Source organism: Syngnathus floridae, chromosome 2 (assembly GCF_059516105.1).
Source record: "Syngnathus floridae isolate MCC-2025c chromosome 2, RoL_Sflo_1.0, whole genome shotgun sequence".
NCBI lineage: Eukaryota > Metazoa > Chordata > Actinopteri > Syngnathiformes > Syngnathidae > Syngnathus > Syngnathus floridae.
In genome coordinates, this window is record NC_142414.1 from 9,326,835 (window position 1) to 9,467,699 (window position 140,865).

Genomic DNA, 140,865 nt, shown 5'->3' on the forward strand with positions numbered 1-140,865 from the left:
AAAAATGTTTATTTCTTTATTTAATGTGTGGGTGATATAGTTTGCAATAATGCAACATGAATAGATTTAATATTTTTAGTGCTATACGATGGCAGGAAAATGTTAGAAGTCTGCACGACACCACTGCAGAATAAAACAATTTTTTAACAACAAACCTATTATTAAATTTAGACGTCTCTCAAAATTGACCATTATTAAAAATACAAAAAATAGTATTTGTGTTGGAGTTTGTGCTTTGTGTAGTGAACATGTAGTGATGACATCTTTATTACTATCCTCTAAAAAGAAAGTAAATTTATCTTAGAGAACGTTATCGGCTCTTAAATAAATATGTAGTGAATTTAGTGTTTCTGTCATACTATTTGAAAGACAGACAGTGATTTGTTCAGAAATCAGTGGCTACATCTTTCCCCTCAGTGAGATTCAATGTTGTTTCCTAGGGAACAGACACCCCCTCCTTTACCCTTGCTGCTGCTGGACTGTTCCATGCTTAAAATAGGGTAGTAATATATCTGTCCTCGGATCAAGGTCTCTTTATTGGCCATCTAATGAACTAAGTGTGTGACATAACTACGCTGTTAAGTAATTAATAATAAAAAAACACCGTAAGATGTGTGTAATTATTCATTACTTGTGTTGGTACAGTTTTGACACGGGATCACCCACCCCTAGCGTGAAGCATTTACTTGCGTCCATGAACTGTCAAAATCGCTTGTTGCTTCCTCCTGCGCCTTAAAAGTAGTGAGTGCGCTTGCGAGCTTTTCGACAGACGCATATTTTGAACGCTTAAAAAAAAAGTTACCAGTTGCAAAAGTAGCGTGAGGTTTGAGGATGGTCACCTTTGCTTGATGTCATTTGATAGGCAGCGGCTCCTGCACCGCTTCGACCGACGGAATAGCGCTACCCCGCGCAGCTGGATGTGACAGGTTCGCCATCAGGTAGGAAGGAAGGAAATTAGCTTAGCCATTAGCTGCTTTTACCATTGCTTTAAGTGAAGCGTCCACTGGGTGCTGATAAAAGGTAACAGAAGAAGTGAAAACAGTCACAGTGGTCCTTCTGTTATTCACTTTTGTTGAACTGTATTAAGTCATCATCGCTGTCTTGCAGGTGCATTGATGCATTAAGTTCATAATGATCAACGTGTTGATTATTCTGACGTGCAATGTAATTACACATTGTCAATTGTTAGTATCAGTTTAAGTGCTATCAGTGTGGGCACGCAAAATATGGTAGCGCCATGTCTTGCGCATGTTAATAAGTTTTACTTTGAAGTGCAATAAATCCTCTTGAAAATATTATAACTATATCCATGCGTGAAGCAATGAATTACAATTGTAATTAAAATGTAACAGTCCAAAATGGGATTAAAGATTTAGATTAAAATACAAATAAACCATCCACTCAGTATGGATTGTGTATGTGGTGGAAAGGGTTTCAAGCAGAACCAAAGACAACTCACTGCTGCTTGATATTTGATTTCAGCTAATAATAGAAAAAAGACAGCTGCCTTTTCATTGATCAGTGTTTAGTGGCCTATTTCTGAGCCTGCATGGTTTTCTCTGTCGTGATCAGCCAGCATTTGTTTGTTCCTACACATTTTGAGAGACGTTCTCTTATATGGAATAGACAACTGTTTACAGAATAGCATTTTTTTTTCTATTTGGGTATAAAGTCATTTAAGTTCCCCATAATTCCTAAATGCCATTACTTTCGAGTGAGCAAGGTAAACTAGGGTCAAACAATAAAAGGGGAGGCGATAACATAAGGGAAGGAAGTGGCCCAGCTTGTTTGTCTGTGAAGCCTTTGTTTGTGTGATCTGATTTCCTGCTGGAAAAAAATCTATTTAGATTGGCGGTCCGTAGGGGGAAATAGGACATGAGCCAAAATTGTTATTTGTCATTATTTAGAAATCAAATGAAAGAGAAGTACGAAGGTGATAACGGGTGTTAAATTGCATGTTCACTCACTTTTATAGATTTCCTGCACCATTGACAAAATGTGTAAAAGTGGAGACGACTATATTTGAAAGACGGTTTTGAGGTTTAAAGAGCTCTGCTGCTTTTCGCCTTGGAACATTTGGAAGAGCATTGCATCACTGCGCTGAAATGACCAGGATGAAAGGAAATGCAAAGTTGAAGGGAGTTGTGTCAAAGGCGATATGGCATGACACCTTCTTGGGACTGGCTCCAAAGCAGCCTTTAAGCCCAGCGCACACGAGGCGCCAATGGCCCTCTTCACCATCCGTGCCACGTGTGCGGGTGCATTTTTGTAGCACGGGTGGAGAAGAAATACAATGTGCCTAGCTGCAGCTCTCTTCACCCAACCATTAACTAGATGAAAGAGTTGAGTCTCCTTTGGACAAGTGTTAGATGCTGGGATCATAGATGTCGCAATCACGCCAAGTTTGAAAGTAATGACCAATCGCTGTTCTCCGTCATAACAATAGTTCATCAGTTGGCGAGCGAAACACAATACAAAAAGATTGGCAACAATTTTCTTGTACGATCTAGTTGTCTCTCTTGCTTTACTGTACTTTTAGTATGCACTCTGCTCCGTGCCGGGAGGCCGAAAGTCCGCATGGTCCTGCTCCTCGCATCTGTACCGTTGCAGACAGTCCGGCAGCACCAACGAAAACTGAAATATGAACAACTCAAAGCAAAATTTGTGCATCTGGCAAATAAAGTCCTGGCTGGACCAGTCAGTCGATCAGCGGCCAATTTTGCATTGGGTACAACACTAATACTGGAGGTCACCAGATTGGTAAAACCTTACCTAGCCACGTGGGTGTCACATAACAGCAGAGCGTGAGACTGCGTTTTCCAACCCAGTGACGACAGTAGCGAGCAGCATCGTTTCACGAGCGCCTTACCCCAGTAAAGAAATCGAATGAATCTATCCAGTGGAAATAGACTGTTAATTGGGTATGGAATTGTAAAGCATGTTTGGCCCACCGATATCAACGAAACACCCAGGCTGCTGTGTCATTCACAGCCTTTGTTTTTGACTTTGTATGCGACTCAGACTGACAGTACAGCTGTTCGATTGAATCTGGATTTCTGACTCATCAGTTCTGTGACACCCCCGGCTTCCACGGCTCACATGATGCCAACTGGTATGTCATCAATTGGATGGAGCGAGGTGGTGGTTGAAATGGGTGGGCCGACCCACCGCCGGTAACACAAACATTGAAAGAACCGCGATTATCCAGTCCAGTCAATCGGATTTATGGTAAAATTTGATGTGAAAGACAGTTTAGAGGACCAAAGGAAGAGAGATGTGAATAATCGGAGTGTCTGTCTGGATGATGAAGGGAGGAGGTGCGGAGCTCTTGTTTCCTGGGGGGGGGGATGGTGTGACATATCAATAGAACACAGGCAAGGACAGAGAGGATCATCCTTATGAACCAAGTCGTGACGTGCTGAGAGATACGTGCGGAGTCCCTAGACCTATTGCTTCAATATTATGGCTTTGACTGACACGAATGACATAACAGCTCGCTTGGTAGGGCATGAAATTGGGGAAATACCCCGACAAGTTAACATTCAGAGGATGTTACCGTAAGCGCAGTTTTCACCTCATTGCTTACTCTCTTCCAATAGGGATGCACAGACAGCATTGATTCATAGCTGCTCTTCTACCATTGGCTGGAGAACTGACAGGGCGGTACTGTGTCTCATGCTGTTGGGCAGGAAGGGGCTGGCTCTAGGGTGTGTGTATGCGGTGGGTGGGATTGCTGGAAGTGTTTCAGCCAAATAGTTGAAGTCGGCACTCTTCTGCTTCCTGCCTGCCTGCCTGTCCGCTTGCCTGCCCGCCCGCCTGCCTGCCCGCCCGCCCGCCCGCCCGCCTGCCTGCCTGCCTCGCTTGCTGCGTGGCTGAGCGTGAGACAGATATTGAGAGGGAACCCGTGGACCTCTGGCTGCGGCATTGGGCAGCGTGCGAGGAATGACAACAGTTCACATGGTCATTAACTCCCGTTGCTGAGGCAGACAGCCGCACTGTCACAAGGTGCCTCCTGTGTCGGGGACAGCAGACGGCCAAGCTCGGGGAACCTGCCCAAACCAGGTGGGAAAGCATCTTTTAAGAGTTTGCTGCAGTGTGCTGCACACCGGTTCAGGTGGGATGTTTTATCTGTGTGAGAGCATGAGGCTGAAAATGAGAAGCTCCCGGTTAGGACCATTACTGTAGTTTCCAGTCTTGTAATGGGCTTTCTGCACCAACTCCTGCCTGAGAGCGAAGTGAGGCATTATCACAGCGGTGGATGCACTCTGCCAACAGTGCAAATGTCAGGAGGTTTTTTTGGCCACATGGATTTTTCACTTGTGTGTGGGGGCCCACATAACTGATGGTTATAGTTGGATGAGGTGGCTTGAAAATATTTAGCAGCATGCAGTGTGTATTACCAATAAATTTCATCACAGTTTTAGTATGCACAGTTTTGATATTTAGTCTTTTGAGTATGAAGGGGCTATCATTTACAATATCTAGGCTTGCTTTGATCGATTGGTGGATGATAAAAGCCAAGGCCAGGAGGATATCGTATATCTGGCGGTGGAACAAACAGATTGAGCGATGACACATTAGAAATATTTGACGCAAGATTCTAATGACCAAAATTATATTCTTATCGGTGGTATTAATATATTGCCCAAAGAATTGTAAAACAATTGTGAAACTGCAATTTTATTGTACAACGCATAGAACAAAAAAATTCCAGTTCCTATAAAGGAAAATACATTTTCTGGTTCATGTCTTTACCTTCCTCTCAGAGATGCTAATTCTGGTAGATAATTAAACTTTTGAATGATATAGCTACTCTGTCTGAAACTTAGCCATGATCCTGGCTCCTCGTATTGGTCAAAGCAGACTTTCATCCCTGTCATGTACTTAATCTCTCTAGATCTCTTTTATGTTGTGATTCGAGATGTTGTCTGGTTGTATACAATTTGATGATGATGATGATGATGATGATTGTGTACATCACATGTACAATTTCTGGAATGTGTCTGCATTTGTGGATGGATGGATGGATGGATGGATGGATGGATGGATGGATGGATGGATGGATGGATGGATGGATGGATGGATGGATGGATGGATGGATGGATGGATGGATAGATGTGTGTATACGTATATATATATCTATAATAATATATATATATATGTATACATATACATAAAATAACAATATAACACAACACATCACAAAACATCTGCAATAATACAAGCATAACAACTACATCTACTTGATCTCATATTGTTTCACATCACAGTATGTGTTAAGTTTTGCTCACTCTGCATCCATTGCCGGCCTGGTCGTCCTGGAAGGGGAATCCTCCCAATGGGGTCCCTTCTCAAGATTTCTCATTTTCCCCGTTGTTTTTTTTTTATAGTTTCCGTTGCCCTCATGGTGGCTCGGATCAGGGAATATAGTTAATATTTGCAAACAGTGGGCATGGAAGGCTCTTTGAGACGTTTTTGTGATTAAATATGACTTGACATTTTAATCCACTTCATGCCCAAGCGTGGACTCACAGTTGTAGGCACACATCCGCGGTCCCTCTCCTCATCCTCAACTCCATCAGCCATCCATTCAGCCACCAATGCAGACTTTCCAACAGTGCTGACACATGTGCTGAACAAAACGGCTGTGAAAAGTGCTGCTCATCACAGGCGCAAATAATCGAAACGCCCCGTGGCCGTCACAGTCAAATAGCGGAGACATTCCCTTCATCAAAATCGGATGTCGCTCCTTCCAGGAATGTCACAGCCAAAGCGCTGGAAAAGTTCACAAAGGGTCAAGACAAAAAAAAACAGCACGCCAAAAAAAAAAAAAAAATAGACGACAAAAACAACACAGCTCTTGAAGACGACTGACGCCTTCCTGGCAAAAATAAAATAAAACAAGCGGTTGGAGTCGTTCTGTATGATATGAACAAAAAGTTAACGCGATACGATATATGATATGTAGTGATGATTAAACGTTTAATAAAAAAAATAAACGAAACACAAATATCTAATGGCCAAATAAATTCCAATTAAAATATTCGGTAGCTACTACAGCAAGTTGTCAACAATGCAATTAAGTGCAAAGGATTAAATAAAAGACAGTATCAATAAAATTAATTGCTTTGACTAACATTCAAGTATGTCTATTATATCTAGATTCACACTGAAACGTTCTTACTTGGCCCATTGTCCATCTTAACAAAACGTTTCAGGACCATTATTTCGTCATGCTTCCTTGTCAATTCTGACTAACGCTGTAATTGCAAGTGATTAATTGGCTGAATCTAGTAAGTAAAACTAAAAACTAAAAACTACACCCCAAAATGCAGCCTATTTTAGCATTCAAAATGTGTGATAGAGAGTGGTTAGTCATCTCATCTAATAAAGAGAAAGGCCTGGCCCATATCATGAACGGAGCCATTTGGGTCACGAGCTAAGGCTATTATGATGCCAATTTGCTGACTCTGTAAAATGCTTCTTGTGTTGCATCTCAACGTTAGCTTAGTCCTTGAGAAATCACACACTCCTAAATCACTCCTATTGTCTGGCACATTATGAATCACAATATACCATAACTGTAATTATAATATATCACAATTTCACTAGGCCTAACTTGGTTGTTGTCCTACTAACCTATAGTCACAATGAACACAATAAGCTCAGATCAAATCTAACACAGCCATAGAGTGCACACCAGACTAATAGCTTACGTATGAGGTATTCAGAGATTCAGAGGTCAAGTCAAGGACTTTCACTTGAGACTCCCCAGTTCCGCTGACTCTCACAATTAAGCAGACTAGTCAGATAATGCCCTTGCCATCTGGACTTAGTAAGCATCAGTAATCCATAAGGTCTTCTACTGTGGTGTATTTCTATATGTACATATGTCCTGCTTAACAGGTCATTTCGGCTTTCCCATCGGGCCTTGACTTCCTTCGTTGTGCCTGAAGACCACTGGTTCAGCTCTGTATAAACTACGGCAGACACTAGCAAGAGCTCAACTAGGCTAAGCCAAACAAAGTGTATGCTGTATTAAGATCTGAATCAACCCAAGGTTAAACCAAAGCTGTGTGCACAACTTATACTGGAGTGGTCCAAAGCAGTCTTTGGTTTTACATCAAGAATGTCGAGGACCCTAAACCTAACCCTAAACCACAAAACTAAAACTATATGATGGATCTTGTGGGTTTCTCAACCCACAAATTAATTATTTGACTGAAATGTCGTAAAGTTTTAGAGTGGAGAAAATGGCACCCCTTACATACATTCGGACAAAGTGAAATAGACATTTTATGAGTTCTAAAAATAATGAGGTTTAATTGTTAAAGGTCAGCTCTGGCATGATTTTCACCTGAATGTCAGCAAAAGCCTCTCCTGTGGGGAGACATTGTGAAATTAAATCATGCCTTAGAGAGTGAAACTACTCTTCTGGACCATTTGGCTGAGAAGGTTCTCATTTCGTTAGCTGTGATCAGACAAGTGGGACAGGTTCTGTAAGACAATGTCCTGGATTCAAGAGAGTTGGGGCAGCATAGTGTTGGTGGACTAGTTACACAAAGATCCACACTCTTAGCACCCAGATACATATTTTTTTGTATAGAGGAAATTGATATAAAATAAACTCAACAGGAACTCTAATTATGCCATAATATATGTATGAACGTAAAATGATGTGTCAATGAGCTTTGATAGCGGGCAACCAGTGAATGTCTCATGACCCCGGCCTGGGTCATAACCATGTCCAGCACTGGCATATCCAACTGTCTCAGTCACTCTCTGGCTTCTGGAGAGCTGCCCAGAATAATTCTGTGCTGGTTGGTTTTCCTTTGACTACATCATCAAACCAGCATGATTATACTGGGTAAATCAGATCCAGAGGTTCTCTCGTCTTGACCCTCACTGAAGTTTTTGACATTCCCTTCTTTGTATGTCGAATAATTGCTTCACTGGTTGACTGTCATGTATTTTAATGAGCCACAAAAGATGAAAACATCCATAATCTCACCAATATTCTTCTTCTGTTTATCTTTCTTTCTCTACTCCAGATTGCTGACAGAAGGTTCCATGTGAGACAGCATTCCTACTGGATGATCCCTGGCTAGTTTTGAAGAGTTCTTGAGTCCTTCTCTAGTCACGATAGGACACTTCACTTCAACACTTTCAACTTCTTCCTGTTCCCCATCGTGGATACATTTTTGGAGACATTGGGACAAGCAGTTAAACTCATCTAGGACCATGCTTTGTGTGCTTTGCCTGAGGTGGCACTTGAGTCTTGCTGAATGATGAACAATCCACAGTTTAACAGGCAAATACGACTGCAGCAGTGCAGTCCCATGCTCTGCTAACGCTCAAGACTTCACCAGTCCCTTTCCTGTCTACAGCGACCAATCAAATCCACTGACTAAAAGTGGATCATTTTCAGCTGTAACTTCCATCAATTGTTTTTTTCTTCTTCTGGAATACGTTGTAACTGCTCCTCAGAGGACGGGCCTCCTCCTTAAACCGAGCAGCTCTCCTCCAACCAAGCCAGCAACGCAGCCATGGCTTTGAATATTGCCTCTATACGTGACACAAAATGGCTGACCTTGGAAGTGTGTCGGCAGTTTCAGAGAGGGACTTGCTCACGCAGTGATGAAGAGTGCAAATTTGCCCACCCATCTAAAAGCTGCCAAGTGGAAAATGGGAGAGTGATTGCGTGTTTTGACTCTTTAAAGGTAAGGATATTCTTTTACAGTATAGTATCACTCAACCTCATAGGACCTCCAAAGAATGTGAACAATGTTCGAAAAATAATTTGAGTCCAATCTAAGGGTGACAGTTTTGAAGTTCCTTGACTGGTGTATTCTGTCATATGCTCAAATTAGCTCAATGCTGTGCTGCAGTTAGTTGATCATCTTGACCTTTGACGCTAAAGGCCAGAGAGGTCTCTTGTCATGCTCACTGTCACCACAAAGATGCTTTTGAAGTTTTATTTGGTAAGTTCTTCCATTGTCACCATGCCTATCTAATGTCCATCATCTGTGAGGGTACATGTCTGGTCTACTCAAGAAGTCATTGCAGGACTTCTATTCCTGGTTCCTTGTCAAGATCAAACAACACACACGCACAACACAAACTGCCCTCAAACTACCTATTTTGTAATACCGTATTTTCCGCACTATAAGGCGCACCTAAAAACCTCCAATTTTCTCAAAAGCCGACAGTACGCCTTATGATCAGGTGCGCCTTATATATGGACCAATATTGAGCCACTACAGCAGGCGTGTCCAAAGTTCGGCCCGCGGGCCAAATGTATATATCTTATATATGGACAACGTTTTAAAATGGGCCATTCATTGAAGGTGCGCCTTATAATCCGGTGCGCCTTATAGTGCGGAAACTACGGTAATTAGTGCTCACAAAACCAAGTAGTGTGCCAGTATGTGGTGCACAAGTAAGATGACAACATTCAGGAAACGCCCATTCATATCAAGATATATGATGGCGCCGGGGGGGTTGGGGGTGAACCAGCCATGACAGTGACAAATAGCCAAGGAAACTGGGGCAGAACAACAAGACTTCGAGCAAGATGTACTGTGGCTGCAAGTTATACACAGTATATATAAAAAGTCTTCACACCCTGCTACAAATGCCAGTTTTTGCGCTCGCAACAAAAATAGGGCCTGTAGTGTACATGAACTTCTGCTCTTCGACCCCTGCTCCGCTCTAGTTTAAAAATATGGGCTTGGCTGCATTCCTCCATGTAATCCTCTTGCAATGGGCCACACTAAGCAAACGTGGTGGGGAATGTGTGGGTGCAGTGCAGTATGAGCCGGTCGTCCCATGAGGTTATTTGCACATACACGGTGAGGTACTCACCGAGATGGTGGACTCCCCACCTCGTCTATTGCTTGAATGATCCTCCTCGCATGCAGACACAAGGCTCAGCTGGCTCATTTAAAAAAATGTCCAGCCATAGGAGATAAGCAAGAAGTTGACTAATAACCAGAATACAGAATTACCTATGTATGTATTTCATGATGTCGCTTTTACAGTGGAGTGTATTTTATTCAGGAATATAACAACATTGTGCCATCGAGTCCAAATTATTTAAAGCGGGTGAATGAGGGAGATTGAGAAAGCTGCCGTGGATATATTCATTTGTTTATTTATGTATTGGCATGAGGAAGATGTAACCGGCTTGATGACACATGTCCAAGATGGCCGTTCCGTATGGCGATGGCAGTGGACTGCTGTGTCTGACACAGGGTTGAAGCGGTTTTGCAGTTTATTTATTATTTGCCCTTTCAAAAGTTAATCATAAAATTGGCAGTAAAGCTTTATAAGCTTGAATTTAGCAAGCCCGGTCCAGACAACGCTGCATATATCTTGTTCCTTATGTCAGATGCTGGTTGGTGATCATTTTTACTGGCTAAAGATTTTTTTTGTTCGGTCTTGGTACCATTGCAGGGTGCAACGCTTTATGCCTCCTTGGCCCAAACGCTGAAGCCAAATCAGAAATGATTGATTAGTAAGAAATAAACTGCAGAATTGCCTTCTTAGCTGCTTATGTGTTGGTTCGAATGAGCACAGAACTCTGCCCATCTGCTGTACCAGTGTCTCACCTGGTCTCAGTCCACCCACTATCTCTGAGTCATCCTCATTTCCCATCACTCTGCAAGCCACAGTACTGAAAAATGATTTGTTTTTTAGGGGGGAATGGAAAACATTTTTATTTGAAATTTGCTCTCCAGACTCAACACCATCCTCACATTTGATGAGTTGAAGGTAGCTTCCGAGAAATTCTTCCTGCTACTGTATTATCGATGTTTCACGCACCTCAGGTGATCTGTGGGTAGGTGGGTGGGAGGTTTACTGTATGTTTGAACTTTAGTGCCGCTTTGAATTATTGATGTTTATTTTCGCCTTGTCTAATTTCTACATCTCAGTCTGATCTTTGTGCGTCTGCTTTTCTCTCTTCTATTTGGTTCTGGTAACTTCTATATCATGCATGAAAAACCAACAGCTCTCGCCATGTATTTGTTTTTCAGAAAGGTCACAGATATATACAAACACCAGTTTGTTAGTTACCGTCATTGCACTCTGGCATATGTCTTTAATATCACGATTAACCCTCTGGTGCATCGTCATAATAACAGCAGACAAGATTTTAAATACAATGGTTTTGATTGTGGGTGCGAATCTCTAAGTTTCCGGCGATTCAATTCTGATTTTCAGGGTCACGATTCGATTCAGAAACGATTTTCAATTCAGAAATGATTTTCGGTTCAGAAATTATTGTTGCATTTCAAGGGTTAGGGTTAATGCAAGTGGAACGATTAAATGAATTGAATCACCAGACACTTTTTATTTTTTAATCAAATAAAAAGTCTGTTACATGCTTTTCATTTTCATCTTTTCACATGCAAGTGCACACACAGTATTAGGTAGTTACAAACAATTCAGACAAATGTCCCACAGGGGCCGTCACTTATAATGAGACAGATTTCTTCTTAATTGGTTCAGTCTAATGAGGCAACTAAAGCAATCTTTGGGGGCCTGCTACCGAAATAGGTTTTAATCCATTTCACCCCAAAAAAAACAAAAAAAAAACAGGCTGTGATGAACCGTGCATAACATCGCAGTCGCATGTAAAAATGTGTCAGAATTAAGAAACATTATTTGTGTATTCATTCTTGTCTGAGTGAAACATTGGATTTATTTATTATTCATTAATGTATAGCAACAATGTTATTCCTGCATTAATACCATTTAAAATCTGACCACAATCATAAAACAAACTTGGAATTGTAGATGCCGCATGTATCAATGAACATTATTTTTAAACTGCTTTCCTCTAAACATTTGGGTTCCATTGAAAAAGCAGGAAAAAAGCAAAGTAATGACATGGCTGAAAATTATGATCAATATGTTTACTTGCATGCAGCGGTATTCAAATAAAACCCAGCCTGTAGCTGTTTGAGTCACTGAACCCTGGTGTATTGATCGTGTCTTTTTCACTAAAGGGCACTTTAGGGCAATCCTTATACTACATAATTTATTGAAATTGATGAAAACGTTAACCCTATACTAGTACTGCAAGACCTCTTTTTCTGAAAAACAAAAAGTTTCCATCCGTCTATTTTCTTTACAGCTTGTCCTCATTATGTAACAAGAGCCTATCTAAGCTGATTTGGGGTTAAAATTTGCCAGTCAGTTTTTTGTCAATTTTGTTTTTAAATACATTTTTGTCATCACTGATTGGTAGGTAGAAGAAAATCTCACGGTACAGCTTCTAAGTGTGACATGCCTTCCCTTTTGAGTTATCAAATATGGTTCTTAAGCCGAAAGAGCTACTTCCACTTTAGCCCTGAGTGGTTTCGCTTGATGCAGTCTGTTTTTTTTTTTTCAACCGCATATACGCCTCGGGATGCCTTCAACCCACTAGAGAGCATCCTTGGGGACTTATCACAGCTGTCAAACAACAAGCCGATCAAGGCAACGCTCCATTCCCTTTCGGCATAAAAAGGTGAATGGCAATCAACATCTGCAAAATTGTATTTTCAAGTCCCCAGCGGTCTCTGATGATCGGTTAAGGATAAATTATAAATATATATATTATTGTTACATAATAATAAATATATGGCTAATCTGATCATCTTATCATCTAATAATAAAAATATATGTATGTGTATATATATATATATATATATATATATATGTACGTATGTGTATATGTCTATATATTATTATTGTAAAACTTATATAAACTAGCGTGTATGTGTGTAGGTGTAGAAAATGTATTTAGGATAATTTTGACAAATTTATTTAATTAAGAACCGCAATATATTCATAATGTGTGACCTAGTTTTGTGCCTTTCAAGACAATCACTGTGATCAGTTTTAGTATGTCGATAAACTGAAGCAAATTGCACTTTTCCCCTCAGAAATCATAGATTTTTTTTTTTTTGAGCTAGTTCATTCTATTTGAATAATTTCTTAATGTCATTCTTAAGATAAATATTTCTTGGCTAATGGTTACCTGGTGATTTTATCTGTCCAGCCTTCTTCACATCAAATTGGTCTGTGGCCCGTCAACTTCAATGAGTTTCACTCACCTGCTTCTTGCTTATCTTCTATTTTAAATTATGAACCGATACCTCTAACTTTCTTTTGTCAGCAACCAAAGCTTTAATAATCTCCAAAGTGGGGGAGTAAGCAGCCTGGGCCCCTATCTGCTGAGTATGTTCGAAAGAGGCTTTGATGCACAGATCTGCGCTCTTCCTTCCATCTCATTATCTTCCTTTATCTGTCCAATGGATTTAAACAACATCTCAGCAGGCCCTGACATGCGTTCAAATGAGACCACAAAATCTAACTTTTTTTTGTTTCATTTGCATTTGTAGTAGATTTTATTTGTATTTTTAGAGCGCTCCAGTACTCACTGCCTTGAAAGCCAAGAGTGACTGAAACAAAATTAGAAGAAGGCCTGCTGTTCTCTCTTGGGATTGTGACACAGTTTCTTTTAAAGTAGGACATAAAAAGTGTGTAACCCATTTTTTTGAAGTCTCACCAATTTGGCGAGTTTAAGTTCGTGTTTGACAGGAATTCTGCCACCTTTATTTTCCACGGCATCACACTGCACAGGCTGCAGATACTCTATCTACCATGTAAAGGGGATTCCTAGATAATGAGTCTGTGTACTGTGCTGTATTGTATTGTGCGAGTGTAGATTAGAGACGCTTGGGATGGTGGGTTCCATGTCTCAGCAGGTCACAGATGATCAGATTAGCTAAAGCAGAGCTCCACTTGGATTAAAGATGACCAGCTCTTCAAAACTGCAGGGCCATAACCTTTCACAAGTGATGATGATCTGGATCAGTCACTGGGAGAGTTTCCATCCACCTATTTTTATTAGAACCTTCAAGGACTGTGAGAATATACCTGCTGGAAACCAATTCACATTTTGGCAATAGAAACAAGTTTTGCAAATTAGGATCAGATGCCACTTCACTTGTTTTGACCAGATAGTATGCCACATATTCATATAGTAGTCACAACAATGGCGGCGGTTGATAAAGACTATGTTTCCACCAGCAGGTCTTAGTGCTTGATTAAGATATTTTTGGTGATTATATTTTTACATGTTAAAAGCGTTTTTTTTACCGGGATAAATCAAGGAAACAAAAGTAGGGTTACCTTAATTGACTTGTTTTTAGCCACTGATCAACATTATCTATTACAAGCTTAAATGGAAGCAGAAAGGATTTGGTGGGTTTTCACGGTTTCCTGCGGTTCAAGAGTCCTTACCATCTGAAATCTGTATTTCACTTAAAACGAAATACAATCTTTTAGAAGAAGCTTTTTTTCTTTCTTTCTTGTTTGGAGAATGAAGCGAAACACTGTCCGTGTGCATCCAGTACCTGACTACTTTAGGGGTAGTATCCTGGCTGGAGCAATCTGATTCTTTTAAACACACAGCAAAGTGAGTTTGTCACCTGTTTTACTGCATTACATTCACTGTATACAGTATTTACTTTGTGTGTTCCATCTTATGTCTCTCCTCGCATGCCTGCATCTTCATTTGTGTGGTCTGGTTCTACCTGTGGGGTGCAACTAAAATACACAGGAAGGGTAGGCTCCAGCACACCTATGCGCCACTAGAGGATAAGAGGTTAGGAGAATTGATGGCATGCCAATTTATACACAGTCCAGCGCAACAGAAACCAAAAGTGCTCCCATAAGGTTGGAAGCTTTGAATAGCCCAAAACCCGGCTGGTTCATTAACTGATTATGTTGCCTGGCAAGATTTTTGTCGTCCATGTAATGTATGAAATGTCCGCAAAAGGTGTGGGGAATTGATTTTCCGAAAGTGAGAAATTGGAACAGTTGTCGAGGGCCATACTTACACGCTAACCTCAATTGTGTTCCATTTTAATTTAGTCCATCCATCCTTCCATCTCCTGAACCACTTATCCTCACCAGGGTCGCGAGCATGCTGGAGCTTATCCCAGCAGTCATCAAGCAAGAGCTGGAAACTGATCGGCAACCATTATAATTAAATACGATAACAGCATACAAAGAACTAATTGGTTCATTTCAATGAGCTGCTACTTGGGAAATTAGGATCATCAAATGTTAAATAATATGTTAAGCACTAATTAAAATTACATTAATTATTGTGACTTGGGAAGACTTACTGTAGCCTGATGCTGCAGTCATTCCCTCGTCGCTCCACTAGTGCCTTAGCAGGCCAGAGGATAGAGTCAGCATTGAAGGCAAAATGCAAATTGTTAGTGGTGAAGGGAGGGACCCACAACTGAAGCACTATTCTGCAGGCTTGATAGAAGACTGGCCTTTTGTGTGTGTGCCACCCACAGATTTTCAGCACTTATCACTCCAACCATTCAGATAGACTGATGAAGGAGGCGGAGATGTTGTGTACCACACATGAAGATGTCAAGGTCAAGTCCAAACTGGGAATGTCAGATCTGTGCAAGGAGTGTCGGGGTGAAAGGGCCACGTAAACAGTGCGGCAGCTAGCAAAGGATGTTTCTTGCGCAAGGGATACTTGACCTTTTGCAATCTATTTAGAGGCTAGAACTATTACCACTGCACAAAATTATGAGGTGAATTATTTTTTTTGCAGTTAGTGTGGCTGACCACCGACTAGACCTCTGATAATGAGCTTTATTACTAATCCCAGACAGCCAAAAGTAAAGCAGTCACCATGCAGTAAATGTTTGTACTCTTAGATGTTGAACAGGCAGGCATGATGTGGGTAATGTCTGTATTCCCTACGATCCAAAATAGCGTTTAGCACCTCCCTCTCGGATGAATGAATGCATCATTTTACATGAGTGGTTGCATTGTCATTTCATGAGTACTCTGCTGGAATCACACAATTTAGATATATCACTTCACTTTGTGTCCCCTCAAGTTTTGGGGCTTTTCTTAGAATGAAATACTAAGTAGTTTCAATTACACTATGCTGACACCCTGAATAGAGACACTAAACTTGCCACAAGGACAAAATAGATAAACCTAATTATAGTAAAAATCAAGTGAGAAAGTTTGAAACAAACTTAGCAAAGGCTGCATTCAGTTTGACTGAGCTGTACCTCATGAAACATCTATGGAACGTAGCCACAATTTACCTCATCCTTTTAAATGGGAAAGAAATATTAATGAGCAGTCTGTGAGTGGCAACATTCAGGAGAAAATGACTCCACTTAAAGTCCACAGAATGGACAAAGTAAGGAGTGTGGCTCTGCAGTCTGTGTGTGTATATTTTAACGTGGCCATTTTTTGAATTTCCGTGCAAACATTGTATTCCTTTATGACATGGCTGCTTTGTTTGTGCGTGTGTGTGTGTGTGTGTGTGTGTGTGTGTGTCCTCAAGCATGGCAGTGTTGGTGTGCGTGGGTGATGCTTGTTGTGATCCAGGCATTTAATATGCATATGTGTGGGCAGGTGTGAGTTGGTTCATGTGAGGCATATAAAGGAGGAGGTTTGAGCAGCTCACTGCGGGGTGTAGAGGTCAGTAAGGATGAGTCGCTTCATCATTACAGAAACATCGCAGCTCTCTCTGCACGCCACCGGCTTTGAGGCACTCACACCTAGGTTTTAGTCTTAGCGATATAGTCCTATTGATTTACTTTGGGGTGGAAAATATATATATCAACATTGCCAAATAAGTAATGTTTTGTGGAGTTGGCTACAATTTGAAAACAATACACCGTTTTTTTTTATTAGGTTTCTCTTGTTAGTCATAGTCTTGCTGGAAGCCGTGAGTCTTCTATGATTAAAGCCCAGTACTCAACATAGCTGACAGCATGTATGTAAACAGGTTGAGGGGGGAAAATAAATTGGATCTGGCATTCTTCCTGTGGACGTATTCCATTTCTGTATCTTTCCTATGAAGCAGTTAAAAAAAAAGCCCCTTAATCTCGCTACAAGTGCTCATTGAGATGGTCTGAATTGTATTATAAAATTCAACAAATAAATAACTCTGGAAAGGAGCTAGACGTGATTCATCTTGCAGCAGGAAGAGCGTCTTAGCAACACAGCTTCTGAGTTGTTTGTGATTCTCATCACGCTTGGCTTTGGCTCCGCCCCTCACAAGATGTGCTATGTCATAGCCAGCATGTTGCTCTCTGCGCTGTCGTGTCCCTCTGACAACCTCGACTCACATTCACGTCTTCATAAACTTTATTTTCTTAAATTCTGCTCGCAGTTAGCGCTGCATCAACGACCCATATCGTCTTATGAGATAATGCTATGAACATTTCAATGGTCATAATTATTAGGGAGGATTGCGATATTGCTACAAGAAGTGAAAGAGAGAAATAGAGAAACAGATCCTTAAATCCCCAAAGTCTATGCACTTTTTGGTAATGATGGGCAAATGAAGCTTCAAGATGATTCATAAACCCATTGTTGTTTACTTAGACCTCTAGATGGCACTCTCAGTTCACCGAAGAGCTGAAAGTCCACCGACTTGCCATTTCTTAAAATCCTCACTTTAAACCAACATTGCCATCTAGCCAAAGAATACAACAACTGGTTCATGAAGCTTCATTTTCCCATCACTACTTTTTGGACATAAGCGGTAGTGAACAGCAGAAATCGTTATGAATTCAAAACCCCACCAAATGCATCGTTAAATGTGATCGATGACGCAAAGAATAATCCTTTAAGCGTCACTGGGCTCCACAGCAAATGTTTTCCTCATTATTTACACAAAATACTGAGCTCCTATCTGTTTGTCATCCTTTTCAGGGCCGCTGCACGCGAGAAAACTGCAAGTACCTGCACCCGCCCGCTCACCTGAAAACCCAGCTGGAGATCAACGGACGCAATAACCTGATCCAGCAGAAGACAGCGGCTGCTATGCTGGCCCATCAGATGCAGTTTATGATTCCCGGCACCACCATGCAACCTATGGTCAGTGCTGCTTAAAGGAAATGACCTCTTCCTGTTTCGCTGTTTCCATTCTGCTTTATGGCTGTGGCTAAATGAATGAGTGTTAATTGTCTTTCTCTTGCAGCAGACTTTTCCAGTTAGCCAGGGTCTCGGCTCCAGTGCAGGTTTGAGCTACACGCCATACCTGACCCCCATGTCGCACAGTATGGGCCTGGTACCCACAGAAATCTTGCCCAGCACACCCATGATTGTCCCAGGCAGCCCTCCTGCATCATTGGCCACTGCTTCATCAGCCAACCAAAAATTATTGCGAACAGACAAGCTGGAGGTAACCCGTTTCAATATTCCTTCTGTCTTGAAGGGTCTTGTTAGTGTCAAAGACCAACCTGTATTTACTTGGCACAAAAAAAACTTTTTAGGAACCTAAATTATCAGCATGAATCGGTCCGAAATCTGATCTGATCTTCATTTAACTTACAAAAAAGTAAGTTTCCAAAAGCTTGTATAATATATAATTTTTTCCTATTTTTAATTATTTCATTTATATCATTTCCAACATTTTGACAGCATACAAGAACATTCACAGTCTCCACACAGGCAGCAATTAGACTAGTTTTTTTTAACATGGATCCAATCAAAAATTCTACCTTGACAAAGATAACTATGATCAATTTTAATCAACACTGTCCTCGAGGTATTCCCTTAACAGTCTTATGTTCACGACCTTTTGAAAATATGTGATCCTCTCTATAAAACGTAATGAATAAAAGTATTGGGATTATGAGATTATATTTACGTACGACTGGCAGACAATACTGAATGAGAAGACGCTAATTGTCAGGGGGAAGGGCCGTGTTTTTCCACTTCAACCTTTAGAGGGATAAACAATTGTCATCTCCATCTGAGATATACAGTTCTGTTGGTGAGGCGTAGGCGTATGGCTCGATGTGTTTGTCTTCACGGGTGCTATCACTTAGCAACTACTGTAAATGAAGCTCACTAATGAAACAGCATCCCTCCGAGACATGTATGAACGAACTCCCACGCGGATCGTGCGTGAACACGATTTAAAAGGAAAATGCAAATCCATAAAGTGATCAATGGTATGATGTATTATTGCAGTTTTTGCAAGCATTAACCTTTTTTACCTCTCTGTCAATTTCTGTATCTTTTCATATTTGTATGCGTGTTCAGGTTTGTCGTGAGTTCCAGCGGGGCAACTGTGCTCGAGGCGAGACCGACTGCCGCTTTGCCCACCCGTGTGACAGCCCCATGATCGACACCAGTGACAATACGGTCACTGTCTGCATGGACTACATCAAAAGCCGTTGTTCCCGTGAGAAGTGCAAGTACTTCCACCCGCCGGCCCATTTGCAGGCGAAGATCAAGGCTACCCAACACCAAGCCAACCAGACGGCAGTGGCTGCCCAAGCCGTCGCTACGACAGCGGCCATGGTGAGAGCGCAGTCTCGATTCACAAATGTTTGCCATTGCAATAGAGCGTAGCTTTGTGATATAAAACATATAGAAGCTATACTGTACAGTAGGGCTGCACAAAAATATTGTTGTCGCGATAACGGCACATGCAAAGACCTGCAAGAAATTTCAAATGGAATCTTTGCTTTAATGCGTCAAACATAGACCAATCAGATGCATCTTTAAATCCACATTATCCTATAAGAGATCGGTATCTAGGGGCATTACTAAAATGATAAGGTACTGCAATTAATGCGCTAAAATAAAAAAAAATATTTCTTTCACTTAATCATAAAAGTGTCATTTCTTTGGGTACATGTCCAAGTCACATCAGTTGCGCAATACTCAACACATTGCATGCTTTTCCGAAATGGTGCAGCCCTACTGTACAGTGCAAAAGTCGTTTTGTTTGATTAATTTTTAATGACAGAATTAATATTGACATAATTAAACAGTACAAAAGCTGTTCAAATAAGAGATGGATAGATATTAGGATCTTGGATCATGCAAAAGATACAGAAATAATTTCAAGAAATCAGAAGTAAGTACTTTTAGAGGCTTTCATGTTCCCTTTTGGGTGTTACTGACGATGAAAACATCCATTGAAGAATCATAATGACACCAGCCAAATCAACACACATATATTAATTTTTTTAACCTAGGCTTATTATAGAATTTTCTAAAATAACAATACGGGCCATTTGCACAGTAATGTACGTAGCATTTAACAGATGCATCATCGCCTTTAAATTGAATACATTCTCTCTTGCACACACATGGGCCGTTCATTTGTGATGCCCCCACAGTAACATTAAATGTGGAGCCCTGTTTTGTCATTACTGTATCAAGCACCCGCCCACCTCTGCAAGATCATTCCAGTAGGTTCCAGTGTACAGTCCACTGACAATGATCCTCCCAACGTGAGGTCCTTTCAAAAATAACACTGCATAAACAATCTGAGCATTTTTTTATTGTACAATGCCCTTGGGTTCAGACAGTACATAAAGCACCCCCCACCCCTCCCGTTACCCCTCCCTGTTCTTGATGAGTTCAGCTCTCAGCAGTTCAGTACTAATGAAATCAAGGATGGATGAGAAAGTCACATCACTTCCCCCAGCTAGGCTGGCCAACAGACTGGTGGAAATGTTGGCAAAATGGTGGACATGCGTGTGTTAGCGTCACCCCCACCCTCTCCCAGGCTCCTTATAGCGCTCCCGTTAGCCGCTGCATTTTCTTTAACACCTGTCTGTTTTTCCCTGCCCGGCACGTTAACTCACTGGCAAACGTCATTGCTGCTTTGCTCTCCCTGTCCCCGTCCTCCATCATGGGCTAGGCCAGGGATGTCAAACTCTTTTTTTTTCGCGGGCCGTATTGTAGTCATAGCTTCTTTCGGAAGGCCATTATGACTGTCAACCCAAATGAATGTATGAGCACCTCATATTATATACAGTAAAAGCTACAAAACAAACTGACAAATAACTCATTTTGAAATCAGACGAATAAAAACTGGTCAAATATTTTAAAAAAAAAGATATTAAAAGTGAAGACAATTTGCAATTCTAGTAATGACACATGAATTTGATGCACAATTTGTCTTCGCGGGCCACATAAAATGATGGCGGGCCGTATCTGGCCCCCGGACCTTGAGTTTGACACCTGTGGGCTAGGCAAAGCGGCTGGAACACGAAATCCAAAGCCAAGGCCACTTGGGACAAAGCGGCGACCCCTCGGTGCAATCTATTTGCACAGTCCCTTTGCTCATTAAGTCCCCCATTTCTGTTCATCTTCTTCACTTTACAACGTGGTCCTCATGTGCCCCATCTTATCAACTTGAATTGTATATTCAGCCAGCCGCAGTAAGATGCCGTGCTGGAGGTGAGTGAGGTTAACCTTGGGTTGAGTTGTTTAGTCAGCACCTTTCATCCAATTGTCTTTGAGCCAGAGCCATGAAACCATTATTACTTTGCCGTTGTAAAGGTCACTATCCATAGATCACGTTAGTAATCTAAAACAGGAAAACTAAAGTGGATTTTTTCTGTTTTGGGTGTCGTTTGAGTGTGCCACAGTCTTTGTCGCTTGCCAAGAGCTCGCTCTTACGCAGTGGTGTGCTGCCGCCTTTGCTTCTCATTTCATGGCCGAGCTCCATCCTCCATTATGAACTAATCTCACTGTTTATTCATGCCACAGCACATCAGTACGATATTGTGATGCAATTTGCACACAACACACCAAGGCGTCCGCACGGACCCCTTTTTGAATTCCATCTCTTTTAGATGGGGTCATCATTGCACGGCCAACTTTGTCTTGCTACTTGATAGAACTTTGATACTGCCGCCCAAATATTTCTTGGAGAATAAACAGCGCTCCACATGAAATGATTGAATTAAATCACAATCAAGTACATGCTGCGGGATGGCTTGAACAAACAACTACCTCACATCATCCAAAAAACAATTTAGTTCCGTTTTGTATTCATCCTGATGCATTTTGTCGCTGTCAAAAGTTGTAGTTAGTCTCGCCACTAAATTGTTTGTCCAGTCGTAATGACCGACAACAGCCTCGCTTTTGTCACTCTAAATGTTTGAACTAATTCAAAAAGTAGCAAATGTTTAGTAGACCAAAGAGTTTTTTGTTGATGTGCATGCCTATTGTTTTGTATGCGGTATACTTGCATTCAGATTCTTTTTTGTTTTTGTTTTTTTCCTTCTCACCTATCCACAATGCAATGCCGTCCCCCATGATGCACCTCTGCTTGCTGTTACCTGTATGTTAATACGCTTGATCCCATTGGCCCACTGCCATCATGTGCTCGCTGCCTGCTAATTAAAGACTCAGTCGACTGCCAAAGCAATGAAGCGACCCCTCGAGGCAACTGTAGACCTGGTACTTTGACCTTTCACCTTTTGCTTTGCATGTAGCTTCTTTAATTGTACTGTAGCCACTCACAAAGTTTAAGTTGGCTCTTTTGCTTTTGTGAAATGCTGTAATGCACTTGGAACTTTCATAGTCTATTAACGTACACCAGTGGCAATTGCAGCTTTATATTGATGAAAAGAGTTTAATGATAAAATAATTCTATCTGTACAATTTTCTGAATATTCTTGCTAGGGTGTAGTTTCTTGTCCATTTTTTGCCTTTATACGTTGAGCATAATCAGACTGTAGAGTTGCAATTTCCTTGTTGATTTTTCCTCGTATAAATGGTGTGCTCGTGTTTGTTTTTCCCGGTGGCCAGGCGTTTCCCCACAGCGTCCTTCAGCCACTACCAAAGAGAGCGGCACTGGAGAAGAGCAATGGTGCAAACTCCGTATTTAACCCCAGTGTCTTGCACTATCAGCAGGCTCTGGCCAACGCACAGCTCCAGCAGCATGCTTTTTTTCCCACAGGTAAGTGAAGACAAGCTAGACGAGTTACTATGGGCCATTTTGGGGGGAACTGGAGGGTCAATTAACTCATTCAGTTAAAATGGATCTTTGACGTCTATATCCACCAATGGCAGTGAATGAGTAAATTAGGGCTTGAATGTTGTGTCTCTGTGAGTAAGAAGCTACTGATAGCGTTATCAGGACCATTGTGAGTTTTCATTTCAACACTACGAGCTCAGTTACGCCCTTTGTAGAAGTCTCACCTTGATGGTCCAGCTGAGTCAGCTATTCTGAACTGTGGCTAAAACATGAGCCTGTAAGCATGCCCATCTGCAATCAGGTTTGTGTTATGGGTGATGGGTGGACTTTTGGCACCATCTTCATTTTCAAGTATGGCTGCAGATTGGATTTAAAATATAATATTCAAACAATCCAGCAGAGATTTTGTACAGATCTATAACTAAAGGAACTGGTTAAGTCACCTTAGCTAAATGATGAGGCTTGGCCTTGCTGATGTTTGGCTGCACATTTTGTTGCTAATCGACTTGGTCAGCGGGAACCCCTCTGCTTGCATTCCATCAACACTGTAACTTTGTCTAATCTGTGGCTCTCCTCTGTGTCAATTAATTCATACGCCCTCCCCACTCCCTCTTTTCTCTTTGCATGAAAACACCAGGGTCAGTCCTGTGCATGACGCCTGCTAGCAGTCTTGGTAGGTTCTGGCCTTCACTTACGTTTTGTTTCTCCTTTTAGCTCACACTCGGCACCCACGCACACATTCACTACATGGAACAACTGCGGATGATAATTGCATGTTGTTGGATTATTTCATTTCAGTGTAAACCAAACGTCAAGTGGTCGTATTGTTTTGTTTTAATCACAGAGGCGTTGTCTTGTTAAGTTGTTGATCAGAGAACTTCAATTAGATACTCAGAGGGACTCATCCACTTAGCTTTCTTGGGGCAGGATGGGAATAAAAAAATGTCCACGCTAATAAATCATGAGTAAAGGCTGAATCAAGCAGAATTTTTGGAAAGATGAGCTGGAGGGTATTCCAGAAAGCAGGTTCTCTGAGGATGATAAGCCTGAAATCAGGGTTGCTAGTTCCAAGAAGAGAACTAGTAAGTGAAACTCTTGAGTCACTCATCATGGCAACCGACTCAGTCCTCGATCCTAACTTGTGATTGTAATCTGCTTGTCTCCTCTTTTATCCTCATGTTTTTTTTTTCTCTTGTTTTCTTTTCTGTCCTCTTCCTCGCTTTGCCTTGTGAATGGTTGCATGCCATCTGCTGGTGTAACCCTAACGACGGCTTGCTGGCTCACTGTAACATCCGCCGCCATTACCACCGCCATCTGCGACAACAACAAACAAACAACAACACTGACACGCACGTGACACGCCTGTTTCCATGACTGTCATACTGCACCAACTCCTGCGCTCTCGCCCTGCTCTTTCTCATCCTCAAAACAAAGTCCCAATGATGTACAGTGCTACGCCTGCTACTGTCTCTGCAGCAACAACTCCAGCCACAAGTGTCCCCTACGCAGCAACAGCTCAAGCCAATCAGGTTTGCTCTTTTTAAAGCTTTCTTTCATCAGTCCTCGGAGCTCTGAAGAAGTCTTGCCCTCAAATACAAAGTGGTCGTAATGCCACGCCAAGCCCCTCCTTGTCTTCCACCATTTTGGTGCCACTCAAGCAAGTGGGAGTCTCACAGGGAGCAAAGGAGCCTCCTGCACGGCCTATCAAATTTCCTGAGAAATGCTTTGGCGCTTTGGTCAAGTACTTCTTCAGAGCTCCCACATTTGCAATGTAGTAGTTGCGCTATGTAGCACCACTTCCTGGTTCTGTTCTGCATGTTTTTTTTTGTTTTTTTTAGTTTTCACGTCTCTGATTGTCCAATACTTTACTCCCCTCCATCTTGCAGCAGGGGAATCACTTGTTATTGCTTGTGTGCTACGCAATCACACAGAGTTAGCACATTCATATACATACATTCGGGACATTCTGGTTTCAAACTTGTTCTGCGCTATAAATAGTGTGACATCATAGCAGTGCAACATCACTTGCCAAGTGCTGACATTATGTCCTGGCAAGCAACACAAACAGCATAAATTCCTTTTGCGGACAGAATCCACAGTAATTTTAAATGTTGCTTTTTCCTTTCTTCTTCTTCCACTGTTACATTTAATTGTGACATAAAACAGTGACAGTCCTCAGTCACCACAGACTGTAATGTGTTGCTATTAAAACGACAAAGCTGTCAGAATGTTATCCAGAACACTTTGTTTATCATTATGGTTAAAACTAAAGCAAGTAGTAGCCCGAGGATGAATTTACATTGCATGGTTGAAGTGACAGTCCCAATTTTTTGCTCAATTGGGATATACGTGTCAGCGCAAAGAGGAAAAGAAAATACATGGAATCAAAGATGTCCTCATTTCAGAATCAGGCCGCCTTCATATGAGGATATAAATCTACTAACCACTCAGATATCTGCCAGTCCAAGCGCCAGTGGAGCATTAACACAGACCGGATACAAACCAGCAATGCAAGCTTGACCTCATCTGTCTGTTCTGTTGAGTGACGTAAACTACTCTTTCCAAACCTTCATTGTACCAAGGCGCATATTTCACTTTGGAAAAAATGTCACGGTACACCACTTAAGAAAATCAATAACACAGAGATTATTCGTGTACTTTCTTTCATTCATTCATGCTTAGAAAATGCACTGATCGCCCACGTGCGAGTAATGGACTGGCACCGTCTCCACATTTAGGAACAAAATGCATTCAGGGGAAGTCTGAAGCTCTGCAAACAACAAGTTTTCCCTTCTAATGTGGGCCAGTTGATCAATTAGCGCATTTCCCAAGAGATCCAGCAATGTCCGCCTTATTCAGTGCACAAGATGACAGAGTTGTGCCAGGCTGCTTTACCTTATCAAATACCCTGAACATCTGACAGTTCTTAGCTGAGAAGAACATCACCACGCTGGAGATAGCCTCCTCACTCACCCATCCTGGTTCAGGGATTTTTTTTTTTTTTGTGCAATCATTAGTGACGATCTGGCAATGTTTGTCATTTCCTGCCACATGTGAGCTCTGTGGGGACATGTCCAGTAATTGTCTGCAGGAAGTGGTGCCACAGTTTAAACGTGCATGTGGAATAATTGAAAACGGTGATGTCATTCTGTCTGCCACCGTGTGACCTCGCGGCTGGGCCCTCCCCTCTCACGAGAGATGGTTTCCCTGGCAACATTGAATAAACAATTATTTTTAGATATTGCTAAGACACACTGGCCACAACTTTAGGTACATATTAAAGACAGCTGCTCTTATCTGTCTCAATCACATATGCGTTTGACATGAATGGACAAATTATATACATTCACTTTTACACATAAAGACAGACAACATTTAAAATGCTAATAAATGAGTTAGAGTGAGTTGGCACACATCAAACCTTTTTACTTTAACTAGCATTGGTCGCGGGATACAAATTATACGACAGCGCCTCCTTCTGCCGTAGGCTGGATTTTCATCCCATGAAACTCCCCAAGTGACAAGACTCCTTCCCAAAGTAAAAAATATAAAGCTATTGTCAAAATAATTGTTTCCATTTCTATTTAATTTATTAGCTGGTTGTAAGGGTTCTTAAGCCCTATTCGGAATTTTAAATAATATTTAGGAATCACTTTCACCACAGCTCCAGTTACATTTTCTCTCAGGACACCTGTATTTTACACATAAAATATATATTTGCATTTTGTGCATGTATTTTTTGAGATTTCATGGAGGGAAAGAGATTAATCTGTATTTAGACATCAATTGAGATCGAGTTGTGACGTATTGCGGCCGAAAAACTGGCTTTCAGAGATCACAGTCTGTGAATTTGGACACAGCACGAGTTTGTGGTGCATATATTTTATGTCAGGCACTCTGTTTGGGCAGCTAAGGTTTTGAGAAGACATTAGGTTTGTTTGCAGCAATTATAATTTCTGTTTCAGTTGGTTTTATACAACTGGGCCATCATTTCCACTACTTCATTTCTGATGGGCAATTTGAGCGTCTGTGTATGCTGATTTTTTTTCATATTTTCCAAATGGAATACAACTGAACTGTGCATCGAAACGCTGACCTGCAGAGTAGAGATTTGTCTCTCTCCTATGAGTAATTGGATATCGGTCCAAAGGGCAACAGAAAAACAAATGTTTTGATTCTGACGAAAATGCAATTGAGTGCTGGGTAAAATATCTCAATAAATGTTTCTCTCTTTCTTTGTGTGTCTCCCCCTGCAGATCATTCTAAAGTAAACGCCACAAAAGCGCTGGATTGTGAAGGAGGTGCACTCCAAAACCCCAATCTGCTCACGTGTAAATACTATTTTACCTCTCCCATAGAGGTGCAGCAACCTGCATGCTAAGAGTCTCACACATAAATGCACTTATGGCAGTGTCAGTGCAACACACAGGCACCATATAGTGTGTATGATTTTTTTTTTTTTTTTAGTGACTCTAAAAGTCAAATATATTGGTAATGTACGTATTGTGGTTGACACAGAATAGGCACACCACAGTGGTCATTGAAACCCTTTCTTGATTATTTATTTGAGGAATTTCCACACAATTTCTGTCCTTGTTTCGTAAACAACAATATGCTGGATTTGCACATTGACGTTATGGTGCACTCTATTGTACTTAGAGTTAGACAGTCACGGGAAACTTGGAACCACACTGACACGCTTTGATGGCCTCAAGTGTTTTTGTCCAGTGGTGTGAGAATGGCTCTCCTCAGAATGGAATGTGGCAGCTCAAAAGTGGTCCCCGCACATACTGCATCTGCCCTCGATGACCTGAATCGTATCAACCCTGGAAGCATTTTGCCAAAGCCCGACCTGGAGAAGATGTTTTTTTTTGTTGTTTTTTTTATCATGTCCCAAAGCTGCTTAGAACAACAACACAACGATGATTTGCGGAGGTGCCGCCTTTTTAAACTGCATCCAGCTGGGGTGGTCGGCTTGGTGCTCCGAGTCAGTGCCAAGGACTTGATGGGGCTTAGTCCCAGACATCCCAAGCCATGTGTGTATGTGCGTGCGCATGAGAACGGATAGTCTGCCGGCAGACGTGGGAGCATGGCGGACTCGGTGACGGCATGTTTTGGTGCTTAACCAAATGCTGAAGACTTGAACTCGAGGGCTACCTGGCTCCACAATCACCCGCAATTCTCTTTCACCCTAGAAAACTGTAGAAGTGCCTAAACATGCTCACCTGGATGATAGCCAGTTGCAGACAAGCTGGTGTCACGTTTAGCGTGGGGGAAGAAAAAACTATATTTTTTTCTACCAACTGTCCATTGAGATCACAAGTGTCTTTCTGGATCACCAACTAGCTCTCACAATGTACCATCATTTATTACCGGTAATTTACAAGAGGAATATATAAGTGAGAAGGTTAAAAAAAATAAAACTTGCGTGTAATGTATATATGTAATTTAGTTTCTGGTTATAGAATTGTGTTTAAAGTTTGTGCTATGTGTGCTTTCAAAATATGTTTGGACTCGGCTCCACCTGCACTTCAAGCAAGTCAAGGACATGAAATGTTCTTGTATTGTTTTTTTTAAACCAATCGGCATAGTTCATAGTGTAATATGTTTTAAAGATAATTTAGGAAAAAAGATTTTTATTTGTGTATGTTCTAGCCCAAAACAAATGTAATTTCATGGTGCTTGATGACCATAGACAATCCACAACTTTGGGTTTCATTCTCCTTGATTGTCTTCATGCATCTCGTTGTGTGTTTTATTTGTGATTGGGGCTTAAAAGGGTTACTCTTAATTTATCTTTACTCTTTATTGATCTTCGCCCTCACGTTAATTAATATGTTGTAAAAATATTTGAAATGAATGTAACTTATTGAGCTGTGTCACACCGTGCTTTGTCAGCGGTGTGGAGGTGGAAGCTTCCAAGTCCACCTATAGACTGCTGGAAGTTGCTAGACCTAGATGGCCTTCTTGCTGGAAAGAGGGAGGTAAAAAAAAAAAAAAAAGAATGATGTTTCAGAAGTGAGAGTGTAGGAATAGAGTTGCTTGTGTTGTTGGAGAAACAAAAATATGTTTATTGTATAGATGACATTTTAGCCGGAAAAAAAAAGAGAAGGATAACTTTTAAAAAGGGTGTACTCTGGTATGCTAGTATTTCATAACAATATTAAGTTGTTGCTGTGGCAACCAAATGTTGCAGTTGCTAAAGTTTGGTATTTTTGTAAAAGACATTGTTTGACCTACCCCCACCGAATTAGGTACACAAGTTAGATTGTAGTCAAGACATTAACATTTCTTATTCTTCACTGAGATTGTAACCACAAACTAATATTTTCACTAGAAAACAACAGCCGCTGTAGAGCTGTGACACTCACTAGAATGAATCACCATATAAGTATATAAATATGTACACACAATAGCAAAATCTATCAATGTTGATAAGGACCTTCAGGCTCTTCACTGATTTGATTTATTCAGTGTAACGCAAGAGTTAAGGATAGCACTTTTCACAGTGGAGATTTGCAACAGTCAACCATGTGTTTTTTAAGTGAATGTAGTTGAAGGGGGCGGTGCACTTGAGACGTCCTTGTTTCACCCACAAAGTCCTTGTTTTACCCACAAAGTCCTTGATGTGTATTTTAAGCATAGACAGTGGATGGTAAGAGAAGGCCAACGGAAGAACTTTGGTTCTCTGAGCAGACTCTGGGTATCCAAATTCATTGCCTTATCTGAAGTCTGTTGCGTGTATATTGGTTTTTTTTTTGTAAACTATTTGTAGGGACGTTCTTTACTTGACCCCTTCGTACTTTCATTTCAAATAAAGGAATAACTATTGCTATGTGAAGCCATGTTTTTTGAGTTGAAGCAGTACAACGGAGTCACCAGTCGAGGATAAGGAACTTGATGACCCCTGTGTGAGAAAGTGTAATGCATTGTTTTGGCCAACAGAGGGGGCCACACGCGAGACGGTTGGAGACTGTGCCATCCTTGCTTCTGTGCGCCCAACCAACCATTCAATAGTTTTGCTGTAATCTTTTTGGGAGAAATGTATTCTTTACATTATGTTCCTTTTAGTCAAATGTGCTTTGGTTCCAGCGAGGTAGTGTAAATTCTATCGAAAGAAATAAATAAAAGTCAATGTCACCTTTGTGGTTGTCTCTCATCACTTCCCCTGGGCCAGTTGAAATGCTACATAAAAATATTACCCATAACAAGAAACATTTACCATAATACTCCACCAAATAGTAATATTTTAAAAATATATCGGAATGGTCCTCAGCAAGGACGGCTCCAGGATTTTTTTTCTCTATAGACTTAGAAATAGTGGGGGGGCTAAGAAACCAAGTCATTAATATATTTTATTCATGATTACTGAAAATGAAAAACACTTCTCGGTAATAACAATATGTAACAGTATAATCGTTCTTGTTTATCGGACTAGCCTAGACTAACGCAATTGTAAATTCATGATTACTGAAAATGAAAAACACTGGATAGAAAATACTTCTAGGTCATAACAATAATCGTTTTTGTTAATTAGACTGAGAGATTATTCTGATTTTTTGACTCCAAATAAGAGACCCATCATTACTAAGATCACCCTTGGTTTAATTGTGTTCCATTTATCAATAATGTGTAATACTAAGTGTCAAGTATAACTGTGGACGAGTCTGTTATTGGCAATGTTTATGTGATATTTTCCCTTGTATTATTTTCTAATGTTACTTTGTTTTCGTTACAGTGCAGCTCGTGGGTGTACCTAATATAGTGTCCGGTAAGAGTTACCTCCCTTCTATTATATGTGACATGCCGGAAACGTCTGCCTGATGCACGGAATCCAAAGGCGTGGATTCCCTGCACTTTTTTTTTTTTTTTTTTTGTCTTCTCGGGGACAAAAAGACATTCGCCTTTCCTTCCACTGATCGTCGCTGCACACTGAAGGGGGAAAATGTCGTTTTAGCACATTTGCAAGATGTGCAGCCGGCTCGTTTCTAATTATAGCCAGTCTTATTTCTGCCTATTGCATTATGGATGCCCGTGGAAGGGGGTTCCGTCCAGATAGCGTGGGAACGTCTCCGTAGAGGCTGAATGCAACATCCCCTCCGCCTGCACCGCATTCGGCGCGTCGTGGCCGCGGCGTGAGCGCACAACGCGAGGTCGGGATGTGGCGGATGTGAAAGCGGGGCGCGATGCGGGAGTACAAAGTGGTGGTGCTCGGCAGCGGCGGGGTGGGCAAGTCGGCCCTGACCGTGCAGTTCGTCACCGGAACATTCATCGAAAAATATGACCCGACCATCGAAGACTTCTACCGGAAGGAGATCGAGGTGGACTCGTCCCCGTCGGTGCTGGAGATCCTCGACACGGCCGGCACCGAGCAGTTCGCCTCCATGCGGGACCTTTACATCAGGAACGGCCAAGGCTTCATCCTGGTCTACAGTCTGGTCAACCAGCAGAGCTTTCAGGACATCAAACCCATGAGGGACCAGATTATCAGGGTCAAGAGGTGAGTTTGCAATTTGCAGGGTGTGGATGGACGGACGGACAGACAGACAGACAGACAGACAGACAGACAGACAGACAGACAGACAGACAGACAGACAGGTAATATTCTACTGTAAACTAAGCAGCATCAGGCTAGCTTGGATGGGAAGCTTGAAAACAAAAACAAAAAAATGGGAATAAGATAAATTCATAAATATACACAAATGAGTACAGTGACATTTTGTGTTAAAAAGCAGTTGCTGAGCCTTGCGGTTATACACTCACACACATGACTAGCTCGGGATGTTCTTCTGATCACTTAGTTCAGACCATTACTCAACAAATCCACTGAGCTCATCCCACAAGCTCACAAGCACAGTTGGGCCTTATCTTGGATGGCTTTCATAAGATGACAAGACTGTAAAAAGTCCCTTTGAAACATCATGTGACTGACAGGGCCTTGTTATGCTCGACACTCACTGATCTATTATAAACAGTTTGGGATGAGGAATGTTTGATGAGCAATTTAAAATTATGCATATTTTGCTCCTGGTGCATTTAGTGTCACTGCATGTTAATGGTTGTCTGTTAATATGTGCCCTGAGATAGACTAGCAACATTCCTATCAAATCAAAGTAATAAAAGGCCACATTATCAGATGCCTCTGCAATTATGCTAAGGTGATGATTCTGGGGTGTAAATTGTGTTGAGTGTAATAAAGCCTTCCAAATGGGCTTGGAAAACAATTGAGCCAAGAATCTGTTCAATTCCTGAGATAGCAAATTCTCTCATGTGGTCAACTTAGCCTTGGAGAACGTTTTAAAATGAGCAGCTATGTTGTGATGAGTGGCTCAACTAAAGATATTTTTGCACCATATTTGCAACTCATTTTGCTGAGAATCAAAATAACCTGGAAATGAAAAAAAAAAAAAATCTGTTTCAGTGTAATGTGTGTGTTTGTGTGTATGCTGTGCACAAATGAGTCGTAATTCGACCACTGGTTCGATTGGGCATGGCATAATGAATATCGATTTATAATTTTTCTCACTCGGATGAGATGGTGTGACATCACAGCAACTGTCGTTTTGTTGTTAGAGCGAGTCTGACAGTTACGGACCAACTGTACCCCGACACCATCAGTGACTCACATAATAATTCATTCAGGGTGGTTATTGTTACTGGTTATTGTTTTGGTCCAATTTTAGATCCATCTGCTCGTATTGTTTTTTGGTAGTTGGCTCAAAGCTAACCAGAGCGCCGGCGGCATCCGTGTAAATAAAATGGCAGTTCTGGTGATGGCAAGTCTCATTCGAATCTGCAAAATTATAAATCGATCATCAATTAGGCCATGTTTAATCGAACAAATGAACAAATTATGATATATTTGTGCACAGCACAGGTGCCCACCAAGTGTGCATGTGGCATATAAATAGTACATACCCTTATTTCACACAACTCTGCTTCTCAAGTGGCTTTTTACGCTGTAAGAGACGCATTCTTATATAATCATAACATCTGTCTGATTAGTCTATGTTTGTTGGGGTTTTTTTCCTTCCAAAATGCACAGCAGCTTGCAAAAGTCTATTTAGAATGAGAAGAATGGAGGGTTCAACAAAACAAGATGGCCCTGCACACTCGGACTGAGATTCAGTACAAATGCTATGTGAATTTAAAAATTACAATAATGTCATTTTGATATTTATGCTATGTAATTACCTTAGCAATGCCTTGGAAAGTCATACGCACACTTTATGATGATTGTGAATTTATTCTAATTTAAGACATTATTTACAGTACCGGGTACTCTGGTTTCCTCCCACATCCCAAAAACATGCTTGGTAGGCCAGTTGCCCCTAGGTGTGAGTGTGACCAGTTCAGGGTGTCCCCCGCCTACTGCCCGAAGACTGCTGGGATAGGCTCCAGCATGCCCGTGACCCTCATGAGGACCATAACCGGTTCAGATAATGGAAAAATGAGTGTTGATTGATTTGTGTTTGTATATGATACTGTCAGTCAGTTAGCAGCAGAGACAATGTGACACCGAGGCCAGGGTGTGCAAAAGTGCTAGTTAAGCCCCGCCAGCATTTTATTTAAAATCTGGGTTAGGCTCCAGCACACCCACAACCCTTTAAGCAGTTCAGAAAATGGATGAATGGATTCCAAAATAGTATCCGTCCATCCATCCATCCATCTACCGCTTATCCGGGCGGGGTCAGGTCGAGGATGCAGCAGCTTCAGCAGGGAAGCTCAACGTTCCATCTCCCCATCTACTTCTTCCAGCTAGTCCGGAGACATCTCAAGGTTTTCCCAGGCCAGCAGAGAGACAATGTGTTGATTTTTTTTTCTATTTATTCGATTTTATTTTATCAAGTCGATATATTCAGATATATCTACTATAAAAATGTGAATAAATTCAACAAAAAGTTCTTTCAGTGCATTTTAGGACCGTTAAGATCAAACTGCAGGCTGATTTCTTCCTTGTCATGTGCGGGGCCTCACAAGGTCCCATGATGATGATAACGACTCGCTGTTGAAGTCTGCTTTTACTGTGGGAAAAAAAACAATGCTTTTCCGTTGGTGCAGACGTTCCAACGAGCACCAGATGAATTTTGCAGCAGACGAGGGGCTCGATTGGCCCGTCGCAAAGAGTTAATAAGGCACCCTGTCCGCGTTGTGTTCACGGGGCATCGACATCACGTTATGGACCCTTTAGGAGATCATCCTGCTGATCCAATTTTGTGCTGAGCCAGCCAACAACATGCGGTGAAGTTGCATGAACCCACTCACCAGAACTTAATGGAATTGAGTTGGGTTTGAAGCCAAAAAGACATCAGGCGTCCATTAGGGAGTCGTGTAAACTGGAATGCGGGGCTCTTATGTGGGAAAGAATGTGTGCTGCAGACATCTGCTCTCACACGAGCTTGCATGCTATTCCATGGCGCAGGTTACAAAATAGCATTGTGCCATTCTGTGATTTCCAGTGTCATACTTTTTCCCGACACACAATCGGATCATCTCGTTCCGCTTGTGCTGAATCGGTTGGGGGTGAAGCCGCTTCAAAGTTGCCTTTTCACGCTGCACTGATGCTGTGTCTAATAGCAGGAGGGGAGTGGGAACAGGGCGGAGACCAAAACAACGCATCTCAGGGGGCTCCCCAGTGTGGCCTCAAAGAAGCATTTGGACCTCAGGCTTTTAGCGTTGGCCAAGAGCAAAAAGCAAGTCATTAAAGCGGTCAGTCTTTTGGAAAGCAAGCAATGAAGGGACATCAGTCAAGTGCATGCAGCCCGCTAAACATTTTTCTCATATCTGTTGGCCACCAATAATAAATAAATAAACTAATATTACTTCTCTGACTCTTTTGACGAGTCACGACAATGAGAACATGATTGAAACTGTCACACCAGGTCTGCTGGACTGGTCCAATCTCTTTTTTTTTTTTTTGTTATTGCTAAGTAGCACAGAGAGCCAGAAGATTAGTGGAGGACTTCTTTTAGAACTCACACACAACTTCTGATGTTGTGTGTTTTGTTTGTGTATTTTTTGTGTGGCACACACAGATTGGCTGCAGCTAATTAACAGCAGATGAAGAATTCTGCATTCAAGCCCTTCATCCTGATTTGCTTGCTGCTGCTTTGAGGCTTGTGAAATTGCAATTTTGCACAGCAGGTAGCTTTAATAAGGCTACGTCTGCCCTGAAGATATAAGCGAAAGATCCCAACTTTTTTTTTTTTTTTTTTACAAGTAAACATTGCTGCTCTTTGTGTTATGTTCCCGGCACAGCAACCCTTAGCGGTAATTAGCTCCAACAAAAGTGTGACTCAGTATTTTAATGACAATGAAGCATGTTTGCAGCTTTATAGCCACATTAAGAACAAACATGAAGGTTGGTGGGCTACATGCTCCCTCTAAGGCACAGAGAAAGTTACATCTCAAGTAGAAATTGTCAAATGTTAAACACACTTTACATTCAATTGTTTTTTAGTTACAGTAAAAAATGTGCTTTTAACATGCAAATATATTAGCACAACTAAAACCGTACCAAATAAAATGTATGATAGCTGGACTGAGACATATCTCCGTAAAAAAATCAATAACTGCTGTTCAGATAGGGCAAGAACATGGGAAGTTAAATATATGGCAAAATTTAGAAGTGTCAATCGTTAAATAACCGATGATCAAAATCCGACTATCCAATACAAAACAACTTTAATTATGTAGTGCATTTTACAACAAAAGGGTGGCTCGGTGGAGCACTGGTTAGCACATCCGCCTCACAGTTCGGAGGGTCCAGGTTTGATTCCACCTCCGGACATCAAATGCCACGTCTTACAGACTTCCCGTGAGTCTAGTTAGTTGAAATGATCAGAAACTCCTGAGGTGCATCAAAGTGGCACCTTCTGTTTAATTGTACAAGTGAACATAATTTGGCCAATTGATCGCTGACCCGCCAGTGTATTCCTACTGGGGGCACCACGAGCATTCCAATGAAACGCCACGCAGTAGATGACGAATCCCTGCGAGGCAGAGCAGTGGCAGCGTGCAGCCCGGCATGGCAATAAGCAAGCTCTTCAGCCGCTACCTCATTCCCTGTGTCTTTGTCGATATATTTAGAGTTTCTCCTTCGAGACTGTCAGCTTGCATTTGCCCACGTGGCTCTTGTCCTTGTTCACACCCTCAATGCACACACAGGTCGGATGACGAGCATGGCCACTCTTCCGTCCTTTGTAAGGGATGCGGCTGCCTTCCCTCCGGGATCTCACAAAAGCAGAGGCAGGAAGCCACAAATCAGCATCCTATTGGTGGACACTACCTGGAGAAGAGTGTCAGTCAGACAACCAGCTGAAAAAAAAAAGACAAAGACTTGATAAATTTTGTTTTCTAAAAAGAGTCAGTGAGGTGTAGAGAAGCACTTTCCATGCAGGCATTGTGTGTTCATGGTTGGAAAGTGAGCATGAATGGTTGGCTGGTTACTTTGTGTTCCCTACCATTGACTAGCACCAGTCACAAAGCGTGACAAGTGGATGCTAAGTGTGTAATACTTCATCTCATTGGAATTTTTCCGAATGTCAGAGACCTTTATTCACGGCCAGCCCAATCAAAACGGATCTTTGACGTCTATATTCGCCAATGGTAGTGAATGAATAAAGAAGCTGTCTTTACTTCTCTCTCGCAGTAGCTGTTTTCAGTTAGTATTCCCGTTATCCATGACTCGCTCCAGGCTGGGGCTCCATCTAGCGATGGCCCAGGGGGGAAGAGAGACGCGTATTTTGCAATAGCAATCATTGGCAGATGCCTTTAGATGCGTCGCTTGCATGCCAAGCAAAGGCATTGTTACAGAGAGGTTTTCATTTGTCGTGACAGTTCTCTAATGGGACCGCCCACAGATATTAGACGCCCACGGAGGACTGGCAGCCTCCTGGGAAGCTGCTTTTGTCGCTTTCTTCTTGCTCCACTGTGCTTGGTTCTTGTGGTTTCAGCAACTGACAGTATGTAGGCCGACACCCGCTGCATCAATGAGTTTTGCTCGGAGGCATCAGGAAGGAAGTTCCTGTCGGAGTGTTTGTACCAAATATGGCTTTGTTTTTTCTTTCCAGGTACCAGCAGGTGCCGGTGGTGCTGGTGGGGAATAAGGTGGACCTGGAGGACGAGAGGGAGGTGTCGCCCGGCGAGGGCCAGGCGCTAGCAGAAGACTGGGGCTGCCCCTTCATGGAGACTTCTGCCAAGAGCAAGACGATGGTGGATGAGCTTTTCACTGAGATCGTGCGGCAGATGGATTTTTGCCCACTGCCAGACCGCAGAGAGGCGTGCTGCCCCGCCTGCAGCGTACAGTAGCGGCTTGACAGATCCCAAGACATGGACAAATAAAATCATGATGAGAGAGTGAAGTTGGAGAGGACTCAAGGAAAAATGTCGCTGTTGCCATTTCTTATTTCCGTGTCAGTCACGCGCTTTGGCTGAGAGGCATGCTGGGAAATGTAGGAAAGCACCCGGTGAAGCAGACAATTGAGATGAAATCTAATCCCTTGGACACAGGGTGGATTTTCTTTGGAACTTCCACATCCATCAGCCCCCTCCTGGTAAACAGCCAATTTCAGGGGCTTTCCCAAAGGCGGCGCAGTGCCAAAAACCACCTTAAAAGCCATCAACAAAGAGGAGCCGTAAATCATTTTGGGAAGCCAAGAAAAAGACAGCGGCAAATATATAACATCTGTCCTGTTTCCTTTCTGCACTCCTCTTGACGGTGCAAAGATCAAACGGCAGATTTCTACACCGATGTCAAACAGCACCACTGTGAAGGTGTCACCCCAGAGGTCGACCCAGCAGTCGGCCCGCCTAACAATGAATGAATGAATAGATGAATGAATGTCCCAAGAATAAAAAGCTGCACCTCTTGAGGAGATATCCCAAACATGGATGATGTGTGCATGAAGTCATACTCTCACGCTGACCTCGAGTACAATCTCACCCAAAGAGACAATGTCAATCAATCATTATTGAAATGTGCAGACACTTGACACCTTACAGATGATACAAATGCCTTGTATGCCTAACATGGTAGTGACAGTGTGTCTTGAATTGCATTAGTTAGTGGATCTCATCAACACTTATTTTCAACTCAAATAAATAAAAACATACATCTTTATGCACCACTGTATCACGTTGTTTTGTGTTCCTTTTCTCTGTGCAGTCACTCCAACAACATGCATGTTAATCTGGGCTCCGCACACACTGATAATCTGGATGAAGTGCAGCCCGAATCCCCCTTAAAGTTTAAAAAAAGATCACATTAACATGTCAGTGAAATATTTTCCTTCGTGATAATCCTGCTGAGAGCAATTTCAGTCAGTAATTGACAGTCATTAATGTTAAACCTATTCAATATTACCAATAACAAATGTTTATGGTCAGCAACAAATGAAATAGTCAATAAACAAGTGATCTGAAACTAGAGAGAAGATTTGACGCTAAATGAAGCACAAATTGATCATCTGACAGTTTGCTCTGGTTCTTCTACAACTACTCTTTGTTCTATTTGCACTTCTGGACCATGCTGCTTTCTCACATGGTACCATGACAAGGTTGTTTGAGGGTAGGAATTTGTGATTGTTGATGGAGATATGGGACAAATCTTTCTTTATTTGCACCATCCTCAATTTCCATGCTAACTTCCAATAGTGATCAAGTCAAGGCAACACCAAAGAAAGGAGAACTGTTTGCTCCATGTTCTTGATTAATCAAAGATTGTCACATCATTTATGTGTCACACATCAATCATTTATATGTCTGAATTATGACTATTACAAAACATGTTGACTTTAAAATTCATTTTTCAAAACAACAAAACAAAGACTGCTTGGAATTAATATGGAGCAGAAATCATCCACATATTTTCCATCTGGCTATTATTTACTTGGAACCACTTGGCTCCATCCAAACTCTCTTTCAGTCTCCTAGTGAAAACAGACCTTCTTCTGCCGAGAGGCTTTGTGATGTGGTTGATTTATATTTTGTTCCTGCACATGATGTCCCTGATTTGCTGCTGCGATTAGTTCCAGTTCTTTCCTGCAGATTTTGGACCTCAAACTCCAGCATTCGTCAAATTCCATTCAAGTGTCATTAATGAAGCTGGAGGACACGAGACACCACAGCAAAGATCATACATTTGAATGCAATCCAATTGGTATTGTGCAACAACTCATCCGTGTCTTTTGGGGTAACACTGGGGTAAAAGTCTGTTTTTAAAAACCATGACGTGGCCTGCTACTCCACATGTATGATGTGACATTGACGCACCCTGATTTTCCATCTGTACGTGGAGGTAGCGGGTCGTTTACGTAAGCGTCGAATTTACAGCGCACAGCGACGCTTAGTGGACATAATTGTAACTGCGGTCTTGTGAGACAAACGGAACTCAAGCTTCATGATCTCGTTTCTTGCCGGACTCAATGTTGGTGCACAAGAACCTGGCATGGCGTCCTTCAATTTGAGACCGACGGAATAGACGAATAGTCATCGAAAACTATTTCACGATGCTGATTAAGACTGTATGCCAGCGAATCCAACGCCGTAAGTTGCAAACTGCTAGCAATGACAAGTCGCTTTAATAGAAATTAATAAGTAGTTGGTAGAAAGATATAAAAGCATACCAGTGCACCCCAAGTAAATTCAACCTTCATCAAGGGTATTCTTAGTATAAACAGCAATTATTAAGAAAATATTTTTCTATATCAGGTATTAGTAACTAAAGGTCCTCAAATTACGACTTTGTTCTGTCCCAATTCCAATAGTATATTAAAGTTGGTGAGGTGTTTTCTAATTGATGTAAATATCTGTTCATTCATGCACCTGTCAATTTTTGCATCTTCGCAGGTTTCAGGTCGACTGCCGCAGCAGCAGTGCGTGTCGAGGCTCTCAGCCACCGCAATGCCGTCTTCTCCAGAGAACAGGCCCGGCAGCGGGCTCTCTACCCCCGTGTGGAGAAGATCGAGGTGTCCATGCAGGGGCCGGGGCTGGATGGTACTCTGCTCATCATGAACAGAGGAATGTCCACGCCGCTGAGCTGTGCCAGGCGTGAGTTAAAAGGACTGTTGTTCTCTTTTGCATGCATAGACTGTGAAAAAAAACTCCTGTATGTCGTGCAGACCTGACAGAGCATCACGTGACCAACTCTGCTTTGGCTCTTGTGGATGGTGAACCTTGGCCTCTCCACCAGCCGCTCACTCACTCCTGCACGCTTACGTTGCTCACATTCAAAGACAGCGACCCCACATTGGTCAACCAGGTGAACTGTGGAAGTCATTTCCATTTGAAGGAGACATTATCTTGCCCAAATTGAGTCGATTTGCATGTGTGTATGCCACCAGAAGTCTTCACTGCTCCTAAAAATTAGCCAACCTATGCCCTTTTCCCCATCGACAGGCATATTGGCGTTCCTGTGCGGCCCTTCTCGGTCAGGTGCTGGAGACGGCGTTCAAGGACCAATTGTCTGTGGAGTTGCTCTGCACACCAGAGGTGCCAGGTATGCTGCTTTAAATCCACGAAGTGTTTGAAAGGTCTCGAATGTTATTTTTGAACTCGTATAAAAATGTAAGTGGCTCAAAATTCACATTTGCAGACATTCGCCGCTCAGTGGTTGTTTATATTTGAGCTCACCTGGATTTGTCCTGCAGCTTGTTTCACTCATAAATTCCCCCGCAGTTACTGCAGGGGCTTTTCTTTGTGACTTTGTCCTGGACCCTCAGCTGGACTCTTGGACTCCCAATGAGGTTTGATGCCTTTGGTGTATTCGTCGCTGCATTTCGGAACTCCCAGGATCTCACATGCCTGTGCTTGTGCTCTAGGAGTCATTGCGCTCTCTGACAAGAGGCGCTCAGCAGCTCATCTTCCAGGACTCTCCCTGGGAGCCTCTGGAGGTGGTCCCCTCTCTGGCACTTGAAGTTTTCTCACACAGCAGGTAAATGGATCACACGATGATGTAGCTCAATTTTGTTACTTTTGAGGTCAATTACACAGTTTGACATTTATCTTGCCATTTCAGGTGTCAGCAGGAAGCGGTAGAACAGAGGGCAGCCCAAAATCCCAAAGGGACAGTGACACTTTACAGGTGACATTGCATACACACCAGAGCATGGTTGTATTTACAGACTGAATTCTCTTTGTACAGATTTATATGTAGCTGCATCTACAGACAGGAACATTGGACATATACTGTATAATTAGCCAGTCGTGTTAGTACGACTAAAAAAAAGAAACTAAATCATGTCTGTGTTTACATTCAAGACATGAAACAAATATTGAAGACTAAACAACAACACAAAAACAGACGACGCTCAGTAAAGTCAATAACACAATCAATGTTACATAACCTGTGGTTGGCCTGGGTTGAGAGGGATTGAGTCGTAAATAAAAACTCATTAATTAGCTGTCGTTAGCTTATTATACAATGCTTGCGTGCATGCGCGCGTGCGTGTGCACAGTATATCGTACTAAAACGTACTTAAAATGTAAAAGTGGAAATGAAAATAAATAGAAAAATAAATATTAATAGAACTATCAGTCAAAATAATAAAACTGCACTATTTTCTGCCGCAGACAATGTCAACACAAAATGCAGAATAAAATGTTATTCAAGTGAGGGGGTGGTCCTAAATGTGTCTTGTGTTGAACTATTCGCTGATTGGGAAGGTGACAGTTTTTATTTATTTTTTATTTATTTATTTAAAAAAATGTTAATTAATTAATAGACAGCAAATAAATACCTAAATAAAGAACACGTTTACCAACATTGACTGCTGAGCTTGATGCTTTTTACAAACGAGTCATTGTTATTGCTATTTAAAACAAAAATACTACAAACTGCTGTTTTGGTCAGAAACAATGAAAAATGACAAGCCCAAGGTGACTGTTTCCCCTCTAGATGTGGGGACCATGTCCTTTTGAGCGGGGGCCCCCTAGTGGCCCGAACAGGTCTATGCTTCCAGTACGAGGTGACTGCGCTCCACAGCCTGGGAGCAGGGCGCTGGGGCCTCCATCGGCGAGCACAGGGCCTCTCACTGCCTATGCAGCTGGAGGTAGGATGGATGCTGCTTTTATTATTTTGCAATTGCAAATTTAAAGAACACCAGGGAACACTGTGATTTTTTAGTTTAACAGATGGCTGTGAATGAGATGTTGCTCTCAGATATGTTAACTGTCAAGTGCGATTGCCAAGAATTTTATGTCCATGTGAGTGCTCGTCACGTTGTCTCGTTCGCGCAGGCCCACCACACAGTCTGGAGGAAACTGAGGCAGCGGGCAGAGAAACTGGTGAGAGCAAACATTCCCGTTTCACACGCACATCCAACAGAGAAAACATCAAAGCTTAAGCAAAGCTGCCAACTCAGGCAGGGACGTTACTTGCGAGGCAGCGCTCGGGTCTCCATGCTTGATGCTTGTCCAAATTAGCGCTTGTTCTAAATCCAGCCAGGCCCTTTACCCTGGATGCCCCTCATCCCTCCAGATTTCACACTGTAGCCAGAGGTTAGGATTTAACGTCATCTTTTTTATGGCTTTGCATTTACGTTTCTGGCACAGGCTGGGAAAGGACTCTCATGCTTTGCATGAAGGACAAACCGCCTGTTTCTGAAGTTAACATCAAACACACCAATGAAGGAGCCAGTAAAAAAAAAACTATTTTTAAATCTCTCCAGACACTCCACGAGGTGCATCGCGACACAAGTCGATTCTAACTGAAGATGCATAAATCTTTGCTATTTAAATTAGGCTGAGTTAATTTTGGATGGAGCCATCTAGGCAGAATATATTCTGCTGCTGCTGCTGCTGCTGCAGCCTTTCTGGCATTCCCTGTGCTTCACTGACTGTGCAGTGCAGGAAAAAGACTACTCATTAATAGGCACACTTGATTTGGCAGCCGATGACATACTATGCTCGGCGGCCTACATTTCCTTTTCACGGGGCCACTGTTATTTGGGGAATTGAAACTGCGCTTTGTTAACGACAAGCGTATGGAGTTGGATGAACGTCAAAAGTAAATGATATGTGGATCAGTTCTTGGTGGAGTTCTGACACGCACGGGATTAGCATGGAGAACCGACGCTTTGTTTTATGGCTTTGGAGGACGTCATTTCACCCAGCTTCCAATGTTAGCGTGTCCCTTTTGTCCCAGAGCATCACTCTCACAATCACTTGCGGAGCTATAAACTGAAGCCGCCTTGCTGAAGGATGCGATGCGATTGATGTCATTTCTTTTTCCAAGACGGGACGCTATCATCTTAATCATTTTGTCTTTCCAAATACACAAATGATAAAGAATTTAGTCATACTTGACATCAATTCTTCACACTGGTTCAAATCATTCACTCTGGAGGGGAGGGGTGCTTCTATTTCATGCAAACGAAGAGTACATCTTTTGTTACCAGCTAGCTAGCATGCCGCTAACTTCGGATTGAATGTCAATGTAGATGTCAATTTCATTTGCATAACACTTGTTTATTCCAGTTAAAGTGTTTATATGGAACATTGTCATTTTGTTTGAGTTCCACGTAAACCTGATGTCATACAATGGAAAGTCATTTTTTGATCATTGCAATTGACAGTATATTTATCGTATACAACTGTTTGAAGCAAAAGATTAAAAAGACAAAAAATGTCCTCTTTTCGGCCCACAGGTGGAGGTGCAGCCGCCTCCGGAAGCGACTCCGCCCCCTGTTGTTGTTCCTGCTCCACAATTAAGCAATCAGTAACATCTGAATTCTACACACGCACACGCACTCGCCATGTATTGTCTGAACAATAAAAATTGACAAAACAAAGTGCTGAATAAGCTCCGCTTGTTTTCAATGAAATCAAATTAATGGTTTTGTTATTGAGCGGATGGTGTTGGAACTATTGGGAGTGTGTGTTCCGCACGTGTGCTTGAGCAATTTGCGACAACAAACGCAGAGTGTTTGCAGCGAGATTGTCTTGTTGGCAGCTGTCGCGTACGTCACTTGTCAGACCGCCGGCTGTCGCCTCTGACACATGACGCCCAACACTCCTGCTTTCTGTCAGCTTTGTACACTTTCACTTGTTAATAATGTATATGTCGAGTGGCAATGTGGAGGAGGATCAACTCATTCGCTTTTCTGCCAAGTTTCATCAGGAAAAAAATAACTTGTATCTATTTTTAATTTTTATCCCGTCATCAATCCCCCCTACCCTCCCCCAACGTTCTTGTAAAAGCAACATCTCGGGCAGTTTTATTATATCTGGCATCCGTGCGCAGAAAAAGTGATTAGATTGCTAGTCAAGGTTGTCGTGACCTCACAAAACACATTTCATAACTTAACACGCTGAATATGAAGGAGTCCCCATCAGAGGATATTTTTGCCAACGCTGATCCTACAGAGTCATGATTGTATGTTTTGTTGTTTTAAAAGAAGGTTCAAGGTAAAGAACAAAAAAAAAAAACTTTCCATGTGGTTCTGCTTACAATATGAAAGTGCATTTTGAAATTACAAACTTACTAGTTTGTGCAGTTGCATAAGCCATCACAAAACACAAAAAGTTGGCATTTACATTTTTTTTTATGCACTAGAGGTGTTTTTTCATACATACAGTATATTTGCTGTCGTTATGACATAATACGGCTGCTACTCATAATTGAGACATGAGTTGTGGAGTTGATTTCTCTGAGGTCAGCCATGTGTGAGAGTGCAGGTGCTGGTGGACAACTGGCAAGTGAAGAAAATCTGGCTTCACGTATGATTCCAAACTTTTCATCACTTCCCCAATCCCCTTTTGATATTTGAGCTTCATGGAAAGCCGCAGACAGCTGTAAGTCTTTGCTCAGGTTGCCGCAACATTTTCAACTCCTGCATCATCTTTTTCACAATCTTATAAGCACAAAATTCTCAGGAAGGGGGCTGGGCATGAAATGTCCACTTTGCAGCTGTTTCAAACCCTCACTCACCAAATCAATCTGGCCAACACATGCACGTGCCACACTGCAGCTCATACATGACTCACTAATGTGTTCTCTTATGCACTTGTTCCTTTGTCCTGTTCCCTGTTACAAGGCCAATGCAGCCAGTTGGTCAGATGGGAAGTCGTCGCCATTACTGTACTCCACTCATCCAGTCAACCTTGATGTAGTTCAACTTATGGTAATTCGCCGTTAGAGCATTTATCTGCCAGGCCTGAGATGATTTGTGATAGAATGACACCACATCAGGAGTGGGCAAGGGTAATAAAGACAATATTGCACAGAGGCAGAAAGAGAGAGAGAAATAAATGCAAATACTGCAGTGACAACTGTAATAAAAGAATAACATGAATCCAAAAATATCCAACAACACATCCATGGATAAACACACGAATATCTCAAAGACTATCCACAAATCCAAAGAAGTTGGGACATTGTATAAAATGTAATTTTCCTAAAAAATGTAACTCTAACTGCTTTGTAAACAAACCCCCTACCTACTGAAAACATGCACAGGTTAAAAAGAATGAATCAGTGACCTATGCCGTACAGCTTGACAGAGGATCCAAGTGAGGAAACACCAACATAAGGAGCCATCTGCACAGAGTAACCAACAGACCGCAGCCCCAGGACACCGATACAGAGCCAAAGGGCGGGACCATGGCCGCGCCCTTTGCAATTCCTACTGCAATACTCAACAACAGTAAAATAATCTTTAAAAAATGTAAAACTACAGAAAAAAAAATCTGTGAAGATTACAATGATTTAAATACAATACCTAAAATACAAAAAGCAGCATAAAGATGAAATACACTATAAATACACAATAAAATGAAAGATAAACGAAAAATAGTTTAATGCACAATTAAAAAGGTGGGTCTTAAACCTGCTCTTAAAATCAAAACAAAACGCAGTCAGACTCTGAGATTGTCAAGATCTGTCACAGTTTATTTACTTGTTTTAATGTCATAGTTTTGATTTGCGCGTTTGTGTGCTCGCCCCTCCCCTCCTGTGCAACGCCCCTCCCCTCCATCGCCGTCACCTGCCTCTCGTTACCTGTCATGTATTTAAGTCCTGTCTGCGTGTCACTCCCGTTCGGATTGTTCTCGTCTCATGTCGTCTTGTTTCTTGTTTGCAGTCTGTTCTGTTTAGTTCTCCCTAGTCGAGCATCTATAGTTTGTCTGTTGAGTTCTTCAATAAATCCTGGTCCAAGATGCATTTGGTCGCCCTGCTCCATTCCGATCATGACAGAGATAGCAAGAAGGCGTAATTTAATGTGAGCTTCACTTGATTGCTTTCAGCTATTTCTTCAGCTTAACAACAACAAGCCTGTAAAACTAGCCTACTATAATGTTATTTTTATCCTTGGTTGCAGAAATGTTGTTTATTCCTCCCAATTTCTTTTTCTCTAGGGTCCCAAATAAGAGACGTATCTAAATCGCTCCTTTCTATAGCTTCATGCTTATTTGAAGATGATGTAATATTGTATTGGTGCAACTTAACTGTCTTTGTTTGTCCTCTAGTTTTTGTCGCCATTGCTGGAGATGATTGAATCCACATGCTGAGGACAATCTGGTGTGTTTGGCTTATTTGTGCCTGTTACTCATGTTGCTGATTCCACTGGTGCTATGTTCACTTCTGTCCGATTCTCCCATTTGATGTACCGTGCACATGACCTCTCCTACTTTGTTGGATTTTCCTCAGGGAATTTGTCATCCTTATTCATCATTGTTTGTATGCTTTTAAATAATAATAATATGAATGCAAAATAAATGAATAATAATCTTCATTAAAAATTGTTTGTATGATTGTCAAGAATTATGAGGGCAAGCCGTAGGATCAAAAATTATACAATAGCCAGCACCTTTGCTTCTTTCTTGTAGATCTGAACAACTTCAGATGTATTTGTGGGAATACTTTTGACACAAATCTCTCCCCACGCATTGACTTTGGCTCAGACTTGCTTTAAGCCTCAGGATCCTCAAGTAGTGATCTTTTCTGCTCTGTGTACTCTTGGAAAACCGGTGCCTCCCAAGTCCTCATGTTTTCCTTTGGTGCTCTCAATCTGCTTCTATTCAACATCTGCCTCGTTCTCATTCATCTTTGACACTGAATATAACATTATGCCTTTTTTTCCCCATTTTAAACTATACACAAAAATAAATGGGGAGAAACTCACAACATGTCAGCTTTTACGTCAGTGGAAGACTCCGAGAAAGATGATTTTTTTATTGTTTAAATTGTTGGTCCGATTTAACGAGAATGCCTGGTTCATGTCAATGTGGTCATGCCCAGTCTATGTTGTGTCCACTTGGCATTGCAGTGCGCGTCTTGGACACGGCGTTGCGCTCTCGCCTCTGCTCGCGTTCAGTAAGCGCCACCCCACCCCGCCCCGTCCCCGCCACCTCCATCCTCATCTCCACCTTAAACGATAGACGAGAGAGGACATACATTGATTAACCCGCGTCTTTGCTCTCACGCCGTTCTGCGCTGACCAGGACGCCGGCATCGCGTCACCAGAAGCTCCGCGTAGGCGCGCCGCGCTCGTCTATCGAACGACCGCGCCGCGTGACGCTGGACGGCGGGTCCGGTCGTTGTCCCCCGCACCCTCACAGTCAGAGAGGTGTGTCGACCCTGGAAGCTGGATGAATTATCGGAGAGTTGTGAATAAGTGCGAGAAGAAAACTGAGGCTCCGGATCCGCCTCGTCGCTCCGTCGCGAGAAGAAAGGGCTCAGCCACAGTTGTGGACGACCATGGAGGAGACGTCCCTATGTGTGGCGATTGTTATTTTAATCATGCAATGTAAGTGGGCCATTGAAAGTATTCTTTTTCCTCACAACTATTCCGATCTGCGCTTGGTGTGTTCTGTCAAAAAAAAAAATGCACGCGAGAAATATTTGATTCCACAGGCTAGTCACATTTTGCGCTCAAGTTGTGGAGGCTGCGGCCAAGGGCAGCTTTCCTTCAACTTTGGCACCCCGAGTGCGTGGGCAGTTTGGCGGTGGCGTATCCCCACCTGCCTTGTTCGATGAGGTCAGTGGTTGGATTGGCACCAGAGGCTTCAAGGTGATTTTGGAAAATAACGTGTGGCGTGTGCCTGCGTGCGTGTTAGGGGGGCAAAACATGTCAACAAGAAATTTGACACACCAGGGAAGGCAGCGTGAGGGAAGTGGCAATGTGGCATTGACATGGATGTGATGAGACATTGCTATGAGTGATGCACATTTTTAAGGTCCTTATTTTGCCACCTGTCAGGTCAGGAGTTCAGGGGTGGGAGTGAATGAGTATGTGCACGCACAAGTGTGTGTGTATTCGTGTGTTTGCAACCCGGCAGAACTCACTCATCATCTCGCTCTCTGATTGTTGAGCGTCCACTCATGCTGACGCAGGTTGCACTGTAGCTGGAGTCAAGCAGGAAGTGTTAGGGGTGGGTCTTCGTAGCAACCCCCCCCCCCCCCCCCCCACACACACACACACACACACATACTGTGCCAGCTGTTGCTCACTTGGTTACAGAGGGGCTTTGTTCAAGGCACGCTCTCCTGTCCCTGTTTCCCCCCTGACCCCCGTGTACTGTTCGTTATCTTTATAACACAGCCAGGCAGGACGTTTCCTGTGGATCCACCTCCTCCCTTCGTTTCCACATGTTCCCTGCTCATTTGAATAAGTGCCTTAATTATTACTGTGCCATGCTTTTGACCCCGCCACAGTACTGGCAACACCCTGGCCCGTCTCTAACACTCCGGTAATGAGGCTAAAGCTGTGTGCCAAGCAGCGAGCGTGCCATCTTTCTATTTTTTGCTCAGGCAGGCAGGGAGGTTGTCCCTCAGCGAGTCTGAGCTGTCGCAGTGCTCGGTTGATGCCTTCAAAGGCACAACGGGCCTATTGGCCCACCGGCGTCATACCTCGTGCCACCAGAGGGCCGTTGTTCTGAAGTGAGGAAGAACTTCTAGAAAGGAAAACTCTTCAGAAACCTCACATTCCAGGCTCTGGCTTATTTACATCATAGCTAGCCGGCCGTGTTGGTCTTCTAATAAAGGATTACCCTGTTAGCAATTACACTGGTGACTGAAGCGGAAGCTCCCGTGCGGATATCATGACGAACGAGCAAGAACTGTTGTGAACAACAGTTTTCTACTGTTTCCATTTATTTATGCTAAATGTATGTCGTAGACCACTGGTGTCAAACTCAAGGCCCGGGGGCCAGATACGGCCCGCCACATCATTTTATGTGGCCCGCGAAGACAAATTCGTGTGTCATGACTAGAATTGAAAATTGTCTTCACTTTGAATATCTTTTTTTTTTTTTTTTTAATATTCAACCAGTTTTTACTCATCTGATTTTGTCAGTTTGTTTTGTAGCTTTTACTGTATGTAATATGAGGTGCTCATACATTTATTTGGGTTATGGCCCTCCGAAAAAAGCTATGACTACAATGCGGCCCGCGAAAAAAATTTGTTTGACACCCCTGCCGTAGACGCTCTTCACTGTTTCCTTATCGTCTGGGACAATTTCAACTACACTTTGCCCCAAGCCGCGCAGACTACGAAAGACTACGAAAGTGGTGCGGAACACACAAGCGTCAAGCATAAGCCAAGCTTAAGGAGGCAATGTGTTCGTTGTCCGCCTCAACACCATTGTGGCTAATTGAGGCCATCGAAGCTGACAGCGTTTGTCGGAGTGCAAAGCAAGTGAGACCTCTCACGCAGGCACAAACGCTTTGCTCATTTTCTTGCTTGCGTGCGTACGACACGCATGTTGTCAGCTTGGCCGCCGGTGCTCAAAGAGACACTCTTCAAGGTGGCGGAGGACCGTGCCTCACTTTGTGACAAGAGAGTCTCCCATTCATTGTCCTCCTGTCTGAGTGGATCTCCCTCGCCTTCAATCCCGCTTTTTATTCATGCTCCTCCAGTTCCCCCCCCCATTAAATCGTGTCATCTCTTCTCAGGGCCAATCGGCTATTCTTTGTCATTCATTCCCTTCCCGGTTTAATCTCATTGTATCACCCTCCCGCCTCGGTTGTTCCTTCGGTGAGACAATGCTTCTCCGACGCCATAGGGGTGCGTGAGTCGTGGCTACAATCCTAATCCTTTAACACTTCCGCGAGTAGACACGTTGCACGGTGAGGGGAGGGGAGAGGAAGTCACTGAGAGCAGTTTTAATTCGCTTAATTGAAAGTTTGACAAGCGAGGGTGGCGCAAATTGAGTCCAACGGCAAAGCGTCCAAGCCCACGCATCCGACTGCATTTGGAGTGTGTGTTATTACGTGCACGCAATGCTAAAAGGAAAAACAAAGCCAATCCAACATGGCTGCTGTTGCTTTGCATGCATACTTACTGCCCTTCGTCTATGCAGACTTTCCAATCACAGTGAAACTTGGTGAATGCCGAACAATGGGCCTGTGCACGGGAAGTAGCTCAGGAAACTGAGACATGTCGAAATTAGAACAGGAGGGAGTTTTCTGCATGAGTCATGTCAAGAACCAATGAGATCCCAGGTTGTGTGAAAAATGGACAAGTCTTTCAGCATCACATTAAACTTTTTTAGAAGCCTTAATGCGAAGCAAGTTCTCTTGAGGCTCATCTCATATTTATGTACTTTCAAAAAAAACCACATGGCTCATCCTTAATTTGCTGACCTATGGGACAGCAGCTTTCATGCAGCAGCACTTTAATGTCTTCTTCTAACCAGCTTCCCCCTTCAGGTGACCTTCACCCATATTCAACCTGTAAAATTGACCATAATCGGACTGCTCAACCAATCATCACGCAGGAGAGCCTGCAGCTACTTCCTTCCCTTCCCTGTGGCGGTGAAAGCAAACAGTGTTGGTGCCAATGTCATGCTAACGGCTTCCTTTGAACAAGTTAATCTGGACAAGATGCTGCACTGAGCTTTGCGAGGTGTTGGGCACCCTTATCCTAACCTGCGCTTAAATAGACATATGGCCGGCGGCTGCTCCTTAACCCAGCCGGATTAAAGTGGACAAGGGAGTACAGTAATCCCGCCTTCACATCTCCCTAAAGCAACACTAGCCGACAGCGGCATTAAGGATTCTCCTCGTGCAGTTGCCGGGCAAGGTGGCGCACATTACCCAATTCACCTTGCCCCCTAATGGATGACGAGCAATATTGCATTGTGCAATCTCCGTTTGTCTCCTTGTTAACTCTCCTTGTTCTCCTCTCTGCCACCCCCAGGTTGCCCCTCCCTACCTGTCACCGTATCAACCAACAAACAAAAGGTGGAGGTGCACGAGTTCTCAGGTGAGGCTACCCATCTCTAGCCCTTCTTGACTTGATGCTTCCTTGACAGGATACAGCTTTAAATAGATTTGTCTTTTTTTTTTTTTTTTTTTTTTTTTTTACTGTGATTGGTGCCATAAATATCTCATCGCCTGCCTATTTCAGATGCGGTGCTGTCCTGCATGTTCCGCACAGAGCGGGACCAGAACCCACGAATTGAGTGGAAGAAGAAGGGCAAAGATGTTTCTTTTGTATACTTTGACGGACACTTTCGAGGTGAGAAGGCGAATGTTGCTTTTTACGGCTCGGTGGTGACACACGGGATATTTGCTTTAATCAGCTTGGCGACCCCGCTGGGAGGAGTTCACGACCCTCGTAATGGGAGTGATATTTCAAACCCTGTCCGAGTTCTCACCTGTGCCGAGGCATGCGTGTCCTACCCTTGCTCCATCCTCATTAAGGATAGAAAAGCAGATTTAAGGAGGGGGGTGGTGTGGGGGAGCGCGACAATAATAAATCATGGCCATCACCTGGCCTCATTCTAATGCAGTTAATCTGAGACAGAGTTATGCTTCTTCCATTGTCCATTAATTTTAGCTGCTGGCTTCATCTCACATGCTAATCCACTGGTTTAAGGAGTCCAAGTTGCTTGTCATTTATTCTTCTTCAGTAACACCAGTGGTGGGCAAAGTATGGCTCGTGGGCTATATATTCTTTCATCTGGCCCACAGAACACATTTATGTATAAATAAATAAATAACCAAATAAATAGATAGGCAGATAAATAAACAAACAAACAAACAAATAAATAAATAAATAAATACATGGCTAGACAAATAAATAAATGAATAAATAAATAAATAAATAAATAAATAAATGTATAAATAAATACATGGATAGACAAATAAATAAATGAATAAAGAAATGAATGAATGAATGAATGAATAAATAAATAAATAAATACAGCAAGTTAGACAAATAAATAAATGAATAAATAAATAAATAAATAAATGAATGAATGAATGAATAAATAATAGATAGATAGATAGATAGATAGATAGATAGATAGATAGATAGATAGATAGATAGATAGATAGATAGATAGATAGATAGATAGATAGATAGATAGATAGATCACATGTGGCTCATGCCCACTCCACTGTATATGTACTGTAACTATAACTCTACGTGTACTCAGGTCCATTCGAGGGACGGGCGAGCATCGAGGGTGCCACAGTGACGTTGCGCAGGGTGACCCAGGAGGATGCTGGCGAGTACCGTTGTGAGATCAGCGCTCCTTTTGATTCTGTGAATTTGGGCGAGACCAACATCACACTCAAAGTCTTAGGTAGGAACCATTTAAAAGTTAGCATTGAAACGTTAATGGGAATGGCTCATACATTATGCTCACGCCCTTCCCCCAGTGCCCCCCAACACCCCGTCCTGTGAAATCCCAAGTTCAGCCGTGACAGGTTCTGCTGTGCAGCTGCGCTGTCGAGACCTCCAGAGCATCCCGCCCGCTACGTATGCCTGGTACAAGGACAATCAGCTGATGATCGCCCCTCGCCATGCCAATGCCACCTATCTTATCAACACACACACTGGAGTGCTGGTGCGTGAGCAGATGTGATTGTGTCCTTGGAAATATAACAACTGCCATTGAACGCCACAATAGATAACCATTGTTGTTTGATAGCAGGACCACAGTGATGCTCTAGGACACGTCAGATGTTCATTTATCAGTCTTCAGTCTCCTCTCTGTCTGATGTGCAGGAGTTCAAAGCTGTGGCTAAAGAGGACAGTGGCCAGTACAGCTGCCGGGCTTCCAACGGGGTGGGAAAGCCCACCAAGTGTGAGGGCAGGCACATGACGATAGGTGTGTGTATGTGTGTGTGTCTAGCTGTGTGTTTGCACCCACACCTTTCAGCACAGGACAAAATCAGAAGGGCAGTGGAGAGGAAAAGCCCGCTAACATTGTTCGCCATGCTTCTAAAATATTAAAAAGCGCTCACCTTTATCAACTAGCTGGTAGTATGAAACACTGAATAGAATGAGGTTCAATTTTATGCTATAAGACGCACGTCAGACTGACTTACTCAACCATGTTTCAACTTTAAAAACTGAAGATTGTTTGTGTTTTCCTTCCAGAGGATGTCAACATCACAGCAGTGGTGGTGGCAGTGGTTGTGGTCTGTCTGGCGTTGCTGGTCTGCGGATGCGGGGGGTTCCTTATGCACCGCAACGGCTTCTTCACCCGTGAGTTTTTCTCGTTTTTGTGCTGTCATTTATTCCAGGCTCTTGTTTTGCTCGTTCGGCTGGTGCATTTATTATTTGGGGAGCCTGTTTTTTTTCTTCTGGATAATAAGTGATGTCCACTCTTGTTTTCCATTCCACGATTGTGTCGGATCATCCGCCAGCAGGACACAGAGGAAGGTAAGAGCTCTGTGATTGCATTAACATTGACGTGAGCAAACACGGCCTACGATCGTAAACAGAGGATTGAAGGGAAGTGAGAGTGGGGAGGGGGGGGGGGTTGACTTTAGCTTGTTGTCGCACTTAGACGCGCGTCTGCGTGCTGAGTCAGGCCTGAGCAGAGTGACAGCTGTGCCTGTGCGTGTGTCTATATGTGTGTATTTATGAGCGGCTTGCTTTCTGCTGGCCCACCGGCGCAGACAGATGTAAATATCTGCAGTTCATCTCGTGAAACTGTCAAAACTTTTGCTCAGCAGACAAGCTGAGCCTAGAGCAACAATCGGCACGACTTCATCGCATAATAATTAGCGAGTCTTTATCAGCAAAATGATCTAAGATCACTGCAGCCTTTTTATTTGATTGGACTTGAAATTGATTATTTAAAACGTTGCTATCACAACACACAGTGGAAGGATGCTCTTATACAGTAAAAGGCCTGGCTGACCATAGAAGCAGAAATGCACGCCCTGGTGTGACTGGCCCATCTCGCTTGACTTTATTCGATTAGTCGCTTGTTACTGCGCAGCATTTGACGAAGAGAGGCAGCGCTGATGCGAGAGCTCTTTGTCTTGGTTAGAGTCTGATGCTTACCCCACTGAGCTAACTGGAGCTGTCAGTGTCAACTTCCTATTTATAGACCGACTTCTTCACAAAGACTCCAAGACAATGCAACACAATTTCCGATGCACAATTGAATAGGGCAGAGAAGCGGCTCGATTATGTAGTTTGATTTTTCAAATGAATGCTGAATGGAATGAATTAAACATTAGCCCATCACAAAGGGCGTTCTTAAAGTCCCCTCACACAGCAATGTTTTGAGAAATAAAGACAGACAATGCTAGTAGCTCTAAACTAGAGCCTTGGGTAACACCAAAGCAAGATCTGAAAAAAAAAAGAAACAGTCCAACTAAAAAGCATTCATAGGTTGGATTGCTGCATGTGAATGGCTCATCACTCGACCACTTCACCTTTGCATCCCCATTGGCGCTGCCGCATCATGAGTGGCTGCATGGGCTGCACGTGCGGCTAATGATCTCAAATCCATAAACGCATGGTGTGCGGTGCCAGTCCCAAATCAGGCCCTCAAATCATCACCCTGAACCCAACAGGTCATTTTGGATCTCCGAGTGTCACGGTGCCGCTCACATCAGCAGCCAAAACCTGAACAGAACTGAGGACACGTGAGTGTAACGCTGAGGGGCGTGATAGAAATTGAAACCGATAGATATGCATTATTGTGCAGGACAAGTTATGAGTTAGGATAAGGTAGACTGACATCAAGGTTCTTCTCGTCAAACGGTCCAAAGTGATCGTAATCATCTTTGTCTTTCAGGTCCAATGTGAACTATATCCCTCCACCACAAGAAGTAAGTTTTCTTTTCTCGAGAGAAAAAATATGGAATCACTTAATTCTGAGGAAAAAATTACAGAAGTAAAGTTTCCCCCTCCAAACTAGTTAGACTTTAGTTTTGTGTCATATCTGCTTGTCTCCCTGCTTACAAATTTAAACAACTGAATGAACGTCCTCTAAGACTGGTGATTCCATTATTTTTTGCCAAGGGATTTAAACTGTGGGGTTTTTTTTGGGAGGGGGTGATGACCAGTTCATGGTCCACTCCGCCTGCTGCTCGAAGACAGCTGGATTAAGCTCCAGCATGCCCGCGACTTTACTCGGCAGGAAAATACAATCCATTATTTTACAGTATATGTTTCTCTTAACACGCCTTACACTAGAGTATGATATTATTTCACCAACATGATTGTGTTTTTCGAATTTAATCAAAGAAAAGCTCAAATCTGTCCTTATTATAGAGATGTGTGGACTCCATTTTACTAGCTTCAAAGGAGACCAGAAAACATTTTTCGTAACAATAACTCCAGAGCTAAATGAGTCATATTTATGCCGTTAATGTAGTGTGGAGAATTAAAAAATAAAATAAAACAAATCATAGCAGGTCACATTATTCGACAAGAGCATGCACGCACAAACGGACAAATAAATGTCTGAGCTATTGTTCTGTTTCAAATCCTCTTTTCTGTCTGTGTCAGCCGCAGGATTTCAAACACACGCAGTCATTCATGCTCTGAGAAGCTGGCCTTCCTCTTGACAAGACATCAATTACCCTGTTGATAAGGTGCCAACATTGAATTCATTCTCAGCCTTGCAGACTCCGAATGGGCTTTTCATCTTCCAATTATATGCTCTTTTTTAATAGTAACTATAGTTTTGGTGGGGCGCTGACGGGCCAATTTGACATTTGCAGGGCTTTACTCTTGCTTTGTTGTGTGCATGGCCTGTTCGGTTCCGCCTAATGTGGACTTCCAGTACGTACATATAATGTACTTTGATGTCGCTCTGCTACCCCCTGGTGGCCAATATTAGAACTGGACCTCCCCCATCCTCCTCTTGAGATTCGGTTTCTACCAATCGTTTTAATTGCTTTCGTTTACCAAAGACCGGCTTCCCTTGAGGAATTCTGTTGCAACAGTCTTCTGAAGATAATGCTCTATTGCAATGTCAATCTTTTGAAACAAACAAAAATATATATACCATTTACCTCAGTATTGCTCCGCACGCCATTCTGTAACATTAGGCCTCATGTCCACCGTGTTAATAGTTACAACACATAAAAAAAAAAAATACAGCCCAGGAAAATAAGTCACTCCAGTCATTTATAAAGACCAATCCCATTCCATCCTGATGTGCCTGCATGGTCTTTTAATATACAGTATATACAATATATACCTTGTGCCTTTTTTATTTGTCTTTATCAATGGATAATTTTTTGTAAGAAAAAACTTGCCTTACTTTTCTGTCTTTATATTTTTTGTGCCACTGTTAATCAAAAGCTGTGTCTGTTTTGGGACAGTGTGAATGGATTGTTGTTTTATTTGAATGTTGTTACAGTAATTAAAAAAAGGTTTTCTATTTAAATTGTGTTTTTTACAAACTGTGTAATCCTGGGTTTGTTTATTAGTGTCCCAACACACGATGATAAATAATACATTAAAATGCTGACTAGCTTGATGCTCCACAGGTTAAAGCCGACATTCCACTGGAAAATGTCATTATCCCTTTTATTTTTATTATTTCGTGGATTACACTTTCCACAGATCACAGAAACCTTTTGTTTGGTGCGTCTCCAGGGCTTGACATTAAAGCTGCACAGAAAGGTAACAGGTCAGATGGAAATATGGCCCCATGCGACACAAGTCTGAGCTGCAATTATTCATCCTGGAGAGGACAAAATGCATTTTAGACCCTAAAGTGATGTCATTTCAGAACGATTCAATGTGACAGCAGACGCTCAACTAGGTCAGTTGACATTTGGCTTGCTCGCAGTTATCAGCGAGTTTCCACACATAGTATTACAACAAGCTATTACTTCACTCCATAATCTATAAAAATATTCAGATAAACATATAGTGGGTTTAATTTGATTCTATTCCAGTTTAAGAGCAGCATGTCCCACTGCACAGGAGAAAGTGCAAGAAGGGACAGACATTTTAGCCTTTAACAAAGGAAGTTTCAGTTCTATTGTGATAAAATTATGGATGTATTCTTAAATAATTTTATATGACACTGAATAATTTGTCCATGCATATGATATTTGGAGAGAGATGTAGCAATGCATTATTATCACACATTTGATATAGTTTGTGTCATTACAAACAACTCCATGAACACTGACAAAGATTCAATCATCTTAGATCTTTTTATTATTAAATATAATACACCGCTGATTTACAAGATGAAGAGCATTCACTTGGCCACTTCCTCAAGCTTGGGGTCTATGGAGGGTGGGGGGAAGAAAAGCAGAAAAAACATTAGTGCAAAGTAGACAAGGTGGGCGGATCTATATGACAAAAGAAATGTGGTATGAAGAGGAAAAGGATGGAACAATGAAGTGCATAGATAAAATGCTCCCAAAACAACTTGAAGCTACTTAAAAAAAAAAAAAAAAGTCTAAAGATATCTTGCTTGAATGGCGTCACAACTCTTGAGTATTTTTGGATGGAGATAAATCAGAGCACAAAAAAGAATGGTTGAAAATGTCTTAAAAAAAAAAAAAATTCATCAATATTAATTTTAACAATTGGACAGTTTTCTAGCAAAAGACAAAGGGTGTTCCCTGAGAAGAGGTTTATGTCATGGTCAAAGGACAAGAGTGAAAATGGAGACAGGCAAAATCTCACCTTGGAATTTGAAGTCAGGGAACTTAGTGAGGTCTCCCCCACCATATAGCCTCTCCAGTTTGGAAACCTCTTCACCCATGACCTTTTGATAAGCAGGTCCTCCATCCACAATTCCACCAGCAGCCCTGGAGGAGCCACAGCATCAAAAGTTGGAAAGAGATGCGCAGAGAATGATAAGGGGAATGAAATTTCTTGAATGCAAAATTTGAGATCTGGCTACTTCAATCGGTAGCTTCCATCAACGTTTACGTTCAAGCGTGACTCATAAATTACGCTGCAAGGTTCAAGTGACACAATTGAGATAATTTTGTGACACAATTGGGGAAAAATGTGGAATTGTGCACTTGGACCTGCAGCGTAACATCATTTGAAAAGCAGGGTGTCTTTCGCCTATCAATGACTAACTTGCTCTTGGTGTTGTAGTCGCGAATCTTGTCCAGGAACATTTTTTGCACGGGGTCCAGCTCTTTGGCCTTGTTCATCACAACAGCGGAGAGGCCAATATTCCTGCGCAGGGTCTGACTGACTGCAGAACGCAGCATGGAGGACAGCTGGAGCAAGCCATGGAGCGCCATCTGAAGGCAGACACAACATAAATTGTTACAAAAAAACTCAATTGGTGATAGATATTAATTCCAATATTTATACATGTACCCAGGAGCTGGGTTCAAACGACGCTAAATTTTTAAGAGCACAGGTTCAGTCACGGAGAAGCAAACGGAATGCATTTGCAAAGCATTAGAATGTACAGTAGTGTAAATAACAGACAACAATGCACCATCTTCATTCGGGGAATAAAAACTACAATATCATGTTGGTCCATCAGCGTCAAGACCAGTTACCATCACAGTGTATTCTTTAAATTTACAATAATAGCCATTCGACAATACAAGGTCGTTGGAGTTTGGCTAAAGGCTAGTTAGCTTTAGCTTGTCTTAAGCTCACGCATTTCAATGACTTTTTTTGCGAGTTACACTAACGCCGGGCTTTGTAAAAACACAAAAACTCCAATGATCTCATATCCAGCACTGGGGGTCCCCTTAAACATTTAATGCCATTAACGAACTAAAACACTCACCTTGGATTTGACACTAGCGATCCAGCAGGCGAAATGTGGAAGACCGCGCGCTGTGGATTGTGGGACATCGCTGGTGGGGTGGACCCGTTAATTCAGCTTTCAAATAATACGTGCACAAAGCACAGATAAATGTCCTTAGTGTGGAAATTATAGCTAGACATAAAAAATGTACATTAAGTAATATATCTAGAGTACAGGTAATATTAATATGAATTTAGTATTCAAATGAGAGCTGATGCAAAATACGGCACGCGGGCCGAATACGGCCCTCGGGGTTTTTTAATCGGTCCGTTGATCTTCATTTTAAAAAAAACAACAACCATACAATAATTTCATCGTGTCCACCTTGCAATTCCCACATTTCTCCGTTAGGAAGTGCAGTAGACATTTGTAAACGTTCGTGGAATTGCAATGTATAATGGCAATATAATGACACTGTTGCTGTGACATGTTCTTCAGCAAAATTCTATCTCAATACGATTTGGCCTGATAACACATACAGCAATCTACAGTTTCAATTGTACTTCATGGGTTAATAATAAGCCATATAAGGTATCATTATACCTCACTGTCCATAATATACTCCCCACTTAACTATATATTTCTGAGTCTTGACTAAATCCGGCTAATGTGAGTTTGTAGTTAATATAAAAATTAGTTAATATCATTTGTCATTTGTCCAGGTCTCTTTTATACCTACAACGGACAATGTCGTTTTATTTTGTGCAAGTATTTTACAGATATACAGCTCAACCAGTATGATGATAATTATTCACACAGACACTACTAAGGTCATTTTAAAATTTCCAGTAAACCACGCATTGATATTTGTGTACTAGAGGAGGAATGAGGAGTATTATACCCAGCATCCAAAATTTGGACAGGTAGAAAACAATGAATGCAAACTCCAACCAGAAAGAGTGAAACAAACTTACCTGAGCAGCAGAAGTTCTACAGATTTAGTCACCACACTTCATTACAAACATCAAACTCATTAAAACCATTTAGGGGAAAGCACACACACACACACACACCATCTGTAGGTACATTCAAAACTTTATTATGGAATACGGTGTTGAAAGCGTTTTCCCCAGTCAATGCAAATGGCCTGCAGAATATTACAGAGTGAACAAATGCAATCAACAACAAAATCCTGCATCCTCGTCTTTACAACCCTCTGTCATGCTTCTTCTGAGCACTTGTGTGAAAGCATGCCAACAAATTTGTTGCCAAAGATAAATTCAACGACCATTCATAAGTATTTGAAATGTTTAACAGAACTAGAGGTCCCACTTTAACCTCAATGTAATAATAGGATGCTATAAGCCTTTGGAAAGTGCTGTCTGTTTTTGTGACCGTTGCGTATCGTGAGAATCAAATGAATGTTGGAGCTATGCCTTCATAACGTCTCTGCCAGCTCCAGCACAATGATCAACAAACAGACAGCAGATAACTCAAAATGTGCATGGATGGTATAGAGAGGTGAGCAGCATGCCTGAAGAGAAACAAAAGCAAAGGAGCGAGGCGAGGGGGATTGTGAGGGGGTGGGGGGTAGCAAAGAATGTAAAACCCATTATAAATACAGACTGCCTGCCAGCTTGGCTATCCATCCAGAACTGCAAGTCATTTCCTTTCTACCTCACTCACTCATGTTTCCCCTCCTTGCCATACGTGCTACACCTGTCCTATCAGCAGACAGAAAAAAAAAATTGCTCAAGCACAATTGGATATAATGCCAGTTCAAAGACAGCTAAAACACCAGACTAAAGATGACAAAACTTACACACAAAGTCCTAAACCATCTTTTGCTAGATTCCCGTTAATCATCACCCATTTAAGATACCTTGCAGTAAAAAACATCCAGTCGAAGCAAAAAAAACATTGGAATTTTTGACGATACAATATATACTTGAAGTAAAAGAAAATAATATGCAGATGAAGCCAGCTCCTCCTTTTCCTTCAGGAAAACTGAGAATGTTTAAGAAAAAATGAAACCAACAAAGAAACACACTCAAAATCCAAAAGTCACAGATCAGTTAGAAGTGTGTATTAGATTTCAAAGCAGAGCCTGTTGATCTAGACATATATGTTTTTCATCATAGTTTGAAGTCACGCGATCACGAGAGGATACGAAATGTACAACCTTGCTAGCATAATCTATAAGTGAGAGACGTTCGAGAGAGCAGTGTTAAGATCTCTTTTTTCTTTCAAAATTTTGTTGTCATTTTTTTCGTCATGCACTACATAGGAACGACTACAACGTCAGCATTACTTCAGTACATCACACACAAGTTTAAAAAAATGACTTTACATCTTTTTTTTTACTCTGTTTTCTTTCTTTTTTTGAAAAAAAAAAGAACCCATAGAGAAAACTAAAATAAAAACAGCTCATTCAGAATACATATAATAACTAGCATCATCATCAACATGTTCATGATCAACTCCATATATTTAGCCTTTAGAGCCTTGTGTGACCTAACACAGCCCAGCTGTCATAAGAATACACAAAAGAGGAACGAGGGAGATTTGGGGGGTGGTGGTTGGTTGGGTTTAGGGGTGTTGTAGATTACAGTAGTTATTCTCCAGTGTAGAGAGTAGAGTGCAGCAGTGGTGCATGAAAGAGGGGGAAAAAATAGACTGAACATTTCTGGAAAAATGCCGATTAACTTCAAACTAATTTGATTTGAATTCTCTTTAAATTTTGCCTACATGATGCCCATGGAGCCATGCAACCCCAATCCTGCTGATCAGAGGCCAGATTTGGATGCTCACACCTAAATTTGCTTCAAGCATAAAAACGAAAAAAAACACATTGGCCCCAGATCAGTATCGAGAGAACAGGCTTCTTCCATTAATGGTGGGTTTGCTTGCACTACTCCCTTCCATCAGCAGGCCCAAATCGAGCAACATAAAAACTCTCTAAGTCAAAGGCGCGTCGCTCTAATAAAGTGAACAAACATGGTGCAAATTGGCTCGGCTGCAATATCCGCCAAGGCAGTAGCGGAAGAAACCTGGGCTTCAAAAACTCCGTATACATATACTCAGACACTGGTTGGTTCATGCCACACTGCTGACGTCACTCTATTCTGGGAAGGAGGGGGGGGGGGGGGTTAAGGTGTGATATGAGATGTCAGAATGTGTGTGTGCGTGTGTGTGTGTATGACATCCCCCTCAGTTCTGCATCTGTTCAAAGAACTTGTAGGTTGGGTTCTCATAGCCATTCTGCTGCATTTTCGACAGGTGGCGCTCCTCAGGCGTCACAGCAGCGTCCACCTGGAGCAGAGATGCCGGGTTATACACACGCACATGCGCAATATACATTTAGGGACCATAACAGCTTGCCCATCACCCGCCCCAATATATGCGTCAGCTGCTTCTGACCTCGATGACTCCGTGGTGGATGGAGGTGTACTGCTTCTTCCGGAGCATCACCAAAGTGATGACGATCACGGTCGCTATGACAACACCCCCAACCATGAGGCCGATGATGGCACCCTTGTTGGAGCCTACATCCTCGGCAAAGAAGACCTGACGGAGAGAAACTTGTCAAGTGATGCATTTACCATCTGGACTTGTGTATTGTGAGATGTTAGAAAACTAGCAACTTAACATGGTAACCCTCTTTATTTTTTCATTGATATGAAAGATTTTTTTCAGATATCAAATTAACGAGATGATTGACAGAATGAATTTCACAGCCTCATGGTGTACTGTACAAACAACAAAATTCTGATGTGAAAACTGAGGGCTTTCCAGTCTACACAATTGTATCTAAGGATACCCATTTCCATGGCAACTACCACTGACATTTACCAGAACACAGCTGAGTCAGGTGGGTGCGGGTTTGCTGAGAAAGGCAAAGGCCAATCTTGCATGTGCCAGTGAATGCATCTTTTCACTTCGGTCCCTTTGTTTCCATCAACTCGTTTACAAGTATAAGCATATGGGTGCCTTTCAAATGAGATTTGCAGAAGTGCATCATGAGTGTGTGTCAGAGGGTGCATGTTTGTTTACCAGTTTCTGGTGGTGAACTTCATATTCAGTACTCTGCCTATCCCCCTTCTCCATTCGGAGCTCAGGAACAGCTTCCATCTTCATCCCGGTCACTGGCAAAAGATACCAAGACACATTACAAAACTTGTAAGACAACCCCAAAATTTTATTTCTTCTTTATCATACGTCCCCCACTAGTCTAGACACGGCATTGTGATCAATATCACATTTGTGGAATATGAGTTAAGCAGCAAGATTCAATTGTTTTTATCCATCCCAGGGGGTGGCCATTTTGCCACTGTTGACTGAAAATGAGATCACAGTTGCCAGGTCTCAGGTCACAACCAATCACGGCTCAGCTTCCAAAAACTTTTTTAAATTTAAATACTAATAAAAAACCTAGCATTGCAAAAGAGTTTAAGAGTTCTCGTGTCACTTTACTAGCTGAACATGCAAGAATGAGATCATCATATACACACTAACACTGTGATATGAACCTCATAAAGCACAGCAGGTTTTAAAATTTCAGTTGACTGAGTCTAGTAATTATATAGTTGCATATCATTTACTGTCTTTAGTGTTTGTCAAATTTCAACAAGAGCCACATTTTTTATAAATAAAAGCGAGCCCACTGCTAATTCTCAGGCCCACCTGGCCGTGTGGGGACTCCTCTTTCAAGACTGGGGCGGGAGTCCACAGGTTCAACTGGAAGGAGGAAGACACCACTTAAATTACATTACAATGACTATCACAGATGACCACATGTTGTACTAAATCACCTTGGTTGTCCGTGTTGGGTTGGTTGAAGCTCTCGGGATGGATAAACCCGACTCCTCCCAGGCCAAGTGTGTCCTCCTGATTCAGCAGCTCGGTTTGGCCATCTCCCAGCTCCTGGTCGGGCATCAGTGCATCGTTACCGTAGCTCACCCTCACGTCAGTCTGCAGATTGGCCAGTTGTTGGGCCATCTCGGCCTGTTCCCTCTGCAAGAGTTCTGATGGGAGGAAAAATAACAAGCGGATGGGTCAAGGTTGAGAGTCTTCTGGAATATTATCTCACAAAATAAATAGAACTGATGCACACGAGTGATTCTGTTCCAGTTAAATGATCCCAAGAATATATTTTTGCGAGATTTATTGCTTAATCATCTTGCTAATGTTTGAGTACATTATCCACAGTTGAGTACGGACTGTCACAGTCTCAGAGACAGATGGTTGTGTGACGCATGTAACTCCAATAAGGTTGGTGGGGGCGTAAGGGATGGAAGGCAGATTTATCTTCCCAACAAACAATTTAATTTGGATGTACTGAAGAACTGGGTCAAATAGCTGCAATATCCTTATCAAAAAAAAAAAAAAAAGGGGGGGGTTGCATGGAATTTAGTGCTTTCAATCCCACCGTTTCATGTAACACAATCAGCATCACATCTCACATCTGTCTCACAAGGTTTGGAATTGGTCAGCAAACCAATCCAGATGATTGCACAACAACTTATAAATGTTACATTTTCATCAAAACACTATAGGGAGTGAAACTCAGTGTAAAACGTACCAACTTGGTCCTGGATGTCATCAGCCACACCAGGCACCTTGTAGAGAAGTCCCAATGACTGGTTCATGCGCTCTTCAATGACACGCAAGTGGGTCAGAACCTGCAGCATCACATACACACACACATTTAAAGTGCATTAAATACAGTGTATCGTAACCTTTATTGAGTCACGACCCTTAAATGTCACCAAATGTTTAAATATTGAAATAATGATCACCTCATCTCATTTAATTCAATGTAATAATTTTGTGTGTGATACCTGAGGCCTGATTTGCGCCGCCTTCTTTGGGTCCACCATACGGACATGCTCAAAATGTTTAAGGGTGTGTTGTCTGTCCTTTTGCTCGGCACGCACGTACTTCTTCAACAGGCTGAAGACATGACGAGGCTGCGATAGGCAAAAGTCGACAGCTAGGCTCAGGAAAGACCGCATGATTGGAAACGCATTGGCTGAAACTAGAATTTATGAAGTGTGAAATTGAAATTGAGGCTTCTAAATCAGTTACAAAGCTTTTCCATTAGCGCGTTAGCCTTGACATGGTCTCAGTGCTTCAGAAGGTAGAGGGAAAACAGCAATTGAGGACAATAAACACAGCAGACTTGGCCGCACGTGATTTTCGTTTATAAGTCAACAGTGCAAAAATACTGTTTGAAACTGTTAAAAGAAAAAATAACAGTGACACAGGTTAGGAGAACAGAAACAAAACGTGGCACTTCAAATAGCCCATTTATGCATCTATGTGTGTTTGTGTGTACGTGTGTGTGCATGTGTGCTTGCTGTGTACCCTTGGGGGGTCCTGCTGCAGAGCCGTCAGGTAGCTCTCGAGAGCCAGGCGGCGGCGGTCATTGTGAAGAGCTTCCACTCGAGCCATGTGAGTCTCCACCAGCTGCTGCCGTTCACTGGCTGCTTCCTGCTCCAATGTCTCGACCTTCTCTTGGAAACGCTAAAATGCATCGTAGAAACCTTTTCAAGAATAGCCCCGAGCCAGCGTTTTTAAATGTTCCAAATGTGCAAGATGTTACCTGGATGACTGCTTTCTTGTCTGCACGTGGAAGATTCTTTGCTTCCCTCTCAGCCTCTTCCCACTCTCTCATCACCTGAGCACAAGTAGAAAGCGACATCATGTACATCAAGTTACAAAGTATAATTTGCTATTAATTGTGTGTTTGCTGAATAATACTGCCACTAAGCACAAAAATATGACCCCCCCCCCCCCCCCCTCAAGTCGTTGCTGCACCACTGCTTTTCTATCCATGATCTCACCTTTTGGAACCAAAATGTTTTGGATGGAAAAAGTAATGGAAAAACTGTACTGCAATTATAGGGCATTAAAGAAAAGTGGAAAACAAAACAAAGCAGAATAATATTGTACTAAAAGCATCAGTAGGGATCTCACAGGAGTCACAAAATTACACAAATGTTCCACCTCTTGTTGCGACTACAGAGATGATATCATCTTTTTTCTGGTGCATCCTCTCCGACTTGCTTAGGCCTCTACCCGACACACAGCATTGTCTGTAAAGGGGAACTCAACTGTGCAAAACCTGATGATGCGGGACCCGAAGGCAGCCAAGCAAAAAACAAACGCTCGGAACAAACTCCAGCACAAGGTAATGTCATTCAAAGCTCAGCTTAAGGTGTTCTCCTCCGCAGCTTTGAAGCTGCTACTGTGCAGTGTGCGCCATCTGCTGCAAATCACTTCATTAAGGAATCCAATTAAAATAATAAAGTCAAATAAATAATCTGTTGGGGCATTCCACCGGGGGAGGATTAACAGAGGCGCTATCCATTTTCCGCCCTCAATTTCCTATTAAAAAATAAAGCACTGTTCATTTGAAATCACAGTTATTAGTATACTTTCTTGACTCTTCTAACAGAAGTAGCGACTAAATATGAAATTATGCAAAAATGCCATCATCCATATTTTAGGCCTACCTGGGACATCCTTTCACGGTGTTTAGCTTCCAAGCTCTCTTTAGCCTTCTGGAAATGGGTGTGCTCATTTTCATCAGCAGGTGTCTCCAGGTAGTGGTCCACAGCGTCAGAGGAGCCGGGCGTGGCTGTGGGGACTATGTCAACGAGAGGAAATGGAGGGAGGATGGGATTACAAGTAAGGCATTCATGTATTGTCACGTTTGTCCGATAGAGAACATGGCGCGCAAAATAGGTCAGGTGAGGAAGAAAACAAACCAGCAAGTGGGAACCTGAATAGTTAAAAAGGAAGTAAGCACCTCACGTCAGCCATCATCCTTTTGTATGACAAATGTAAAAAGCCCCTCCCAATTACAAAGCTTTAGATAGCAGGGTGGAGTTTCTCTCATCCGAATGCACTGAGCTCTAATTAATCCCACAGCCTTGACCGTTAACTTCTTGCCAGGACACATGCACGGTGTGAAAGCTGAATTACTGGCAATCAGCAGGGGTGATTATCTTTAGTAAGACCAATCAAAAGATGGATGCTGTGTGTGTAGGCATGAAGGTCAGACAGACATCTATTGCGATGGATTATGAAAGTCAGGTGAAAGTGCAAGGCAAGACACAAGAAAAACAATCATAAAATGTTAGTCACGTTGAAGAACACTTAATCGCCAGTAAAGGTTAAAAATAAAAAAAACTCCATGAAAAAGATTTCACCGGCACATTCATGGCAAGCCGCAACAATTCGGGACACGTTTGGACTCTTGGCGCAGGCAGAGGTGCATCCGTGTGAATATTAGTATTAATAGGCTGCGGCAGTAAACTCACTTTGTCTAAACGCACAACCTTGAACATTCATTTACTGTCATGAAAATAAAGCAGTGGGACAGATTTTACAAACTGGTGATAGAGCAAAATGATTTTTTCAGGGCAGATACCGATATGGATTATGAGCCGTTAAGGAGGCCAATAACGAATATTTTAAAACGATAACTATTGTGTTGTGTTGTGTTGTATTGTATTGTATTGTATTGTATTGTATTGTATTGTATTGTATTGTATTGTATTGTATTGTATTGTATTGTATTCTATTGTATTCTATTGTATTCTATTCTATTCTATTCTATTCTATTAATTTGAAATTTGGAACAAAAGGTGCTAAAATTCAAAAACAAAAAGTGCAGGGAATTCCAAGGTTCAACAGCACCTGTTATAAGGTTCAATGTAAATTTTAACAAATAGCTCCCTGAAGTTTTATTAACTAAATATAATTTTAATGTTAAACTTTAAAAACAACCTTTGTGCAGCATCTCTTATCAAGTTAACTCGAGATAATATATTAAAAACACACAAGGTAGAGATGAGGTATTAGCCAGCAATGAAAGCAGGTGATAGAGAAAGTTCAGAAAGAGCAGTTAGCATCTCGCAGGAGGTTAGAGTCAAACAAGTGGCACTCGTTCAAGAGCAGATCTGGGTCGTCTGCTCCTGGCAGAACTTACTGACGCTTCTGCAGACAGACCGGCAGTATTCCTCCGACTCAAAGTTATTCCTGTTGCCTCCGCAGCCGCCGTAGATAAATTGAGTACAGCGGCTCTCCTGGCGATCAAAGTACCAGCGAGGCAGCATTGCCCGGCATGGACCAGTCTCTGCACTGGCCCAACACACATCTTGGAAAATACACACACAAACCTCTCATCATCCACATCTGCTGCAGCACCTAGTCAGTAACAATGTGATATCGTACATCGGCAAACAGTCACTTGAATTCGGAAGGGGTTGTACTTTTTTGCAAAACACACACACAGGAGCTTATTAATTCCCTTCCAAGGTGAGAGAAAACAGAACAAGTGCAGCAGAAGGGCTAACTCACCTCTGACGACCTCCTCAACAGACTCGGTGGTGGTGGTGGTGGTGGTTGTCATGGCAACATTGGCGGTTGGCTCATCATCGTCGTCGTCGGCATCAAGCGTGTCAGCAATGTCTTCCTCCTCCTCTTCATCCTCTTCGTCCTCCTCCCCATCTCCATCTTGGTCATTGTCCAGCACGTCCTCGTCTTCATCATCTTCCTCAGTTGCCTCCTCCTCCTCCAACACAGATTGCTTGGTTTCCTCTTGCTGCTCTGTTGGCTCGGGCTCCCGTACCATACTGGGAGACGAAGCGGAATGAGGAGGCATGGAAGGGGAAGATGGGGAAGGAAAAAGGCAACAAAAATAAAACAGAGGATGATGCCAGTAGTCTGATTATACATGTCCCAATTAGTTAATGAGTTGAGGTCTAAAGTTTGCACCCAGCTAAGGTGTCCAACTTTCAGCCATCTACAGTGGCTGGTATTTGCAGTGAATATTAAGGGGGGGGGGGGGTGTCCCCCTTCATGACTCCACCCAGTGCAGTGCACCTTCCAACAAACTCAGTCTTGCTGCCAAATCTTTGTCTTGCATGACCAAATAACTTTGGTCCAGAACACATTTGGCTCGTCCATGAGGGAAGCAGCATATTTCAGTCAAGTCCAAAGATGGAGCAGGCTTCCTTCTTGCTTGGCACACTCTCAAGCTAAACTTCACAGTCTAAATTCTTCAGTTCTAATTAGATGTTCACCAGGTTCTTAGGGATTCCCTTGATGTTCTAAGTATTCGTGATTTTTTTTTTTTTTATCAACTCACACCATTTTCCTAAAAGCTAACACAAAGATGCATATATGAGAACTCGAGCACTAAGGTTATGGAGATCATGGCTGCATGATCATAGCCTTTGATAGCCATCTCACATGTTGTAACAATTCCTATACATATAAACTCAAAACTTAGACCTTCTTTGATTATTTTTGTATGCATTCCTGTCATTTTTGTGTTTGGGTGAATCAAGTCATGAGGAAAAGGATCGGGTTGGCACATACACTTAAGTTGTCAACAAGCACTTATAGCACTGGAAAGACCGACCATCCAACCTTCTCTTGAAAGGTTCACCAGCCATGGTGTTGACTACATTATTATCTTTCGTCAAAAATATCTGTCAGCTTTTTCAATTTCTGCCTCAAGTAGCTACCTGTTGTCGGAATAGTCGGTCTCTGCTCCACCCCACCAAACATCAGAATCGTCGGCATCCTGCTCAGCACTGTCAGCGTCGCGTTCAGCCTCGGCTGGGCAGCACACAAATTCCACCCCACGGAAACGGTCGATACCGCATGGAAGAAGCATTCCATAGTCATGGAGATTCATGGTTCTGTCTGTGCAGGACTAGAGAGAGAGCTCAGAATTAGATAGAATAGTGGGAAAGGAAAGGTCCATTTTTTTGCTGGTTGACGCAGTAGGAATGTGTGTGTCGGTCCTCACTTCTTTGGCCACAGTATGCCAGTGCAGGTGGCTCTCACATTGGTCCATACGTTCCTGATGCAAGAACTTGCACTTATCAGGAACCAGCAAGGCGTCGCTCACAAATTCTCCGACTGCAGCACAGATAACATCCCTATTCATCCATATTTTACACATAGTAAAGAGGCGGCTTCAGCTTGGTATCATAGCAACACTTTTCCCGTATAATTAATTGTGTAGCTATGGAAACGACTATATGTCTATTGTGCTATGTTTGAATAACTCTGCTTCATTTGCACTTTCTCAAAGGGGGTTTTGCAGCAGGTTTCGGCCACCACAACCAAAACGATATCATTAATCAGCTATTATATTATTGATTAGGTATACATAACATCAGGTATTGATCAGGTATATTATTGCTCAGGTATTAATTGCAACATATATTGATATTGAATGATTCCCCACCGTTGATGCAATTTAAAAAATAAAGTATTTTTATCTTGGTCATGACAACAAATTTGTACACATGGTAGGAGCCATTTACATGAGGACTCTTGTGGGTAAGATCCAAAAATAGTATTCTATCAGAAGTGCCTTTTGTTTAGACAGTAACAGAGTATTGTTGGGGGCTTGAAATCTGAAACGGAACCCACCCAAACAGCGGTAGGGCACTACGATGTGCATGTGAGTGCGGCACTGCTTGCGACCCTTCTTGCACCAGTTCTGGATGCTGACTGGCTGGTTGGCCTCCACCACATTGGTAATTTGGAGCTCTGGATAAACCTGCACATGTGGGGAATTTATCAGAGGTTACGTCATCACGCTGTTGACCTCTTAACGCTTTCTTCCTTATCCGCTCTGAAAAGTAAAGCTGAGCTCCATGCGCTGTTGACTGTGCTACTGTAATGGGTTGGTTTACTGAGTACAATGCAATACTTTATATGGCGCATTTCACAGCAGCTGCAGCTATAACAAAGCGTTTCACATATAGTAATGAGAAAACCACAAAGACAGTGAAAACAGCTAATTGAAACAATTAATTTACACGCACAACAATAAATTCACACACTTCGGGACACACTTTTCCTAAACAATGAGCCTCTGCAGCAAATCTGCTGAAAACACAATGTGTGGCAAAATCTCCCTTATTGCAGTCAATCTAGTGGAACATCATGATCTAGGATCTTTTCTTTCTTTCTTTTTTTTGCTGGGTGTGAGGAAAACAACTATGCTATTATAGCTAACAATAGGCTAAATGCAGATCATGCACTGAATGCATCAAAGGTGGAGATGATGAATATGCCCTGGGAGGAAATTACTTCTCTGACTGCTTCTCAGCTTTCCGATTTTTTTCCTCTCTCCATACCACCCCCACCCACGGTAGAAAATAGAAAAATAGATTTAGATCCTCTTACCTCCTGGCAGTACTGCAGAATGCCCTCCTTGGTACCAACACAGCTCTTGGTGCCTGAAGGGTCTGATTCCCACTTGCCACTCTGCACATTGACATGCATGTTGAGTTTACCACAAAACATGGCCACCTGGGGCTCAGCCAGCAGTCCCGTCAAACCATCTGCGGGCACCTGTAAGACAAGGTGACAGTTTGGTTTCCTCTCCAAGAGACATTTTGAACACACGCCTGCAATCAAATTCAATTTGTTTGACTAATGCAGGATTGGGCCAGACGTGGGTGGATGAAAACACAAAAATACTCGGGATTGGAGGAGGAAGTGAAAGCTGCTCAGAAACATGAATAGTAAATGATACGGAAAGGACCTCGTTACTCACCTTGCTTGGAAAAAAACAAAAAGAATAAACGATTCTCTTCAACACCGAAACCAGGCTGACAAAATGTCACAGTGCTATCGATCCATCTAGTTCATGGCAGTTTTTGACAATAAAACGATCACTATTGGTGAAAAAATCAATTATCTCCTTCAATCGCTTGTCACTAACCATGCTCCAAGTGTTGTGTGCATAGTCAAGTGGCAATAAATATATACTTGGACAGTTTTAAGTCCCATCAGTAATTTTGCTATGGCCATTATCATTTCTTTCTCTAACTCTTATATCTTAAACATGTTCTACTACTGTTTGGCACTAATGTCATCAAGATGATCAACAAATCTTAATTAACAGGCTATATGGACGACAAAATACGCAGTTAAAAATCAAATTTTCAACTAGATGCTTTAGGTAATTACAGACCAATTTTCAAATATTCTCAAGAAAGCCGTTTGCAAACAGATATTATCTATATATACATAGATGTACAGTGTATAGATATTGATGTATCTAGTTTGATAATATCTCAAGTCGAATATGGAACATTTCTCTGTTATTGCAAGAGCAATATGGTAGCGTGTGTGAGCTGCAACAGAGCCTGATTTTAATAATTTTTCATCTTTTTTTAGGCTTGTGTGCACATTTTAAGAGGCACTGCAGAAAAACACTGTTGGCATTGTACTTCCAAATCAGCTTTTACAAAATTAGTGGGAATGCTGAGGGGTGGGGGAAGTGTGAGAGTGGAGAGGGGCCAGTGGCATTGTGCTCTGCCTAATCTTGTTAATGGTTGTGAAGGCCCTGGCAGGCAAACAAATGTTGTTTTATGAGGTGAAGATTCCTTTTCCCCCCCTAGTGAGTGTGAAGATAAAAACAAAGCTATCCATCCGTCGTTCCAAGATATTAAGGCTGGACGAGTGATCACCATTTCAATTGTGATTTTCATTTTGGTTCGTTTAAAACATAATCGAGGAAAAAAAGATTCATGTGCAGAGAAGCCAAGTACGTTCAGAAGTTCCCAGTCAAGTACCTTGAGCACTAATGGCGCTCAAAAAACATGCTTTGTGTGTGCCGGGCTTTTGTTGATAAATTGTCATTAAACACACACTTTAAACAGGCAAGTTACACTGGACTTGTCATGGCACACATGTTCAGATTCTCCTAGATGTGAATAGAAGACTTTAGAAACTCCGGTGTGCCCAAATGGCGGCCCTGTTGGGAAGGTTAACATTCCCATAAAAGGCAATGCAGAGACATTAAGAGAAATTAATGCTGCGTTCGGAAATTCCCTGCCAGAGAGCACTCCCCACCTATCAATTTACAAATGTAAATCATTCTCCAAACCAATCAGCTACTTGTGCTTGAAGTATTTCCATCTGTACTGCCTGATGAACTGGTGCAGTGTGTCTCCAGTTGGTGCGCCAAGAGCGTGTGCGGGCATACCAGTGTTGGTGAATTACCGAATGGCACATTTGAACAATGCTCCGGGTTTCGAAATGTTTGGGTTGAACCAGAGCGCACCTTAGGTTGCAAGTCACAACCTGCCCTTTTCCAAAAACAGATTTTTGTGAAATTGACTTTCCTTGCACGTCCAAGTTTTTTCTATCAATCAAGTATATGAGATTTGGAGAGAAAAAAAAAAAACATTTTCCCCTGCGAAAAGGTTTTTACCAGTTCCCTTGTGGCGATCGAACGGTTGTATTGATCTTTTTGGCTTTCTAGCTATCCACGCAAATGAAATATGCTGATGACTTTGACCCTTCCGAGCTGAATGAAAAAACGTGATGCAGAATATTGCAAACTGCGATAGTCAACATATACCTAAAGAAATGAAATCTTTATTATCCAATGAAAGATTTTTTTTTCATGTGGAAAAATAAATCAGACTCGATGTCATTTAATGTTAGTGATCCCCCTTGGTGCTGTTTTGCTATCGGAGGGTGGTGTGGATTGAAACACTAGAAATGTATCAAACTTTACAACATTGTTTCCCTTTACCCATCTCAATGACAGACCGCTCCGGAGGTACACAATAGCAAAAGTGTCCCAAGTGTTCCCCCACTGCACTAGCGACAACCTAACACCACCGTCAGTTTTGACACAAAGACACTGGCGGTTTTTACGTGATGCCATCTGCTCACCACCAGGTCATTTAAGGGTTCCACTTTTCGGATTCTTGTGCTACAGTCTGAGACTAAGACACCCAGAGGCACAAATTCAGTCTTAGGGCAAAGAGTTGTGCATCTGCCTCTCATTGTCTCTTATCCAACACAATGAGTCACTTGCTCTCTGCTTGGAGAGCAGGTAGGCAGCCCTTTTCCAAGTGACATGAAAATTGGGCTGTTTCATTCTATTCTATTTGAACCCATTAATCATCACCCATCATCTCCCTCCTTTTCCCAAATCCTTGTTACTACTTCACTGATGTGTTTTTCTGTCTTTATCCATTCTAGCTTTCCGACTCAGTCGTGTCATTGTGCAGGAGAGGGGGTGTGGTAATCTGGGCCTTAAGGATTAGGACAGCAGCCCAGCCAGAGAAAATATCTCCCTTTTGTCTCAATCTGCCATGATATATTTTGCCATATCTGCAGGGAATAAACCAGGCGAACTAGGGGCTGTTGTTATATGAGCTTGACCTGGGGAAAATGGTTCCGTTTAAGTCAGCAGAAACTCCAGGCACAACTGCAAGGCGTGCAAATTCTCCTGCAGTAGAAATTATACATGATGCTACAAAAGCAGCCAGATCAAAATGCTTTCAAAACTATTGCGAGATTATCTGATGAAATATGATGCTGAAAATAAAGACAATGACTTCAAAAATGAATGCAAGCCAATTTTAGATTTATTTCCAGGTATTTATTGTACATCTGCTTATGCTACACAATTTAAAAGTCCAAATTTCATTTGAACCTTCCCATTTTTTCTTTTCAGCAAAAATATTAGGACATTTCACTAACAGTTTCTTACTGTGCTTTGATTATTCAAACAAAAAGTGCCTGATGTCTGTCAATGAAAGGGTAACAAATAAAATATTTGCTTATGTAGATACTAAATAGAGGTGTGACTGTTTTGAGTCAACAGAATTGAAACTGGCCAAATATTTTTCCGAGTTGTTTTATGAGAGAAGATAGACTGCTATGCAATTAGCAGTTTTAGCTGACCCCTTACAATTTGCAAACAGAAAGTGCAGGCTGAGGGTGCTGGGTCAAATGGGAACAGGGAATTATACTGCACTGCCAATACTGAAGTGACTTAAGCCTTGCATGCAACAACTGGGGCCTGATGTATTAAGATCTCAAAGAGTGAGCGCTAAATGCCGTGAGCGCACGATTAACTGTTTTTAGCCCTGGGCTAGTCATGTGGTGAGCTCTGCTCAAACAGATTGTCACTGTTGGTGTGGGACGTTATTACAAACAAAATTTAAGAGTTGAAGTCTTCCAGACAAACTACAGCACAGCATTCCGAGCTTTTTTTTTTTTTGCGTGTGTGATGCAAGTAGTGCTTCAGATAAGGCAACAAGCTCTCCTGGGAGCATTTTTTAAGGTGTGGTGCATCAAGATATGGTTCCACGGCAACTAACAAGAGGAAGAGGTACACACGTGATACATCTTCTTCCTCACACACAAGCCTTGAAAGGGTTGATTGTATTTGTAGGCACGATAACGACACCCTTAGTTAGCACACATTCTATAAAGTGTCCCCCGTCATGACCTCCCCTTTCTGCGCTATTAATTATGCAGCCTTATCAGTGTGGTCCATGCTTGCCGCGGGGAGCAGGGTGAGTGTGGTGGGAGGGAGGTTGTTAGTGCTTTGTTCTTATCCCAAGGGGAAGACTCCCAGAACTGAATCTGTAGCATTTTTTTTTATTCCACCAAACATGACAAGTTATAATTATTTGGAGATGTTGCACCACAGCATTGACAAATACAGACTTGAGTGGGAGCCACTTGGAATGTGACAAAAAACAATTGGAATCGATTTTGATTTGACTAAGCGAATCGCATCCTTGAATCGTATTCCACCCCACGTATTGAGCTAAATATCGAATCGTAATGTATTGATGGCACAAGTTTGGGCATGGACTAAACTTATGGAAACATTTTTGAGAATTGAGCAAGTTATGGCTAATTTTCTAAGCCTGTTCTCGAAAAATAAAGGTTAGACATTTAGCAATTGTTTTATTATTTTTATCTGAAAAATAGAACTGAAACAGAATAAAGAAAAAACGGTAGTTGTAAAAGCCATGTGATCCATATCAGCCAATCCCTGATCAGAACATTCCTATTTTCAGCCATATCCAGCCTCAATTATAACCATAACAAAAGCTGCAGCCGTCATATCTAAAACCAAATCTCAATCCAGCCGAATCAAATCGTTACATTTTAAAATCAGTCGAGAATCGTCTTTTGTGGAGAGATGCACACCCGGAATAGCCACGAATGAATGAATGACAGAAAGACAGACAGACGATCAGATTCATCATGTAAAAAATGTGTGAAATTCATTCAGCACGTGGATGAAAAACATTTCCAACCATCTGTCTCCATATGATGGAGGTACTCCATGTTCCCTAAATGATAATTGCCATAGAGGCTGCACCCATCCACCCTCTCTAGCAGTGAGAAACTGAGCGCTCCCTCTCCTCTCTGCAATCATCACTGTAGCAACCGAGGCAACACCTTTACTCGCGTCACCTGAGAGCGTGAATTTCATCATTATGTGTTTTCTGTATCTGTAAGATGCAAGGCTTCTCATTTGGGTGTTGCATTCAGGACTTCCCAGTCAAATATCAGATTTACAATCTTCAAACTTGGTTTCAGATCGAGCTGGCCCATATGGGAGTGTGTGTGTGTCTATCACAATATAGGCCATTTTGTAATAATCGGTTCAGTTATTCTAAAATAAAATACAGATTCATCTGTGTTGTCGGGGGAAGAATCAGGCAAAATCTGAGGAACTGAAACTCTAATTTAGGAACTTTAAAAGCTCCAGCAGTGGTGATTATTCGTGTAGCCATGTAAATGCAAGCTGTCTGAGCCAAAATAAAGAAAAAGGTGGAGCTGCAGGAATGTTGTTATTGAAAGGCTGACTGAAATTATGAAACTAACTTTCGCCATAGGCACAGTTATAATTTGTGACAATATAAACAAGCAATATCATACTATATTTGTGATCAATACCCATCAGGGTTTTTTCTTCACATAGGATGGTGGCGCCCGAGGACTGGACTTGCCTAGCCTTGCTCTACCTGAACCTGTACACAATACAGCTAACAGTTCTCCAAATAAGAGGCAAATCGTGCTTGCTTCTGGCTGTTTGACTCACCCTATTTAAATTGGAACTAAGGCCAAACCACACAACCTGAGCTGACAAGAGTTTGTTAGCTTGAAACCAAGATGTGGAACGTAATAGACAAGCTAACCAAGATCTTCATGCCTGTTCTATCTTTAAAAAAGCAAAATATGAAAAACAGCCACACAAACACACCATACGAGAATACTCTCAGGGGTATCTCGGTATAAATTATGCATTAACACATGAATTGTTAAGATTTTTCTCATTTCAAGACACCCTTGTGCCCCAGACTCAAAGCAAAGAACTTGGACTTAAGCTGCAAAGTTGTCATTGATGGGTCAGACAGGGAGGACATGAGAACATTTGATTTATTTTTTTCGTTTCACGTTACACATTTTTACCTTTAAAACCGGAACACGGATGCGGCGTTCTTGTTTTCCGTGACTAAGTCTCGATCTTGTAGCCAATCAAATGCATCAGGATCAACACGTGACGGCGCCGTTGGCTCATAGAATTTCCGGAATTCTTTTTGAAGCATGGTAAATTTGTAGGAATGTCAAGGTAACGACACGCTTGAGGACAATATTTATAAAAATAAACTCAGGTTTACATTGTCGAAAGCCACAATTGTAAGATCTCAAATGTTTTTGGAATTATGTTTTTATCTACTACAGAGGCTGAGATATCAATTATTTAGTCCAGTAACACTTGAGGTTTTCGGGAGTGCTTTTAAAGTCACCCTTAGATTTAGGAGGCTTTTTTTTTTGCCAAGCGCTTTAGGCCTTAATGGCTTGATACAGAACAGTTTTCCAAAACGTCTATTTTGTATGTGTGGGAGCCATGCTAGTGATGTTGTTGGATATTGGTCTTCTAATTATGCAACTCTATTTCATAGAAAAGGTGCAAATAGTAATCAGAATGGTACCACCTTAGTTTGGGCCAGGAAAAGCCCTGCTCAGTTATTTACAGTGATATATGGTATATGTCGCCCAAGAGATGGTCCAATTTGATTTCATGGCCTTTCAAAAGGATGGTCCAACACACACCACAGCCTTGATGTGAGCAAAGCATTGTCACTCTAAAAGCATGCCGGTCGGCCCAGTCATCTGGACGTGAAATGGCAGATACACGCTTGAGTGTGCACAGCTACATGCCTGCGCCGAGTAAGGATGCAGATCAGCGCAACTCACTTCACGATTATTAATCAAATCCGCCACTAACAGATGCCTACTCGCCAGCTGTGAAATGAAGGGCACGCTCTAGCAGCACACTGCTGACATTTACATGCGGGTGTCACACCCGGACAGTGATGAATGGGGCTAGTTGTGGAGAAGAAATAGGACGTAATGTACATTTTGGGTCCACTAAAGTGCATTATCGGGGCTCCTGGCTCTGCATCAGTCTCAGTATGTAAAAAAAAAAAAACACAACAATAAAAAAAACTGGGAGTTGCCCTGAAAGGCATCTGTGTTGTTTCTTTTCTGCTACATTTATCAGTGGGTGACGTTCTGTCTTATTCCTAGAATGTTTCATGTACAAGGTACAAGTGGCACAGCTATCATTATTTAGCCAGGCAGGATTGGACTGTTCTGAACTACACTACTGGGAAAATGGCGTTGTTACAATACATTGAGGAAGAAATAAAGATTAGCATTATCCTCAGTTACTGGGACAATGGCAACAGAAAAAAAATATATATATTTTTGTCAGGGCACAAAGGGTAATCAAGTTGTTGAAGAAAGCCAGGTCTTCTCAAATTGGGTTTCATCGTGATCCTCTCATGATTTCAATCCATGAGATTTTCCGGGTTCTGAGTTACACTCTAAACTCATGAGTAAAGTCATGAGTCATGTAAGCAAAGGATTAGGAACAAAGATACTGACTGCCCTGCTTAAGGTGCAGCCCAAATGATTCATTCCATGCGAACTGATTACAAGGGGGCGTGTAGGAGTCGATAAGAAAATGGGCAAATGTTCCAAACAATAAAAGCAACAGACTTGCGCAGTGAGGCCCTCTCGCTCTTCACACAATGAACATGCCAGGGACAAATGTAACCCAAAAATTAAAACGACTGCAGATATTATGTCCAGCAACAAAGTTATGCTTTTATTGGCATTTGTTTGCTAATGAATTCAATTAAAAATTGAATTAGACAATGCAATTATATGAAGGGGGGACACTTTGTGCAATTTTATTGGTAGGTCTGTAATCTCTTTATTTTGAAGTCTTGGTATTTGTCAATTAAGGATTGCACCATGTACACCTTTAACAGGATATGCACCAACATTTAATGTGTCCTTCCTCGGCTTGCTCCGATATCATATTTGTCGACTTGTTTGTTGTTTTGCAGAATTCTGTATACTGGTCTTTTAATTCCGGTACCGGTCCGTGGGTCACTTGGTACCAGGCCGCCAAGCCGCACAGAAAAAAAAAATTATATATATATATATATATATATATATATATATATAATTTTTTTTAATCGACGATCAATTAATTCAGGTCAAGACGCTCGTCCCGGTCACGTGACATGTTCCCCCGGTCACGTGACATGTTCCCCCAGCCGAGTCCGCAAAGCTAGCAAAAATGAATAAGAATTTATTTTGAAAAATATATTCACTCCCAATTACATCCGTCAGTGCATCCGTGTCTCTTGACACAGGTTAATTTGGTCAAGAAGCTCCTCCCCCCAGTCGAGTCCGCGAAGCTAGCAAAAATGAGCAAGAAACAGACATGTTTGGAAAGCTTCTTCGGAAAGGGTAAAAAGCCCAACGAGGAGACGGAAGAAGAAGAGGCTACGACTTCTAACAAAAGCTACATTTAAAAGAAAGTTCTACTTAAAATATGGATTTATCGCCACAGGTGACTTGCCAAGCAAGCCCACTCTGCATAATATGTGGCGACTGGCAACAGGCTAGCTAACGAGTCAATGAAGTCTTCAAAAGTGCTTGGGCACATGGAGACCAAGCATCCTGTATTAAAAGACAAACCTTAACCACTTCGGGTGTCATTGTCTCCGATTACGCCGGCTCGTTTCTGAGAAACAAGCTCAGTGCTCCCACTAATTCAACGTAATGGTGAGTTTTATTTTCATGTCGTTTATACTTGTTTTTATGCCAGTCGTACTATTTTATTTCATCGAATTTATTATAAATGTATTATTTATTGATATAAATGTATTATTTATTTGTATAAAGGCCGGACACGTAACCGGACCGTGGCGCAAAAAAGGTTGGGGACGACTGTATCTTGTCCCCTGCTAGGCAGAAGCAATAACGGGAGACATTTTATTTTTAATGCACTCATCTCTGTGAATAATGTTGGCTACATATGTTCGAGTAAGAGGATACACTGAAAATTTTATTCTAGCAGGTACTCGGTATATGATTGTAACGACACTGTACATTTTGAGGACGTCGTCACGTGACCCAAAAGAAAGCATACCAAGTTACTGATGATGTTGTTTTATGTTGTTATGGTCTAAAATTGTTCTTCCAAATATTTACACGCAAATTGTGACTTTAACACTGCAGGTCTACTGCACGTTCCGACTTAGGTGCATGCGTTTCATTTGGCGCGATTGCGTCAAGAATGCTTGGGACATTTATCTTCTATTTTCTTCAACATGCTTATGGAAACTGCATTTTGCAAGTCACTTGGTCAAGTACTTAAGCACAAAAAGGCTGGAGCTAAAAAAGAATCGGAGGAAGGGGCAGGAATGCAACAATAGCGCCCGTGGCTTTCCAGCTCTTGAGCTCTCTCGACCCTAATGCTGCAGTGCACCGTCGCCATCTTACTTCGCTTTTCTCCATCAAACGATTAAAATGTGTTATTTCTTCGGTCACAATGTTCATCTTGTCGCTTCCCACACGGTCACTTTTCTTAGTGTCTTAACGTCATGATGATCTTTCATACTATATACGTATACATATGTCGTGACGCCTCATTTCACTCCCAAACACGCCCACTCGCCTAAAATTAGCCTTCGGCTCCTGAACAAGGATACAAAACGTTTTTCGCTTAAGCGGTGTGTTGGAGGTAAACAACAGAAAATCCACCGCGTCGCGTTAACTAGTAACGAAATAGAGGTGGAGACTGGCGGGGTATGAATTAACTTATACTAGGGAAAAATGTGAGCCACAACATATGAAAACGGACACCATCCATTCGAATGGTTTAAAGGGAACAAAAACAGTTACCATGGGTTTGACCTGAGGCTTTCACCGCAAAAAAAAAAAAAAAAGATTGCGTCTTGCAAACTCAAGTGTTAATAGAAGATGCTTGCATTAAACTGGACAGCCATATCTCACGTTTGTTGCATGACAACATTTTGCAATGCGGTATATGCTTGGACTAGTTATTAAATCGCATTTCAACAATGGGTGTTAGATAAAATGTTATTACGGTGACACTTCCGGTTCTTTCACAGTTAAAATAGAAGCAATATCCAAAATAGTATGTTGGCCAATCTTTCAGGTAATAACATGGACTTGATCAAAACTGAAATAAATATAATTTCATCTGTTTGCTATTCAGTAGTTATTAGCAGCCTATTTATGGCTTCTTTTGTGATAAGTTTTAGAGCGTTATGAAAGGCATTGACGCCTAATTTCCGGTCTTGCAGCGGCTAACGTCAGCGAGCTTACTTCCAATGACAGCCGCATCGAAGCGGAGTCGTGCGTTGTAACGGTGTAAAATCACAAACTTACCTCGACTGCCAGAGTTGAAGCCACAATGGCCAGTAACATTAAGGCCATTCGATCCCCCATGTCTTTTCGTGTACACGACTCTCCGAACAATTACACGTTTTGTGGGTCCGAGACTGCGTATGTTCAGCGCCTGCGACTCCCGTTGTCTGACTACGCGCGACACCCAAACCGCACAGCTGCTCCGTGCCGGATCACGTGACAACGGAGGCGTGACACACGCGCATGATCCCGTTGTCGTCATAGATTTACGCACGTTTATCCCAAATCTATCTATCTATCTATCTATCTATCTATCTATCTATCTATCTATCTATCTATCTATCTATCTATCTATCTATCTATCTATCTATCTATCTATCTATCTATCTATCTATCTATCTATCTATCTATCTATCTATCTATCTATCTATCTATCTATCTGTCTTTAGTATCTAACTATATCAAGTAAATTAAAAGATGTATTTTCAAAATGTTTTCGAAGAAATTTTAATTTTTGTCACAAAGTGAAATAGCATTTCCTGAGTTTTAAATGGGCCAATTTGATCCAGAAATATAAAAGGATGATTAACTGCACACATTTCTGTTGCAATGAATGAACAGGAAGAAGCGCAAGAAGAAATGCAGTCCATAAAGTTGCATCTTTAATTCACAATAAGAAACACAACAGGAGATGCTGTCGCTTTTGCTCTAAAAACAATAAAGTCTGATTCACCATTCAGCCACAGAGCAATCACATTATTATTATTATTTTTTAAAGTTGTTTGAGTCAACACAACTGCAGTTGATTTAGTAATACTGAAATGACAATATTAACAATATTGTCATTTCAGAGTTGCTCATCTTGTGACGTCAGTTCAACCTCAGTGTTTTAACATTTTCAATTTAAAGTGTGATAAGCCATTCCATTTTCCATCCTGGACATGCCAGGCGTGCTTTGTTCAGAAATACCTGAATCCAGTTACATCCCAGAAACAATGACATCGACGAAATAATTTTAAAAAATGAATTAAAGAAAACAAGTCCACTTGTGTTTTAGCGTGTGAAGATCTTTTTGCTGGTGCAATAATATTCCCTCGTATGCTTAGAAAAGTAGTCCTCAATAGAAAAAAGACTTCTCGGACCCTTTGAAGTGCACAGCCGGAGACAGACAAGCTTTTGGTTATGGCTGCAGGCTCGGTTGCAGTGCCTCATTGTCCTGTCCTACATTGTATTAAACTATTACTAATTTCCTCAACACCATGGTCAAGTTTCAATTTACTCAGCAGAACATTTCACTGCTCAGGTAATCTAAGTGCTGAATCATTATTGTGCTGGGCCCTGCTTAATACACCTGAGGTTATTTTCTGGCCTACATAACCAGGCCACGAGAGCTGCATTTCTGCTGCCAGTGGAAGATCCATGTAATCATTTACTGGTGCACCTTGGGTAAGGAGTGGGAGGGGATATTACAATATTAACAAAATGGAATGTTGCAAAAAATGGGGTATAATATTGCAGCATCTCGAGCTAAGGCAAAGCATTAGCTGAATTGAGTCATCCTGTAGAAAATTTAGGGATGCACACAAATTTTTTTAAGTATATTTTTCAAGTATAAATTAATTTGATTCTTGATACGGAAAATGTCCGACATAAAGAACATTTGTGTTCCTAAAAGCACGTTAGCTATCACGTCACCACAATGAACTTGCCTTTTGTATGATTAATTTCAATTATTGTGGAATAAACTTCTAAAATATCCATCCACTTAATGGGTTTGATGAGCCTTTTGTGCCCTCTAGTGGTAAAATGGCAGCACCGCAGACGTTATTTTCCTTTCCACTATAAACTATCAAAGTCGCTGAGAAGAAAGCTCCAGCTCCAACTTGAAGGCTCTGATTGTTCAAAATATGATCTTGACTTCTAGTTTTAAAATACAAGGGGTGTTGTGAAGTATTTCAGACTGCAACATCATTCTGTGTGAAACATGATTGTGAGCTGCATAACAAAGCAAAGATTGTCTTGCGAGAAGACATAATGAAAGGTAATAAATAAATGATGATAAACGTGCAGATGATGTACCCGCAAGCGAACTTGCACACACTGCCGCTGTTTTTACCACTCCAACACAAAACATGCAGGTACCGGGGGGTGTATTTTTAGAATACACGCAGCGGCCACTCTCTGTCCCGTTCGGTGTTTTGTGAGTGTTTACTGAGTGTTTGTCCGGCAGTTTTGTGTGTGTTCGTCTCGTGTGATACGTCGTGGTACTAGTGCGGCGGGCATGTTCTGCTCAACATCGGCGGAAGTGGGTTTTATGGCGTTCTGGACTTTGGTGCGGAGAGATTAAGGGCGCTCGGACTGCTTCGTCATGGAGCGACGCCGGACTGGCCTGCTCTTCCTCCCCCGGTTGGACTGCGTCGTGAGCTCGGACTGCTCCGTCCTGGAGCATTCTTGGGATGCGTCGGCAGCGGGTCTGCGAGGCAGCGGAAGAGGGGCCAGCGCGGAGACGTCGGGCCAGGCTTGCGGCCAACCCAGCTCGCCCAGCCGTGCCTTTCATTCTCCTGGCGTACGTTCGTTCGCGGGACGACAAGATGGGTTGCGTTCGCCTGATAGGATCCACGAACCGGACAGTGCGTGCCTGCTGTGTGCTCGTGTTCACAGTGGCCTGGTTGACTGTCATCTTTCCGGACTCTGCTGTGCATCGTGAGCGGCTAGCGTGCTATCACTCTTATTGTTCATCTTCTTGTTTTATTTTTCCTGTGTTGTTTACTTGTATGTGCGTTGTGAACTCTGTCTTGTCACCCTGGGATAGTGAGAAACGTAATTTCGATCTCTTTGTGTGTCTTGACATGCGGAGGAATTGACAATAAAGGAGACTTTGACTTTGACTTTGATATCAAAAGAGCAGCTTTGTAGCTCATCACTCTTTTAAAAGACCACCATTAAATGGTGCAGCAAAGTGGAGACTATGGCGTATAACTCCATTGAGCCATTCAACAGATCCCTTTACAGAGGCCATTTGTAATTTGAGTGGGGACAAATTTGGGTAGCCCCGTGTCACATGTGAGCGTCAAAGTATGATGTGCTGAACACACCAACCCTGGCGCCATGTCCATTTTTCATGCACACCTACACAGTGCAGTAATAACCCGTGATGACTTCCAGATGTTTCTTTTAGCAGTAATGATGCCGTGGCATAAAAAGACGAGAAGCTTCCATATGGGATGTGGAAAGTGTGTGTTTTCACAAGTGTGTCAAATACAGAAGTGCTATAAGTTTGAAATGACAATTTTCTCCAGAGCCAATATTTTATTCATGAACCAAGAAACAAATATATATGGATATATAAAACGTTGCATAAATTCTCTTTATAGTCTATACTTCCTTCTGTGATCCCATTAACAAATGAAAATAATATCAAAATGGCCCCATGACTATATTTAACAGTTCAAAAATTAATTATGAAAAAAGAGGAAAAACTGCTTAAACAAGATGCCTTTGCAGTAGACAGGAGAGACTTATGAAGTAGTAGCAGGAGACAAGTCCCTCGTTAAGTCTTTCTGACATTGTGTGTGGATGTGTAATGTATTGATGCAGTCTCTGACATGGGGAATGAAAGAACAACAAAAAAAAAACCCGTCAGATTGTCAAAGCAGTCCTTAGCAGGCACCTTGATAACACAGCTCCAGGAGGGGTCGCGGGCGGATTTTGGAGTCACAGCTGTCATGGGTCAGTGTGAGGCCATCATAGCCAATGCATCGAAGTTGGCGTTTTCGGAAACCTCTGCCACAGGTTTTTGAGCATGCGGACTATTCTCCGAGAAGCCAAGAGGGGCAAGGCTGAGAGGCACAGGATCGTGAGGCCAATGGCTGCAATTCTTCTGGACAATCCTTAGATGGATGTCCCTGGGGATCCAGACAAACCACCTCTCTCTGTTGCATGCCACCTCCACAGGTCTGGGAACAGGGACCCCACTCCATCAGAGCCCACTCAGCACCCAACTTTCGGATAGCATTGACAAATTGCCGACGACCTCCGTTGTTATTGGAAGAAGCAGCGTTATTGGGTTTTAAGGCAAAGTAGCTGTACTTCACTCTGGGTCTTGGGGCTGCTCCCACAGACAACACCTGAATAGTGAGAGGCTCGGGGAGGGGGGAAAAACTGCGAAGCCGCTCAAGACGGGCAGAAGAGCCACTGTAGCGCAGTAGGGCCCCTCGCAGAGTGATGTCCGTCTCCTTTGTCATTGGCTTATAATCACCATTCAACAGGTAGGTACCATCTTGTCTGCGCAGTGCCAAGTAACTATTGTCATGACGACCGTTACCAGGGGCGCGCTGTCTGATGTCAAGATGGGTGGCGCCTGCTGGGATTGTCACCACGTCTTGGTACCCAGGCCTGTAACAAAGACAACAATTGTTTAGTTTAGGCCACAACTATACTACACTAGTTGCTAGCCAATCGCTAATGCACACTTTCAATCACAATGATTGACAATGTAGAGTTGTCATAAACCTAACACGCATGAGAAAGCTCAAGTGAATGCAAACTCCACAAAAAGATATTCCATCAGTGATTTGATCTTTGATTTGACCTTGCAATAAATAACTGGCCATCGTTATTAATGTTCCGAACAAAAAGTATCATGGCGTACCTGGTGCGCCGCAGTGAGCCTGACACTCTTCTGCAGCTGAAGCCATTCCCTCCACATACTCCACATTTATCGTGACGCTGGTTGGAGCCGATAACGCGATCGCATCCAGCCCTGACACATTGGCCTTGAACACAAACTGAGGTGGAATCGGGGCTGCAGGGTGTTCCATCCGCCACCTGGGAGCAATAGACACCTTGAGATTAGGATTTTTAGCTATGCTCTTGTTTCATTTGTTGATGGTTTAATTTGACAGTTTTTTTCTACGAGTAACTGTATTTTACTTTCAAAAAAAGTACATTGGCAGTCAGGGTGCTGGAAGATGAAACCTGATCATTTGTCTTCCATGTCAGCACTAGGGTAATTAAAATTTGTCAAGACATTCAAAATATACCAAAATATTTTTCAAAATTCTTGCCTTGGATTTGAGGACAGTGAAGTATCCTGTTCCCTTGGCCCTGCACATAAGCTTGCAACGGTCTTTGGGTGAAACACCGGCATATTTGGGCACCCATTGAACACCATTGGCTGATCCAAGAGACATTTGGGCTGACATGTCATTGTGAGCCAGACACTGCTCCTCCCGAAATGACAAGCCTGAGGAGTAAAGAGAATTCTCAGTGATCGTGTTTGCACCTTTTGAATAATTCCCAATCAAGTGACAATTTTTGTTGCTTTACCATTGGTGTCAGGGCAGAGCTCTGTGTTACAAGAGCGGTACTGGATCCTCTTGCCCTCACAGTACTTGCCTCCATTCCTTGGCAAAGGGTTATCACATGAACGGAAGGAGTACTGCACCCCTCCCCCGCATGTCCGAGAGCAGTCACCCCAAGGACCCCACACTCCCCAGCCACTGTTGACAGGAATCTGGAAATGCTATAAGGGCATTGGTTACAATCTGACTTATACCCGAGGCATGAGAATAAAAGAAGTTACGTTTCTACCTGATGTGTGGAAGCTTGAGACTTAGTGAGACACTGCCCCGTCAGGCAGTAGCTGTTGTGCCCACAGGGCGTTCCATCGGCCCATGGGGCGTTCTTGGTCTCGCAAACCAGCAAACCGTTGAATGCCCTAACGTAGCACCACAGAGCCGCACAAGTAGTACTAGGGTGAGGGCAATGTTTGGCGTCGGCACCGAAACTCAGCCGACACTGATGGCCTGCATCGTAGACTGTCCCGGGTTGGGCCGGAGGGAGCGCTTGAGCCTTGACTGGTTTATCAAGCAGACATTGACCGTGGCCATTGTTGAGAAAATTGGCGACCGTGAGTGCGGAACAGGCGGACCATGGCTGCTGCTGGTCAATACTGGTCAGGGTGGACCCCATTATGTGGGAGCCCCAGTGGGGACCATTCACCCTAGAGCATATCTGGGCATCATCGTGAGGCATGTTGAGGACATGGCCTACGGGACAGTATAACAAAACCTCACTTAATTGTGCTCATGACGCATCATTGTCACACATCAGACCTGAGCATTTTTCTACTCACCTAGTTCATGTGCCACGGTGAATGCAGTGAGGAGCCCGTCATCTTCAACAATTGAGCAGCTAGTGTCTGGGTCACACACCGTACCGACTTCAGCCAGTCCAAGAGTGTCACAGAAACGGGGACCACACAGGTTCTGAAGAAACAGACCAAGGAGTCAAAACATGCTCTTTATCCATTTTTTCTTTCCTTCTTCCCCACAATTCTTCTCATACTCCTCCAATCTACCATTCTGGTGATGAGCATAGCTGTGTCATAGTGCTCAGGGTGGCGGTCGCTGGGGGGATTGTGCTGCCGCTGCCACTGGCAGAAGTTGCGGAGAGTCATTCCAGCATTGGGTGATACTTGAGGGCCTCGCTCTTTGTCATCGACCACCAGCAGCTTTACCACAGTCAGGCTGATGGAGTTGTGGATGCTGGGGTGGCGATACAGACGAGATGCCACTGCCATGATGTTGAGGAGGTAAGTCTTGATCCCGGCACCGTGGAATTCGGCCATGGACTGGTCAGCCACCAGCAAAATCTCCAGATAGCGAGGAGTGGAAACAAAACGCTTGGTCCTGTGGTGGCCTGGGGGATAGGATGAGGGTTAAGAAAACTTATTACAATGTTTTCTGTCATTTTTTGTGCAGTTGTTCCTAATGAAACGTTTTGCAGAGGTCAACTTCAGTGTTGTGCACAAATGTGAAAAGTAGCAGGGACAGAAAAACACTCAAGTAAATCAAATTGGTCATTTTTGCTTTCTGCATTTTATTTGTGTTTAACAATCTGCTGTTAATAAAGGTGCCACGATCCGTCTCCGTTCGTTTCCTTGTTTTATTGTTGCCATGGTTACTGTTCGCGTCGCCCCTCCCTTCCTGTGTCTGCTCACAATCTATAGAATAGGTGTCACCTACCTGTCAAGTATTTAAGTCCTGTCTGCTTGTCACATCTTGTCGGGTTGTTCTTGTATCGCTTGTTTTTCTAGTCGCTAGTCTGTTCTCGTCTTGTTTCTGGTCTCGTCTTTCTTGTTTTTCGAGTTGAGCCTCTATAGTCTGTCTTTTGAGTTCCCTCAATTAACCATTCACTACTTGAGAGAACAATCCGACCAATTCAGCGACCAGCGCTTGGACCACCGGTAACCGGCTCCCGCAGTTGCGGCATGGACGCTACAGAGCTGGGCTCCAGCGAGGCAAGACCACCCCCCGACCCAGTTCCGACGGCGCGGATGCTGCGGCCGCACCAGTTCCGGCGGCGCGGATCCAGCGGCCGTCACCCAGTTGGCCTTCGGCGTATGACCGCCTCTCCATTCCCTCCCGCCCCTTGTTGGACAGTTTTTGATTTTTCTTTTTTGGGGTGCCGTCCCTTGAAGGGGGGTACTGTCACAATCCGTCTCCGTTCGTTTACTTGTTTTAATGTTGCCATGGTTTCTGGTCACGTCGCCCCTCCCCTCCTGTGTCTGCTCACAATCTATGTAATGGCTGTCACCTCCCTCACCATACCTCTCATGTATTTAAGTCCTGTCTATCACACCCTGTCGAGTTGTTCTTGTTTCTCTTGTTTTTCTAGTCGCTAGTCTGTTCTCGTCTTGTTTCTGGTTTCGTCTTTCTTGTCTTTCTGTTCAGTTATTCTCGTCCCTAGTCTAGCCTCTATAGTCTGTATTTGGAGGTCTCTCAATAAACCTTGGTCCAAGCTGCATTTGGTCGCCCAGCTCCATTCACTCCATGACAAAAGGCAGCATGGTAGCCAAATAGTAAGCACATCATAGCAGAGAGGTTCTTTGTTTCAATCTCTGGCTGAGGTCCGACTGTGTGAGATTTGAACGTTCTCTCTGCGCTTGTGTGGGTTTTCCTTTTTCCCTTTTTTTGTGTAGGCACTCCAACTTCCATCCTTGTTTATGCACGTTTGCATCAGCAAAAATTAAAAAATGCTGGGAAAAGCAGATGGCTGGATGGATATTAAGTTCTAAAGAGAGTTTTGTTTGTGTGTGTGCGTGTGAGTGTGCGCGCGTGTATGTACAAACGCTACCTGTTCGGTTTTTGTTGACGGCTTCACGTTCAGGCTCTTTCTCCAGATTCGTGTGTAGTCGATCCTCGTCCTCATTGACCCCACACTCACCCGCCTCTGCCCGAGCCCTCCGGCGGATGAGGTGGACTTCCTCATCCTTTTTCTCATCAATCAAGAAGTCACTTGCGTTGAGAGGTTTGATGGAGTACTCTTGCCCTTGAAAGTAAAACCCACCCCTCAGTCCGTGGCAAAGGTTTAAAGCAGCAGCGGAGTGCTCTTCTCCATTTACCGTGCCGGAGAAGAAACAACCATGATCGTCTGCGCTCTTGGGTTCCTGACTCAGCTCGGATTTGGGAGTCCCCACAATGTGGAAGACGAATCCCGGGGACAGGAACGTCTGATCCGGCTCCAGCTGCAAGATAATCGCTTGACCAAACGCGTCCAGCCTGTACACTTTCATCTCCGACATTTTCTGCTTTTCTTCAGGGGAGTCGGTTCCCTTCGGTTGGGTGTCATTCGAAAGCCAGACTGTTGGGTCAAGCCTGACAGGCACTACGGTACTCTCTTCCCAAGGGCTTTGCGTCAAGCCGGTGCACAGACCAGCCATGAAACCAATAGAAACACAGACAAGCCACATCATACAGAAATGGAATCTAACAAGCAGATGTAACGGTTCTTTTTGGTTCCGCTGACCCCCACAAAAATTCGCAGATTTTTGACTGGTAGTCACAATTGTCCGACCTTAAATACGCCCCACCCCGGTGCCCCACCTCATTTTATGAGGGACCTGTCAAGACCAAGTCATGTGCGCAACCAAATGTTTCACGTTGTCATAGTAATCAATCACTGTTAACAAAAAATGGGCTGAGGGCAACAAAGGGAAATTCCACCAGTGGAGCGACTAGTTTTGTTTGTTTTAACCCAAAATATGTACACAGTTTGCATTTTCAGCAACTGAGACTCATTAAAGTAAGAATTCCGAGGTACATTCTTAATCATGTGCAGTGTGCGACTAAGGGACAGAAAAAAATCAAATGGACCAAAAATGGTCACCATATCACACGGCAGGGTTCCGTGTGTCGTGCTCACGCTCACTGCTCAGTTTCTCCTGGTCAAGTTAACTGCGTTGAGCCACAACCAGGCAGCGACCGAGTGCAACCCTAACCCTAAATTACTACTTCAGCACTTTGAAGAATAACCTCTTTTCTCACTTCAACTTCATCACTTAAACCTAACTTCAAATATGAAATCACATTGGCTTGTCAGAAGCAATTTCTCTGTCTTTATAAAAGCAAGGTTAAAACATTTTTAATATCACTCAATGCAAGTCAGCAGACGCACAAACACACGAGACTCAATACAGGTTGGAGGTCGACCTTCTGACCACGTGGTGCAGGGACAACAACCTCCTGCTGAACATCAGCAAGACCAAGGAGATTGTTGTTGACTTCCAGAAGAGTCACACCCAACACCTGCCACTGACCATCGACTGTCAGTGACGACCAACACTGCATCACTGGCGAAGAAAGCTCAGCGCCGCCTGTACTTCCTGCAGAAACTCAGGCGAGCAAGTGCTCCACCAGCCATCATGTCCACATTCTACCGAGGCACCCTTGAGAGCGTCCTCTCAAGCTGTATCGCTGTGTGGGGTGGTAGCTGCATTGAATACAATAGGAAAGCCCTGCAGCGCATAGTGAACATATCTGGAAGGATTATTGGTGCTTCACTCCCCTCCCTGAAGGACATTTACACCTCCCATCTCACCCTCAAAGCGACCACGATTGTGGGTGATGTGAGTCACGCTTTGATCTACTGCCCTCTGGGAAGAGGTACAGAAAAGCCTGCGCTCCAACACCACCAGATTCACCAACAGCTTCACACTCCAGGCTATTAGGATCCTGAACTCTCTCTCCCCCTCCACCCTCGGCTACATGGCGTCCTGGCCTTTTGGGCCACGATGGCTGCCTTGCACTATTATACTGTCTGCTGTATGCACAATTGCACCATTTCCACCGAGTTGCTCTTATTTATTCATTGCTCTTATTTATTCATTGTATGTACCTTCTTATTTTTACTTTTTGTATTGTTTACTTGAATGTGTAATGTCTTGTCACCATGGGATAGTAGGAAACGAAATTTCAATTTCTTTGTATGTCTTGGAATGTGAAGAAATTGACAATAAAGCAGACTTTGACTTTGACACATACGCACTTCAAAAATGAAGCAAAATAAGCGATGCATCTTTAACCTCCAAGAACGTCAATCTTGAAGAAGAAGTAAACCCCTAAATTTCCTTTACAGTAATATGTTACTTGTGCCCCCAGTCGTCTAAACACAACATTCTGATAAATATTGCAATTGTGGAATATGAGTTAAACAAGCAAAATACGACTGTTTTTATCCATCTCAGTGGGCGGCCATTTTGCCACATGCTGTCGAGTGTAAATGACATCACAGTCGCCACAACCAATCACGGCTCACCAGTTTTCCTGAACCTGAGCCTTGATTGGTTACGACCTGAGACCTGAGAATATGCGAAACACTGTTCTGTTCTTGAGAAGATGCAGTCAACACTTGCGTCAGTCATTCTTCCCGAGTTGTTGCAGAAGCAAGGAAATTTTAGAGCCTGAGCAAGTCCACCGCGTCACGTTTACTCGTACAGGTGAAGACTGGCGGGGTAAAATACTCAAACACTTAATGGGTTTGACGAGGCTTTTATCCCCTCTAGTGGCGAAATTGCAGCACCGCATATGAGACCGTTACTTTTTTCATTTTAACAATCAAAGTCGCTGAGAAGAAACAAAGCTGCAACCTGAAGGCTTCGTCGTAGGCTCTTATTGCTCAAAATATGATCTTGACTTCACGTTTTAAAATACAAGAGGTTTCGTGAAGTATTCCACACCGCATGTCCATTTTTCATGCACACCTACACAGTGCAGTAATAATAACCCGTAATGACTTCCAGATGTTTCTTTCAGCAGTAATGATGCCGTGGCATAAAAAAGACGAGAAGCTTGGAAAAGTGTGTTTTCACAAGTGTGTCAAATACCCATGTGCTATAACTTTGAAATGACAAACTTCTCCGGAGTCAATATTTTATTCATAAACCAAGAAACAAATATATATATACATATATAAAACATTGCATAAATACTCTTTATAGTCTATACTTCCTTCTGTGATCTCATTAACAAATAAAAATAATATCAAAATGGCCACATGATTATATTTAACAGGCTGTACAAAAATAAATAATGTTTGGATATTTTGTACAAAAGATGAAAAACTGCTTAAACAAGATGCCTTCGCAGAAGGCAGGAGAGACTTACTTATGAAGTAGTAGCAGGAGACAAGTCCCTCGTTAAGTCTCCACATACACAAAAAGCACACTCATACGCACACACTTACAAGCGCTCACAAATTCTTTGGTTTTCAAGATATGGTGAAATGACAAAACAAAAAGCATTCATAAAGAGAAAATGAGAGTAACAATGTGCCACTGGTAAAAACAAAAGTGAAGTGCTACAGGTTTGTGATAAATAAATGTTGACTGATAGTTCAGAATAAATCTCAATTTCCATACCTGATGGGGTGACTAAGTAGAATATGAGCTAATTTTTCTCCACACACACACACATATGTCTGTGTGTGGGTGTATATAAAATTGTATAAAATCTCCACGAGCATTAAAATCTGTCCAGCCCAGCTTGGACAAACAACATATGTTTCAAATCTTTACATACTTTCACACGCAAGCATACTATTGCAATTGTAAACAGCGTGCTCAAACTCATTAATGTCCATGATGCTTGCTGAGATGCCACTGCTGCACTCCAAAGACAGGTGGCAGACTTTGTTGCTCCAAGTGTTTGACACAGTCAGTGTGCTTTCCGACATTGTGTGTGGATGTGTAATGTATTGATGCAGTCTCTGACATGGGGAATGAAAGAACAACAAAAAAAAAAAAAAAAGGAGGTCAGAATGTCAAAGCAGTCCTTAGCAGGCACTTTGATAACACAGCTCCAGGAGGGGTCGCGGGCGGTTTTTGGAGTCACAGCTGTCATGGGTCAGTGTGAGGCCATCATAGCCAATGCATCGAAGCTGGCGTTTTCGGAAACCTCTGCCACAGGTCTTTGAGCATGCGGACCATTCTCCGAGAAGCCAAGAAGGGCAAGGCTGAGAGGCACAGGATCGTGAGGCCAAAGGCCGCAATTCTTCTGGACAATCCTTGGATGGACGGCCCTGGGGATCCAGACACACCACCTCTCTCTGTTGCATGCCACCTCCACAAGTCTGTGAGCAGGGACCCCACTCCATCAGAGCCCACTCAGCAACACCCAACTCTCGGATAGCATTGATGGAATGCCGACGACCTCCGTTGTTAGAAGAAGCAGCGTTATTGGGTCTAGGGGCAAAGTAGCTGTACTTCACTCTGGGCCTTGGGGCTTCTCCCACAGACAACACCTGAATAGTGAGAGGCTCGGGGAGGGGGGAAAAACTACGGAGCCGCTCAAGACTGGCAGAAGAACCACTGTAGCGCAGTAGGGCCCCTCGCAGAGTGATGTCCGTCTCCATGGTCATTAGCTTATAATCACCATTCAACAGGTAGGTACCATCCTGTCGGCGCATTGCCAGGTAACTGTTGTCATGACGACCATTACCAGGGGCGCGCTGTTTGATGTCAAGATGGGTGGCGCCTGCTGGGATTGTTACCACGTCTTGGTACCCAGGCCTGTAACAAAGACAACAATTGTTTAGTTTAGGCTACAACTATACTACACTAGTTGCTAGCCAATCGCTAATGCACATTTACAATCACAATGATGGACAGTTGTCATGAACCTAACACGCATGAGAAAGCTCACGTGATTTGATCTTTGATTTGACCTGGCAGTAAATAAACTGCCTATCTTTATTATTGTTCAGAAAGAAAAGTATCCTGGATTATTACCTGGCGCGCTCCAGTGAGCCTGACACTTTTTTGCAGGTGGACCCATCCCCTCCGCATACTCCACATTTATCGTAGCGCTGGTTGGAGCCAATAACACGATCACATCCAGCCTTGACACATTGGCCTTGAACACAAACTGAGGTGGAATCGGGGCTGCAGGGTGTTCCATCCGCCACCTGGGGCCAACAAACAAACATTTTGAGATTAAAATTCTGCCTTGAATGAGTTATTTAAGAGCAGTATGTCAAGAGGTAGAAAGTCAGATGTCAGTGTTGGGATAATCATCTCATAATTAAGGAAGCAAAAATATGGTTTGATCGAATTAAGTTAGCTTCATAGTGTAGTACCTAACATCACGACTAATAATGAAAGAAATACTGCATATGAGTGTCGGAAGAGATACGTTGAAATTTAATCTATGTTCTTGTTTTATTTGTTGACGTTTTAATTTGACTGTATTTTTCGACGAGTAACTGTATTTTACTACACTTTTATATTTATGCATGTTGAAAAAAAAAGTACTTTGGCAGTCAGGGTGCTGGAAGACAAAACCTGATCATTTGTCTTACATGTCAGCACGAGGGTAATTAGGATTTGTCAAGTCATTCGAAATGTAAAAAAAAAACAAACATATTTTTCAATTTCTTGCCTTGGATTTGAGGACAAAGAAGTATCCTGTTCCTTTGGCCCTGCACACAAGCTTGCAGCGGTCTTTGGGTGAAACACCGGCATATTTGGGCACCCATTCAACACCTTCGCCTGATCCAAGAGACATTTGGGCTGACATGTCATTGTGAGCCAGACACTGCTCCTCCCGGAATGACAAGCCTGAAGAGTAAAGAGAATTCTCAGTGATCGTGTTTGCACCTTTTGAATAATTCCCACTCAAGTGACAATTTTTGGTGACTTACCATTGGTGTCAGGGCAGAGCTCTGTGTTACAAGAGCGGTACTGGATCCTCTTGCCCTCACAGTACTTGCCTCCATTCCTTGGCAAAGGGTTATCACATGAACGGAAGGAGTACTGCACCCCTCCCCCGCATGTCCGAGAGCAGTCACCCCAGGGACCCCACACGCCCCAGCCACCGTTGACAGGAATCTGGAAATGTTACACAGGGCAATGGTTACAGTCTGATTCATACCCGAGGCATGAGAATAAAAGAAGTTATGTTTCTACCTGATGTTTGGAAGCTTGAGACTTTGTGAGACACTGCCCTGCCAGGCAGTAGCTGTCGTGCCCACAGGACGTTCCATCGGCCCATGGGGAGTTCTTGGTCTGGCAAACCAGCAAACCGTTGGTTGTCGTAACGGTGCACCACAGAGCCGCACAAGTAGTGCTCAGGTCAGGGCAATGTTGGGAGTCGTCGCCAAAAGTCAGCCGACACTGATGGTCTGCATCGTAGACTGTCCCAGGGAGGGGCTGAGGGAGCGCTTGAGGCTTGACTGGTTTATCAAGCAGACATTGACCGTGGCCATTGTCGAGAAAAGTGGTGACCATGAGTGCGGAACAGGCGGACCATGGCTGCTGCTGGTCAAGATTGGACAGGGTGGAGGCCATCATGTGGGAGCCCCAGTGGGGACCGTTCACCCCGGAGCATAGCTGGGCATCATCGTGAGGCATGTTGAAGACATGGCCTGCGGGACAGTACAACAAAACCACACTTAGTCGTGCTCACGACGTATCATTGTCACCCATCAGAAGTGAGCATTTTTCTACTCACCTAGTTCATGTGCCACGGTGAATGCAGCTTGGAGTCCGTCATCTTCAATAATTGAGCAACTTCTGTCTGGGTCACACACCGTACCAACGTCAGCCATTCCAAGAGTGTCACAGGAATGGGCACCACACAGGTCCTGAAGAAACAGACCAAGGAGTCAAAACATGCTCTTTATCCATTTTTCCTTTCTTATCCCACAATTCTTCTCATCCTCCTCCAACCTACCGTTCTGGTGAAGAGCATAGCTGTGTCATAGTGCTCAGGGTGGCGGTCGCTGGGGGGGTTGTGCTGCCGCTGCCACTGGCAGAAGTTGCGGAGAGTCATTGCAGCATTGGACGACACTTGAGGGCCTCGCTCTTCTTCGTAGACCACCAGCAGCTTTACCACAGCTAGGCTGATGGAGTTGTGGATGCTCGGGTGGCGATACAGACGAGACGCCACCGCCATGATGGTGAGGAGGTAAGCCTTGAGCCCAGCACCGTGGAATTCGGCCATGGACTGGTCAGCCACCAGCATAATCTCCAGATAGCGAGGAGTGGAAACAAAACGCTTGGTCCTGTGGTGGCCTAGGATGAAGGTTAAGAAAACCTGTTACAATGTTTTCTATCGTCATTTTTTGTGCAGTTGTTCCTAATGATACTTTTTGCAAAGAGATAAACTTCAGTGTTGTAGGCAAATGTGAAAAGTAGCAGGGACAGAAAAACACTAAATCACAATGGCTGTTCTCGCTTTCTGCATTTGATTTGTGTTTAACAATCTGCTGTTAATAAAGGCAGCATGGTGGCCAAATAGTAAGCACATCATTGCAGAGAGGTTCTTTGTTTCAATCTCTGGCTGAGGTCCGACTGTGTGAAATTTGAACGTTCTCTGTGCTTGTGTGGGTTTTCTTTTTTCCCTTTTTTTTTTGTGTGGGCACAGTACTCCAACTTCCTCCCCCGTTCATGCACGTTTGCATCAGCAAAAATTCAAAAATGCTGGGAAAAGCAGATGGCTGGATGGATATTAAGTTCCAAAGAGAGTTTTTTCTCTGTGTGTGTGTGTGAAAGTGTGTGTGAGTGTATATGTGTGTGTGTGTGGGGGTGGGGTGGGGGGTGGGGGGGGTGGGGGTGGGGGGGTAGAGGCAGGATGCCATGACTTAGCGTCATGACTCCTCCTCCCGCTTCTTGTTCTCAAAATGACCTTTTCTGCTGGAAAATTCTGACATAGTTTGTACGGAAAAAAGAAATCCTCTGTAGGGGGACACATTTCTGTACCAGGAGGTGAGTTAGCACGTCTCAGCGCTGCCGGGCTGCGACTGGCTCTGCTTAAACCCCTGCCTGCTCTTGCTCCCTCCTTCCTCATGGTTCCCCTTGAGAATGAAGGACCTGTGCCACCCACTCCCGCCCATACTCCGCCCCTGTTGGCACAGCGTGTACGGTGCTGTCAAATTGTTGATGGGTCGTCAATAATATCTGTTCTTGCGCGTCCACCCACATGCACGCACGGTTATTGTATAGAACTATTATTTCATCCCACACAGACTTTGTTGTATAATATAAATAGTTACACGCACACACACATATATATACATATATAAAGAAAGAAAGAAAGAAAGAAAGAAAGAAAGAAAGAAAGAAAGAAAGAAAGAAAGAAAGAAAGAAAGAAATTTCATAGCTATATACAGATTTTGATGCTCGTGGAGATTTTATACAATTTTATATACACACACGGACACGTGCGTGTGTGTGTGCGTGTGTGCAAACGCTACCTGTTTGGTCTTTCTTGACGGCTTCACGTTCAGGCTCTTTCTCCAGATTTGTTGGAACTCGATCCTCGTCCTCATTGACCCCACACTTGGAGCTGCTCTCACCCGCCTCTGCCCGAGCCCTCCGGCGGATGAGGTGGACTTCCTCGTCCTTTTCCTCATCATTCACGAAGTCACTTGTGTTAAGAGGTTTGATGAAATACTCTTGCCCTTGAAAGTAAAATCCACCACTCAGTCCCTGGCACAGGTTTAACGCAGCAGCGGAGTGCTCTTCTCCGTTCACCGTGCCCGAGAAGAAACAACCGTGCTCGTCTGCGCTCTTGGGTTCCTGACTCAGCTCGGATTCGGGAGTCCCCACAATGTGGAAGACGAATCCCGGGGACAGGAACGTCTGATCCGGCTCCAGATGCAAGATAATCGCTTGACCAAACGCGTCCAGCCTGTACACTCTCATCTCCGACACTTTCTGCTTTTCTTCAGGGGAGTAGGTTCGCTTCGGTTGGGTGTCACTCGCCAGCCGGACCGATGGGTCAAGCCTGACAGGCACTACGGTACTCTCTTCCCAAGGGCTTTGCGTCGAGCCGGTGCACAGACCAGCCATGAAACCAATAGAAACACAGACAAGCCACATCATACAGAAGTGGAATCCAACAAGCAGATGGAAACGTTCGCGTGATGACGTTAGTAAAGTCCTACTAACTTAATACATAAAACTTCCAAAAATCTCGTCACACTGCGCAAAAAAAAAAAAAAAAAGAAATCCAGTGCAAATCTTGTTTAAAGTTAACTGTCACACTGACAAAAAGCCTATTTGAGTCAGGGAAAATAAAAGCTGACTCTCAGTAGTAAATCCAACGGGTCTTTCGCTCTCCCTGTTTCTCCCAAACTGAGCAAATATCAGCGCCTGGTTTTGTCTTTAAGATGCAGCGGTTCCTTTTTGGTTCTACTGACACCCAGATGGATTCGCTGCTTTTTGACTGGCAATCAGAATTGTCCGGCTTTAAATACGCCCCGGCACGGTGCCCCACCCCCTTTTTTGAGGGCCCTCTCGGGGCCAAGTCATGTGCGCAACCAAACGTTTCACGTTGTCATAATAATCAATCACTGTTAACAAAAAAGGGGCTGAGGGCAGCAAAGGAAAATTCCACCAGCGGAGCCCCGAGTTTCGTTTGTTTTAACCCAAAATATAAACAGTTTACCCCCCCCTCCCATATATGGTTTGCATTTCCAGTAACTGAGACTCATTAAAGTAAGAATTCCGAGGTCCATTCTTAATCATGTGCAGTGTGCGACTAGGGATATGAAAGAATCAAATGGACAAAAAATGGTAACCATATCACACTCGGCAGGGTTCCGAGTGGCGTGCTCACACTCACTGCTCAGTTTCTCCCGGCCAAGTTAACTGCGTTGAGCCGCAGCCAGGCAGCGACCGAGTGCAACTTTCGGGTAGAGGGAGCAGAGAGGGGCCGCTGAGTTTTTAAGGTGGAACGCATCTAAAGCCGGGGCAGCTCCTGCATTGCAACTCAAACATATTCAGCCCCCGTCCGTGGATCTCTTACCCCTCCCGCCCAGATTTGTCCTCCTCTGCATGGTCCGCGAGTAGAGCAGCCTAGGATTTCACCTAAATAACTACTTCAGCACTCTGAAGAAAAACCTCATATCTCACTTCAACTTTATCACTTAAACCTAACTTCAAATATGAAATCACATTGACTTGTTAGAAACAATTTCTCTGTCTTTATAAAAGCAAGGATAAAATTATTAACAGAATTCTCGCAAATGCAACTAATAATGTTGGTATATATTCCTTATCCTCCATCCATCCGTCCATTTCTTTATCGTCATAGCAAAGCTTTTGTAAAACTATGTGTCGACTGCCTAATTGATTAGTCCACCTTAAAAATAAGAGCAAAGAAAAAGAGTGACTGTAATTCAACATATATCCAGGAGATGTCAGAAACGACCTAAATAACGTCTTAACGGTTTTTAATGCAATTCAATGTTAAACCACAAGATAACGACATTGTATTACATTGGAGGGTCGAGAAAAGCTTAACGCTTTTCTGGCAGTCAGACTCGCCACCAATCCATTTTCTCCAGCATTTTTTCTTACTGGCGTGGCAGGTGACCTGCACCCTCCTCTCGCTGATATGGAAAGATCGCCAGCCAATTGCAGCACACATACACACAATCATTCACACTCAATTTCTCCCCTATATATATTCATGTAGTCATCAATGAAGCTAAAATATGTTTTGGGAATGTTGTCCCTGGAGTCCCTGGAGAAACAGGAAGGCTAGAGCCAAGATTTATTGCTTTTTTGACCTAATGCACCTGTGTCTCATTTTTATGCGTTGCGTATTTGCTGTTTTTATCTCTAGTTGTTGTCATCAGCCCTATTCCTTCTATTTTATTTAGTTCCCTGGTTTCTTTCGGACTGAGTCTAGTCACTGTTGGTGCTGCCTTATGTCACATTGCCTTTGACACTATGGGGAATATCGACAACCCAATAAATATGACAAGCATGCATGGATCCAAGGAAAATTTTGTGTAGTCCATCTTCAGAAAATAGTGGTTTCACGCTAGTGTCAGTATTACTTGTCATCATAAGAAAAGTTCAGGCAAATTCATTTTAAACAGTGTTGTCTTTTCCTGTGTTTGAAAGGAGGCACCAGTTCATCTCTCCTTGACCCAATGACATTTTCCATAAAGGTTAAGGAAATGTGGTGTAAAGGTTAGAAGATTCGACATTCCAAAGAGGCCCTTGCATATGTGTGCACTGCTAATGCGTGTCTGTCTCGCTCTCTCTGTCGCTCATTCCAGCTTGAGGCCAACAGACGCCTGTATTTCATTAAGTCCGTTTGGTAACTCGTGTGCAAACTTACAGATTTTTAACCACCAATAAAGTAAACTAAATAAATTCGATTAAAATAAGCACATTGTCAAAATTGTAATCACTGACTCAAAAAATAATTTTACTCCAATACATTTAATGTTTGAACATGCCATTTGATATCTAAGGAGAGCAAATGCCTGTAATATTATACAAAGGGAATTTAACTTTTACCAAAGTTTTTTTTTTTTTTTTTTTTTGATCAAATAATGCTTCCAGGTATTTTTTACACGACTGCTCTTTTGTATGAAGGGCAACAGGTGGATATGTTAATATCATGGTGACCAGTTCAGGGTATACCACATACCTATGACAGGATGACTATGTTATGATTGCATTAGAGCTGGAGCCAGTCCCAGATAACTCTTAGGTGAGAGGTTGGGTACATCCTGGACCGGTCATCAGCAGGTCACAGGACAGATATTGACAAGCCTTCAAACTCATATTCACACTTATGGAGAATTTAGTCTTCCTGGAATTTGTTTCGGTATGCAGGGCGAAAGACGAGTTAGAGGAGCATATTCAAATACCAAACAGGGAAGCTTGAGCTGAGATCCGAATCTATGAACTCAGCGCAAACAGGCAGATGCAGTTGGTCATTTTTAAGCTCAAACCGTGTTTGCTCTAATGGAGACTACAATAAGTAATGCAACATTGTAGTTTATTGTACACATTCATCTTTAACATTTACTTCTCCATACCTCATCAAATTCAGTACATTTGGGACATACTTGGATTTGTAGCTTATGCTGTTTAGCAACCCAATACATTTTACTTTCCGTTCTTAGAGTCAATAGAGAATAATTTGTAAAAAAGTTTGTATTGATAGTTAACAAAAAACATCACACACAGTGAGATTTTTTTTTAAATATAGATATTTTATGTACATCCCACGACTGGAAAAGAAACACTATATCCTGACACTGAGGATTCTGCATAGTCCTAAGTTAAATAGTAATCTGATACAAAATTACTACAATAAATAAACCTCATCTCGTTGCGTTGTTATTCACACATAGCAGTTGTACAAACAATAAATTACAAGCTCAGTGCCGTTTTTGCTGTTCAGCGAGAGGGCTTTCCTCATAGGAAGAAGCTGTGTGTTTCAATGAGGTGTACCAATGTGCATATGGCTCTGCAAATTGTTTGGAATCCTAACACATACATTGAAATCATTCACTGTTCAAGATGGTTTTACATTGAGTTGTTAACATGTAAAGCGGGACACACACGTACCGATTTCGAAAATCTTGACCAATTTTTAAAGTACGAGGGATCCTACTCGATGAGGAAAGAAATCATCGTGTGTCATGTGGCGTACTTGAGATAACCAAGACAGCACACCACACATAAAATCATTTCTTCGCTGGTCAGGATCTTTCAGTGAGATCTGAAAATTGGGATTTCACTGACTGATTCAAAGTGGTGGAAAATATTCGGTCGAATTTTTTAGTATGTGTGTACCCCGCTTAAAGGCAGTGCACACCAATGGAAATTTCCCAGTGTATTGTCTTTGTTTGCATTTTTAATGTCACTCTCAATGCAAGTCAGCAGACGCACAAACACACAGACACAGACACACTTCAAAAATGAAGCAAAATAAGCGATGCATCTTTAACCTCCAAGAACGTCAATCTTGAAGAGGAAGTAAACCCCTAAATTTTCTTTACAGTAATATGTTGCATGTGCCCTCACTCGTCTAACCACAACGTTCTGATAAATATTGCATTTGTGGAATATAAGTTAAACAAGCAAAATACGACTGTTTTTATCCATCTCAGCGGGCGGCCATTTTGCCACATGCTGTCGAGTGTAAATGACATCACAGTCACCACAACCAATCACGGCTCACCAGTTTTCCTGAAGCTGAGCCTTGATTGGTTATGACCTGAGACCTGAGAATATGCGAGTCATTTTCAGTCGACAGCAAGTGGCAAAATGGCCGCCCCCGGAGACCGATAAAAACAGATGGATTTTGCCTGTTTAATTCATTTTCCACAAAGGAAACATGAATGGGAACACCGTGTTTTGACTAATTGGGCTGCACAGAAGATATTATCACAAAGAAAATGTTGGGGTTGACTTCCAGTTTAAGGACAATCATGGAGTCATAGTTACTTTACCCCTCTGATTAGCTGACTTGGTAAGGACACTGTTCTGTTCTTGAGAAGATGCAATCAACACTTGTGTCATTCTTCCCGAGTTGTTGCAGAGGCAAGGAACTTTAAGAGCCTGAGCAAGTCTCAACCTCAGTATATCTGTTTCCCCTACTTTTGTGTAATATATTATTGTGCATAATGGACAGAGTGTAAAGCACCATTTAAACACCGAATGTCCGGGTTTCCCCGTCCATTGTTGGTCATCGTCTGCCCCCATCCCTGGATAGTTGGATGGTCAAAGCAATGCAGTAAGCTGGAGGGCAAAAGACACGTGTCTCCCTTAATTAGGAGAATACAGGACTTCAACACTCACACACACACAAAGAAAGACACAAAATAAGACAAAGTACATGTGGATGCTGAAACAGGTTGAGTCGTCAACATGCAACAAAAGTCCTTGACTGGAAAACAAACGGGTCCTCTCTTAACGATTTGCGATTCTGAGACATTCTTTAAGCCGAGTCTCTGTGAGACTTGCTTTGACATTCACAGTCCTGATTAAGGTTCTCGATTATGTCTTAAATTCATTGGTCCATATTCCAACATGCAGCACTTTTATCCGACCACTTCTTTCATCCTACAAAGTCTTGTTCCCATCCTCCTGCTATTTTAACATTTTCTGACAAGACAGTGTTTAAAAGCGGAGGGGCGGGAATTCAGCAAACATCCCTTGGACAGCTTCCCGCCCTGGTCCTTACACTGAACTGTCCTGCTCTGCCAACCAGTGTCACAAGTCCTGGAGCAGCTCATCCATACTCCTGTCACCCATTGGGGTCCGGGCGGTGGTGTAGACAAACTGGGAACTATCGTTGGTGAAGGGACCAGAATAGTGGGAGTGGGGGAGGACGTCGTAGCGCTAGTGGTGGTGGTTTTGGTGTCAGTTGTCGTGCCCTGCAAACGGGCCAGATTCAGACTTTGGACAAGCAGTAGCGGTGGCTGCTGTGGAGTCGTTCGGCGTGGCATAAAGAAGCTGTAACGAACATCCAGGGTTTTTTTAGCGTCTGTCGCAAGGATCTGGACTACCAAGGCCTCTTGGAGGGCCCCGGGGCCCATGCTGTGGACCCATTCATCCCTTTGACTCCAGCCACTGTAGTTAAGCACAGAGCCGTTGAGCGGAATGATGGTCTCGGAGGTGGAGATCATAAACTTGCCATTGAGGAGGTAATCCCCATTGGGTCTCCGGAGGGCGAGGTAGGCGGTGTAACGAGTCTGGTCTTTGCCCTTGTGCTGACGAACCTTGATGTGGGTGGAGCCTGCAGGGATCTTCACTACATCAGTGTAGCCCTTACTGTTTGTCAGGTTGAAAGTAGAGATTGGGTTAGCTAAGCAGGAAGCAGATGTTACTATGTACTACAGAAAAAAGTTTTCGTGGTAATGGAAACTCAAAACCAGCAAGCGTATTCAAGTCACCAGACAATTTTTGCTTTTCCATGTCTATTCACTTAATTTAGTTAAAATTTTTTAGGCTAGCTACCACATTCTGTTGTCTATTTTACTTTTTGCTCTGTATTCATTCGTCCAATCTTTCCTTGCATTTTGCTTAGTTAGTAAAAATTGAGCAGATGTGCATTTTGGGCCCATGTTCATCATTATGTGCAAAATCTGGAAAATGGCAGAAGATGACGATATACGATATAATATCGTTGGACAATATTGGAAAATCATGCGATATGCAATAGGGTTGTTTGACATAGCCACGTCAATATAATGACACAGTATCCCACAGGTTTCTTGTTATATCATGCAAATGAATTTTTCTTCTCTACACAAACATGTCTACAAAAAGTAAATTGTCTTTGTTCGTACCTTTTCTTGGTGAAGTTGCCCACAACTCGGATGCATCCTGTGCTGTCGCCTCCGCATATGCCACACTTGTCAAACTGAAGTTTGGAGCCTATGATGCCATCGCAGCCTGTGCGCACACATTTCCCCTTCACGCACACCGAGGTGCTGTAAGGACGACATTCGGTCCCGTCTGTCACCTGAAAACAGAGAGTTTTGTTAACATCTCCACGAGTATGTCCCAGTTTTTTGGGGGGCAATAACTCACCCTGTGTGAGAACACCACATAGTAACCCGTTCCTTTCGCTCTGCAGGTGAGTTTGCACACATCTTTTGGGAGAACTCCAGCATATTTGGGCACCCACTCAACAAAGGTTTTCACCCCTTTAGGATCTGTCTGCGGGCCATTGCGCACCTCACATTGCTCTTGCCGGAAACTCTTATCTGGAGGATAACAGCATGAGAAGAAACGTTTTGTGTTGGGTTGTGACGTTCACCATGCTGCACTCACTTGATGGTGGGCATGGCGTAACATTGCAAGACCGATAGATGGCTCTCTTCCCAGTGCAGTAACGCCCGTTGTTCCGTGGGGGTGGGTTGTTGCACAGCCGCTGGGCGAATTGCACTCCACCACCACATGTTCTGGTACATGAACCCCAAGAACCCCAAGAGCTCCAACTGCCATGGTTGGATGACTGCGGCACAGAGGAAAGGGTCAGTCTCATCAAGCTGTCGCCGCTTTGCAAGAAAGGCGGAACGTGGAATCACCTCCTACCGAGTAATGTCTCTTGCGCGTTTTGTCCACACACTTGCCCTGCAGGCAGATGCGTCCCTTCCCGCAGGGTGTTCCCTCCACAGCTGGCAACTTCTTGGTCAGACACACCATCTGTCCCTGGCGAATAACTGCGCACCAAAGCCGAGAGCACACGTCCATGCCGGGGCACACGGTGTATTCTGGCCCAAAAGCCAGGCGGCACTGGCGCACGGCGTCATAACTCTGCCCCGGAAGCTCTTCGGGACCCAATAGGGGCTGACGAGGCAAGTCGAGAAGACACTCGGCTGCAAAAAGGGCAAGTAGAAGATGATGTTGGTGGAAGGTTAAATCTTATGACCATGTTGAAGAAGGTTATATGATCTTTGGATGAGGCGACAAACTCATTCCTTGCTCAGTGATGGCTACAGTAGGAGTTCATAATGTTCTCACCATTGCCATCATCAAAGAAGTCTGTGATGGTGGCCGAGGTACAGCGGCTCCAAGGTTTGGATGCGTCAATGGAGGTGAGGATGGAGGACATGAGCCTCTTGTCGCTGTTCACTCCAAAACGCTCCTCACAGAATTTGGAGTCGTCATGGGACAAACCCAGCAAATGGCCTGAGGTGGAAATAATTGAAACATTATTTACGGTCCATGGAGGCGAGAAATGATGCCACAGGTTTGCACATGCAACAAAAATTAGAAAAGAAAGCACAATCAACACTCAGGTAATACTCATGTGATAGTCAACAACCACAGAGGTGCTGACAGATGAGCCAGCCCAAGCTTGTCTGTTTCTACGTCCTAACAAGTGAATCCATCCTTACCGATCTCGTGTGCCACTGTGAATGCAGCGTGAAGCCCGTCATCCTCAATGACAGCACAGCTTCTCTCCGGAGAGCAGATAGTGCCAACGTCTGCCATTCCTAGAGTGTCACAGGAGTGATGGCCGCAGAGGTCCTGCAAAGATGCAAAACAAAGACTTTTAAATCAGCCCAAGGACTTGATGTTTACTGTGTTCTGTCAATATTTCTTCCACCACCATTTGCCAGTGGGTACATGATAATTGATTCTTGCACATAAATGCAGACGAGGCCTCGGGGTGTCTTGCCACGGAACGGCAAATCGATTGCTTAACACTCCCCGCACCCATCATGCCAGAGAGTAAATGGCATGTTTGCACACCAACAAACAAACATCCTTGCATGTGCACAAAAAGTGGGGGTAAAAAAACACACAAAAGCATGTCCCATGAAGATGAACCATCATGCTAAGTGGTGCTGACAGGCTTGCTGGGTTGCAGGGGAGAGGCTCTACGGGGAACGTGTTTACCCGTTCCGGGTGGACCAGTTCGGAACAAACTGCCTTGTGTTATGCACTCACACTTGACTGACTGGGTGGGACCATATGCACACACGCACATGTAGATGTACATCACTCCCGTTCATTCAAATAAATACAGTATATGTGCTTACAGGAAACAAACAGGATGGACATGGGCCATACAGCAAAATAGTGACTTGGTTTGGCTCGACACACACACGGTCAGTGAGGGGGAAAATCTGGCCTCTCCTCTCAAGTACAAAGTTTGTCTTGAATCTAACAGTGGGAGTGTATAGAAAGTTTCTTACACTCTGTCAACCCATTCCTTTTGTATTTGTTTCTTCACCAAACCCATCCAGGACCCCGGTGCGAAAGCTTGTGTTTTCAGAAAAGTGTGAATCAAAGGAGGAAAAATAGAAACTTTGCTTGTTTTTCTTCCAACGTTGTTTTTCTTTTCAAGTGAGAAAAGAAAGATGGCTGTAAAAAAAAAAGAAACAAACAAAGGAAATGGCGATGGAGAGATGCCGGAAATTAAAGAGAAGAACTGGGTGTGGTTAGGGGGGGCATAGAGTTACGGAGGAATTGGCAGAACTAACAGGGGAACAGGTGGCAGGCTGGATGAAAAAGTCAGCCGGGTGGTGTGCCGACGCGTGAGAGCCTGACTGGTCTTAGCCAAGATTTGAGTTAAACAAACAGCCAACCAGACACACATGTTAAAAGTCTGAGTAAGCTAGTTTAGCTCCCATTGAAAACACACTACACATCTGATGTCATGACTCAACAGAGACCACCACCAAAGCTGAACTTTAACCGGTTGGATCTGCATAAACCATGTACAGCATGTGTGGAAAAGGCTGCCCTTAAAGAGTCATGCGAGTTTTAGCAGAGAAGTAGTTTGTCTTGGCTAACAAACAAAAGTGCAAGGAAACTTTCTCAGCGACAAGAATCCACCGGGATGGTCACGGGTAAGAAAAACCGAGAGGCTAAACGAGCTTATGAAAGAAGAGCAGCTAACATCCACCGATCGATGCGTCACAGTGAGCTGACCCACGTAACGTCCCCGCCGGCCAAGGTCGAGACTTTTGGGCTGTCTGCAGGTCGTCGACGGATGCCAGACAAAGTATAACGTGTGAAATATCAAGAACGGCTAAAACAAATAGAAAGGCCGTCTGCGACGGCGGCGGGAGCTGGGAAATGTACACTGTGATGCAGACAAAAATCATGGACGTGCTGGTTTGTGGGTTTGTCAAGTGCACAGGAAAAGGAAGGAGTCGCCGCCACACGTGCAAATTCCATGTAAAAGGTTAAATGACATAACTATGTGGATAAAGTCAGCAGACGTGCAAAGCAAGGTAGGAATTTGTACATTTAAGGATCGGTATGCACCCAAGGCATCCCAGAATATCACATTGTCATTTAGCATACGTCCCAATTATTTTGACTATTGAGCTAACATCTAAAAACAAACCAGATGGGTCAAACTCATTTTAGGATGATTGCAAGCACCCACAGGCAATGTTGATCCAAATAATGAAACGATATGTGAAAACAGGAGCAGCTTTGGTGTCTGTCCATATTTTGCAACATCTAACCTCACTGAGTTTGGAACAGAGGTCGTCACTTTGACATGATGCGGTCGCCGTCCATCCAGTTTATTTTTGATTTGTGTGGCGAGTTGGAGATGATCACATGAACTGGCTGGCAGCCAATCACGAGGCACATATGGACAGACATTCACAGTTGCGCACACATTCACACCTATGTACAATTTAGTCTGCTCCATGAAGCATGTTGTCAACATTCAGGTGGACATGCAAACTCCAGACAAGAAGCTCACCGGAGCCTAGATTCCAAAAAAGGAATGTCATGCCAACCACAGGAGCACTGTGCTGCCTTCTGACAGGATGTTTTTTATTTTTTATTTTTCCTTCCTGGTTGTTTTAATCACTAATTTTGAAAAACCTTGGTTGAAACAGAACATAACAATACAGCCAAAATCTACAAGAAAAACGAAATGTCCAGAGGGAGAGTATTAAGAACTGGTTCAAATAACTGTGACACATGCTGAAATTCTTTGATTTTTGTTTTTTTTCATCCACAATGCAGCTGGGTGCAAGACACCTGAGCCAACTGCAGTTATTTCCTGGCAGTGCTCTTTCAAGGGAAACCGTAACCTTATGCTTGTGCATTCCTGTTTCACTCTCTACTTTCCTGCAGTGTTTAGATGTGCACGTCTGCCCATCACGTTGATTGACAAGTTGAAGTGACATCAATTTTAGTGCTCAGACACAGCTAAGAATCCTGAAGATGGACTAACAGCGTAAAATAGGTCAAGGGTCAAACTCAAAGTAAACTGTTGACTGCTTTTATGGGCTTATGAAGGGCATGACCCCAAAAATGAGGTCATGTTTTTTTTCTTTTCAGGTTTCTACGCAGTAGTTTGACTTTGTGGTCTTAACTACTGATGTTGGCGTTAAGGCATTACTTTTTTATTTATTTCTTTTTTTTGCGGGGTAAGGGGGAGCAGTCACCAATCTACTCTGCGGGCTTGTCCAAGCAGGTGGAGTGTCAACAATGTTAGTAGGTGGTTGGTACGCAGGGTCTGGGACTCTTTGCCAACTACTTTTGACATAGCTGCCAATGAACGATTACTCCTTTACAGATCCAAAGTCAGGATGAAGAGCAGAAAGGTGTGGCTGTGGTGCAGGCAGCAGAGAATTAAAGAGGGAGTCTGAAATAAGGCAGAGAGAACTTGGGTGAAAGAAAGGCTAAATTCGTGTGGTCTCCATACAGACTGTTTGTTTTTCTGACAGCCTCAGCTGACAGATGCTGTAAAATTAACTTGGAAAAATGTGCAGACTGGAGTGATGGGAGGATAACACAAGGCTGGGGTTGACTGCCTTATTTAGTCGCATAAGAATTTTTCGGGATGTTTCTGGGGTGCACCCTAGAGTTAATTTTAACATTCCTGGGAAGAATTTGTCTGCAAAGGCATCAGGTCTCAGCCTCTGAGGCTTGAAGGTTGTCAAGGGATTGGGAGGGTAGGCTGGAGACAGAGGAACTTGCCCAGAAAAACACCACATGCAGGAAATACAGTTTATATGGCTGTTTCACAGATGCTGAGCAGTGTTACGCATGCAATTTTCTGCACATAGAGGAAGACAGAAAAGTGGTGGTAGCAATTGCATGAGGTTCTCCAGACTTGCTTTGGTCTTCATGTGTGTCCTTTACGCATTGAGTCACGGGGAAACTAACATGTCAGCAAATTTCATGTGTGCTTAAATGCGCAACGAGAAGCAGCTTGCCTGCCATAGAAATCAAAACAAGCGATGGCGTCACTCGGTTGCCTTGGCATCGCACCGAGGCGCTAAGCTGCTGTGCGGGCTGGAGGACAAGCGGTCGACCCCGACGCCTCGAGACGGGAAGTCGAGCGTGGAAGTTTGTTTACCTGCCTAGTGAAGAGGATGGCGGCGTCGTGGTGGTTTTGGTGGTCGTCGCCCAGCGGGTTTTGCTGGTTCTGCCACTTGCAGAAGCTCTTGAGAGTTGCCGCTGCGTTCTTGGACACCTCCAGCCCTTTGTCTTTGTCGGTGACCGTGGTGACTTTCACCACGGACAGCCGGATGGGGTTCTCGATACTGGCGTGCCCGTACAGCTTGGAAGCGATGGAGGCCAGGGTGAGGAGATAGTGGTTTAAGTCCTTGCCGTACTTCTTGGTCATGGTCTCATCTGCCACCAGAAGAAGCTCAACATGTCTGGAGCGAGAGATCGACCTTTTGCGTCGCATGTGGCTGTCCGCAGCAGCATTTGGAGCGAGCCGGCTCCACCATCTCCGCCCGTGCGCTCCCAGCTCATGCATCTCTCTGTCCGGCCTCTTTCTGCCCGAGCGACCCTTGCGCCGACTTTTCCGCGCCGCGTCCCGGCGCCCTCTGCCACGATCGCGCGTCCCGCAGCTCTCACGGCCGTCGCGTGCGGCTTCAAACGTGAAGCTCTCACGCGTGAAGACGTGGAGGGCGTGTTCCGCGTCCTTGTCTTGCAGAGCGCGCGCGTCATTCTCGTGCCCCTTGGCTCGGACGATCGGCGTGACCGCGTAGCGCACACCGTGCATGGCGAAGAAGCCTTCCAGACCTCCACCGCAAAGGTTGAAAACGGCCAGGGACTCCGGATTGGTGTTCACCGTTCCGCGATACACGCAGTCCCGCTGCAAAGACTCCGAGCTGCCTCCCATCATGGCGAGTACATACTGAGGGCTGAAGTGATGCGACATCACGGTCCCATCACGCTCCATGTCCAGTTGAAAGCGACTCCCATCCAGGTAGATCAAGTACCCCACCTTCCCCCCTCCGTTATAAATCCGATCAATAGTCCGTACGACCCCATCTGTCCTCCTGGCTGGTGTGATCAGCGAGCCGTTTGCAGGTGGAAGGTAGAAACCCTGGAAAACGGAGACCCCGGCTCCGAGTTCCGACTCCAGCAGCACACACAGCAACAGTAGAGGGAACCAAAACATGCCGCCTGCCGCAGCACCAAGGAGCCTCACCATTGTTCATTCCACACAGGGCAGCATCTAAACATTATATGACGTCTGAAACACGAAGGAGCGAAGCTTGAGGAGACAACTTACTTGTTGGTCCCAAAAGCGCATCCTGCCATGTCCTGTAAAACAGCGTCAACAAAATCATAGAGAGGAGCAGGGATGGAGGGGGAAAGGCGTAGCACAGAGAAACTGTGCGCAGTCTGGGCTGAACTTGGAGAACAAATCACAAAGTTTGCTCTTAATAGGACCCAGAGAGAAAAAGTCCTGCCCCTTTGCGCTCAATCACCACTCCTCCACCCCCACCCCCTTTCCTCTAGCTCGCTTCCTCAAATCTTTTAAGTGCTGCGAGGAGAGATAGAAAAAGAACCTGAATAATATTTGAGGAGAAAAGTCTCTCTCTCAGGTCAACTCTCCGTCCTCATCACCGCAAGAGTCACCCACCTTGACAAATTACTAACTGATGAATAAATGTTTTTACAACCTGGTTGGGGGTGTAATAATTATTGCGCACACGAAAAAAGCCATTTCGCTGCACTGTTTTAACTCAACAAACTAAAAAAAAATGTCCCTGTCGCTTTTAGCCTTTGCTGCTTGGCAATTAAATAATTCAAACTGTTCAAACAAGATTTAAGTGGCGAGTTTCAGCAAACCAGGCAGCGATAGATAATTTATGGTTGTTCCATGAATAAGAACTTATTGTTCCCCTGAGAGATGTTCATGGCATAGGCCAATGTCAGAGAGGAGGGAGAGAGGGCCACTCGAGAATGTGACTTTAACACACCCTGTGGCTTTTGTATGTCTGAATGAAGGCGGAAGAGTTCAACATGTTGTGGTCAGAGCTTTAGGTGTAGTCTGTGCATGCTTCACTGGAGCTCAAGTAGTTTCTAAATCATTCTAAAGAAGACACAAAGCACCACCTGTTTTTTTTTAAGTTTGAAGCAAACCCCAGGTGTTTGAATAACATGCTCAAAATAGCCTCGATGCTCCAGAGACCCAATTATATTTCAACAAGTAATTAAAACATCCATTTTATATTGTCGTATTGACAGAGTCACCAATGGAAGCCTGCACCATGCAGAGTGACGAGTCCCTGGAAGCATCGCATAGTAACTTACTACCATTGCACCAAGTAATGAGAGCCCATGCAGGTTGGCGTTCTAATCTGAATTCTCATCGATGCACATCTTAACTGAGAGGTGCAGCGTGTAAGAGAGGTTGTGAAGAATGGGCAAACATGGAACACTGCGCACTGCCGCTGTCAGCCTTGCTGAGCGAGAACAAAACCTCCAAGAATGCATTCTTCTTCTTTACAAGGTCTCTAACTAAAATGTGGAATTGTGGAGATTTCTCTTACTATTCCTTCGTGGAAGTTGTGATTTTGTTGAACTTTAAATGTGTCCGGGTGTCGTGACAGCAAACTAATCTCATGCACACACAGACGCATTGAAGACATAAAACAATTAGGGCTCACAATGTTCTTGCGCTAATTTTATTCATTTTAATGTGGTGCCTTCAAAAAGAACACATGTCCACTTCACTGAGCTGTTATGCAATATCCCCCCCCCCCCCCCCCCCCCATCCCCCTTACCCATCTCTATTTTGTTCTCCTGCCTTGTCTTGCCGGATGCTTGATCATCACACCAAACTGTCAAGTGTATTAGTGGCAGTAAAAAAAAGTCTGTAAAGCCAAAGCAAATAAAACCTTTTGTGTGATAGAGGATGTTTGATCAGGTTGCTATGATGTCAGGCAGACGTGTGTGTGTGTGTGTGTGTGTGTGTGCAGAAGTACACAGAGTTTGGCTCGAATCCCTCCAATAGTCTCTCCCTCCCTCTATGAATACCTCACATTCACCCATCGGATGATTTTTAATCCTTATCATCTGAGACGGAGATGTATGCCAAAGCAACCATATGGACATAAACCGCCAACCCCCCCCTGCCAACACACACATGCTGCATACAGAACATCACCTAAACAACTATGGAAGGCCTCCACGTGCCACGTCACGTGTATGGAACCAGCCCGCCGCTTACCGTGACTGGGAAAGGAGAGAATCCAATACGGCTCATTGACGAGCCGATCCTTTTACGTAACCGCCAAGCTTTGTTACTAAGTGTTGCTGTCAGAACCTCCTAACCCCCGCCAGCAACTTTGGAATGCACACATGGATGCTCTCCATCCTGCTTTCATCATTGCTAAAACCAGAATTTCTATTAAGATCAAAATGGAAGGTGGGGAACTCACTTTGCCTCTTATGGAATGACTTAAGTAAATTTGTGTAGGCTTTATTTCGAGCCCCGAGCACAGGTAAAATTAGATGTCAAATCAGGAACACTCCCATGAATAAAAGAACATGTGCAGACTCCTTTATTCACATCATGTATGCAGCTAAGTAAATATCAATCATGCCAGAAATATCTTGCCCTAATATTGCAACTAGGTTTTATGTCTCAGCGAAATAATTGGAGTACAGTTACTTTGCAAAGTCACGATTGGTTACAGTACAGTATTAATTAACAATGATAGAAAGTTTTGCTATTAGCTGCCTCTTGAGTGATCCCAATTGAATAGGAATAACATATTTTACAATCACAGTTTTCCCTCACACATTTATGTGGAACAAAATTATCCATCCAGCCACTATCTGAGCCGCTCACGACTTTGGTCAGTAGACGCCGAAGCGGGGTACACTGTAAACTGGATGCCAGCCAGGACACACATAGACACAATTAACAAATGATCAAATACAGGAGGAGACACAATTCTTAAATAGACGCTGTTGATATGTTAAGTCAGGGATTTTTTTGGGCAGCATAATTTCCCACTTCACAACCAAATTGGTAGAAATGAACCCGAAAAATAAATAATAAATATTATGTATGTTAATGTAATTTTGTATGTTAAGATACAATGGAGGTCAAGAAAATGATTCGTTTTTGTGTCCCAAAATCAGTGATTTACCTGATTCTCAACTGCTGAGCTTGCAGCCAATATGGCAATGCGCTATGTAAATCATAACTGTGCAAGAGTGTTACCCACCAATTAGTTCAATAATAAAAAAATAAAAAAACACTACAGTACAGTGACGCTAACATCCCGCCATTCCCTTAACAGGAAACATAAAAGTATTTGATTTGCGCACAAGTGAAGACTATTAACTCATCACTTAACCGTAGTGTTTATAGCTACCACAACTACAACGTAAAGTTTAGGAAACTGGTATCGTAAACATTTATCATAGAGAATCCCCCACCAAAATGTACCGTTAAAAAAGAATCAAATAACAATTCTGCCATAACAAATTGAACTAAACTGTATTTGCTTGCCGTGCATAGCTGGAGAGGTCATACATCCAAAGCAAGTCCACCCTTTTCGATCACATCTGGATAGCTTCAGTGCATCGCAAATCGATGCTTAGCCATGTCGTTTCAAATGACGTCGTCAACTACTTTCTTTGGCTTCTCGCTGAGGGGAACTGCAGATCTGTATTCGGCCGGGATGCCGGGATGGAAGGCTTGTGGAGAATTTATGCTGGGTTTGCACAGGGTTTGAAAACGCTGTGGTGTGACAGAAGCACAAAGAGGTTAAATGCGTGTCAAGAAGTGGACACAAGAAGAACAAAGCAACTGAAGGACAAGTCAGAACCTGTGTGAGGGTGCCAGGCGTAATGGCGAGTGCATAGATGGCCCAGATTGGAAGCAGAGACACAGAAGATAAGGTGAGGAGCCAGCCCAGTGCTGTTGCCCAACTTGGAGCGACCAGGCCTTTCCCGAAGCTCAATGGAGACCAACAGACCAAGGAGAACAAGAAGGTAGCCTACAAGTCACATGAAAGAAGTTTTCACATATCCCAGACAGATGCCCATGCACATTTTGTAGGCTGAGGATGGAGGACATAATGTTTTTTTTAAAAAAGGACGGATGGATTTAAAATAAATGGGGTAAAGTGGTCATCTCTGGAAACATCTACGTCCATTTTCTTCATGGCAGGTCACTTACTGTGCACACGGCTGGCGTCAGATACTTCCAGCACAGCTTGAAGACAAACAGGGGATTGTGGCCCGTCATGTCCTTAATATTTGAACAAAAGCGCTCGGCACCTTTGCGCAAAAGAAGTGGTTGTAGTTATTTTGTCGCTATAATGACAGAAAAAAGTACTTTTTAAGCAGATATGTATATACAATTCTAAATGAGACGTAATTTCCTTTAACGAGACTCTGTAATTTGAGTAAGCTCTAAGCTCTGACTTTATTATTCTGCTCACATGGCCATAAATTAAAACTCACCTGAGGGTGACATGAGAAATGAACCAGACATTTTAATTCTTGACTGTCATAGCCATTGTCATGAAGTAAAAAGGTCAAATAAGGAGCAAACCGTGTAGTGGAGTTGATATTCCTGTGGAATTCCCCCTCAGATTTTCTCGTTTCCTAAACATTCACCCCCGACTGGGAGAGTCATAAAAAAGTTGCTTTGGTATTTCGTTGGATCTATGTTTTTCCCTTAATCATTATCACCTGCAAAGTCTCTTCTGTTTTTATCGCATTTTTTAGCCTTAATTGACATGGCATGGAACAGTCTGTGTGTAATTTTTGAATTTTTTTTAAATGCCTTTGTCTCTGGGCGGGTCGGGCTAGAATGGTGGCTATGTTGAGCCACCAGACTGTGAGGGCGAGAGGGTGGGGGGGCTTGATTGAGCGTCCAGAGGAGACAGACAAGAGCCTGGCTTTGAGCCAATTTTGCAACAGAGGGTAAGCTGCGGCCATGTTCGGTCTACTGACCATGAGTGGGAGAAAAGCTCGAGTATGTGAGTAATGTAATAACCAAAACTGGTTTTATGTCATTCTGCTCCGTGCTCTAATACAATTTCCTTTTAATCTCAAACGCATGAGCGCTAAAAACATGTGACTGTTTCCTACCATAGATCCAGCCAATTGCAATAGACTGGAAGATGGAGAGCAGTAATAGGCTGGCTCCACTGCAGGAGAAATGATCATATATCTGGAACACATACAGACCACCCTGGATGGCCGGCAGCAAGACAAAGAAACACACAAAGTGGACGACTCAATATCATGAAATCCAAAGTGAGTGGTTAGTTCAACGCGTTCACACAGAGGTCATGTTACCGGCGTCACCATAATCAGCCCGATCAAGAAGCATACAACGCAGATAAATAGAAGCAGGAGCTCTCTGCGGTAGCCGCGTCTGATCAGATGGGGGTACAAGTCGGTCACAGATGTCATCAACGCCTCTAGACTCACAAACTGCAAGACAGAAAGAAGATTTCTGTTTAACTTATGCCATTTCACGTAATATGTCATATTGACCTTATTGCTACCAACCTGTGTGTCCAGCCCCAGCATGATGATCATAAGGAAGAAGCAGATGGCCCAGAGTTGGGGAATAGGCATCATGGCTACAGCTCTGGGGAAGGCAATGAAGGCCAGGCCAGGCCCTGGGATGAAAAAAAAAACCCGCAAGAGTATCAAACATAAAAGTAAATCCAAAGCAACAAAGAGTCAGTTGTAATCCTCCGTTGGTAGCTGAAATGAGGTCTGCTGAAGCTGAAAATAGTTTACTTTGAAGAAAATAGATCTTTCTTTGTTCTACAGACATGACGTAAACTAGAATAAAAACTACCCACTAGTGGAGGAACAAGGCTCATCAAAAATTTGGGGATATTTGTATCGAATGTGTTCTTACCGGACTGAGCCACAGTGGCGATGTCCACTCCTTGCTCCTCCGCCATGAAGCCAAGCACTGAGAAGATGGCAAACCCTGCAAGGAAACTGGTGCTACTGTTCAGGAGGCACAGAAAGTACGAGTCCCTGTATGCACAAAAGAAAAAAAAATCAAATTTGACATAAAACTGAGTCGTGTATTTAAGTGCATCTGGCAGTAGTTGATGGCCTTGCATTCTGCATTAGCTGTAAAGAGAAGCCAAAAGCTAAGTGCTTGATTGTTTTCGGGCATGACTGAGTTGAGTGTGGGAAATTGGGTTGCTCAGGCTTTTCTTGAAGGTGTGGCTGTGTCCAAGCATGTTTTCTTGGGCCATTCCTTTCATTCTTTCTAGAACCCATCTGACCATTAGCTTCTAGTTTTTCACACAGTATGGTTTGAGTGGCTGCCTTTGTGATAAAATGTCTCACTTGTAGCAATCATTGTTATATTTGTTGTAACTGCCAAGGGCTGTGAGGCTCCCCAAACAGATTCCATACGAGAAAAAGATCTGGGTGCCTGCATCCATCCATACCTGCAAAAAAAGAAGACAGTAAAGAAACGGTGCAAACTTCAAGCATTTCTTACCAAAATTTAAGACAGATTTAGAATTTCATCTAATCTAAATTCTGTCGTTAACCTTTGAAATCTGATGTTGATCCAAAACCTAAAGTTGATATTTTACGGACACGACTGTCTGTCTACACCTGCGGGTCTGCCAAGCGAGTGTGGTTAGGTTTGAGGTAGTAGATGATTCCCTGGGCTGCTCCAGGCAAAGTGACACCACGCACCAGCAGAACAAACAGCATCACATATGGAAAGGTGGCTGTGAGATACACAACCTAGAAAGTACAAAGTCCAAAGGAAACGAGAAGAATGACAATTCGAAACAATGGGAAAAACATGACATAATTATATATTTACCTTTCCTGTGGACTTAATACCCTTCCACACACAGAAGTAACAGACGAACCAGACAAGGGCAAGACACAGTGCAAGTTTCCAACTTATAGGACCGAGCTCGTCTAAGCTATCGGAAAGTTGGAGCACCTCTCGCCTACAACATACACAGAGAGTTGTTACAATAAGCTTTATTAATTAATTACCAATGAATCCGAGGATGCACTGACTCCCAAAATTCCATGATAGGTGACGTGGTGTTCTCAGGCAGGCTGCTTACATTGGCTGTATGGTTACGATGGTCATACATGAAGCAAGCATCTACAGGGAAGCACACAAATACATGTTGCAGCCTTCCACGTGGACCTGATTGCAGCGACTGTACGAACTGACCAGTGTTCCACGAGTTATTACAGTGTGACCAGGGCAGTTCTTCCTGAAAACTGTATGACAAATAGAATAGCGCCCAAGCAAGTATGACGATGTAGTACACACATCCATGCAGGATCATCATCTGGCTTGCATAGCCGAGCCCTGTAGACAGACAAGAGAACAAACAAATCTTACTGATGCTATCTGGTGACCGCAACCACGAACCTGAACTGCAATGCATTTACTATGCAGTATTTTTTGCCAACCTTGGAGAGCAATGGAATACATATGGTGTAGAAAAAGCTTTACATAAATCTTGTGCAATTATTAGTAATTCAGATTTTTTTTTAGTTTCTTCCCTTTTAGTTCACTCATTGTGATGTGGACCAAGAAAAGCAAGTGAAATGACAAATGTTTATGCAGTCTTACTGTTTTGCTTGATTGATACAATTGGTTAATATAATTGAATTTAGCTTTTAAATACAGTATAAAGTACAATACAAATGTACCTCCTAATATTGGGCAAATGGTTCTCCAGGCGCTGACACCGCCTAGGCTTGTGTACTGGCCCAGAGAAGTCTCCAAGAGGAACAGAGGAATGCCACACAGCACCAGGAACAAAAGGTAAGGTACAAAGAACACACCTGGACACACAGATAACATTTACTTTCCATGGTTCATTCAATAAAGAGGATGTTGTAACGTCTATGAAAGCTATGAAAAAGATTAGCAAGAGATAAAATAAAGCAAAAGAGGTGAGTAGAAGAAGCTCATTTTTATTGCTTCATTACTTGCATTTATCTTACCTCCTCCATTCTTGTAGCACAAGTACGGAAACCTCCACACGTTCCCCAGGCCAATGATCTGGCCTGCCACTGCAAGAAGGAACTCAGCCTTGCTGGCCCATTTGCCCCTGGCATGCAAGTCAGCTTTGTTTGTTTCTGTTGTTGTCTTATTTGAGGTTTTTCCATTGTCAATGTTGTTCAGGACTGGCTCCATTTGAGGTGGCAGCGACTGGGCAGTCATCGTTGGTTACACACACGACCCCTTGAAAGATACAGATCAATGTAAGCTAGGTGGATCCAAAGATTTACATGTGTAGTTGTGGGCAAAGTGAAATGAGGGCAGTTTGAGCTTTTGTCCTTTCTCCCATTCTTCTTATTGCTTATTTGTCTCTCAAGTCCATGCTGGAGTTTATGAGCATGGTGTAGATAACACTGGGAATGGGGCGGGCAGTTTTATGGGGACAATGATCTGTCCCTTACACACGATCTAAAAAAAAAAAACGATAAAACTGAGGCTGATGTTTGTCTTCCGACGGGACGGGCGTGAAGCTTTAAGGTTGACCGGTAGAAAATGAATGATACAATTTCGGCGGGCACCATTACATTTTTAAAACAAACAAACAAAAAACACACATGGCTGCACAAAATATGTATATTTAAAATGCACATTATCCCCATACTGACTACTTTTTTCCCCCCGTTTCATTTTTGTGACCCCGGATTGCGCACACAGGGATATGACAAATAATAGAAAACCGCTTTGCTGCGCAAAATGCTTTTTCTTTTTTGGGGTGGGAAGCCATGTGACATAAAATGACCTCTACTGATAACGGAAAGCCAAACACGCATATAGGTAACAGGTTCACCATGTGTCCTCGTTGAACCCAAATTGAAATGTAATCTACAATTCACGACTGAGTTTAAGTCCTTTGATGTTATGCTTGATCAAGAGCTATAATAAACCGACATGTAAATATTCGTAAATAGCTTGTGCCTACCTCTGCATGTACTATATAAGGCTTCAAAGTTCACACAGCAGGTACTTCCAATTCCTATCAACGAAATGGCTTATTCCAGTGACACGCGCACGTTTCCAGAGAGAACAGGACGTCACGCCCATTGTCAATGCCAATGTTTACTGTCACGGATCGGAGTGGGAATGGAGCAGGGCGACCAAGTGCAACTTGGACTAGGGTTTATTGGCGGAACTCAAAATACAGACTCGGTAAACTGACATGACTTAACAAAACAACATGACTTCCCAACCAAAACATACTTGAAACCGACAGGAACCAAAAGGACATGAAGACGACACGACAACAAAACAAAAATGATCCGACAAGGGGTGAGGGGCAGACAGGACTCATATACACGACAGGTAACAAGAGGCACGTGGGAATAATCAAACTCATCATGGGCACACAGGAAGGGAGGGGCGAGCACACAGACAGAAACCAAGACAACCGACACTCTGTGGAACAGCTGGGGCTAAGGCGTGACAAATTACGAATTTTCACCAGAAATTCTCCAAAATTTCGTTTTACACTTCTATTTTCCACATTTCTCAAGTAATTCAACTAATTTCAACATCATACGGCATCATTCACCAAGTAGTGATTCAAAGTTGCAAGAAAGGCAAAAATTAAATACCCAATCTCTGCAAAATAAATGGCTCTGAAAAGTAATGTTGTACTGCTTTGAAAGTATTTATATAAACCCTCATCATTCTAGCATCATACTGGAAGGGGGTGGGGGTCACATAGGGTCATGAAAGATTGGGTAGGAAGACTTCACAGCTGATCTCTGACAAGCCTCTTGTCGATGGTTCATCTTGACAAATATGCAAACCACACTGTATGAACACTCCTGTACAGTATATAAAATAAGTTTAAAACAACTTTACAGTGAATAGCAACATCAACGCAGGTAATTAGGGTGTTGTAAGCCGTAGTGTTCTTTGTCTAGATTTAGTCTACAACTAGGTACCTTACTTGAGTCTCCCTCATTAGTGACACAAATTCCCTGGAGAAAATAAAACGGTTACAGGTCAAGAGTAATTGGCGGTTACACAATGCCTAAATTCCTCAACTACGCACATGCTCTTAGTACAAACACACACATTCAATTGTACATGCTGCATGAGGCTTTCTTTCCCTCAGGAGCCAAATAATAGCCCAGCATTAAGATTCACTGTTTTGCACAGACAAATGTGCGTCTCCTGTTAATGTGCTGCCAGTATATGTGATGGAGACCAGGCAAAGTCCGCAACACAACTTCTGCTGGCTTTTATGGACCTTGTAATTAGTGTCGGGTATCTAGGGCATGGGGTCATTACAAAGAGAGGTGTTACGTTTATTTCCTAAACATCTCACAAACAATAAGGAGAGAAGACGTTTTCGGTTTCTTGCAAGGAGAATTAGGAGACCTGTATGGTTCTCCTACAATTCCCCCCGCAAGGAGAAATAGGAGAGACGTACGCTTGCCGTACGCTGGTCTCAACTACTCCCAATCAGCTTTCCCATCAACCTCACTTTTATTTGGTTTGGGGTCCCTAAGTTACATATTTCTAAGGGGTGGGGAAATCATCACTTGTTTACATGGTTTTGTTGCAGAGTCTCTGCAAGCAGACATGAACAGATAAGCTATTTTGCACGTTATTTCATCATATCATTTAACAGCAGAAAGGTCTTCTCCGGTGGTTTCCTCTTATCGCCGGCTTGAGATCAACTGGGGCCAAGCAGAGGCAACAAGTTTCGGCCCCTCTGCTCTTGTTTGTCAGTCACAACAGACTTTCCACAGTGATCACAAATATATCATAACACATAATAAATCATAATGAAATATTACTCCAACAAGAGGTGAGCATTGAGGAAAACTAAAACAGCTCACAGAAAGAAGTAATCTATGAAATTCAGAAAAAACTGTAAGATTAGGTTAGCCAGCAACATCTGACATTCTGATATATGAAACAGTTGCCGTAAACTGTGTTGCAACATTCCTTGTCACTATGTGTCATATGATTTTTTTTTATGGGCATGGGTAAGATTTATGGCTGCATCCACCTTCCTCTTCATTCTTTTAGAAATTCATATGGTTTAGTTAAAACCAGAATCACTTAATCATCCACACATTGCATATATCTCCTCTGAGGGTGTAGCACTTATTTGTTCCTGATTTTCCTTCAAATAGATTTTATGAGCAATCAGCTACATGATTTTTTTGTTGAATTCAACACAATTTAAATAAAGTGTGCCTAATATTATTATCAACCACAACACATGTCCTGTCCTAATTTTATCTTGAATTTGATGTTATTCTCTCATTCATTGGCCGTTTTATTTCCATAGAAACATCAACAATAAATAATGTAACAGCATGAGAATGCAATTGGGTTTCAATAATAGCAATGCAATATATCATAATTCACTAGATTGAAGTAGAATGAAAAGAGTAAAAAATGTCTCTTAAAATGTGTCCGGAACAAGCAAGAAAATGCATTATTAAATATTACAAATCATTTTCTGTCATTTTTTAATATGTGACATTTTTCTCAGATTTATTACATACATTTGGTCTCTCAGTTGCCACCCACCTCTGTTTTCTGTGCCTGTCGAGTCCCAATGAGTCCCAAAGGTTGCACTTCAATAATATAGATTACTTTCTCTAACCACTTTTCTGAAATCATTTACCGGACAAAAATGCTGTGCATTCTGTTTTGTTTGTGCTTATACAGTAATCTTTCCCATTCATTGTGGAGGTTAAAGGGACAGTACACAGCTTTTTTTTTTTTTAAATTTCTAGCAAATGGGCCCGCCCACTTTTGAAACTGGGCTTCCTGTTTTTTTTTTTTTTGTTTTTTTTTCACAGGAGGGAGGCAAACATTTTATTTCCTGGCTTGGTTTGTCAGGTTGTGTTACCACCTAGTGTCTGAAATGTTAAATAATTGCCACCAAAATTCATTCTGCTCATTGCTACTCCTGTTTCCATCAACTTGTGAAAATATGAAAGCTTTGGACACAATATTCTGGATTTACTTAATTTCAGCTCCTATGAGGAAAACACACAATCACCTTGTCAAGGGATTTTCAACTCACTAGCCAGCTCTGTGTTGCAGACACCCCAAACAAAAAGTTTCTGACCCACTGCTGACTGTGTTTGCCACCAGTGAGGCACATTGTTCACCAGACCACACCATTGCGGCTGCCCGACATTTATCCAGCTGGAGCGGGAGATGAAGCGGCCTACGTCACATCGCCAGTAATTGTCAATTTTGGATAAATAACTGCAAGACTTGGGAAAGCTTTGGAGCACTGGACTTCCAGCGAGGAGGCCGACTGTACCTTCAGCTCTGCACAAGGAGGGAATATGCCCCAATGTTGACATCAGGACAAAGGTAAGACAAATTAAGCCTTACAGATTTCGGTTGAATGTGTAACCGTTTATGTACAATTCAACTTATAAAAAGCTTAAATGAAAGACTTCTGGGATCGACTCTATCATACATGCGACCCTCATGAGGAGAAGCGTTTGGAAGCTGAATGAATGAATGTTTAAAAATATAAGTGAGTTGATCAATTATTTTCTTTTCAAAATGGATTTGACATTAATGTAGTTGTAAGACAAGTACACTTATTTAACTGAAAAGTTCTAATATTTTTGTTTTGGTGTTTCTCTATAGAAAAAAAGTACCAATATGAATTAGGCACCGGACTGATAAACATTAACCTTAAGATTAGATAAAATCTTATCGATACTCATTCCTATTCTCAAGGTTTTTTCACTTTCCCTCGTTATTTTTTTCCCCACTGAACACGCAGAGAGAGAGATGGAAAGTATGCAGGAAATTGGGTCGCTTGATGAAATACGCACAGGGAGGCAAGAATAACGGAACAAGTTGGTCTTCGGTAAGTACTGTACATGTTTGCTTAAAAAAAAAGGAGCAAAATTAAAAGGCTTCGGAGGGGTTTCTTAAATATCATTTGTCAACTGAGACGGTTTTCCTAAGCAGCATCACCATTTGGCACAATTTAATAAAAACATATATTTCAAGGTGCTCACAGATTTATATTGTAGTTTTAACAATTCCTTATGTTTGTCTATTCAGATATGATATCGAAACAGAAATGCATAGCAACACCTGGACAAGATGTTACTATTTGAATTGATTCAAAGACCCAAACAATAATTACAATATATGTTTACATTAAGACATAAGTCCATGTTCTTTGGAAAATCTGTAATTGCTCTTCTGTATGTCAATATGTAGTGAAACTAAAACACAAACAATGCAAAATGCGGTTTAAATCACCTTTTAATTAAGCAAGACTGAAGTTGAGGCCAAAAAACTAAAACATGACTTTTATTTAGGACTATTAGGTTAGTACATTCAGAGACGTGCTATTATTTGAATATCTTGCTACTTAACAGAAATAGAAATCTTCATAATTCGTAAAAAAATTAGGTTGATATGTATCTTTGAAAAGGAATTGTAATGTATTGTGTTCATGGAATTTGCTCGCACATGCACATGCAATATTTCAAAATCTCAATCTTGACTGTAATGTGAGTGCTGATTTAAAGATTTGGTACAGCCAGCACTTTATCTTAAAGGCTTCTCATTGCCAAAGACACAAACGATGGTTGCGCCCGAGTTAACCGATTTCTCTCAACACGATACTGACACTCTGCAATGCTGGAAATATCGGCACGTGTGAACGTTTGTTAGTTCCTGACCTGAAAAATGAATGCGTAACAGCTGATTCTGAACTGTGCACTGATTATGGATGATTTTTTGCGAGGGTCATGCCCACATTAGCTCTCTCCTTGTTGATGAACTTAACTTTCCTTAATGCAGTGATTGCACGGAATGCCATGTTAGAAAACGTATGGTCAAATTCGACTGAGGTAACGTTTAGAGAAAATCAAACACACCGCTGTGTGACCTATATCATATTACCCCAGACCAGACATCCTGATGAATGAAGAGAAAGCAAAATAAATACAGTATGTGTGTGATTTCATTTTTTAAAAATCAGCATTTTGTGACTGTAGCTAGTTGGATACCGCCTGTGGTTGTGGGGATTCTCTCCAGTTCTGCCATCTTTCTATCAAAGTTCAAAATGATGTATATTAGGTTAATTGGAGTCTATTTGATAGGTGTCCAGTGTGTGTGAATGCTAGTCTGTCTCCCTGCGATCAGTACAGGGTGTACTTGACCTCTCACCTTAAGCGGGCTAAGAAAGGCTCCAGCTTTTCTGTAGCCCTGAACAGGATAAGCATTCTAGAAAATAAAGGGAAGCCAAACAACGGTGGAAAAAACTGTAGCCCGCAAAGTAAAAAAATCGCAAAATAATGAAATGGAGGTGTGGCTAAATAGAGTTGAACGAGTTTCTAGAGGATCGCAAGGCAGCATCTGGAACACAAGTGGTGGAGTTGAGCCATGTAGGAAGAGTGAAGGTTTGGCACTGAAGGTTTCCTGGATGAGGCACAGATGATGGCATTGAATCAAAAATGCGCTAATGACAGTGACTGATCACATTAAATCATTGACATTTGCACGTCGTAACTCTTAGGCCCACACACACACGATTTCTTGACGAGCTGTCCTATACTTAATTAAGTGCACACATCTAGCATCCTCATTCTGCTGGAGAAAAATCTGAGTGTTTTTTTCACCTCCTGGGCTGCACGGCAGGTAGTTGGCAACATGCATCACCTGACAAGCCATGTGAACAGTCAGCCTTTATGGTAAACACCGCCAGTCTGCATGCATGGACGGATCACTCATCGGCCATGAGAAAAAGATGAGACGCTCAGTGGGGAAGTTTTGTTTAAAAACGGTGGGGGGGCAGCTTGTGTTGTCGTTACGGATGAAAAGTGCATGCAAGGATTCAAGGAATTTTATAATCATAACAGATTTTTCCACTTTACATGGGGAAAAATACAATACCCAAACTTTAGCCCTATAAGTCCCTAGGCTTGTGACAATTAAAAGAGAATGACAAAATGAATTAAAAAAGAACTGAAAATACAGCAAGGTGTAGATGCAGCAGAAAGGGACTTGACTTTGTACTTTTTGCTTAAGATTAAAGGAATGTTGAGGCTGATTTAAGGGCTACAGAGCAGACAGACCTTTTTCAAGAGGAGTCAAATAAATACAACTGGCTCATAAAGCAAATTTCAAACTTCATTTTGCCATCACTACATAAAGAAAAATATTTATTTTGAAACTGAAATTATTTTTTGTATTATTATATTCATAATCCAATATTGGGTTTGCTTTGTCTTGATAAGTAACTTGAAAATAACACTGAAAAAATAGTGTTTGAAGCTTGATAATGAAAGGGCAATAAATCTGCACACTAAGGCATATAGATGATGGTCATTTCCTTGCTCTCTTCCTGCCAGTGGGCACCAGTGGGAGTTGACACACCTTCATGGCCGCAGAGCAAAAACACTCGCCCTTGATATAAGCAGTGAGTGCAATGCTTTTTCTGGCCAGGCTCTCGAAGAGGAAGAACCGTGACGGAGCAACACAGGGGAACAATCAGGGAAATGCCTGTACCTTTCCAACAGAAACCGAGGTGGAGATCCAAAAGGGTGTGAGACAAAGGAAACAAAGTTGAAAAGGATGGCTCCTTCACCTATTGCTGCAGCCAGACAAGTCCTTCTGTGCACACACATGGATATAAAATTACCATGCACCCTTTGTACACCAAGAGCAATTTCCTTCTCTCACACTTTCACAAAAATATTTAGGGGGACTTTTGCTTCCTCAGTTTCAATGCAAACCAAGTCTTGTGGCTCTGTTTTGAGAATGTAGTGGCATTCAAAGAAGAGCTTTTTTTGGGCTTCAGGTTCCTTGTGGAAATTAGGGCAACCATAATTGACCATCAATCATGACCTTTCATACAGAGAAGCTGGACAAACAATCCAGCCTAATCTCAGCTGGAATACTATGACAACTATTATCCGGATATTTTGAGAAACCATCCAGGAAGGCATATCATAAATCTGTCTCCTATAGATTTTTTTTACAGTATGGAATTTTACAGTAAAATGTACTCTCATCCCAAATAGCTTTTTTGCTCCTGTGAGGATCTGTCTGCCTCGGTCAGGAGGCAGGGCAAGGTTCCTAACTGAACAGCAGGAGCTGGCCAGCCATTATGTGCCATGGTGGTGGCCAACTATGAAATCAAACTCAAGGAAATTCAACAAGAGTTTTGGAAGACGATAAGGTCTTTTGAAACATCAATGCAATCAGTGTCAGAAATGACCTCCATTTCTAGGACGAAACATCAGATTCACATGAAACAGCTGTACAAGGTTCCGTTCAAAAGGAAAAGAATGGATAAAAGAACTCAGTCACCGGTATGTCCAAGTGAGGTCATTCAATTGCAGAAGTAAAACAATATGTATTTTGTCATAAACTATTCTAGAGACTTTGATTATTATTATTACTTTTAGAGAGTCATGGAGTTAGAAGGCAATCAAGTTCAGCATGGGATGACTTAAATTGATGAGGCCAGCTTCAAGCCAAAAATCGTCGGCAAGGCCGACTTGATAACAAAACGGGCCAGGCAACGCTGTATCTACAGTACAAAGGTGCTTGTTATGGTCTCAACCTTAATGTTAGATCGCCTTGACCCCTTTACAGTGTTCAGTGATCATGTCAATCACAGAACTACAGGTGTGTTTTTTCTTCCTACTATTATTGAATTTGATTATTATTATATTTATGACCTAGAAATGTTTTTGTCTAGGGTGTTTTTGAGCTTCTGTACTGAATTCGCTTAAATTGGTGGGTCTAAGAGGAACACACGTCGATTTAAACCAAAAACCGTAATAGAATCTCACAAAGATAAAACAGTTGTGTTTCATAAATTGCATTTACCTCAGAAATAATTTTTGTTCATTTCACCGAGAAAAATAATGATTCAACCAAGACAGGTCATAGCTCGCCCAGGCGCCCCCCAATGATTCACTCAGACGCTACACTGCATCCAAAAATGCTCCAAATTATGTTCATCTGGTGCTCCTCCTGTTTCTTGGACTTTATTTATCTGAAAGAGTTGGTCAAAGTACTCTCAGAATTGCCAGAAAGCATCCTGCTTTCATTACCCACATGCCTCTGCTTTATTTCATCTATTTCTCATTTTCTCGCCAGAGACCACAGGGCTGTCACTCCTTTTGTCTGTTTTTCATTGGCAAAGCTGGTCCGACACAACACTTTAAAATGCTTCATTTGTGTTGATGTCATCATTTATGTGGTTGAATGTGATCATATGCCACAATGGCATCACTGAGATAGGACATGATTTAAACTGGACTGAATTGATAGTTTTTATCTATGCAGCTTCTGATATGGTCTGAGATTGTCAGGGATTTTGGCATGAGAAAGGCAATGCAGGTTTTTGATGCCTTCGTTCTGGGAGTAGCATGGTTAAAAAAAGAAGTAATAAATCACTTCCTTACTGACAAGTTGAGGTGAATTGCAAATGTCTGACTTAAAATAATCACTCAGCCATGGCCCAGGCAGCTGCTCTTCCAGTTTTATGCGAGATTGTGAAAGCCACTTTGGATTTCTCAGTCCAACACGGTTTGGTGACTGTAGTGCAGTTCTCAATGCACCCCCACAAAAAAAAAAAAACTGTAGTTACCGGAATTGACCAAAAATTTTCCTTGAGTCGTCAGATGGCTCATCGCAAGGCTGGTGAAGCAGTGGTGGGTGGAAATGTGGGTTTGACTCATGTTAGAGTCAACACTTGTTGGAGTTGATCTGACAGACTAATTTGATGTGTGATTGAGGACTGGAATTTACCATGTCAATTTAGGAAGTTACCTTAACTAATTATTCACTCAGATGGACCTCCTTCATGCTGCAATGGGTCTTGATGTCTTCCAGAGTCCTTTCTGGTGATTCTACACACAATAATGCATAAAGGACCCAAATGTACAATTCACAGGTTTCAGGAACAAAATCAGATTTATTGAGTTGTCGATAGGCCTCACAGATTATCAACATAAATTCACAAGAAAGCTGGAAAAAAAAATGCAAAAAAGTAAGAATAAAGTTGACTACATGAAAGACAGGACTAAACACTGAGAATTTAACAAAGGCATAACACTCACGAAACAAGCCTGGATAAAAACAATGGTACATAAATTGACTTCGCTGTTTTGCAGATTTTTTGGGGCGTGCGGCGGGTGTCAGTGTATCGTGCTTTTATTCATTCTTTAGGTTTCCCTACAATTAAGCATCTGGAGATAATCTTTAGCCTGGCATCACAAGGCTTCATGATGTGGTTGAATAGACATACAGCCAATCACAGCAAAAGTACATCTTGTCTTTTGTTTTCTTCTGAACCAGGACAGTGTCAAGTTTATTTAAATCTGTTACAGTGGACTCAACAGCCTGTCCGGTGTTCAGTCGAATGAAAAGCTGTCTGAATAAGAGGGGGTCCAGATCTGCCTGTGAGAGCAAATAAACATAAGCTCCTAACTCCGTCTGGTTTCAAGGCCAGATGACCTGCAACATCAGGTCCAAATACTGACAGAGCAATTTTTTCACAGCTTGAACAATGGAATAAGGGGAGAGGGATTATTTGCTTGTGGAGGATGCAGGATGATGGTTGAGAAAAGTTGAGTTCTTTTGAATGTGGCATATGTGTTTGTGCACTCTGTCCCACATTGCTTTAGCGTGCGTTAACGTCAGTAGTGCATGCCAAACTACTAAGTCCTCACAAACATTACATCAGGGTTGTGTAAGTGTGGCTACAGTTTTTTTGCATGTCCTCATCCCAAATGCTACCATAACTTTACTGTGAGCACACATTTCACCTCACTTAAGTATAAACCCTGAACTTCACAAACACCAGCTCTCAGAAATCTGGAAAAAATTTCTTTTTTGAAATTCCTGTTCCTTTTTGACCTTCTTCCTTTCTTGAGCCAATGCATTGGAAAGCTCAGTGTCTTGGTGGTCTTACATTCCCGGATGGGTGGTTCCACTCATCCAAACTTGCAAATATCATTGGAATATTTTCCTTTTGAAAAGACCTCACAATTTTACCCAACCACTAAAATAGTAACCACCCCATCTTTGTCTTTTTGCACTGGGGTCAACCTTTGACAACACCTGTTTACCGTAGTGTTCAGGGGAGTTTGGACTCTAAAGAATGAGGACTGGTAGGTCAAAAGTTAATCTGGCTTGAGAAGTTTGTCATTTCTGGCAGAGCTCGACAAAGCTGTATTGATTCAAACATTCTTTGCATTTTCAAAAGGAAAACATATGAAACCTTGAATGGCCTCTGAGTGAGTTGAATGAAATGATGTGGAATGAACCGCAGACGAGGGTGGTGTAGGAGAGCATGAAGCATTGTCATCTGTTGGTTTGGTTTAGCGGGGTAAATAAGTGCACTTCCTGTTGTGTTTGAGTCGAATGGGCAATGACCTCAAGGCCAGAGATCAACTTCGATGGGAGTCTGTCTGAGTCAAGTAGAGCGCAGGTTAGCAAGTGCGCTCAAAACAAGCCCTTGAGCAGATGCCATCTGTGGCGTAGGCAAACACACTCGGAAATTGTATCTGTGTTTGTCATGCAAAGATTGATGGCAGGAAGTTACCAGCCATATGTTCCCTGTGACACCCACTCATCCGAAAGGAAGTGGCCTGGTGCACTTTGACACACTGACACACAGCCACAAAAACCTGCCTTACCATAACCCCGCAAACACTCTGGTCATGAACTAATGAGAGAGTGGACAACAATCTTTTCGAGATGTAGGTCAGTGCTCGGGGGCAGTGACCCTGTCTGCCAGCATAGCAGCAGAACAGAAATTAATTCATGTCCTTCTTCTTTTTATTATTATTATTTTAAAATTTGTAATAATAATAATAATAATAATAATAATAATAATAATAATAATTGGGCTCCACAAAATGCCTGAAAAGTCCTGGAATATTTTCAAAATTCACAACATGCACCCTTAAAATACTCTGTTGCACCCAGTGGAAAATTAGTCAATTACAGCCTCATACACCAATTTTATTGATCAACATGAAATTGGATGGACGTCTATCACAACAGAATTAAAAATGAAGATGTATCTATGCATGTACATGGACATTTTTGCACGTGATGGTATTTTTTGCTGATGTTACTGTCCTCTACAGGCCCTGACAGAAATTCCTCCCCTTCTGTCAACAAAAGGCCAGTAATTCCACTGAAATCCTTCACTACCACCATCACCACCACTCCAGCCTTTACGGACACAAAGACACAGACACACACTGTCAGCACCTTTGATGAGGGCACATATTGGAATTCAAATCAAACATGAGCTTCTTTTCTGATAACAAATCCAGAGAGAGGATGGAAAAGATGACGGAGAACTGTTTTACACATTTCAGCCTGATGTTGATGTCTGGCTGAACCAAAACAAGGAAGCAAGCCAGCCAGACACACAGCGAGGTCACTTCATGCAGTGTGAAAGAATGAATAGACAGAAACTACACCTAACCAATGGCAAATGTGAGAAAAGGCAGAGATTGGTCCAAAAGCACATGAATGTCTGTCTTCTGTGTGGTAAAAAGGTGGCCACCCAGACCTTACTCCTGATGCAACCAGTGAGATCTTATTACTCAAAGATATATATGTATGACATGCTGTGTTTGTGTACACACAGTTTATATATTGTGGCCAGATGATGTCAGAGTGTGCGGGAAGACTAATCCAGTGGGAAAAGCTGTCTGTCTCTGTGAATAACCTGAGAAATGTCAAGAGCGAGAGAGCAAGAGAGCGAGAGAGCTAGGGTTGGTGTGAGGGTGGAAGAAAAACAGAAGTCTGTCTGGTGACTTTGAGTAATCAAGGATCTGTAGCATGAAAGGGTTCAAACAGCGAACTTTGCCGATGTAGCTGTCTCGTGATTGCATTTGTGCACAGTCAAGATCTAGTGTTTAAACGCTTTATCGTAATTGAAATATGGAGTTGAAGATACACTTCCTCCCATTACGTTTTGCTCAGTGGTCTTCTTCAATTCTGTTATTTATTTTCTGGATGAGAGAGTTTATTTACTGTCTTCGTCATCTCATTGCAAGTCACAGACGACAAATATTATTATTCTTCAAATTAGTCTGTAGTCACTTCCAGTAAGATCATCTTCTCAGTGGCTGGAAGCGAGCGAGTGAAGAGCTACTCATAAGTGCTGTGTTTGGTGAAGCAGTTTGGGAAATTCCACAAGAGTATTATTTCCTGCCTGCTGTAGCTGCTCTTCCACTTAACTCAACCTCCCCACGGACAAGAATCCAGGTCTCTCCAAATTTGCTTCAACATATAGCATCTAACATTATGTGAACTCTCAAGTCAAGTTTATTTATATAGCCCTTAATCACAGACAAGTCTCAAAGGGCTTCACATGTGCAAAATTGACATCCTCTGATCTTAACTCACAGAAGGGCAAGGAAAAACTAAAAAAAAACAACACCAAGAGAAAAATGAGAAACCTTGAGAAGAGACCAAAGATGGGAGGATCCCTCTCCCAGGATGACCAGGCTACAACAGATGCAGAGAGGGCACATTGAACACACAATGTAAAACAATCCAAAGAAAAAGTAGATGTCCATATTCAAAGTGAAGGTGCCCTCAACTCTCTTTGTGGAAATACACTGAAAGCCAAGCAAAGTTATAACTGTAAGAATTGTATGGAAAAAAGACAAACTGAATGTTTTGATTTTGACTGAACACGCATGTGCTCATGTTGGTTGATATCCGGTAAATGAATTGATCAAGGCCGCAACAGGACACAGTCTTGCAGCCAGAATAATGGAAACCCTACTTTTTCTTTCTTTCTTTAGTCTCCAGACACTTCACATAACGATGTTTTCAGGCATAGCTGAAGTAGCCATCCCGAGAAATAATTACCTCTTCTAAATTAAGAAATGACATTTACAGGGTAGCACTTTGCATTAGAGCACCAGCTTGAATACAAGCAAGCTCAACAACTAATTAGGGCATTGGCTTGTCTGATGCACTTCATCTGTTGGCTTTTACAGCCCCTTTACAGCTGGACCCCTGCTGCAGACACACTGGCCTCCTGAGTGGAATGATCAAGCCAGAGAGACATACACAGCTCAGGAATGTTGATGAAACGTTCCGAAATTCAGAACTTGACTGTTAGATGTCACTATAATTGCACTTGTTTGTGAGCGTTTGCTCTGTGCGTGGCTTCACCTTGCACAGTGAAGTCTTTCATGAGCAAGCACGCTGCAGGGCACTGTCTGCAGTTCCCATTTCCTCATTCTAATCTTAACCTAAATGAGTGAGGCCATATTGTCAGGACGGAATGTGATAAATATAATGAGAGAATATGCGTTTACTCTGACCTCACTATTAATAGCTTTCAATTGGAACAATGAGGCCCATTCCTTTGTTTTCTGGTTTAAAATGAAAGCATTTGGCTTTCACATCAAGAGAAGAATATATAGGTCAAGAAAGCAACATTTGCCTGGATTGGAAACAACTTAGATGACAGCACTATTTGTAATGGAAAGGCATGTTTTAAATGGGCAAAAGTATTAGAAACAGATTTAAATTGAATAACACTGTATTTAATATTTCTACTGAAGTTGCAAATGCTTGCAATCACTACGTCAACCCTTTGGCCAGACAGTTTGCATCCTTATTTTAGGATGATACTTTTCCAAATCCACATTAAAAAAAAAAAGTTTGACTCTGAATAATCAGGAAATAATCCAAATAATAATTGAAACGCAAGCACCTGCCAGTGAGTTATCCATTCTTTTGTGTTTAAACATGTGATATCTTTTAATGTATGTCAGATGCAGATATTAATATCTGGAAATAAAAGTCTTAAGAGTGTTCTTTCTTACAATCATCGTTTGGTGCCTAATTCAAGCATTTTCAGTCTTCAGGGAAAACAAGTGGACTTATTTGAACTGAGCTGATGGCTTTTACATTATTCACATCCACTTAACTGTTTGAGAGAGGGTTCAGTGGCGGTGTACTCAGTTCCCTGTACCCATGATATTCGGTGAGACAGGATTTCCAGTGCGCACAGGAAACGACCCCACCTATTGGCGAGTCCCTATTAACTAAGAGTGGAAGCTGTCGCTGGAAACAAGGTAGTTTGAAAGAGTCCGTGAGGTGTGAGGTCTGTATTATTCCCACAATTGTGTTTCACCACAAGATCAGATGGCTGCTGATCCACTTTCAAGAACTTTGCTGCACTAAAACAATTTAACGCTTATAAAAAGCCCAGCCAAAGTTTCAAAACCCACAAATACGACATCCTAAAAAATGTTCCTGAATGATTTGCTCAAGTGGGTCTGTTAAATGTTAAACCACAGGGTGCTTCATTGTCTTCTGTAGTCTTTGGAATGAACCTGAGGACTGAAAGTGACACCAGCACTGACAATTGACAGAAATGTTCATGTGGGAGTGCAAAAGGGTGCAATGTAATCTGGTTTAAGCCAAAACTAGCAAATGCATAAAACAAAAATAGGAAATGTTTTCCCACAAGACTGATTGACTTTTAATGGTCCCAGGAAACAATTAATTAAAAGAAGAGGAAAAACTAAATATTGAATTTGTTTTCCTCATTTCTCTGCGTTTTGGCTTGTGTTTCCGAAAATGCTGCTAGCTCCAAATGGGACTCAATTTCATGCATTTTTTTGGTAAAATGCATCATGTTGTCAAGATCAACTTAAAATGCAAAACTTGAAGTCCAAACACTGGCAAAGTCATGATTGCGGTCTACCTTGGGTTAGGATAAACAAATATTGATCTAGCCCCTTCACACAAGCCAGTACTTGACATTGACATTCAACCTTTGGATCTTTTCTGTGGCTTGAGTTGATTGGTGACCATCCTTGACTTTGGCTTTGGTTTCAAAGTCTTTGTTGACAGGACTGGCCATTAACAGCGGGAAGTCCTCTCACCATGAAACTTAAATTCAGGCCCACATGTTTTTTCCATTGCTAACCTCAAGTCAACTCAAACCTATTGGCATGTGATGTGGAAAATAAAAGTATGTTGTTTTCTGACACCCAATGAATGCAAGTAAATGTCTCAACTTGAACTTACCTCAGGTGAGTTGGCTGCATTGGTATGGGGCTCATGTCGAAAATCTAACTAATGTAGGTCAGTAAACATGTTTACAATGATGACAAATGTTTCCCAGGTTTGAACTCCCAAATCATATTAGAATAGATTTGATAAATTCAGTAAATAGATTTTAATCATAACATGTTTACAATGATGACAAATGTTTCCCAGGTTCAAACTCCCAAATCACATTAGAATAGATTGAATAAATTCAGTAAATAGCTTTTAATCCAATTTTGTACATCTGTAACTATGCTGCTCCTCTATAATGTTTTAAAGATTTTTTTTGAGGAGCAGCTAGTCAATTACTTCATTTGTGGAGCAATGCTCGCAGGTGAATACCAGGGACCTGAAGCAAGGGTTTTATTTTGCTTGTTTGTTTGTTTGTTTGTTTGTTTCAGCTTATGTATGATCACTATCAGCATTATTCATTAAAATTTTATTTCATGCACTATTATCACCTGACTTGCCAAAATGTGAAATGGGCAATTCAATAGCTCGACACAACATTGTATTGACCATTTACTTCCGCCCTTTCACACGTGTTCAGCCTAGAAAGCTTTATGGGACAATCTCAGTGGATTGGAAGATCTAAAAAATCTTTGCTACTCACTGTGTTATAAAATAAATTTTGATGAAATTATTATTTAAAACTGCTTATTCCAAGCTTTGGTTTATAAAGACAAAGTAAAACATATTTTTCATTCAGTTCTCCTAAAGTAAAAGAGAGGGTATTTCAGAATGATCTAGTCTCACAGGACTGGTCCACTCCTTAGATCTGGACCCCTAGTGCACTTCTGTTTTGTGACATGACCCTGCAGCATTGCTCTTTTATTGTATTTGTTCATATTTCTCATTTTGCATCATACCTGTGTTTGTAACATTTGGCTGTTTACAGCCTGTTTGCCACCATTGCCCCTGGCTTGCCTTATTTTGTTTCTGAATTCTACATCTGACACCCTCAGGACATTCCCTAGCGGTGAGAAGCTGGCTCATCTGTAGGGAAATTAAACCCAGTGGTTTGTTGTGTTAATAGATGGTGGAGCCAAGTTTCTCAGGGTACAAACTGTGTGGTCCGACGTTTTAGTTTCTCTGTCAGGTGTGCGTTGGCCCTGTAACGTTTTTTGTTAACTTTCTGAAACCCTTTGGCACTAATATTTCCCATGAGAAATGCAAAGGGCTTTCCACACTTCTGTTTGATTTGAGCACTATCACTTGGAGTAATTAGGAGCATCCACAAATTAATGATGCAAGTAATGAGAAAAAACAATATTTTTCATGAAGTCATCAAAGTCTCCGGACTGAACTTAACATTGAAATGACTTTATTACCTCAAACGTTCCAGAGATATTACAGGCACTAACACAGAAGTGCTAATTACATTGTGATTGGAATATGATGAAAAACCTTTGCAATTGCATTTATATGACTTTTATGGTGTGTTCAATTTGACTGTGGCATAAAGGTGGCTGTGTAAAGCTGATTTGTTTTGAAGGCATCTTAAAAAAAGAAAATTCAGACCAAAGTCAGGAATACATTTTTGTGTTGCTGTTAGAAGGGGTCACTAAAAGTGGTGCCAACAGCTTGAGTGAGTAAACTTTAAAAGGTGGTTGGTTCCATTTACTTCTGTGGTATGTCTGAGTGATTATCTGACACAGAAAGGGGTTCACACGGAAGTGAATTATGGCTTTTATGAGAGAAACGGAATTTTTATTTATCATGCATTTTTGTTGGACTTTTCATGAGAATCACAGGAAATAACAAGCTGATCAAAATAACTGAAAGAGAATTGTTTTCATTCCCAGCTGGGTACTCTACAAGTGCCCCCGTGATTTAATGTTCCTTGCATGGAAATAATTTCCTGTTTACTGGATCCAGATACAATATATCACAGAATAACTTGAATTTTTTTTTATTGCAAAACTCCTCTGCATCGAGAGGAGCCAGATGAGGCGCCTTGTTTGCATGCGCTCTGGACACCTCACTGGTGAGATGTTCTGGGCACGTTTCACATAGTTCCAGGGATGACAGAGGCAAGACAATATCTTTCAGCTGGCCTGGAGAATACCTTGTGTTTTTCCCCAAAAGAGCCTTTATTCACTTGGTATGGAATGACCCGTGATTAAGGGCGATATAAATAAATTTGACTTGACTTTGACTAAACCGCACACTAAGATTTTACAGACTGTGGATTGCATGGTCACTAATTACAAGACTACAACGAGATTCTTTTGGCATTTTTTCCCCACAATGTAATTTCTCCCATCATGTTCTTGGTGGAAACCTACAAGAAGGAGATTCTTAAGTTTTTGGTTCCTGCTGCCTGAGAGTAAACTTAATATCGTCTATTAATGTATATCAGGAGCATCAAGAAGTCGAGTTTTGTACATGTTCATTAGAAATCTTATGGATTAATTAATGGATTATCTATTTATTCATTATTAACAATAATAATGGTTCATAGGTGAGCTCATATTAGCTGCACCGTTTTGTTACAGGTTTCTAAATAAAGTTGCGTTGAGAACAAGTGTTGATCTTCCACCACTCACATGTGCTTACCAAAGTAAAAACATTGCTTTCAAAATAAAAGTAGCTCATACTTTCAAAGACTGAGATCCCTGGTCAGAGATTTAAGCTGTAGATGTAGCTCGCGAGGTAGCCGATGGTCGATTCCTTTATTAGCTGATGCCACACCTGCCTAACTTGTTTGTTTACTGTAAAATCAAGTTTTTTTTTCTTGTCCAACACCATGTCCAATGAGCCACTTTAAAAAAAAACACCTCATTGTTTTCTCTGTGCTCTCTGACAACCTTGACCTGAAGCCAGCATTTTTGAGTAGTGCTCAGGTCATATGGTGTGGAGGAGGCTTTGTGGGTGGGGCTGCATCTGCTGAACACACACAAAATCATCGGGTGCAGAGTTCAGTGTTACAGCCGGCAAAGCTTTTTCCTCGCTTCTTTCCAGACGGACTTTTCAGCCAACTCAGGTTTTTGTGTGAGCATGTGTTTGCACAATCATAATCTAAGGTTGTGTTCATAAATATACCACCCTCAATTGTTTCTCTGCTTTGTTGTAGCTGTTCCAAGCTCACTTTATTCGTTCTTTCTTCCACCTTGTGATGGGACAAAAATGCATGAATCAGACTCATTGGATTTCTTTCGAACAAATATAAAGGTTTATGGCCCACATGTTTATTATTTCGGACAAATATAAAGGTGTATGGCCCACATGTTTATTTGCAACTTCTCACTCAGAAAAAAATAGTAGCAGGCCCACTTTTGTTTTTCCTTGTTTTCCACCTGACACAAAAAGCATTATAAGCTATAAATGTGTTTATTGGACAAATTTTGACACTTTCCATGTTTTCTTTTTTCTTTTTATAGATGGTTGTAGTAAACAGACACATTTACTTCGGTGGCCACTCTTGTAGAGGAACACACAACTGAGGTGGAGGTAAATTGGAACTGGATTATAAACAGTCCAAAACAACTCCTTACCTTGTGTATGAGCTTTTTCCGGCATCAAATTGCCTTAAATTAAATCAGCTTCACACAGTCACCCCCTGTTTAAAGGTTTAATTTGTGATATTTCAAAGTACTACATAAAGTCACCTGAGGAAAACTATTGCAATGAACTTTACAATGCAGGAAGTTCTTATAGCAGTCAAGAGTAAAAATGAGCACATAACCTGAGTACAAGAGCTGAGATGATGTCATTTCCTCACTGAAGCATATACTTGTCACATTTACCCCACAGCTGCAGAGAAAAGACTCTATTTACAGTAAATGCAGTGGAAAAGACACTGTGTGCCTGTGAGCTTTCTGTCCTCACTTGTCTTCATCCAGATGTTCGCATGATGCTTAATATACTTTATCTGAAGCCCCAGCCTAAACGGTGATCTTGAGCAGCTATTTTTTTTCCCCTCAAAGTGCGTTTTGCCGAATGGAATGGCAAAATTGCTACAATGGTTTTATTTGTGGGTGCGCAGGTGGGGGAGTTAGGAAGCCAGACTATGTGGGTCTACCAGAGGTTGGGAACTAGGCTAAGGCCAGGTGGTCCCATGTCCTGCCAGATGTGAGGGTGTGGTTGGCTGTGCTAGATGACCTTGCAAGAGCGCATGTGTTTGTGCCTCAAACAAGATGTACAAGTTATTTTTTTCCTCACACAAGCTTTGTAGAACAAAGATTGTCAGGTCAAATTTGTCAGTGAGAATATGGACAAGCCTTCATTATATATATATATATATATATATATATATATATATATATATATATATATATATATATATATATATAAAACGTGTGTGTTTTTTGAAGGCTTAAAGACCGTTACACATCAAGCAGGTGGTCGGTGCGTGTCTGTGAGCGTAGCAGACTGGTGTGTGCCCCAACATGTGGAGTCAGTGTGGACTCTCACGCGAGTCTGTGTATGAAAAGAGAAACGGAAGAAATAAAAGCAAACAAACAATGAAGCTAAGATAGCATCCATGTACGAGTCTATCTTGTTCTATTGACTAGTAAAGCATCAACATCATGTCTGCAGTCAGGTAGACATTGCGAGTGAGAATCTGTTCACAATTGCCTTATATGGATAAATAAAGATTTGATCTTCCATAAAAAGAAAATTATTTTAGGTTATAGTCCACTCATGATTTTGAAATCGGAATTTTGACCTGAATAGTGACTATATGTAAACGTAGTCCCAGAGAGATGGGCCCAACTACAGCCAGTCCCACAGCAATGCCCCCCGAGACCTCTCACCCTTGGCTGACACCCGCAATGCAGAGTGCCAAAGGGGGACACACCTCTAGCCCAGGAGATGCTAAAACCTACAGAAGACCCCCAAGGTTTGTCAATGCTTGGCCAACTTGGTCAGCCATGTTGGCTGAGTATTGCTCCTCACAAAACCAGACTGTTATTGCAGCTGTAACCGTCCCAACTCCTCTTTCTCCTCCTCATTCTTCACTGACTCACACTTCAGGTGCTTTCCAGCTTCCTTCACTTCTTTTGCTTCAATTCCTAATGTTGTGTTCACAGATCATCCACCACAGGCTTTTCCTGCATTCTTTGAATTCTGGCCAGTAAAATGACTGACAGCCCCTTGCGGTTACCTTCTGACCTCGTCATTAACCCTCCTCTCCCTTTGGTCATTACCATGGCAACAGCCAGACTGAGTAGGCTGACATACTTTTGCTTGCTAAGGCAGAATGTAATTTCAGGGTGTGTTTTGTGATTTTCATGCATGGTTGTGGTTACATGTGTGAACTAACCAACGAGGTTAGCAACTTGAACTTTGACCTGTGTTGAGGTCTTTCCATTTTCTGAAATGCTTATCCTCACGAGGGTCACAGGTGTGCTGGAGCCTATACCAGCAGTCTTTGGGCAGTGGGAACTGGTCGTAAAGGTATGTTTCTGGAAATGTTATTGTTTATTTTATACGCAAAGGGGTAAAACATTAAATTCCCTGAACATCTCCATTGGAAATATTGAGACACAAACTTTCCCAAGGACTGAAACTTTCCGAATGGATCTGCACATTTTTTAGATCTTAAGAAATCAAAATGTTTAACATCAAGATGGCCCTGGCCTAAATTAGGCCAAGTGTGGTTACACACCACAAATGCAATGGCCGTCTGGGAAAAACAAACTTGAATCTAAATAACAGAATTTTAGGTTTTCTTTCTTGTTCTTGTCTTTTGGTTGGAAGTGTGATTCTCAGGCTTCAATAATGTTTTACCAACATTCT

The 140,865-nt window shown here is 42.5% G+C and overlaps 9 protein-coding genes, 2 long non-coding RNA genes and 1 pseudogene across 33 annotated transcripts; 6 read left to right on the top strand and 6 right to left on the bottom strand.

Annotated features, from left to right (window-relative positions):
* The first annotated feature begins 710 nt into the window (after positions 1 to 710).
* LOC148401613 (muscleblind-like protein 2a) lies at positions 711 to 29,933 on the top strand. 14 transcript variants are annotated; one of them, XM_088400789.1, is made up of 10 exons: positions 711 to 938; positions 8,052 to 8,720; positions 17,767 to 17,931; positions 18,035 to 18,238; positions 19,105 to 19,365; positions 22,216 to 22,269; positions 22,621 to 22,771; positions 23,427 to 23,462; positions 24,224 to 24,318; positions 25,195 to 27,038. In XM_088400789.1, the coding sequence occupies exons 2-10, from the start codon at positions 8,547 to 8,549 to the stop codon at positions 25,213 to 25,215; spliced, it is 1,161 nt and encodes a 386-aa protein (XP_088256915.1). In that variant the 5' UTR covers positions 711 to 938; positions 8,052 to 8,546; the 3' UTR covers positions 25,216 to 27,038. The 14 variants fall into 14 exon arrangements, with proteins under 14 accessions (XP_088256915.1, XP_088256951.1, XP_088256897.1 ...); XM_088400825.1 differs by having other exon boundaries at positions 24,266 to 24,318; XM_088400798.1 differs by lacking the exon at positions 25,195 to 27,038 and adding an exon at positions 27,046 to 27,216 and having other exon boundaries at positions 712 to 938.
* A 712-nt stretch (positions 29,934 to 30,645) lies between these two features.
* On the top strand, positions 30,646 to 37,922 carry LOC148401614 (ras-related protein Rap-2a-like). Its single transcript, XM_088400879.1, has 2 exons — positions 30,646 to 31,289; positions 36,862 to 37,922. The coding sequence occupies exons 1-2, from the start codon at positions 30,976 to 30,978 to the stop codon at positions 37,097 to 37,099; spliced, it is 552 nt and encodes a 183-aa protein (XP_088257005.1). The 5' UTR covers positions 30,646 to 30,975; the 3' UTR covers positions 37,100 to 37,922.
* A 1,252-nt stretch (positions 37,923 to 39,174) lies between these two features.
* mrpl39 (mitochondrial ribosomal protein L39) lies at positions 39,175 to 43,578 on the top strand. The gene is made up of 10 exons (XM_088400867.1): positions 39,175 to 39,334; positions 39,638 to 39,838; positions 39,910 to 40,049; positions 40,187 to 40,286; positions 40,466 to 40,533; positions 40,609 to 40,721; positions 40,806 to 40,871; positions 41,685 to 41,838; positions 42,026 to 42,073; positions 43,435 to 43,578. Exons 1-10 carry the CDS (start codon positions 39,298 to 39,300, stop codon positions 43,507 to 43,509), a joined length of 1,002 nt encoding a protein of 333 aa, XP_088256993.1. The 5' UTR covers positions 39,175 to 39,297; the 3' UTR covers positions 43,510 to 43,578.
* A 2,247-nt stretch (positions 43,579 to 45,825) lies between these two features.
* Positions 45,826 to 56,377, top strand: jam2a (junctional adhesion molecule 2a). Of its 5 annotated transcripts, none has more exons than XM_088369254.1 (11): positions 45,826 to 46,005; positions 46,253 to 46,304; positions 50,926 to 50,991; positions 51,136 to 51,246; positions 52,169 to 52,318; positions 52,395 to 52,582; positions 52,744 to 52,846; positions 53,119 to 53,226; positions 53,388 to 53,403; positions 54,776 to 54,809; positions 55,492 to 56,377. In XM_088369254.1, exons 4-11 carry the CDS (start codon positions 51,153 to 51,155, stop codon positions 55,528 to 55,530), a joined length of 732 nt encoding a protein of 243 aa, XP_088225380.1. In that variant the 5' UTR covers positions 45,826 to 46,005; positions 46,253 to 46,304; positions 50,926 to 50,991; positions 51,136 to 51,152; the 3' UTR covers positions 55,531 to 56,377. The 5 variants fall into 5 exon arrangements, with proteins under 5 accessions (XP_088225380.1, XP_088225381.1, XP_088225382.1 ...); XM_088369256.1 differs by lacking the exons at positions 45,826 to 46,005; positions 46,253 to 46,304 and adding exons at positions 47,129 to 47,532; positions 54,552 to 54,623; XM_088369255.1 differs by lacking the exon at positions 46,253 to 46,304.
* A 762-nt stretch (positions 56,378 to 57,139) lies between these two features.
* atp5pf (ATP synthase peripheral stalk subunit F6) lies at positions 57,140 to 58,874 on the bottom strand. Its single transcript, XM_088369257.1, has 4 exons — positions 58,718 to 58,874; positions 58,045 to 58,214; positions 57,640 to 57,764; positions 57,140 to 57,234 (listed from the first exon to the last, which is right to left on the bottom strand). Exons 2-4 carry the CDS (start codon positions 58,212 to 58,214, stop codon positions 57,206 to 57,208), a joined length of 324 nt encoding a protein of 107 aa, XP_088225383.1. The 5' UTR covers positions 58,718 to 58,874; the 3' UTR covers positions 57,140 to 57,205.
* Positions 58,875 to 59,755: 881 nt separating this feature from the next.
* Positions 59,756 to 81,442, bottom strand: appa (amyloid beta precursor protein a). Of its 2 annotated transcripts, XM_088358953.1 has the most exons (17): positions 81,272 to 81,441; positions 70,901 to 71,068; positions 70,139 to 70,268; positions 69,507 to 69,619; positions 69,220 to 69,410; positions 68,048 to 68,322; positions 67,677 to 67,844; positions 66,196 to 66,329; positions 65,283 to 65,357; positions 65,045 to 65,203; positions 64,519 to 64,647; positions 64,260 to 64,359; positions 63,490 to 63,702; positions 63,362 to 63,415; positions 62,732 to 62,823; positions 62,099 to 62,245; positions 59,756 to 61,990 (listed from the first exon to the last, which is right to left on the bottom strand). In XM_088358953.1, the coding sequence occupies exons 1-17, from the start codon at positions 81,329 to 81,331 to the stop codon at positions 61,889 to 61,891; spliced, it is 2,310 nt and encodes a 769-aa protein (XP_088215079.1). In that variant the 5' UTR covers positions 81,332 to 81,441; the 3' UTR covers positions 59,756 to 61,888. The 2 variants fall into 2 exon arrangements, with proteins under 2 accessions (XP_088215079.1, XP_088215080.1); XM_088358954.1 differs by lacking the exon at positions 67,677 to 67,844 and having other exon boundaries at positions 81,272 to 81,442.
* LOC148401619 (uncharacterized) lies at positions 79,128 to 89,059 on the top strand. The gene is made up of 2 exons (XR_015853761.1): positions 79,128 to 79,639; positions 88,460 to 89,059. It is a non-coding gene; the product is annotated as an uncharacterized LOC148401619 (long non-coding RNA).
* LOC148401620 (A disintegrin and metalloproteinase with thrombospondin motifs 1-like) lies at positions 84,595 to 90,038 on the bottom strand (annotated as a pseudogene). The gene is made up of 8 exons (XR_015853745.1): positions 89,390 to 90,038; positions 87,612 to 87,952; positions 87,387 to 87,519; positions 86,843 to 87,300; positions 86,579 to 86,774; positions 86,317 to 86,495; positions 85,902 to 86,077; positions 84,595 to 85,645 (listed from the first exon to the last, which is right to left on the bottom strand). The product of XR_015853745.1 is annotated as an A disintegrin and metalloproteinase with thrombospondin motifs 1-like (transcript).
* Positions 90,039 to 92,446: 2,408 nt separating this feature from the next.
* Positions 92,447 to 98,766, bottom strand: LOC148401621 (A disintegrin and metalloproteinase with thrombospondin motifs 1-like). Its single transcript, XM_088358952.1, has 8 exons — positions 97,784 to 98,766; positions 96,262 to 96,602; positions 96,040 to 96,172; positions 95,496 to 95,953; positions 95,231 to 95,417; positions 94,969 to 95,147; positions 94,320 to 94,495; positions 92,447 to 94,100 (listed from the first exon to the last, which is right to left on the bottom strand). The coding sequence occupies exons 1-8, from the start codon at positions 98,412 to 98,414 to the stop codon at positions 93,365 to 93,367; spliced, it is 2,841 nt and encodes a 946-aa protein (XP_088215078.1). The 5' UTR covers positions 98,415 to 98,766; the 3' UTR covers positions 92,447 to 93,364.
* Positions 98,767 to 101,317: 2,551 nt separating this feature from the next.
* On the bottom strand, positions 101,318 to 111,446 carry adamts5 (ADAM metallopeptidase with thrombospondin type 1 motif, 5 (aggrecanase-2)). Of its 2 annotated transcripts, XM_088369236.1 has the most exons (9): positions 110,140 to 111,446; positions 106,196 to 106,328; positions 105,819 to 105,986; positions 105,390 to 105,673; positions 105,126 to 105,309; positions 104,883 to 105,058; positions 104,639 to 104,814; positions 103,984 to 104,120; positions 103,704 to 103,919 (listed from the first exon to the last, which is right to left on the bottom strand). In XM_088369236.1, exons 1-9 carry the CDS (start codon positions 111,229 to 111,231, stop codon positions 103,852 to 103,854), a joined length of 2,418 nt encoding a protein of 805 aa, XP_088225362.1. In that variant the 5' UTR covers positions 111,232 to 111,446; the 3' UTR covers positions 103,704 to 103,851. The 2 variants fall into 2 exon arrangements, with proteins under 2 accessions (XP_088225361.1, XP_088225362.1); XM_088369235.1 differs by having other exon boundaries at positions 101,318 to 104,120; positions 110,140 to 111,445.
* Positions 111,447 to 113,570: 2,124 nt separating this feature from the next.
* LOC148401623 (sodium- and chloride-dependent GABA transporter 2-like) lies at positions 113,571 to 122,760 on the bottom strand. Of its 3 annotated transcripts, XM_088368010.1 has the most exons (15): positions 122,596 to 122,759; positions 119,025 to 119,265; positions 118,728 to 118,862; positions 118,240 to 118,380; positions 118,077 to 118,167; positions 117,871 to 118,003; positions 117,654 to 117,788; positions 117,378 to 117,481; positions 116,932 to 117,056; positions 116,571 to 116,683; positions 116,355 to 116,492; positions 116,145 to 116,247; positions 115,225 to 115,325; positions 114,872 to 115,042; positions 113,571 to 114,783 (listed from the first exon to the last, which is right to left on the bottom strand). In XM_088368010.1, the coding sequence occupies exons 2-15, from the start codon at positions 119,242 to 119,244 to the stop codon at positions 114,655 to 114,657; spliced, it is 1,839 nt and encodes a 612-aa protein (XP_088224136.1). In that variant the 5' UTR covers positions 119,245 to 119,265; positions 122,596 to 122,759; the 3' UTR covers positions 113,571 to 114,654. The 3 variants fall into 3 exon arrangements, with proteins under 3 accessions (XP_088224136.1, XP_088224133.1, XP_088224134.1); XM_088368007.1 differs by having other exon boundaries at positions 118,077 to 118,380; positions 122,596 to 122,760; XM_088368008.1 differs by lacking the exon at positions 122,596 to 122,759 and adding an exon at positions 120,002 to 120,535 and having other exon boundaries at positions 118,077 to 118,380.
* On the top strand, positions 122,727 to 127,697 carry LOC148401624 (uncharacterized). The gene is made up of 3 exons (XR_015856187.1): positions 122,727 to 123,396; positions 123,821 to 123,907; positions 126,411 to 127,697. It is a non-coding gene; the product is annotated as an uncharacterized LOC148401624 (long non-coding RNA).
* The last annotated feature ends 13,168 nt before the right edge of the window (positions 127,698 to 140,865 follow it).

Coding starts and splice junctions, on each gene's coding strand:
- LOC148401613 (XM_088400771.1), top strand. CDS start 8,547: ATGGCTTTGAATATTGCCTCTATACGTGACACAAAATGGCTGACCTTG. Junction 17,932..18,034: donor GCACCACCATGCAACCTATG/GTCAGTGCTGCT, acceptor TTTCTCTTGCAG/CAGACTTTTCCAGTTAGCCA. Junction 23,463..27,045: donor GACGCCTGCTAGCAGTCTTG/GTAGGTTCTGGC, acceptor CTCCCCCTGCAG/ATCATTCTAAAGTAAACGCC.
- LOC148401614 (XM_088400879.1), top strand. CDS start 30,976: ATGCGGGAGTACAAAGTGGTGGTGCTCGGCAGCGGCGGGGTGGGCAAG. Junction 31,290..36,861: donor CAGATTATCAGGGTCAAGAG/GTGAGTTTGCAA, acceptor TTTTCTTTCCAG/GTACCAGCAGGTGCCGGTGG.
- mrpl39 (XM_088400867.1), top strand. CDS start 39,298: ATGCTGATTAAGACTGTATGCCAGCGAATCCAACGCC. Junction 40,722..40,805: donor GAAGTTTTCTCACACAGCAG/GTAAATGGATCA, acceptor TTGCCATTTCAG/GTGTCAGCAGGAAGCGGTAG. Junction 40,872..41,684: donor GGGACAGTGACACTTTACAG/GTGACATTGCAT, acceptor TTTCCCCTCTAG/ATGTGGGGACCATGTCCTTT.
- jam2a (XM_088369256.1), top strand. CDS start 47,484: ATGGAGGAGACGTCCCTATGTGTGGCGATTGTTATTTTAATCATGCAA. Junction 50,992..51,135: donor GGAGGTGCACGAGTTCTCAG/GTGAGGCTACCC, acceptor TGCCTATTTCAG/ATGCGGTGCTGTCCTGCATG. Junction 52,847..53,118: donor GGGCAGGCACATGACGATAG/GTGTGTGTATGT, acceptor TTTTCCTTCCAG/AGGATGTCAACATCACAGCA.
- atp5pf (XM_088369257.1), bottom strand. CDS start 58,214: ATGGCGCTCCATGGCTTGCTCCAGCTGTCCTCCATGCTGCGTTCTGCA. Junction 57,765..58,044: donor GACTACAACACCAAGAGCAA/GTTAGTCATTGA, acceptor TGGCTCCTCCAG/GGCTGCTGGTGGAATTGTGG. Junction 57,235..57,639: donor CCCTGACTTCAAATTCCAAG/GTGAGATTTTGC, acceptor CACCCTCCATAG/ACCCCAAGCTTGAGGAAGTG.
- appa (XM_088358953.1), bottom strand. CDS start 81,331: ATGGGGGATCGAATGGCCTTAATGTTACTGGCCATTGTGGCTTCAACT. Junction 65,204..65,282: donor ACAAGAAAGCAGTCATCCAG/GTAACATCTTGC, acceptor GATGCATTTTAG/CGTTTCCAAGAGAAGGTCGA. Junction 64,648..65,044: donor TGCAGCAGGACCCCCCAAGG/GTACACAGCAAG, acceptor TGCCTATCGCAG/CCTCGTCATGTCTTCAGCCT.
- LOC148401621 (XM_088358952.1), bottom strand. CDS start 98,414: ATGATGTGGCTTGTCTGTGTTTCTATTGGTTTCATGGCTGGTCTGTGC. Junction 95,148..95,230: donor GCTCTGCCCTGACACCAATG/GTAAGTCACCAA, acceptor TTTACTCTTCAG/GCTTGTCATTCCGGGAGGAG. Junction 94,101..94,319: donor GGCTCACTGGAGCGCGCCAG/GTAATAATCCAG, acceptor TCTTTGTTACAG/GCCTGGGTACCAAGACGTGG.
- adamts5 (XM_088369235.1), bottom strand. CDS start 111,231: ATGGTGAGGCTCCTTGGTGCTGCGGCAGGCGGCATGTTTTGGTTCCCT. Junction 106,329..110,139: donor CCATCCTCTTCACTAGGCAG/GTAAACAAACTT, acceptor GCATCTTTGCAG/GACCTCTGCGGCCATCACTC. Junction 105,674..105,818: donor CTTCTTTGATGATGGCAATG/GTGAGAACATTA, acceptor CCCTTTTTGCAG/CCGAGTGTCTTCTCGACTTG.
- LOC148401623 (XM_088368007.1), bottom strand. CDS start 119,244: ATGACTGCCCAGTCGCTGCCACCTCAAATGGAGCCAGTCCTGAACAAC. Junction 118,863..119,024: donor GTGCTACAAGAATGGAGGAG/GTAAGATAAATG, acceptor CTGTGTGTCCAG/GTGTGTTCTTTGTACCTTAC. Junction 117,789..117,870: donor GTATTAAGTCCACAGGAAAG/GTAAATATATAA, acceptor TGTACTTTCTAG/GTTGTGTATCTCACAGCCAC.